Below are 135,228 nucleotides of genomic sequence, written 5' to 3' on the forward strand. Positions count from 1 at the left end.
ATTTTAGTTTGTATACCTGCTTATTAATGGAACGATTCAGTGGAAAATCTAATTTAAAACATTTTTCCCTTTAATCAGCCAAAATATGTTTGGCATCCAGGTATTTACTTCTTCACTCCTGCAAAACTAAAGTAATGGAAGTCTCTCCTAAAATAGTTTGTCTCATTTTCTTCATCAAACCACATCCAGTCCTTGGTTTGATCTATAAGCTTGACCTAAATGCTGGAAGGTTATAGAGGTGGCCATCTTGAACAAACAGAAGCACTTTTTGCTTTAGTTTGGTATGATCCCGCCCCCTAGGCCCCACCTCCCAAAGTTTAAAGGTGGAATTGATTTGAAATTTGAAATCACTTGAACCATTTACATAATGATGAGATCACAGTGTCATTTGAAGCATTTATATGAAGATTGAAGTATTTATGGGAAAGAATTTGGTGAGATAAGATTCCATTAATTGTGTGAAACTAGAGAAGAAAACATTTGACACCAAAAATGTCATTTTACGGTAAAAGACTATTTTTTTTTTCAAGTAACTTTACAATAACGTTCTCTTAACTGACATTGTTTAACATGAAGAAAGTATTAAGTATTAATACGCATAATGTACCTCATACTGTATATACCACAGCCCTGTCGAATTCTGGATTCTGGTCAGAGGGTGTTTAGAAAAATGTGTAATAATTGTTGTTGTTTATTTAATATTTATGGAAGGAGTCTCCAGTGTCAGCTCTTTGTAGCATTCAGAGGTAAAGCTGTAACTAAGTTTTCCAAAATCTTCGGGATAGAGCAGTTCATGCTTGGTGGTTTCTCGGTAAAAAGAGAGGCTGCTATAACATAAGAGAGAACAGGAACAAACTTGTTTCGTGGACGTTTTACAACATTAAATGTAACTATAAATGGATAAACGTCTTTAATTAATTAAAAAAAAAGTCATCCTTGGCCAATTGCTGTGGTATTAGAGGAATAAAACACTTCAGGACATGCTTTTACTGGAAAGAAATCAACTTTGGTGTGGTAAAGTTTAACTGTTTCTTAGCTTGTCATGTGACACATATATATATATATATATATATATATATATATATATATATATATATATATATATATATATATATATAAACTTTACCACACCATAGTTGATTTCTTTCCAGTAAAAGCATGTCCTGAAGTCTTTTTGCAGAACTTGACCTAGGTAGCAACCGTAACCAAGCATGGGTGGGGTTCAGTTCAGTCCTGGTTTTGGTGATGGACTCGGCCATTTTGAATCCTTTTTATGTCTTTTATCTCTTGGTGAAGCTCCAGCTGTACATCATGGAGTGTCTGACCCCTGTAATCCCATCCGCAGCTCATGTTCCTGTCCATATTTTGGGATAATTGACATCAAATCACCAAAATGAGTCCAGTGAGCCAGGTTAGGTGTCTCGCTGTAAATGTTAACTGTCTAACGGTAAGCAAGAGCCCGTGAGGACGAACAAAGCAAGAACATTTCATTTTTCAGCTAGCCCTCTGAGGGACATAGCGGCCGCGCAGAGACCTGTAGAGGGGCAAGAGGTCAAAATGAAAAACAGGCACATGGATGGGAATTGAAAAACAATCCTGTGCAGGTTGCACTGCCTTTTGTTTTCTTCTTTCTTTTGTCTTTCTTTTTTTGCCTGTCTATCTTGTACTTACTACAAAAGGAATGAGAAATATTTAATATCTAGAATAATTAAAGATAAAAAAATTAATGTACATAATAAAATGTCCAATTTAAAATTTAGAAAAAAAACTGATAACGTAACAGGAAATAACTTGTTTCATGGATGTTCCATGTCATTTAATATAACTATAAACAGATTAAATTTATAATGTGGCATTCGTTAATAAAACTTTGTAATTGTTGGTAAATTGCAATATTGCTATAAGAGGAATAAAGCATTTCAGTATGTGCAGCTGTAGGAAAATAATCAACTTCTGGGTTGTAAAGGTAACTCCGCCTAATCACACCACCCCATTATTGATTATTTTCCAATAAGAGCATGACATGGATTGTTTTACTGCTAACAAATAGAATGTAACATCATACATACAGTCAAGAGTCAGCATAAATGATGATAAATCAATCAATCAATCAATCAATCAATCAATCTCAGGCCTAAGGCATGTATTTTAAAAACAATTAATTAAAATAATAATAATTATATAGAATAAATAAAATAAATAGAAAATAATATAATACAAATATACTTAAAATGCCACTCTGGCCATTCATCTATATTAAGAATAATCATTTTAGCACTATTTATTACCTCTGTGCCATGTATTGTAATAGGAGAATAAAAATGTGTGACTAGTGTGACAATTGTGACTATTCTAAAAAGTCGAACTGTTACTGATGCAGCCCTGTTCGGATCGAGCAGTTACACCATTCCGACAATCCCAGTGGCCTTTCATGAAAATGTCAAGGGTGACAGTAAGAGAAGCTGAACAGCGCTTCACTGCAGCCTGTCTGTGAAATTCAGTGGATAAATTTCAGCTCACCAAAGTGCGTGGTTATAAGCTCTAATACAGAAGTGCCCTTCAACCCCCCCGGGTATTTTAAAGCAGAGGGTATATTTCAGCTTCTCTCGCTTTCAGTTAGGAGAGAGAACAAATGTGCTTCTGCCCTGGTGCGTCCAGTTTCCAGGTCAGGTGTGCTCACTGAACGTGAGATGAATTTGAGATGAATCAACATGGTTGGGAATTTTACTCTCTGCTGCTCGGTCAGTAGCAGTGTGAAGAGAGATAACACTCAAGAGAACTAGCTCTACAAGTCACAGTCTCTTTTCTAGAAGTTGTATAAATATAAATCCATTATTTTTGGCAATTAGAGCATTTAAGGCAATGTGGCACTACACTACACATAAAATTGATCATTATTTTTCATATTCTGGATAAATCGCTTCTCTAACATGTCTCTTACACTGCAATAATGAAAACTTTTAAGTTTTAACTTTTAAAGTCATTTTTGCTATCATTATCCAATCAGCCAATCATCTGACAGCAGAACAATGCATAAAATCATACATTCATGAAGTACAGGTCAAGAGATTCAGTTAACGTTCACATCAAACATCAGAATGGGGGGATAAAGTCTCAGTGATCACAGTGACTTTGACCGTGGCATGGTTGTTGGGATCAGACTTCTGATTTCAGTATTTCAGAAACTCTTGGAATTGTCACACAGAATGGTGTGAAAAACAAAAAACAGCTAGTGAGCAGCAGATCTGCAGGCAGAAACGCCTTGTTGATGAGAGAGATCAGAGGAGAATGGCCAGACTGGTTCGAGCTGATAGGAAGGCTATAGTAACTCTTTACAACCGTGATGAGCAGAAAAGCATTTCACAACATATCGAATCTTGAATCTTTGAATCTCTACAACAGCAGAAAACTACATCAGGTTCCACTCCTGTCAATATGCAATATCCTTTTTTTAAAATCCAAAATATACAGTAACTGCCAGGATAGAGCACCAGTAGCGCATCATCTCCCATATCACACTTTATATCTTTTTTTAATTGGGAGTCATTTTGAATTTGCATGCCAAAAATTTCCAGCAATTAAATGCCAATAGATGGTGAAATGGAAATCATTTAAAAAGCCTGTCTCTACCTGCTTCAACACTGGCTAATGCAAGTTTCATCAGTTGCTTCTCTGTCCACTCGGTCACCCAACACTGCCTCATGTGCCTCATTTCTGAGGCTGTCATTCGAATGACAGTGGAGAGGCGAAACACCTGAGAAAATTGGATCCATTTCAGTGGAGAATAAGATGTGGGGGGCGGAAAGAGGGCTGAAGGAGGGCAGAGGGGCTGCTTATGGAGTATAAATTCACCAGAACCAGCTGTGAGATGTTCTCCTTCCCCACCCTCCTGCGCAATACCCTGACCAAGCACCAAGTCCCTACCATCATGGTTGAAGTATGTTGGTTATTTTGAGCTCTGAGGGCATGGGCACAGTGTCATCGTCAATAAGTGAATGCAGTAAAATGAGAGAATGAAAGCCTGGAGCAAGGCTGGGTCACGTGACTTCTGCTTTATTAATAATAATGCATTGCATTCTTATAGTGCTTTTCTAACACACTAGGAAAAAGACTAGCAGGAAGAAGATAGAGAAAATCGTTGGGAGAAAAGGTATGTTTTAAATATTAGTATGACTTCATCTATTCATAAAACAGATATTTATGTGAAATGACTTAAAACTGAGACAATACAATGCAACCATACACTAAGGATAGAACAAAGGTTAAATCTAAAACCCTAAAGTTTTCTTTGGTTTTTGCAAGGGAAAACCTTCAAAGGGTTCTTCATTAAACCCCTTTTATAAAGGCTTCCAAAGGAAAACCCTTAACTATCCAAAGAATCGTTGATTAACCCAATTTTGGAAGCACAGAAATATTTTTTTCTCCACCAAACATCACTGTAAAGCAGGGTAACAAATCTGAATGTGTGTGTGTGTTTCTCAATACATAATGATTCCTTAGGAAAATAGGAGTATTTTCTCTGGAGGGCGATGGCAAGTGATCAAGACACGAGTAGTACCTTGTAATGTTAGAATGTCAGAAATAAATAAAACAAAAAAATGGCTGTTTTAATTTCAGTTATTATGCCTCTGGCACTGCTACACATCTTCCTCACAGGGATAACTATAGATCATGAGACACACTAAGTTTTGATTGTAGTGTGTGTACCCAAACACCACCAAGGGTGTCAATACTTTAAGCATTAGTAAACATAGTGAGTACAAACTTTAGCAAATGATGTTAAAATCCAACAACACATGGAGTTGTGTGTTCTTGTGGCTGAATCTCAAATGGTGTTCTACACTATATACATAGGGAACTAGGTATCACTGATCTCCATTTTTCCCAATGACCAATCACCATTTTTCCCAATGCCCAATCACTGATCACCATCGTTCCCAATGATTCTTATTGTTTGTGCACCTGCACACTTCTTTGTTCTTTGTTTTAAAGTCTCTTCTTGGTGATATTTACAGTAAGAAAATCCAGATATTCGGGATATAACTCTTTTCTTCATGTCTATTCCCAGACTCTCGTTACCACTGCTGGTTTTCTGTGTTCTTGATAAAAATTCTATGTTTTTTGTGAATACTTGAACAGCTACTTTGTGGTGCCATGACCCAAGATGACTTCATTCTGTAAGAATAATTGGATAAAAGTATATTCTATTATATTTAAGCATCTGCTGAAAATCTTCCTTTCTCACATAACATCTTTTCCTATGCAAATTATCATGATGCGTCAACAAATATGCAGGTAAGTCTATGACATCATTTGGTGACTTTTCTAGTGACTTTTTAAGCATGCGTTATCTACATTCCCCGGAAAAGAATTGTCAACACTGTACAGACTATTATCATATTTGACCATACAGTGGTCTGCTCTCTTTCCAGCTCCACCCATATGGCCATGTTCGAAATTCATCAAGTCAAGTGGCTTTTATTGTCATTTCAACCATATACAGCTTGTACAGCACACAGTGAAATGAAACAACGTTCCTCCATTACCATGGTGCTGTATAACACAATGCAAAACTACCTGAGACTACACAGACCTACACAGGACTACATAAAGCGCATATGTGCAAAAGCACATGCTACCTGGGCAAGACGAATAACCACATTTTCGAGTGTTATGACTCACTTGGTGGTGGAAATGGTGTCAAAATGGAGGTTAATGAGCTTTGCTGTATTTTTCATCCATTGGAAAATGGAGATAAGATCTAGCTGAATAGTTAAGGGTTAAGGATTTAGCTTTATTGTTCATTAGTGGTTCACACTGAGTCCTGGATTTGAACAAAAAAACCTTATAACGATCTCTGAACAATAACTACTGATCAGTTTAATTCACTGTTTAGTGGTTAACTTACTCAACACCGGTGTTAATATCCGAGTATCGTTGGCATTTTCAATCCCATGTTTTTTTTTTAGCACAAAAGAGCATGCCAGGTTATTCCCTCACAACTCTGTGATGTAACCACATTGCCCTTTTTTTGGCGCTCATCTTTTCCCTCCAGCTCTTGTTACCCTGAGTCATCAGTCAAAGGTTTCTGAAAATAAAAACGGCTCTAACGAGAAGCTTGAAGCTTGGGGAGTCCCAGAATAGCTGATCAGATTCTGGCTCAATGAGCTGCATTTGTCGTAGAGCACCTTCTGTCTCCAATACACCGAGCACCATGAAGCGCATGGAGTGTATATACCAGTGGCCTCAATCATCTGCTTCCTCATTTCTCTTTTTCCCCAACTCCTTTATTAGGCCTTTTTGGTTTTTGCCTTTGGGTGCACCGTGTTATCTCATGCATGCTTCCTTTGCTTGTCTTTGCTCCACTGAGAACAGACACTGAAATAGCTCTAGGACTGGTGTACAGTTTCATTAAGAGAGCAGCGTGGAAGTGATGGACTTGCTCATCCTTCAGTACTGCAGACACACTGAGACATTGAGGGATTTGTTTTTCAAAACCTCTGTTTGCATAATGTCGAATTATAATTTCAATAGTCATGTTCATATTAAAGCTTTTCACCATCACTAACACTGTTTTCACATTAAACACTGATTCATCATTTCCTAAACATGGGGTAGGGGCTTTAAACACCTTTATATAACAGTGTTCTTGAATTCTAGATTCTGATTGGTCAGAAGATGTTAATTCATTTTCTATAACAGCAGCTCTGACAGTAATGCAGCTGGTTTATATGATGTGCTCATTCTAATATATTAATGTTTCTATCTCTCTATTTTACAGAGTAGAAAATGTACATTTTCAGGCAAACTGCAAGTAATGTCAAGGTTTCGGATTTTGCGGATGGCAAATTGGATGGTAAGAGAGAAACACAAACATGGAGGATGGAGTGCTGATTGAAAAATGTTCTTCGTCACCAGAGTTACACCAAACTTTATTTCTGAGAGTAATAAATCTAGAAAGCTAGTTAGGCTAGTTAGTTAGCCTTGTTGCATGCAAAAATGGGAAGTCTCTCAAGCAAGTAATAATTCGTCATCCATTACCAAAAAAAAAACAAAACACTTCATGAACATATTATCCGGCGAGGCACGTTATAATAAATGTATTGGAAGAAAAGGAAAATAAAAAATGGCGTCCATGCACTAATGACTTCAGAACTACACACTGTTCCTAGATGTCCAGGATTTACTTTAATTATTTAAACTTATATATTTCATTATCACACAGGATTTAAATGTACTCAGATGCAATTTCTATTCGGTTAATCCCATTATCTGGAAATGAACATGTCTTTCAGAATAGATGAGGAAACCGTTTATACTGCGCAGACCATATGGTAATTAGCGTAAGTTAATTTTCGTGCATGTTCTTAGCAGTAGATTAGTCTCTCTAACGAACTGTTCGCTCCCAAAAATGCTGTATTTAGGACTTCTCTTAGTAAATAGGCACTAAAATATGAATAAAACCATGTGGCTAACTGTGACTGAGAAATAATAAGAATCAGTTAGCATGTTTGGATTAGTATAAATATTTCCTCAAAGGAAACTGTTCACATTTTGAGGGACATTTTCTGTTACACTACAGCGCTGTTGATTTCTGGACTCTGATTGGTCAGAAGGTGATGACACTGTTTTATTTCTTACTTAAATGATTGCATATCCCAGGAAGCACATTATTAATAGGAATGCAGGTCTAGTAAGTGAAGTACGTGCTAATTAATTAGTGTTAAACAAACTCATCTAGAGGTCATATGAGCTCATTTGATGGCATTATTATGGGATGTTTGTTTGTAATTGGTACTCCGGCTCATGATCAGAGAAAGTCAGCGGATTAAATAAGTGTCGAATGAACTCCTGTAGAGCTGAAATGAGCCTCGTGCAGGAGTATTCCACTAAGTATACTCTCATTTCTCATGCAAGGCCGGAGAGGAAAAGGAAGTCAGCAGGAATAAATTAATGTTAAATGAACTCCTGTGGAGTTAACACGAACGCTCACAGGCAGTGTGAATGTGCTGGATCTAGATTTCATTCTTATGTGAAAGCTAGCCAGCTTTTGAATCAGTTCTTGGAAATCATGAAAAGATGGCACAGCTGCACGTAGCACGCTAGTGCAAAGGTTGTTTATTGATTCTCAAAAAAGAACAAAGTGCAAACAGGGTTTTCTTAATTGACAGGGACAACAGAAAACAGGCAGATATCACTTACAAATAAAAAAAAAACAGGACTGTAGATGGGCACCTGCTCTCTGCATCATAGCCCTCGCAAACCAGTATTTACTTCCAGGTTATTCTGTTAGCTCCTCCTTAACAGGACCGTTCCATTCTCTTACCAATCAAATGTCAATTTACAAAACACAGAATGAATTGAATGAGTTAAAAAGAAGCTGCATCTAAACACATATGAACAGACAGCAATATACAGATGCTTCACACACTCAAGGACACAGACGCTGGCATAAATACTGGCTAGCTGACAGTGGCTAACTTGTTGTTAACTAGCCCACCAGGTAGATGCTATATCCATAGTTAAGGAGTGTGTGTGTGTGTGTGTGTGTGTGGAGAGAGTCCTCAGTCACACTTCAAGGGAGAGAAAATGACTGTTTATAGCTGCTATGATGTAAGTGGACTTTCCACAATATTAAATGTAATAATAATAATAATAATAATAATAATAATAAGTTTAATTTATATAGAGCCTTTCTCAAACCTAAAGTCACTTTTTGAGTCACAATTTTGAGTCACTTTTTGTAACACAAAACAACTTTTTAATAATGAAACAAACAAACAAATCAGCAACCAACAGAAAGCAGACTCGAAAACAAACATCAAATATTCAAATGCAAGAAAAAGATGTCAAAACAGAATAATAGAAAGAAACCACGCAGGTGAGACGTGGCACAGCGTACTCGCAACTGGGAAAGCGAATTCGAGAAATCAGAGAATAGGAGAAACTGGAAATGTAACTTTAAATGGATAAATCTATGGTGTGTTGTTCTTGTATTAAAAAAAATGCTGTGATGTAAGAGCAATAAAACACATCAGGAGGTGCTGCTATAGGAAAATAATCAACTTCATGCTCCATCACACCACCCCATCATTACACACTGAACCGAATTAAAGAATTCAATCATGGGTCATATTTCATCACTGGATTATTATAAGATATCTTGCTGATTGTTTATAGCAGGAATGTAAGAACACAAAATGGAGGCTTATTTGAACTCAATGCTAAAACTGCAACTGAGGACGGCAGTAGGAATGAATCCACTGACCATGATGCATTATGGGAGTAAAACAATCCTTGAAGATGTAAAATTATATTTATATGTACAGTAAAATGCAAACAGTAATATGCAGTAGTGATGTGTGTTCAGGCATTCGATGAATAACTCTGTCATAAAAGTCGATGCAGTTGTGATTTCTCATCATTTTTTTTTTCTTATGAGCTACAACTGAGACATTAAAGTCACACAATACGATGCAATCCATTACAATAAACACCACGACTCCAAGAGCACTGATACTGGATGTGTTAGAGATTTGTCACATTAGCTGTCAGTATGATGCCAGTTTCCTCTTTCTTTCTTTCATTTATTTATTTATTTATTTTTATTATTATTTTTTTTCTTACCAAATATGATTACCCAGTGTAAAAGGATCCTGCTGCAGCATAAATTATTCATTTATTACAAATGCATCCACTGAAACCTCACTATCAGGGCAATAAAGAGGCAATAAAAGCTCATCTGATGTATTATGCATTCACACAAGCTGAATTAACAACATCTCTCCATGTGTTAATTGTAACCGATGAAACTATTTAATTATGCAGCTGTTATTGCACTGGAAAACAGAGCTGCTCAGATCGGAGGCTCTTTGGAGGAGTTTTACAAGTTTGAAAAGTTTCAGAAGTTTTAAGGATTACTTCAAAGTTTCAGTTTCATATTTCAGTGTGGTGAGCAAACCTTTTGTTAAGTGCTGGTACTTGTTTCTGTTCGTTCACGTTCTTAAGACATACTCTCATTCTTGACCTTCTTTGAGGTTTATTGAATATGAATTATTGTATTTTTTCCCTAATTTGTCACCCCAAATTGGTCACCTATAAATTCCCACCAACAGCCAGCTCTACCAGCCCTAGTGTGAATGCTAACACGTGCTTCCTCTAAAGCCCTGTTCATACCTAACATGCATCCCTGGTGATCCAGTTGTAAGTGGATAGCGCTAAGTACAAGTGTGAACAGGGTCCAATGTGTATCACTTTGTGATTCAATCACTCAAACCACATTGGGAGGTGGTCTGGGATGCATATGACCACATAACATTTGTACAGTGAACGCAAAAGCATACTAGACAGCATTGAGGATCACCTAATAGACTGTGTCATTGCCTTAGCTGGAAAATACATAATCATTGCGAGACTATTTGAAAAACGAAAGAGTTCGGAGTTTGGAAGAGTTCTCCACTGCTAGGCTAATGGATAAAGGTGACTCTATAACAGCAGATATGAAAGCAGATACTTTTTGTAGCTTCTTCCATCATATCATCTCCCATTCATTTGGTTTCTTTAACAGACCACGTGATCGAAATATTTGAAAATGCTCATACAGGAAAATGAGATCGGATTTGCGGGACATTTCTGCCTGAAAACAAATGCAGTGGAAGACTGACGTGATAAATGTGTGTGACATCCTTCCTCCAGCAGAAATAATGTATGAAATCTGATCATAAGTGGTCCAGTGCCAGGTGTAAACAGGGCCTAAGACACATGAAGCCAATCGAACACATCTTTTCTCACAGGCCAGTGAAGGAAAATGTGCTATCTGCCCTATTCCTCATGCATGAGCTCACAGACAAGCATGATTGGGTAGTGTTGCTGTGATTGACAGGGGAGAGAGTATTCCCCTCCCACCCAGAGAGGACAGCCAGTTTTGGTGCAACCATTGGGATACCCTGTGAACCTTTCTGGTTCAAGCTAAAAAACAAAAATGTGCAGCTCTTATGCATATCTGTATTTTGTATTTCCACAGCATTCATTGTCAGTTAATTAAGAAAGTATTAGTTTAGTATTAATATATGCTCTAATATAATATATTCATGGATCTTGTAGTAAAGTGTTGACACATTAGTTGACGTTGTTGGGAATTAGTTGACTTGTTCGTAAATGTCATTATGACAAAAAAAGCAGACTCTACCGCTTCTGTCTAAAGCAGAGTATACTGCTTCTGTCTAAACCAGACTCTACTGCTTCTGTCTAAAGCAGAGGATACTGCTTCTGTCTAAACCAGACTATACCGCTTCTGTCTAAAGCAGAGTATACTGCTTCTGTCTAAACCAGACTCTACTGCTTCTGTCTAAAGCAGAGTATACCGCTTCTGTCTAAAGCAGAGTATACCGCTTCTGTCTAAAGCAGAGGATACCGCTTCTGTCTAAAGCAGAGGATACCGCTTCTGTCTAAACCAGACTATACCGCTTCTGTCTAAACCAGACTCTACTGCTTCTGTCTAAACCAGACTCTACCGCTTCTGTCTAAACCAGACTCTACCGCTTCTGTCTAAAGCAGACTCTACCGCTTCTGTCTAAAGCAGACTATACCGCTTCTGTCTAAAGCAGAGTATACTGCTTCTGTCTAAAGCAGAGGATACCGCTTCTGTCTAAAGCAGACTATACCGCTTCTGTCTAAAGCAGAGGATACCGCTTCTGTCTAAACCAGACTCTACTGCTTCTGTCTAAACCAGACTCTACTGCTTCTGTCTAAACCAGACTCTACCGCTTCTGTCTAAAGCAGACTATACCGCTTCTGTCTAAAGCAGACTATACCGCTTCTGTCTAAAGCAGACTATACCGCTTCTGTCTAAAGCAGACTATACCGCTTCTGTCTAAAGCAGAGTATACTGCTTCTGTCTAAAGCAGATTATAGGCATCTGTCTAAAGCAGACTCTACCATTTCTGGAAGGTTGTTGGTTAAAATCCCATGGCTTTTGTTCAGCCCTTAAATAAGCCCCTGTAGTGCCGCTTAATTATATAGCTGGTGTTCTGCCGTAACTATAAGTCACTTTGGATAAAAATATCTGGCAGATGGATAAATGTAATTCAGAAAACTGCTAGCTACATAAGCCATCTTTAAGCCGTCTTCTGATTGGATCATTTTTCCAGCATCAAAAAAAGGTTAATTTTCCCTCAACCTCAATTTTCCAGAAAGTACACTTAGTCTAGGACCAAAGTAGTATTAAGTGAACTCCATTAGGGTTTGGTGAACCTGTGGAGAGTTTATATGAACCCACATGAAGGACTGGGAGATTAACAGATTCTTTCAATAAGAAGAAAATGACAGCATGGATTAGGGTTAAAAAAAAGTCCATGAAAGACTGAAAGTATGAAAAAGAGCCATAAAGTTAATTCTGGAGACGTGCTATATTCAGAACATGCAGGTGAAAATGACAGTCCTACTTACTGTGAAGTGTGAATGAAGATGGAAGTACTGAGAAGGAAAGAAAAATGTATAACTGCCCTGGGGTTTTTTTTTTTTTTTTGCTCTACAACTTACCAGAGCATCAGATCTACATTTTATTTCTTTCGAATGAACACGTGTGAACGTCCGTAACTGCGGAGGCACCATTTGAACTGAATGGCAGTTATATTTAGAGTTTATGTAATGGCATCCTGAGGGAAAATCAATTATCGTTCCACAGCTGCCTCTGTGGAGGAGTTTAGGAAACAGGCACCAAATGTTATATATATATATATATATATACACTTTTTTTTCCAGAACCTTTTCATTGTAACCTCAATTCAATCCAAATAGAAAACAATTTCGCACCACTTTAATTCCTTTCTATCCTTTCTATTTTTTCTTACGTAATGAAACATCCAGTTTGAGGAGCTAGGTAAAGAATAAAACTCTCTGTATCATTCTATTATAGGAAAATAATCAACAACGGTCTTGTGTGATGAAACACAAAGTTGATTATTTTCCTATAGCAGCACATCCCGAAGTGCTTTATTTCTCTTATACAACAGCAATTTGCTAATGATTACAATTATTACAATTAAAGAACAATCTGGCATACTTTTTATCCATTCATGGTTACATTTAATGTTGTGGAACATCCATGGAAAAATAAGTTAGTTCCTGCTCTCAGTTGTGCTATAAACAGACATTCCCTCACCAGCCTCTCTTTTTCTCCTTGATGTTAATAAGACACACACAAAAAAAAAAAAAAAAACACACTCCTTGGTCCTGAAGATGACGGAAAAGTTACAGCTTTACCGCTGACTGTTACAAAGCGCTGACACTGTCTATAAATGTTAAATAAACGTCTCCTCACAGAAAAACATCTCCATATCAATGATTATAGATTTTTAATCAGTTTGTGTGGAGCATCTGCCGTACCCAATAGTATTTCTGATCATGTATTGCAACGTGAAAAACAAAAGCTGATGGTATCTGTAGAGAAAAGTGAAGAGGAGTCAGATATCAGATAGTGAACTAGGGTTTAAGGGGATTAGTGGCGCTGGACAAATGCACGAATAAATTGAAAATCACTGACTGGAAAATTGCCTTTGATCCTATTGTCTTATTGCCCTGTGCGTGTGTGTGTATGTGTGTGTGTGTGTGTGTGTGTGAGAGAGAGAGAGAGAGAGAGGGAGTGAGAGAACACACACCAGAGTGTTATCAGAATAGCCTGGTAATGTAGGAGGAAGAGGAATTCCTCAGCCGGAATAAGTCCAGGTGAGGTTTATAATCCTGAACACATTTCCAGGGATAAGAGGAGAAGCATCATCTCCACCAAGCTTATTCCATCACTGGTTTAAATTAAAAAAATAATAAAAAAACTAAAAACCTTTTTTTTTTTAACTTTAGCATTTAACTAGCTTTTATTATTCCCTTACTTTTACTCACATGTTTCTTTTACTTTGCTTGTATATTATTTTAATGTTTGTACTTTTATTCTATTCTATTCTTATATTTTATAATTATTTTTATATTTTATGATCTATTTTATTATTTTCTGCTTTCTGTTTTTTTTTTAATTATTGTAGTCAGTTGTCAGCCACAAGCAGCATACAAAATACTCTAGCAAGGCAAAATGCTGGTGTGTGACCAGCGCAGAGTATTCACCAATTCTCTCATTTCTTTCTGAAAAAAAAAGGTTTTTTGCAAACTTGCAGAGTTGTTCAAAGTTCAGCAAGATCAAGTGCAGTTTTTCTTTCCAGTCATGTGTTCTGTACCATTAATGTGCACTGGGTATTTGCCAAGTATAGAAATGAAATTAATTTGTCCTTAACCTGAGAACACCATCCCCGCAGTAAAGCATGGGAGTGGTAGCATCATGTTCAGAGTCACCCTTGGTCTCTACACTGTAAGGCAAAAGTTTATGGACAGCTGTCCATCACACCATTATGTGCTTTTTGAATATTCCATTCCAGATTGCTGTTATAATAAGCTCCACTCTTCTGGGAAGGCTCTTTTTCCACTAGATTTTGGAGCGTGGCTGTGGGGATTTGTGTTCATTCAGCTACAAGAGCATTAGTGAGATCAGGCGCTGATGTTGGTGAGGAGGTCTGGGGTTCAGTCGGTGTTCCAGTTCATCCCAAAGGTGTTCAGTGGGGTTGAGGTCAGGGCTCTGTGCAGAACACTCGAGCTCTTCCACTCCAACCTTCACACACCATGTCTTCATGGAGCATTGCGACAACAGTTTGAGGAAGAGCCACATATGAGTGAGATGGTCAGGGTGTGAATACTTATGCCACACATTGTATTCCTGCATATCAGCTCCAATGATATTGGCATACAAATGTCTGTCATGTCTCTGAGGGTTTCTCAGAAGAAAAAAACAATGTTAACCTTGAACCATTTTTTGTGTGCACATCAATTCCAGCGTATCGTCTTCTACGCTCTCAGTTCCTCCTCCTCCTCCTCCACTATTTCTCAAGAGGAATTCTTTGCTGTTTCACCAGATTCTCACCAGAGAATTGTGGGGGAAAATGTGCAGTATTTTTTTCACTCAACATCCAGCATCCAACAAAAAAAGATTGTTATTCCTGCATTTCAGAACACTTTAAGGAAGACATAAGCTTGTCCTGATGCTACTTCCTGTTTTAAACTTTTGCTTCATTTTGATAGTAATTAAATGCTACTGGTTACAAACACCAAATTAAAAATAAATTAAAAAACAGAAGAAGAAATACACTGTAGGATGTCCAGGTTTTGGGTACACATCCACAGTCAGAATATTTCAGCTCTCATGGATGATTAATGTAACATTTAACATCATCACTCATCAGCACTGAGCCGCTAAGCATATGTTTGTACATCTACATTGAGCAGTTTGTCTTCGGATCCGTTTTATTTTCCTCCTGGAAGCCAGAAAGCAGTAAAATGAATGGATTTGGACCAAACGCTAATTAGATTGGTGTTGTGGTGTGACCCTGGAGGTGATTAGTGCACTGATGAGAGAGGGAAGTTCAACACAGCTTCCTGATTAGGATGGATGGCGTTACGTCTATCGGTGTCTTGCCAGTTCTTAGACATCGATAGTAAGGAGTAGAATACAGTAAGTAAAGATCATTTCGTTGGACTGTTACTGTATGTATAATGACAAGATAGATAAATCCGTGAAGCTTATGAATGTAGTCATGGTGTAATGCAGGGTTTTATATCCTCTAAGCTGATGTACAGATACACTGTGGAGTAGAACATGTAAGGAATAAAACATGCTGTGGCATGCTGTTATAGAAAAATAATCAAGAATAGGGTGGTGTGATGAAGAGGAGTTATTGTTACCACCGCAAAATCTTTTATTTCTTTTTATAACATGTAGGCCTGCACACAGTTCACAAGAAACTTCTTTCTTTTCCAAGAATAAGCTGCCCCTTTACCACAAAGGGCAAAAAACCCCATCTGCCCCTTGTGGTAAAGGTATTACATGCTCATTGTTAGCCTATTACTTAATTTGATTTATTAATGTATTTAATTATTTATGTATTTAATTATTTATTTAATTATTATTTAATTATTTAATTGTTATTAAGTGTATATTAATTAATTAATAATGTTAAATGTTCCTGGAAATTATTTATTATTATAATTTTTTGCAGTAGTAGTAGTAGAGTTTTTATGTGTTTGGTTATGCTATGTAACCTCAGAACACCATTTTATTTCTAATTCACCCTCCAGGGCTTCAACATCATTTAACTACAAATAAGTATCTTCAGTGCAATCCACAGTAGCACACTGGTGAAGTGTGTGCCTGGGAGAAGGGTTTATTTCATTTCTCACATTTGGCATGTGTAGCACTGTCACTTTGGCTGTGCAAAAAAAAAATGATTATTCCAGTGATGATCCCTGCATTAGCATACCCCCCCCCCCCCCCCCCCCGTGTGCTGGAAATAGCTTCACACTGTTTCTCCAGCTGCAGTGACATGCAAGTGTGAGGAGTGTGAGGAGTCTGAAGAGTGTGAGGAGTCTGAAGAGTGTGAGGAGTCTGAAGAGTGTGAGGAGAGTGTGTGAGGAGAGTGTGTGAGAAAGTGTGAAGGGTGTATGTGTGGGGAGTGTGAAGTGCGAGAGGAGTGCGAGAGGAGTGTGTGTGAGAGGAGCGTGAGGAGTGTGTGAGGAGTGCATGAGGAGTGCGAGAGGAGTGCGAGAGGAGTGCGTGAGGAGCATGAGGAGTGCGTGAGGAGCATGAGGATTGCGAGAGGAGTGCGTGAGGAGTGTGTGAGGAGTGCATGAGGAGTGCGAGAGGAGTGCGAGAGGAGCATGAGGAGTGCGAGAGGAGTGCGAGAGGAGCATGAGGAGTGCGAGAGGAGTGCGAGAGGAGTGCGAGAGGAGCATGAGGAGTGCGAGAGGAGTGCGTGAGGAGTGTGAAGTGTGAGAGGAGTGTGTGAGGAGTGTGTGAGGAGTGTGAAGTGTGTGAGGAGAGAGTGGGGAGTGTGAGAGGAGTGTGAGGAGTGCGAGAGGAGTGTGTGAGGAGTGTGTGAGGAGTGTGAAGTGTGAGAGGAGTGTGAGAGGAGTGTGAGAGGAGTGTGTGAGGAGTGTGTGAGGAGTGTGAAGTGTGTGAGGAGAGAGTGGGGAGTGTGAGAGGAGTGTGAGGAGTGCGAGAGGAGTGTGTGAGGAGTGTGAAGTGTGAGGAGTGTGAAGTGTGAGAGGAGTGTGAGAGGAGTGTGTGAGGCGTGTGTGAGGAGTGTGAAGTGTGAGAGAAGTGTGTGAGGCGTGTGTGAGGAGTGTGAAGTGTGAGAGAAGTGTGTGAGGAGTGTGTGAGGAGTGTGAGAGGAGTGTGAGAGGAGTGTGTGAGGAGTGTGAGGAGTGCGAGAGGAGTGTGAGAGGAGTGTGTGAGGAGTGTGTGAGGAGTGTGAAGTGTGAGAGGAGTGTGAGAGGAGTGTGTGAGGAGTGTGTGAGGAGTGTGAAGTGTGTGAGGAGAGAGTGGGGAGTGTGAGAGGAGTGTGAGGAGTGCGAGAGGAGTGTGTGAGGAGTGTGTGAGGAGTGTGAGAGGAGTGTGAGGAGTGCGAGAGGAGTGTGTGAGGAGTGTGTGAGGATTGTGAAGTGTGAGAGGAGTGTGAGAGGAGTGTGTGAGGAGTGTGTGAGGAGTGTGAAGTGTGAGTGGAGTGTGTGAGGAGTGTGTGAGGAGTGTGTGAGGAGTGTGAGAGGAGCGTGTGAGGAGTGTGAGAGGAGCGTGTGAGGAGTGTGAGAGGAGCGTGTGAGGAGTGTGAGGCGAGAGTGGGGAGTGTAAGAGGAGTGTGAGAGGAGTGCGAGAGGAGTGTGTGAGGAGTGCGAGAGGAGTGCGAGAGGAGTGTGTGAGGAGTGTGTGAGGAGTGTGTGAGGAGTGTGAGAGGAGTGTGAGGAGTGCGAGAGGAGTGTGTGAGGAGTGTGTGAGGAGTGTGAAGTGTGAGAGGAGTGTAAGAGGAGTGTGTGAGGAGTGTGTGAGGAGTGTGAAGTGTGAGTGGAGTGTGTGAGGAGTGTGTGAGGAGTGTGTGAGGAGTGTGAGAGGAGCGTGTGAGGAGTGTGAGGCGAGAGTGGGGAGTGTAAGAGGAGTGTAAGAGGAGTGTGAGAGGAGTGCGAGAGGAGTGTGTGAGGAGTGCGAGAGGAGTGCGAGAGGAGTGTGTGAGGAGTGTGTGAGGAGTGTGAAGTGTGAGAGGAGTGTGTGAGGAGTGTGAGAGGAGTGTGTGAGGAGTGTGAAGTGTGAGAGGAGTGTGTGAGGAGTGTGTGAGGAGTGTGAAGTGTGAGAGGAGTGTGTGAGGAGTGTGTGAGGAGTGTGTGAGGAGTGTGAAGTGTGAGAGGAGTGTGTGAGGAGTGTGTGAGGAGTGTGAGAGGAGTGTGTGAGGAGTGTGTGAGGAGTGTGAAGTGTGAGAGGAGTGTGTGAGGAGTGTGTGAGGAGTGTGTGAGGAGTGTGTGAGGAGTGCGAGAGGAGTGCGAGAGGAGTGTGAGAGGAGCGTGTGAGGAGCGTGTGAGGAGCGTGTGAGGAGTGTGAGGCGAGAGTGGGGAGTGTAAGAGGAGTGTGAGAGGAGTGTGTGAGGAGTGTGTGAGGAGTGCGAGAGGAGTGCGAGAGGAGTGTGTGAGGAGTGTGTGAGGAGTGTGAGAGGAGTGTGTGAGGAGTGTGTGAGGAGTGTGTGAGGAGTGTGAAGTGTGAGAGGAGTGTGTGAGGAGTGTGTGAGGAGTGTGAAGTGTGAGAGGAGTGTGTGAGGAGTGTGTGAGGAGTGTGTGAGGAGTGTGAAGTGTGAGAGGAGTGTGTGAGGAGTGTGTGAGGAGTGTGAGAGGAGTGTGTGAGGAGTGTGTGAGGAGTGTGAAGTGTGAGAGGAGTGTGTGAGGAGTGTGTGAGGAGTGTGTGAGGAGTGTGTGAGGAGTGCGAGAGGAGTGCGAGAGGAGTGCGAGAGGAGCGTGAGAGGAGTGTGAGAGGAGCGTGTGAGGAGTGTGTGAGGAGTGTGTGAGGAGTGTGTGAGGAGTGCGAGAGGAGTGCGAGAGGAGTGTGAGAGGAGCGTGTGAGGAGTGTGAGAGGAGCGTGTGAGGAGTGTGAGGCGAGAGTGGGGAGTGTAAGAGGAGTGCGAGAGGAGTGTGTGAGGAGTGTGAGAGGAGTGTGAGAGGAGTGTGTGAGGAGTGTGGATGATGTTTTAGCGAGGCTCAGTCACTGGGTTTTAGTTTCAGTCACATGCTGTAATTGAGTTTTTACCAGATCTGTACATAGAAGCACACGCCATGGATTTCTGTCACTGATATTATGTTATATTACGGACTGGGTGTAGTTCAGGAAATAACAAGGCCATGTGTTTATGTCCTGTCTGAATGATAATGTTCATATTCACACCAATATTACGGATCATTTTGTGTTTTATAGCTTTTTAGATTCCATTTTCTCCTCCTGCTCATTGTAGTGGGATGGAGAGTGTGTGATTATTATTGCATGAATTTCCCTTTATATCACGTTTAACCAAGGGCATGTTGAATATCACAGATTTATGCTGGTTGGGTGCAGATATAATTGAGCAATTCATCTTTGCACTGATAATGTTCTGAACATGGTGACTCTTCAGTAAATTTCCACGTATGCCTGTTTTGGCTTGGTGATAAGTGTGTTTATGTTTTTAATGACAAGCTGCTGATGCTGGAGCAGATGGTTTAGAAAACCAGTGAAGGTTTTTAATAACTGGCCTATGTTTCTACTGGTTTAAAAGTAGAACTGTTATGTAATCAGATGCCGGAGTTTATTATTGAATTCTACCTTGAAGGGTTTTGTAAGCTGTACTCCTGGCTTTGAGAACATATGTTCACATCCAAAGTTCAATTCTTCATCATATGTACACCATGGCACCTGGTGGTATTAGATGGGTGTAGAGATGTAGGACTCAAATCCAGTCTTGAGATGTTTTCTGTTTTGATCTGGACTTGTCTCGGTCCTGGGCATTGGTCTCATTAAATATGGTCTTAGTGTCAAATGAGAGTTTGTGAAAATAATATTTGTGTTGTCAAAATTTGACAAGAAGTAATTCCTTCTTTTAAAAAACCTGGGTGGATGCATGGATTGATGGATTGATGAATGGATTGATGGATTTATTGATTGACTAATTAATTGATGGATGGATTGTTGAATGGATGGCTTGATAGATGGATGGACTGATGGATGATGGAGGATGGATGGATGGATGGATGGATTGATTGATTGATTGATTGATTGATTGATTGATTGATTGATGGAATGAATAATTAATTGATGGATGGATTGTTGAATGGATGGCTTGATGGATGGATGGACTGATGGAGGATGGATGGATTGATTGATTGATTGATTGATGGAATAATTAATTGATGGATGGATTGATGGATTGAAAGATAGATTGATGGATTGATGGATTGAAGGATGGATTGATGGATTTATTGATTGACTAATTAATTGATGGATGGATTGTTGAATGGATGGCTTGATGGATGGATGGACTGATGGATGATGGATGGATGGATTGATTGATTGATTGATGGAATAATTAATTGATGGATGGATTGATGGATTGAAAGATAGATTGATGGATTGAAGGATGGATTGATGGATTTATTGATTGACTAATTAATTGATGGATGGATTGTTGAATGGATGGCTTGATGGATGGATGGACTGATGGGTGATGGAGGATGGATGGATGGATGGATGGATTGACTGATTGATGGAATAATTAATTGATGGATGGTTTGATGGATTGAAAGATAGATTGATGGATTGACGGATGGATTGATGGCTGGATTGATCAATCAATGGATTGTTGGATGGATGGACAGACTGATGGATTGATGGAGGGATTGATCGGTTGATGGATTGATAGATTGATTTGTGACTACCTATTAGTCTAATCTTTGGTGCAATGCACAAATGATGATAATTCATTGAAATGAAGGTTTGGCCTTGAAAAAGGACTCGATCTTGACTCATGTTCTCTCATGTTCATTTAGACTCAGTCTTGACTTGGTCTCAACTCCCTTAAGACTCTGTCTTGACTCTCAGCTAGTCTTGGTCTAGAATTGACAATGGCAGTCTTTATCTACAGCCCTATAACGGCAGCTAATATCTAACATCTATCAAAAGCTCAACAATGAAACTACTCAGTTCAGCAATGCATTAAATCACAATATCTTATCCATAGTGGAATAAGCATTATGTGCAAACTATTACACACACGCACACACTTAAAGACAGATAGACAACTGCATTCTAACTGTGATTTATTATTTTTTTTAATAATTTCAAGTGATTCATGAAGGCAGGACGCAAGTGCCTAAACTCAGTGTGGTATTTATTAAGACTAATCAGAAATCAATTATCAGAGTTCACAATATGGGTCAAAACATCAAACCAGAATTATCCATAGTCAACACACGAACAGCAGGCGAGGCTCAGAACCAGAAAACAGAAGCAGGAGAGAAGGATCAGCACTTAACGGGATGACAGCACTTAGCAAAGATAAACTTTGTGAGGAGAAAAAGAAAAAAAAAGGTGTAAATAAGCAAAGGACAGGTTCACACATTAGAGCAACAGAGAATTGAAAAGACAGAGGTGGAGACACGATTGCAACCAAAATAAAGACACATGGCCATAATGAACAAAAACATATAATACGAACTCAAGACAAAAAGCTAATACAGCCATAAACAGCCATCATTTTGTTTCTTTACACAATAAGTACTTACATTTCTAACTTGCAAAGCATGCACTAAAACATATATTTAGCCATTAGGGTGTGATGCTAATGCACTACATCACCAAACACTACCAGACACCTCGTATTTTTTATATCTTACTATGGAAATTTAATATATAGTGTATACATAGAATATCCAATATGTAAGTACCAGACATGATTAGCAAGTAATGTGTACTTATATATTAATTACGGAGTCATACAGATCATATTCTGAACTAAATATACAGATCATATTCTGAACTAAAGTGCTAATATTTGTATTAACCGTAATAGTAACATTAATAGTATAATGTCACACTGCTGTATGTTTTGAATAAATGTCCAAGAATAAATATGACAGCCGGCTGGAGAAGCAGACATCTCATCCCCTGGGGTTGATTAGCCACTTCTGAATTTCACAGACTTCCACTTAATGGAAGTCCAAATTATTCTCGTTCCATGATGATGGGAGATCTCTTCTGGCATCAATCCATTCTCACACAGACGCTGATTAGTCCATAAAGGACGCTCAGGCTCGGAGTGCCTCGACAGGGCAGACACATTTATTCAGAAAGGCCAGTTGAAATTATTCACAGGGCGCATGGCGTAATTGACAGAGTCCATAGTAGGCCATTATCATCCATCTCACACTGGCTCACACACACTCACACGTTCTGCATGGAAAGACGTCTTATTCTGAATGTTCAAGAGACCAATCACAGACACCAGTCAGTCACTGAGTTATATCCGACCGTTTATCATCAAAAATAATCAAAACTGGATATTTAATTCTTTTTACATGTGCAATAAATGGCTAAAAATGTGCATTTGGTCGTCTCTGGGTTTCGTTTTTGGGTTTAAGACAGCGACACCTTGTTAGAGAACTGCATGAAAGTCACACCATTTGAGCTTTGGGAGGTTCATTATCTTTTATTTCACAAGTATTTTCTTCTACATCTTAAGAATAGAAATAGAGTGGTATTAATAAAGAGAATAGTAAATTATATGAGCATTCATTTTTCAAACCTGACACTGTATTTCAACCCTTGAGTGCAAGGATGTTTAAAAAATATTTATCAGGATTAATTTGAACCATTTGGACTGAGTAGAAGAAGACTGTACCATATGGCAGTATAAATCTTCATTTCTCTGAGGGAAATCAGCCACAAACTATCATACACTGCGTAACTGAGTTAATTGGGAAAAACTAATCAGCCTCCCTATAAGACTTTTATTCTAATGGTCATATTTGTACTCGTTTCTGATAGAAGACTCGTCTAATTTCCTAGCACGTTTTAGATCGAGACAAAGCCGGGAAAATGGTGATCACTTCCACAACCTCATTTAAAACGTTAATAAAAGATCAAACACAAACAGACCTGATGTTGCCAGAATGCAGTGCTCTGGCACTGGGAGAGTGTTTGAGTTCCTGCCCGGTTCTGCTTATCGTCTCCCTCCAGAGTGGTGGCATGGAGCTGGGAACAGGGTCAACACAAATGACTACACACACACACACACACACACACACATTACAGATGGAGCAGATGCACTCAGTCCCATCTGTACCAAACACACTGCCTGCAGCAAACCGTGCCAGTCTCTATTACTCACCGCTGCAGTGACATGCACTGTGATGTCAAGTCAGGTTTATTTATAAAAACCCAAAATCACAAGCATGTCTCAGTGGGCTTTATAACCCATAACACACACACACACACACACATACACACACACATACACACCTTTGTACTGTGATTGTGATGTCTCTCTCACTGCTGTGTCTGCATGTGTGATTGTGTGCGTGTGTGAGTGAGTGTGTGTGATTGTGTGAGTGTGTGAGTGTGTGTGTGTGTGTGTGTGTTCTTACGATGGATCACTTCCTTGCTGTACTCCAGCAGCACCTTCACCTGCTCAGTGTGTGAGAAAGCTGTGAATGAGGTTGAGAGCTCGGGTGTCAAAACAGCGCTAAAACCTGGAAATCACTTTATTACATTTAAAAAAAAACACTAACAAAATGCTGATGATGTGATACACAAAGATGTTTCAGTGACACATTTAATATAACGATTTCTTAGATTTGTCCATATGTTCATCTATCACTGAGTTTACGTATTACAAAAATTCATCAACTGATTTATGCTGAAACAGATTAAACATGTCATTCAGTTAGGCCACGTTGATTAGATGGAGTGTGCAAATTATGTAAATTATCAGCATGTGGAATACATTGAAGTATGATGGATGGATGGATGGATGGATAGATGGATGGATGAACAGAGGGATGGATGGGTGGATGGATGGATGGATGATGGGTGAATGGATGGATGAATAGATAAATAGATGGATGGATAGTTAGTTAGTTAGATGTGGTGGATTGATGGACTTATGGTTGGTTGGTTGGATGGATGGAGGGATGGAGTGATAGATGTATATATAGATGGATGGATGGATGGATGGATATATAGATGGACGGATGTCTGGCTGGCTGGATATATAGATGGACGGATGTCTGGCTGGATGGATGGATGAATAGTTAGTTAGTTAGATGCGGTGGATTGATGGACTTATGGTTGGATGGAAGGATGGAGTGATAGATGTATATATAGATGGACAGATGTCTGGCTGGATGGATGAATAGATAAATAGATGGATGGATAGTTAGTTAGTCAGTGATGGTATGTTTTGGTTAATGCAGTTGTTGATTTTTTTTTAATTAAATAATATTTATATTAATTATTAATTATTATTATTATTATTATTATTATTATTATTATTATTATTATTAATGCGATTGCTAGTTAGTTTAGGAATGTTCTTTAATAATAGTGTGTGTGTGTGTGTGTGTGTGTGTGTGTGTGTGTGTTTGTAACTAAGTCGCTGCTCTCTCTTCAGCGTAGAGCGAATGGTGAACTGACCTGTCAATCACACGCGCTCGTTCTCTGGAGTGGGCGGGTTCACACACTGCTCCCACTCCACCGAGCCATGTCTCACAGTGCAATGCCGACACACACACGCGCGTGCACACACACACATATACACACACACACACACGCGCGCGCGCACGCACACTCCAGCTGCCATGAGCAGCGCCGCACTTCTCTCAGAGCAGCACTTTAAACACATACGCGTACACACACACACACACACACACACACAGAAGCGGATTTCTCTCCTGCTCTCCTGCGCGTCTGAGTCTCAGGATGTGTGAGACACCGCTGATGAAAGCTGCGCGCGTCGTGCGTAAAGAGCGCGAGCGCTGTCCGCGGTGCTGAAGACCGGCACGAGCGCAAAGGGCTTTTCCCGGAGTGCGTGCGAGAGTGTGTGTGTGTGTGAGTGTGTGTGTGTACTGAAACCTCGCCATGACTCGGAAGAGGTTGCGGTGTGTGGCTGTGCGGGGATTCCTGGCGTGGGAAGTGGCGCTTTTAGTGAGGTAAGAGCGAGATTTCATCACACTGACAATTTCCTCCATTTTCCATTTATTTATTTATTTATTTATTTATTTATTTATTTATAGAGAACTTTGTTTTGCACGTGAAGCAGTGTGGTTAGTGAATGAGTTCATTTATTTCACTTCAGAGAGCCATGTGGTGTTTTCTCGCTTGGACATGGATTTGTATTTGTTTGTTTGTTTGTTTGTTTGTTTGTTTGTTTGTTTGTTTGTTTTATGGATGGACACAGCACTGTTGACTGTGTTGAAGGCAGATCAGTGTGTAGTAAACTCCTTCCAGCGCAGTGTGACATTTCCTCTCCAGTTCATGTAGCAGATCTGAGCAGGAGAAGTTTTTCCACTCGCTCTGAGTGTGTGTGTGTGTGTGTGAGTGTGTAACAGGTGACTGTGTGAAATTACTTCATCCAGAGCTGTTTATCAGTTTGTTTACACTGTATCTACTCTCTTTTTTATATTATACCCTAAACCCGATATGTCTTATACACAGATTTCACCCGGTATATACAGCGTGTCTCCATATACAATGTTAGACTTGAAAGAAGGAGAATAGAAACAGCAGCTTCTACAGAAGTGAGTAAAAACCATCTTTAAACTGATTTAGATTCAGACTGAGAGGGAAAGAGACAAGGAGAAAGAGGGAGGGAGGGAGGGAGGGAGAGAGGGAGGGAGGGAGAGATGGGGATGTTGTAGTACTCTATAACAGAGAAGAGAAGAAGAAGTAACAAGGAAGAGAGAGGGACAGAGAGAAGGGGAGAGGGGAAGAGGGGAAGAAAGAAAAGGAGGGAGGGAGGGAGGGAGGGAGAGAGAGATGTGGGAAGAGGGAGAGAGAGAGGGAAATAGAGAAACAGAGAGAGAGCAAGAAAGAAAGAGAGAGGGACAGATGGAAGGAGAGAGAGAAAGGAAGTGTGAGAGAGAGGGACAGAGTGGAGAGAGAGAGAGAGAGAGAGAGAGAGAAATTTTCACACTGTATCTTATATAAAATATTCCTATCAGCTGCTGTAACTACTCTGAAAAATAAAGGTCCCAGAAAAGATTCTTTAGACCTGTAGAAGAAACATCTATCTATCTATCTATCTATCTATCTATCTATCTATCTGTGTGTCTGTGTGTCTTTTTGTCTCTGTACACAGATAAAAATGGTTCCTCGAGGCTTTGATGATGATGTAAGGTTTTTTTAATTTCCTAAATGGGTTATTATTACAGTTCTAGATTTACTCATTTTAATGATTGACAGACAGACAGACAGACAGACACAGATAGATAGATAGATAGATAGATAGATAGACAGATTATCAGGCAAACAGACAGGCAGTATAGTGGACAGACAGACAAGTAGACAAACATAAAAAGACAAACAGATGGATAGATAGACAGACAGTCAGACAAGCAGGCAGGCGGTCAGGTAGCAAGGTGACAGACAGACAAACAGACAAGCAGGGACAGACAGGTAGATAGACAGACAGACAAGTAGACAAACATCAAAAGACAAACAGACGGACAGATAGACAGGCAGACAGACAGACAAACAGACAGTAAGACAAGCAGGCAGGTGGTCAGGTAAGACAGGGAGACAGATATACAAACAGACAAGCAGGGACAGATAGGTAGATAGACAAACAGACAAGTAGACAGACAAATAAACAGACAGACAGACAGATAGATAGATAGATAGATAGATAGATAGATCTGTCTGCATGAGACACACATGTGCATATTCAAACACAGATGATCTGTCCTTCGTTCATTCATTCATTCATTCATTCATTCATTCATTCCTGACATTAATGTAGTGGAGATTCTGACACACGGCTGGTTTAAACATGCTGCTGTTTACTCTGAGTCGACTGTTTGCGATGTTGCGGTGGAATCAGAGGAGTTAGTTACTGATTGATGATGGAGATGACGGACTCGGACTTGACCTCAGAGTGTGTGACATCACGTTTCAGTGAACTTCAGCATCAGTGTTAGAACTCACTTCACTATCACAGCTAACGTTTGTGTGTGTGTGTGTGTGTGTGTGTGTGTGTGTTTAATCCTCACTCACTGAATGCATGTAGTTCGACTCCTTCACCTGAACGGAGGGATTTTATGGGCGTAAAATGAAACTTTAATTAAAGAGAGAGATGATGATGATGATGTGTGCTGGTCACTGAAGCAGAGTGTGATGATGTGATGAATCATTAATGTGCTGCATTATTGATAAGTTTAGCTGAATGGCTGCAGGGAGAGTGATTACAATCACATAGCACTGAACACAACGCAGAACAGCAGATATTTCATCTCCTCTAATAACCTCTGCGTGCGTGTGTGTGTGTGTGTGTGTATTAAAGGTCTCTGCACAGATCAGTCTGCCATCAGGTGTTTATTCTAAAAGCGACATGTTCCTCTCCTCCTACAGTAAACAGTGTAAGAGCCAATCAGCCAAGACACGTCTGAAGTCCAATTCTTTAGCTTTGCGTTGAAACCTCAAAGCTAATGTAGCTAAAAAGGAAGGGAAGCTTATAGCCACCAGTTTAGCATCGTGTAAACTGTACGTTCTTGAACAGACTTGCTGTTATCTGTGAACATGGACAAAAAATGGACACTGTAAAGATAAAAACAGTCTCAGGTGAATCAGTTGTAGCCAAATCACTTTCTTCCTCAGCACCTGACTCAGGTAAGGGGCGTGGCCTAAAGTTTAAAAATGGAGTTGTATATTAGAAGTGGTCCAAAAGATAATTCATGTATACAGGGTTCCATGTACCATTATAAGATAAGATAAGATAAGATAAGATAAGATAAGATAAGAATGGAACCTAAGACTTAGGGCTGGGTGATATAAAAAAAAAATATTATAATCACAATTCTCAAAGGCATTTCTATAATACATGACATGGATGTATGTATCTATTTATTATTAATAAACATATTACAGTAAATGTATTTTTATGATTTAAAACAATAAATACAAATATTTAAAATTGAAAAAGAGGGGGAAAAAACATTTGTATACAATTTTATTACACACAATTTTGTACAATTTTATAAATTTTATTTATCTTGATAATGTATTAACAAGAACAAAATATTCTTTGCATTAATATAAGCCTGTGATTTGCAGCTTCAGGCGGCACGGTGGCTTAGTGGTGAGGACGTTTGTCTCGCACCTCCAGGGTTGAGGGTTTGAAACATTGTCCATAGTGTGTGTGTGTGTGTGTGTGTGTGTGCCCTGTGATGTGTTGGCACACCATCCAGGGTGGCTCCTGCCTTGTGCCCCAAGTTCGCCGGGATAGGCTCCAGGCTTCCCCGTGACCCTGTGTAGGATAAGCGGTACGGAGAATGGATGGATGGATGGATGGATGGATGGATTTGCAGCTGCACTACTGTCAGAGCTGCTGTTCTAGAAAATGAATCAACACCTACTGACCAATCAGAATCCAGAATTCAATAGTGTTAAACAGTTTTGCACTGTCTGGACATCACAGACTCACAGTACTGAGAATTTGCTGCTCAGCGACAAGTGTGTGTGTGTGTGTGTGTGTGTGTAAGAGAGAGGGTGTGTTGAGCTGGTTGGTGATTTAGGGCATGAAAGGTAGATTTGTCTCTGAGTGCATGTCTTATAGATGTCTGTGTAACTGCAGTCCAGTTGTGCTCTCTCTCTCTCACACCCACACACACTCACACACACACACACACACACACGCACACACAATCTGCCCAGAAGCAAGAAAGCTGTCAGAGTGTCTAAAACGAGACATGCACTGAGACAGGACGTCTTTACAGCTCTGCGTTTCGCCTCGGTGCTTTCCGTGAGTCTGTGTGCTGTTTCGTCTGGAGTGAAATCATTAAACTTCCTTCTCATAAAAGAGTGAAGGAAAGATCTGACCTGTTGCTTCAGCCAGGATCGCAACTTAATCACAAGAGATGGAGGTGATGAGATGGAGTGAAGGTGTGACTGGAAACTACAACTGCTGATATTTGTTTAGCTACTTACTGTAGCTAGATCAGGCTTTTAGACAACCTTAGCCAAGGAAACAGAAATAGAAAAAAGAATTTTGTCTGTAAGGTGCTTTCACATGTGCTTAGTGTGTAGACAGTTTGAGCAGAACGCTGGTGTGTTCTCCACCTCGCTGAGGTTCTTCAGGCACATGAGAACGTGATGATCACACTCAGATCACAATCACATCTGAGTGATTTGGTCTCTCTCCACTTCTGAGTCAACTCTATTGAGAAAGTGATTCGACTCTGAATCAACTCACCTGCTGGAAGTGAATCAAACATGCTGTCTGTTTATGAATTGCGTTTTTTTTTTTTTTTTTTTGGTGAGCCGCTAAACTGAGCCAAAGCACAGACTTTTAGTGGAAATGGCATGAGATTTGGATGAACAAAACAAGAAAATAAACACTGGATGTGATATATAAAACAGTTTAAACATATTATTTATATAATTATTTAATCATTTATTTAGCACCCGCTCTGTGTTCTCTGTGCTCGGGTGATTGTTATGATGTCCTTGCACACTTGCCAAACATTTCTTTAACTTTTTTTGAACTTTTTTTTTTTTGACAAAGGAATATACCATTTTCAAGGACGCTTTCAGCTCTACACACTCCTCATCTTTCCTTTGCTTTTTCGTTCATTTAATGACATGCACTGAGAAAACAAACCAAACCAAACAGCAAACGAACCAAAAGTATCAAATTTCAAGATTAAGACTCAACAATCAGACTAATCGTTGTAAAAGAGCTCAAGACTCATGGGTCAAATCATATGAGCCAAATTGTAAAATGTTATGTTATAGCGCCACCATCAGGCTGATTGTGCTACCTTCAGATCAAGTTTCTATTGGTTTTATTGAAGAGGAAGAAGAAGAAGAAGAAGAAGAAGAAGTCTAATGAAAACAAGAGATGTTTAGCTCAGGTTCATCCGGCTGAAGATTCTCCACAAGGGGGCGCTCTTACTTGAGTAATTTTTTTTTTATTTAAAATTTTTTTTAAATATATGTATATACATTGCGTTTACGTAGACTTTGAGCCGATAAACATCTGATTAAACTGTCTGTAGTTCAGCGACTCTAAACATGGACCAGCTGAGCTTCTGTAGCAGTTCCTCTGTCTTTCCTGTGTCATAAAACGTAAACTTACAGCTTTACTTCTGATTGTTACAAAGCGCTGACACTGGAGACTCCTTCCATAAATGTTACATTAAAGCCTCCTTACAAAAAAACTTCACCAATCAACATTTTTTCTTTGGTAAAATAACAAATTTTTCCTCCATATGATTAGGTTTAGATTATGTGGAGTATCTGCCATACCTACCAAGTGAAAGGGTTGTTACTATAGAAACGATAATGTACTTAATTAAAACAAAACTGTCTGACCAATCAGAATCCAGAATTCAACTAAGCTATAAGGGTTTATATTTAGGGTTTTAGGTGACGGTGAGACTCTTTTCAAAACAGGTACATTTGTTCTTTGGTGGAAAAATAACATCTATATAATTTATAATTTGTGTGAAATCATTCAAAAAATGTGTTCAGAGATGTGTTATATCCATTACGATAAACTTTAACGTATATAGTATTTTTATTAACTCAATTTTCCTCTATTTTGTTTTTGTCCACACTAAAATACAAGTGCAAATACATCTTTTTGAAAAAAAAAGTAATATTGATATTGTGATAAATTGTCATAATGTACTTTTCTTAAATATCATAATATTATATTCAGTCAATCGTAAAATAATTACAGACTGAATGGCAGCTGCTGATTTGATAAAGAATTGTAACAAAAAAATTCTCCTTACAGTCTCAAAAATCTTTTACATTTTTATAAAATAATATTTTATTCTTAAATATGAAAAGAAATATTTTTGCAGACATTAAATAAAGTATCGAACTTTTTTTGATGTAACACTACTGCATTGCTGAGAAATTGTTAACAAACCTATATATCCTGATTCATATCCTAGAATCCTAGAAATGTCTTTGAGAACTGTGATATGATATTTTCATTACATCACTCACGCCTACACCAATTTAAAAAGCTGTAGTGTGATGCGGAGAAACTGGATATACGGTATATTTGACAACGCTGATGTCTGTTATCCTGTGATTGGCCCCAAATGGTCATGTGATCCCAGCTTATACAACATATCCAAAATGGAGGATGAGTTAATTCAGCTGTCTTTGTTGGGCGAGAGAAAGCACTTTATACAGCAGTTAGTTCTGGTCCACTAATCTGATTGGACGAGCAGCATTCCAAGACAAGATTTTCCTATAACTGCACCGGGATGCATCACTGTGTGTATCATTGTGTGTATCATTGTGTGTATCATTGTGTGTATCACTCCATTCGTCTGTGTTCGCCACTTAAAATTCTACTTCCTATTTTGAAACTGTCACTACAGTAGAGTTAGCGATATCATCAGCAGGCATGGCAAACAATACTTTTCATGAATATAACTTTTGACTTAAAATATGAAAGCTCGTCAGATGATGATGAAAAGGAAGAAGGGAAGCCAAATTCACCAGAAACACACCTTTAACAGGAAAGTACAAATTATTATGAGCTAGCCAGCTAGCCGACGTGCTATAAAGTGAGTGTGGCTTCTTTAGGATCTGTTTCCACTAGCGGAGCAAAAATAAACAGAACATTTGGCCGTATTGTGTCTGATATTAATTACTCGATATTAATTTCTCACAATTATGCAGTTATACTGAATATCGGCACGGCTGTGATTAGTTACTGCACTCGGCCTGCGTGCTCGTGCCTACGCTGAATCACAGCGAACTTCCTGGTTCGGGTAAAGTGTACAATCTGCACATGCTCAGCATAGGCGTCCTTCTAAGTTTTACTGTAGAGAGAAATCATTTAAAAACTACATTAATATGCCGAAGTGGATGAAAAAGAACGACCATTTTAAATTTCATGGAGTGTGTCCGCTGATACTTTGACAATTGTGACATCAGGAACTCCGTGCAACATCTATTTAGGGATCTAAAGCTACATCTGGATGTCTGTAAAGCTGCTGTGTGACTACTTACTGTTTAAATGCTGTACAAATAAAATCTAACTGAATATTTAAACATATTTAAACATAAACATTTAAACATTTAAATCTGTGATCCAACATTCACTGAAATGTTTTAGCTGTAAAATTAAGAGTTACTAAAATCTGAGCTGCAAATGACAGGCTTTGTAACTACACTACATGAAAGCACATGCACATATACCACAAACAGCCAGCTCAAACAGCTCCCAGGACGGACACACACATACACACACACACACACACACACACACACACACAAACCACACTCTGACACTCAGGGGGTTGATGATGCTCTGCAGGAGTGGAGGTTGAGGTGGATGACAGCCGTCACTCAGGCTGTGTGAACGTGTCAGAGTGTGTTGGCTCTTGTGACTCCACACACACACACACACACACACACACACACGCTGTAAACCATGGCATTAGGGGAATCTGCACTAAGCTGGATTTGAATGTGTTTTTCATGAATCTCAGAGCTGCCAGAGCTTCTGTTCTTCACTTTCACTCAGAATTTCACTTTCAGTTGCATTATTTCATGCATTAGTTAACATTTACAAAATATAAACATCAGCATTAATATATATTATACCACTGTGCTGTTAAATTCTGGATTCTGATTGGTCAGAAGGAGTTGATTCATTTTCTTTCAGTTAGCAGCAGTAACGTTATACAGGGACTTGTACGGCAGAAGCTCTGCATAAACACTGATAAAAACACATCAGTGTGTAATTGCTGCTATAGTGAGGTGACTCATGGAAGGAGTCTCCAGTGTCAGCACTTTGTAAAAGTCAGAGGTCAAGCTGTAGCTTCATGTTTTCCGACATGAAGTGTGCAGGACTGAGGAGTCTCAAGAACCAAGGTTAAGAACATTAAATGTAACTAGAAATGGATAAAATGTATGATGTCCAAAATGGGATTTTGTAAATTCTGGATCGCTTGATTTATGAGAAACCTACAATCTCTGTTTTTGTTTGTATGTTTGTTTTGTTTTATTCATTTATTTTACAAATTAATATTACAAATACCGTTCAAGCTATGGAGACAATTTTAGATGCTTTTTTTTTTTAGTCACGTTCAAACATGGCACATTTAAAAGACATGCTATTTTGGTCTTTTTCTCTTCAGCAATAAAAATAGACAAATTTCTCCTTCCATCTCCTGAGCTACTTCCTCAACAACATCGAGTGAGTCAGATTCAGAGGAAGAAGAGAAGTCAAGAAAACAAGCATGAAAATATGATGAAACATTTACTGAATATGGACTCATACAAGCGTGACGATAAACAACAAGAGGAAACAGAAATGTCAAAGTGTGGGTTTGTAGAAAATTCCACTTTAATGTTCATTTAACTAAAAACTATTATCTAAAAAGAACTAAAAATCATAATCATTGGCAAATTTCAGTGATGCGACATGTTGTTATAGGAAAATAATCAACTTTGGGATGGTAACAGTAACTCCGCTTCATCACACCACCCTGTCGTTGATTATTTTCCTAAAACTAAAACTAGTGAAAGGCACGCGGAGTGATTGTGATGATAAAGCCAGTGATTCAGCTGCTTGTGTGATGACACAGTGAGTGTGTGACCTACACTGTCAGAGTGTTAATCTGTCACACACTGTTTGGGTTATATGACTTGGCAGTAGGGGTCCGACACACACACACACACACACACACACACACACACACACACACGCTCAGTCTTTCTGTCTTGTTCATGCTTTCACTGCACTTTGATTCACCGCATGGAGCTGTAATGCAGGAAATAAATTCATTTAAGATGGCGGATGTCAAAATAAACACAGTCTGCTGATTCTGTTTCTTCTTTATTTTCTCTCTCTCTCACACACACACACACACACACACACACACACAGTGTATAATTACAATGCCTGTCTGTCTCCATGTGAGAAATGTGTGAAATTTAGTGCAGCACTGTTTTAAACATGACGCATTCTGAGTGATGAGTGTTGGAGCCACGACCCGCTCGCTTCTGTTCTCATTTCTCTGCACTTCTCCTCCGCTTTAGTTCACAATAAATCACTCTGTGTTGTGCTGTTACAGGAAAATAATCAACAGCAGGGTGGTGTGATGAAGCGGAATAACTTCACCTCATGAACTGTTTTTATTCCGCTTGCACCACAGCAGCTTGTCCACAATTACAATTTTTTTAATTAAAGGATGACACTTCATACTTTTCATTAAAAAGAAGTGACTCTTACTCTTTTCCTCTATGCCCTTTGCTCCTCTAGCACTCAGTTAAAATCTTGTGTCTTAGCACTACTCGTATTGTTCTCCGCTTGATATATCGTTTCACTTGTATTTCCTCATGTGTAAGTCGCTTTGGATAAAAGCATCTGCTAAATGAATAAATGTAAATGTACTTTTTATCTGTTTAAAGTTACATTTAATGTTATAACATAATGCTCTTTCTCTTTCTGTCTGACTCTCCTCTTTCTTTCTGTCTGTTTCTTTCTGCCTCTCTTTATGCTGCCTATCTCTCTCTCTCTCTCTCTCTCTCTCTCTCTGTCTCTCTGTATGCCACCTCTCTCTCTCTCTCTCTCTCTCTCTCTATCTATCTCTTTCTCTCTCTCTCTCTGTCTCTCTGTATCTATCTATCTCTTTATCTCTCTCTCTCTCTCTCTGTCTCTCTTTCTCTGTCACTACTCTCATTTCCTGTCTCTCCCTCTGTCTGTCTCTCTTTCTCTCTTTAACATTATTAGCATTTTCAGCTGAAGTGTTACTTTAAGCCATACTGTAAATTACTATAAATACCTTTCACGTCAAGTGGTAATTTATTTTCTGATTCGTTTTCACCCCAGGAGAGTCTTGTTTCTCATAGATCCTTCTTCTCTGTCAATTCCTAAATGGATAGGTGTGGCATTTATACAGAGTCTTCTTTACATTCATAATTAAGCTTTTTAAAAAATGATTAAAAAAGAGAGAAAAGAAAAACAAACAAACAAACAAAAAAATCTTTGTCTTCTTCCAGTATAACAACCTGCTGAAGTATTAAGTTAAAAAAAGCCTCTACTGAGAAAATCTATTCTCTTAAATGACTCTTTTCAATATTTTTTTTATCACAAACATCAACAGCACCAATTACTGGATCAATTATTATTATTATTATTATTATTATTATTATTATTATTATTATTATTATTATTATTATTATTATTATTATTTAGCCACTTCAAATGAAGTTTCACCTAAAACTCGTACTAAGCTTGTCAGGTTTATCTCAAGTTCAGGATCAAACCCTGGACTCTGAAGGTGTGAGCTGCCATTTTATTTTATTCCATACACCTGGTCATGACTGTGGTCAGGATGTGCAGATTTATAGGTTTCATCTACGTTCTACATCAAATGTAACTATAAGTGGATAAAAAGTACAACATATGTATTAGTAAAAAATTTAGAATCATCGGTAAATTGCTGTGGTATCAGAAGAATAAAACACTCTGGGACGTGCTGTGACGTGTGTATAACAGTAGCTAAGATTTATCACACCACTCTGTAGTTGATTAGTTTCCTGTAACTGCATAACAGGAAGTGTTGTATTCCTTACGTATTACACAAGCTCATGAAATGGTTGTAGCATTAGTAGTTTGTGATAGCAGTGTTTAATTTTGACACAAAATAAATGAGGTTTTCAGAATGAAATAATTGGCAAGTCCTAAACTACATCATGATTTTCATTAATTTGTAATTAACTCTGTAATTAACCCTTCAGGATCCCCGCTGTTTACTGTGCCGAATGTTTGATGAGATTTTACAAACCGCAGTTTGAATTGTGGCCTGTGAAGAAAGTGAGTCTGAGAGGCTAATGTGTTTCTCTTTATACACACACACACACACACACACACAAGTCAAGGGCACTCTGACTTTCTCTTTACTTTATTCCTGACTTTTCTTTTACTAAATAAATTCACTACTTGCGTCTGAGAGGCACATCTTGTGTCTGCAGACTGTCTGTGTAGTAATAGAATTTAGCTAAACTTTAACAAAGCACATTTAAAAAAAAAAAAAAAAAAAAAAAAAGCAATAGGACAGCAATCTCCCTAACACACTGCAATATAATACAGTACAAAAAATAAATTCAGAGGTTCTTCTTATCAACATGGGACTTCATGTCCTCCTCTCAGTCCATTCTGCAGTTCTGTGATTATATAATCATCTCAAAACCCAAGGCTGTTTCTCGCTCTCTCCTTTTTTTAATAATCACAACCAAGCTCAGAGAAATCAAATTACCATTAATTAGCATTGCAACAATAGTAATGTAATATAAAAATGGCACATTATTAAAGCAGACACATCATTCTTTTTCCTGTAATTAGTTTTCCTGTAATTACAAGATGCAAATATTGGAAAATAAAAAGCGCTGCAAACACTAATCTTTATTTATCATTAAAAATGTTGCCAGTCTTGAGAGCCTCCTTTCGAGATGATAAAATGTGCAACTCAATAACCTGAGTGTAAGCAGCTATCTGATAAATAAAGGACAGAAAGGTATATAAATGAAAGCTCTGTTCTAAAGAGCTGTTTTGATGCACTATAATGCAGTGTGATCCCATGTGATACGGCGTGATGCTTCATTCCTCAGCATCGTCAGAGGCGTCAACACTGCTAACAAGAACATCCTAGTGAGCAGAGAGAAGAAAACTGAATCTTATTATAAAACCAATTAATAACACCACATCTACTATACTGTATATATAATATCACCATGTACCTTTGAATGTATTTACAGCTGAAAGCATGTACAATGCCATTCAAATGCTTTTTTGAACATTTTAGTATTTAATGATTTAATTGTAAATACTCCAAAAATCTAACCAAGCGACTGGAGAGATGTTTATTCTTAAATGTTTTGTGAATTGAGAAATGTTAGAGATGACTTTATTTTATTGGAACACTGTAGCTCTAATCTAAATAAAAGTAAATACACCAAATCTTTATCACTCTAATTAGGCACTTTAGACACACTCCATATTTATGTTTACTAGCATTGTCTGTATATAATTTATAATATATATAATACTATAATTATAATTATAAATATAATAATATTTATAATACTAGCATTGTCTGAGTCCTTTATATTATATAGGCTTAACAGCTTTAACCTCCAAGTGCTTCTGCTTTTAATAAAACATTCATTTAGAGTCGCATTAGGAACGAGCGAGCAGCTAATAAGTTCCACAAAGATTTCCTTAAAAGCTTTCCTTATTTAATTGCTATTCTGAAACACTGTGTTTGCTCTGTGGCTACAATAGTGATTAAACTCTAATAAAACATAAGAAAGTCACAGGGGGCAAAAACTTTTGGCAATGTGTGTCAGGATGAAGTGTTGTGATTGCTGTCAGACAGTGGCACTTCTTGCTTGAGTCGATATTACAAAAAGTCAATATCAAGAAAAATTGATATAGGTTCAAGGCCCAATCGGTGCAGAACTGAGCCATGGCTCTGGTGAATTCTCATACACTACATCATCTCCCCTACCAATCCTGGGAGTCTGAGATCTATCTCCAAATTGCTCATCTTTAGTAGCTGCCTGGTCAGGGTTGTGCTAATTTTAAATTAGGTTACAACGTTTATATATATATTTTGGAAAAAAGAACCAACAAGATTTGTTAGGAAAATATAGTGGGCAGGTACCAGCAGATAATCTAGCCGCAAGCAGCGATGTGCAGGGTCCAAGCACTCTTCACAAATATCACCTCCAGTGGCCAGTTCTTGCCAAGTTACACAGAACAATCAGGGCATCATAGTTTAACATACTTATCAAGTTTTGTTATGAGAGCTTAATGCAAGTTGTGTAATATTCCTGCTGAAAACCGATTGGCTGATGGTGGCCATGGTTTGAAAGTAACCCAGTCATCATCAAAAATCTTCTTACAGATTCACACAAAGATGCAGTATACCAAATTTCAGACTTACGGTTCTTGAGAAAGAGCTAGCTGAACTTTGCTCTGCCTTCTATGTATGACCACTTCCCAAGTGTTTTCTGACATCCTCTGAATCTCGTCCTTCATATGCCTTCCAAGCTTCATGCAAATCCATGCAACCAATCATGAGTTAAATCTGTTCAAGTAAATTACATTTTGCCTTGATAGAATTGATTGGCATGTGGTGGACATATAAATCTCCTTACTACCAAATTTCACATCTCAGAGACTTATGGTTTGGTCTCGTTTTAAGGGAGAAAAATAAGAATAAGAAAACCTTTGGTGCTTGGACCCCTAGTAAAAAAAAAAAACAGTCCTGCACACGCTACTGTAGTTGAGATGAACTATGAACTAGAGTGATGTAGCTGAGGTTTGAGGAACTATCAGAGCCAGAATTTAGGGGGCCATACTGGTAGAGTTCATTTCAAAATCAAAAAGAAAGACCCCAAACCACCCCAAAAGGCATTTTGTTGCAGAAGGAGTTTAACTTGTCTGCTTTTGTCCCACTGTCCACTCAAGTGTCACAGAGCCAGCAGTGTTGATTAGTGGTATACGTGTGTGTGTGTGTGTGTGTGTGTGTGTGAGTGACGGTAAACTTTATGGTTATTAAATTACGGGCAGATCTGATGATGTGCTGGAGTGTATCCATGTGTGGGAAACCCATCTGGCCTGCTCGCATTGATCTGTCCAAAGCTATCTATGCCTGTACAGTGTCCACAATCAGTCCATTGAGGGAGATATACACAATCCATTAGTGTAATGGAGGAAATTGGGTGGATGTGCATTTGATTTGTGAGTGCCATAGCAGCAGCATGTACAGTAATTCAACTGACACGCTTGATGCCAGTATTGTAGATAAAGGGTTTCTCTGTAATGTGATATGTGTGTTGTGCTTGACTTCAGTCCACTCTATAAGGGAACCATGATACTGATCTTCTACATAGTGTGCTAGATCAAATCAGCTTAGAGTGCCCTCAAGTGAAACCTAAAGTGGGAGGCAGATCCACATCACTTTCAAACCGTAACATTTCCAAACCACAGCATTTCTAAACCAAACTGTCTCGAACACCACCATTTCCAAACCAGACTGTCTCCAAACCAGACTGTCTCCAAACAACACCATCTCTAAACCAGACTGTCTCCAAACACCACCATCTCCAAATCAGACTGTCCCCAAACACCACCATCTCCAAATCAGACTGTCCCCAAACACCACCATCTCCAAACCAGACTGTCTCCAAACAACACCATCTCTAAATCGGACTGTCTCCAAGCAACACCATCTCCAAATCAGACTGTCTCCAAACAACACCATCTCCAAATCGGACTGTCTCCAAGCAACACCATTTTCAAATCAGACTGTCTCCAAACACCACCATCTCCAAATCAGACTGTCTCCAAACACCACCATCTCCAAATCAGACTGTCCCCAAACACCACCATCTCCAAATCAGACTGTCTCCAAACACCACCATCTCCAAATCAGACTGTCCCCAAACACCACCATCTCTAAATCAGACTGTCTCCAAACAACATAGTCTCCAAATCAGACTCTCTCCAAACAACACCATCTCCAAATCAGACTGTCTCCAAACACCACCATCTCCAAATCAGACTGTCTCCAAACAACACCATCACTAAATCAGACTGTCTCCAAACACCACCGTCTCCAAATCAGACTGTCTCCAAACAACACCATCTCCAAATCAGACTGTATCCAAACAACATAGTCTCCAAATCAGACTGTCTCCAAACACCACCATTTTCAAATCAGACTGTCTCCAAACAACACCATCACTAAATCAGACTGTCTCCAAACAACATAGTCTCCAAATCAGACTGTCTCCAAACAACACCATCACTAAATCAGACTGTCTCCAAACAACACCATCTCCAAATCAGACTGTATCCAAACAACATAGTCTCCAAATCAGACTGTCTCCAAACACCACCGTCACCAAATCAGACTGTATCCAAACAACACAGTCTCCAAATCAGACTGTCTCCAAACACCACCATCTCCAAATCAGACTGTCTCCAAACACCACGATCACTAAATCAGACTGTCTCCAAACAACATAGTCTCCAAATCAGACTGTCTCCAAACACCACCGTCACCAAATCAGACTGTATCCAAACAACATAGTCTCCAAATCAGACTGTCTCCAAACAACACCATCTCCAAACCACACAGTTTCCAAACCACACAATCTTCAAACCATACCATGTCCAAGCAACACCATCTTGGACTGGGCAGTGGTAGCTCAGTGGTTATGGCATTGGGTTACTGAGCTGCTGATCAGAAACTCGTGAAACAGTTTCAGCACCACCAAACTGAAATTGTTGGGCCTTTGAGCAAGACCTTCCAACTTATTATGAGACTTCTGATGGTGACTAGTTGCAGTAGTCACAGTAATGGGGTGAGTACCACCCCTACACACGCTTCAGTATTATGGGTTATTTTAGGTAGATGACAAGTAAGCAAAATTAAGATCATTTCAGTTTCAAGTTGTAACATGAGAAAGTTCCAAGCGGGTGAATACTTACCACTGTACAGTATATAGCACTTAAAGTAGCTCAAATATGGTTATAATGAATAAAAAGATGGCAGCACTCATAAAGCCCATGGTTATAAGACATGTCTAGATTTGGTATATTAGGATGTTCTTTATAAACACGCTCCACACACTAAACTCACACTGGAGTACAGAGTGTGTGTTTGATCAGCTTGACTTCTTATTCATTCTCTTTGTGTTTGGTTTGAAAAGGAAACAATCCGGAACCGTGTCGCTGATTGAATTGCTAATCTCTGTGTTAGCATGCAGACACTGATTCAAAGCTGAGTTTTGTTGTTTTCAGGAGACACTCCGTGTCCACTGGGGAGACGATGTGATTTCTGTCTGTCTGTATGTGTGTGTGTCATCTCTGAGACTGAGGGTGTGTTGGTCCAGCAATACACACTCTGAAATAGCAAAGAAATGGAGTTTCACAGCTAAGTCTGCTGTGGGGATTTGGTTGTGAGTGTGTGTGTGTGTGTTTGTCATGGGATTGAGTGTGTGTTTTACTGATTCCATCAAAGAGGCCAGCAAAATATACTTCCAGAACAGGGTGCAGTCAGGATTTTATTGTGTGTGTGTGTGTGTGTGTGTATCTGCTTTGCTGGTCATGAGCTTTGAATGTGTGTTTTGACTGATTCTATCAAATTGGCCTGTTAAATACACACAGATAAAACAAAATCGAGTCCACAGCAGAGTGTGTAGTGGGGATTTGAGTGTGTGTGTGTGTGTGTGTGTGTGTGTGTGTGTCAAAAGAGCCAAGGTAATTTTAAATCTCAAAAAGGCAGGTCTGAGATATTGAGTTCTTCTATATCAACAGGACTTCTGCTCCTGTTAGTGCTATTAACCTTGTCTATTTAACTTACTAGTTTTTTAATAAGTAATGAAATAAACCAGTTGTTGGTGGTCAACTTTTGGATGCTGTTCTACTGTATTTAGCTAAACTGGACAAATCTGGACAAATGATATGGATGCGAGGCCACACACACACACACACTACACAATACACTGCAGTTTTTAATCTAGAAAGTGCCATCCTGGTCTTTCTTAGCTGCCAGGCTGCATTAACCACAATGCACTGGGAGGGAGATTAGACGAGCACTGAGGTCAGGGATCGGTGATTCTGCTCTAGGGCTTGTACCCATTGTGTTAAAAGGACTTGTGTTGATTTAGACACATGCAGACACTCGTATATGTGAGTGCGTCAGAGATTCAGTCAAGCACAGAGAATGATTGTAGCTTGGGAGCAGATCAATACAGCACACACAGGGGTCAGAAAATGCAATCCATTTTTATGAGTTGTAACATGAATAGTAGGATAGATGTGTGACAGGAAATCCCGTTGGGAGGATGAGCTTTCATCTTGCACTTTCATCCATAACCATCACCACTCACACTCCCATACAGGTAAGAGCACGTTTAAACACACTAAGAACTTCTTTTTTAATTACTAGACATGCCGAAGATAAACACTACACATGGTGAAGCAGTGTTTAGGTTCTACGCTGCTCATAGATTGAACCAAATTTTAGAGAACCTCAGAAATGTCCAAATGTTAGACATTTGATCCCAATCCCAATTCGATCAAGACTTCAGTGAGGTTTTAAAGCTGCTTCTTCAAGGACAGCAACAAACAAAAAAGAGCCGAGGTAGTAGTAAATGCCAAAGAAGTCAGAATCCAGCACTGCTGAATTCTTGAATCAGACTGGTAAGGAGGTGTTGATTAATTTTCTATAACAGCAGCTCTGGCAGTAGTGCAGCTGCAAATCACAGCTTTATATTAATGCACTTGTTCTTATACATTATCATTTCTACACTAACAGCTCATTCATAGGGACTTGTATGGCAAATCCTCCACCGAAACAGACTAAAAAATGTGTATAATCTTTTATATTTTCTTATTTAACATTTATGGAAGGAGTCTCCAGTGTCAGAGCTTTGTAACAGTCAGAGGTAAAGCTGTAACTTTAAGCTTTTCTGATATCTTCAGTGCTTCTTAATGGCATTCATATGAGCAAATATCTCTGAAGTCTTATTAGTAGGACTGTGGCCAATTTGTTGATCTGTTTCACCTGTGCACAGAAGTCCACACACACACACACACACACTCTCTGAGTTCTCAGTCCCTTTCAATCAGCTTCAACTTGACCATCAACAGTCACCGCCTCACCCACTGCTCTGACACATCATTGGCTACTGGTTGCCATGGTGACTGGCCTGATTTGGAGTGTGTGTGTGCGTGTGTGTGTGTGTGTGTGTGTGTCTGGCATTGAGGTGCTTGTTGTCTAAAGCGACCTGTGTGAGGAGTAGGAGAGAAAGTCACTATGAAGGCTAGCAGTGTAAGAAATGAAAGGCAATTGGAGAGAGACAAAAGATGAAAAATTAAAGAAACAGTTTGGTAAAAAAAAAAAGAAAAATTAAAAATGTGGTTAACTAGCATCTATGCTAAAGGCATGAGGACTTTTACAACATTCTAATGTTTTCCCCATGTTAAAATATTTTTTATAAAGTAAAAAGAATCTGTGTTTAAAATGTCTTTTACCTTTACTTTACATACAGATTTGTAAACGCAATATCAGTGAGACACAAAGCGGCTCCTCAATCATGGAACCACCCCTTAGGCTCCACTTCCTGATGTACGAAGGGAGAATTGGATGATCATATAGGTCTACTTTGGACTTTCAGTCTTTCACTGCTATTTAAAAATAAAGTTATGGAGCTTTACAATATACTTTGAATCAAGTATATGATAATTTGGGCACATACACTACATGGCCAAAAGTATGTGGACACCTGAACATTATACCCATATGTGCTTGGTGAACATCCCATTCCAAAGTTGGTCCCTGCTTTGCTGCTGTAACAGCCTACACGCTTTTGGGAAGGCTTTCCACTACATTTTGGAGTGTGGATGTGGGAATATCTGCCTGTTCAGCCACAAGAGCATTAGTGAGGTTGGGCATTGATGTTAGGCAAGAAGGCCTGGCATACAGTCAGCGTTCATCCCAAAGGTGAAGTCAGGGCTCTGTGGAGGCCACTTGAGTTCTTCCACACCTTTATTGAGTGTGCTTTGTACACAGGAGCATTGTCATGCTGGAACATGTTTGGGATAGGCCTCTTCATTCCAGTGAAGGAAAATCTTAAAGATACAGCATACAAAGACATTCTAGACAATTGTGTGCTTTTAACTTTGGGTCAACAGTTTGGGGAAGGCCTACATATGGGTGTGATGGTCAGCTGTCCACATACTTTTGGCCATATAATGTATTTTACAGGAATATCTGTAACTGTAGGCATGTATGACCCTTTGGCAAAGTTTTAGGTTCATGCTTATCTCTGACTCTCTAACTTTATGTCCCTAAATATGTTATATTTCTTATTCCTTGTGTTTCAGAGAGACCGACTGAAACACAAGGAATAACAAATGGCTCAACCGACTATAGGCCTTTTTCCTTAAGTATCTGAATCCCATCTCTTCTTCTGTCATCTCTACATGAGCTAGGCCTCTCCAATTGGAATGGACTGGTGTATACTTTCTGAATTTATTCTTCTGTTGGTGAAAAGGATGATCTAATCAACATTGAGCATCTGAAGATCAAACCTGTCTCCTGACTCATCTTTGCTGAATTTCTAACCACTTGGTGCCGTGACCCGGATGGCAGACTGAATAAGGAGCAAATATTGGGCAGTGAACATGTCTTGGCTGATTGATGACATCTGGGGACGCAGAAATTGATTAATATTTGTAAAACAGTATTGAATTAAAGCCAAAGTCAGTTTTGCTGGATTTGCAGGATGTGTTTTTGATTTAGCCTGGAGCTGTAGCGACATGCCCCATATAAAGCGCCTTTTGAAAGAATGGAGGAGATTTAAAAGCAGCTGTCACACAACAGAGCATTATAAATAAGACTGGCAGTGCTGGCCTCACACACACACACACACACACACACACACACACACAGAGTCGTGCAGTGTGTACGACAGAGAGGCAATCAGAGAGGCATAAACAGTCATTACAGCTCGGGATCGACTCCGTCATTCACTCTCGCTCTGAAAGAGCTGGCACAAAGCCCAGCCATCATTCGCTCGTCTATCTCCTGTCTGTCACTGGAGCCTCTCTTTGCTGCAGGCTTGTTATCACGAGCTAAAATACACCCCTGAGAAAATTACAGTCATTTAGGCAGACGGAATGATAAGAACACACAGGATATTTCTCAGTAACAGTGACAGCACACCCACACACACATACACAGACCTGCTTGACCTTTTATTGCCTGCGTTCAGGATTAAATAGTAGGAGATTCAAGAAAGCTGGGAGATTTGTGAGAAGTCAGTGTATGTCTTGCTTCACAGTGTAAAGTGGCAGTCTGATCAAAAGTGACAAAGCCAGTTTACGTAAAATTTGAAGGAGGAGAGCAAACAAAACTTTTAGCGTCAAACAAAATTCTTCTAGGTGGGCTTTAGCCGCATGAATGTGCAAACATTAGACCAGGCAGCATCAACTAGCAGACCTAGCCAAGTATTTCAGAGGACTAAACTGAAAAAAACTGGATAGTAGATAGTAGATCTAGTAGATCTGTTCTATGTATCAAAGAAGAAAAACAAAGCAGAGTTCAATGACTCTACATTTCTAAATATGAACCAGTGCAGCTTCTCTGTTGTGGTTTATTCAATCACATGTATGTGTTTATCTAAATTATTTATCTGAAGTCAGCTCATCAGCCCAGAGAAAGAGTTTTCACATATTTTCTGAGATTATTTACCTTCTATGGTCTGATTAGTGAAGTGATTACATGGCTTTTACAAAAAAAGAAAAATTGACAGTGAAAAAGTTTAAAGATGAACATGAATGGATGGAGAATTATGTAGTTAAGCTCAAAGTTTCACGAGTCCAAAAAATGTCACTACAAACAAAACAGTTCAAATTGATGATTCTTATTTATAGCCATAAATGAATCATTAATGGTGAAGCATTAAAAAGTAACTGTTGTCACCATTTAATCATTTTGTAAAAAATGGATCTTCACACATTTTACGTAAAAATGCCTACAATTAAAAAAAAACGCTTAAAAAAATAGTAGTACTATATTTTGGTAATATGGAGTGTTGAGCTGAATGGTTCAGGCTGTCGCTTGCTCAGTTTGATATGATGCAGTTTAATGTTGGAAAGCCAATGAAAAATGGGAAGTTTAGCCAAATGAATGAAATTGTGACCCTGGAGCTGTGAGGCAGCAACACTACCCACTACACCACTGTGCTGCCAAGTCAAAATTTTGATCAACATTCATACAGTCGACTGTTGATGTGGAGATCATTTGCATATGATCTAGGGTTAGGGTTAGGGTTAGGGTTAGTATCTCTACAAACTCCTATTCGGAATCTAGGAATTATGGGAGTGTTATATACAGATGAATTTCTTGGATGCCACTCTGAGGGGACAGTGTGTCATTCTGCAAATGGACTTTTATAGATACTTCGTCTTTCTGTGAGTGAATAGAAGTGCTGTGCCTTGAGGGATGCCTCTCCTGCACTTCTCTGAGTAAACCTGAATGTGAATTATGATGTCAGATGATATTAGTGCAGCTCTTCCCATTTGTAGCCTCAGTGACTGTCGCAGCCCATTTTTCTAAAATCCCCCATCTCTCTCTCTCTCTCTCTCTCTCTCTCTCTCAGTCTGGTGGCCACAAAGGACCCTGAAAGTCCTCGGGGGAGAGCCGTACCCATGTCTCCCTCAGACTTTCTGGACAAGCTCATGGGAAGGACCTCGGGCTACGACGCCAGAATTAGACCAAACTTCAAAGGTACGGCTTAAAAGCTGCATGAACAAGCGTTTAATATTTTTCCTCACTGTTTCAGTCTATCGGTCTTTTAATCAATGATAAGCTGAAATGATCTGTGATCATTTATTCTGTATGGGCCAGTTAACAGAGAATAGTTTTCACAGACATGCTCATAATTTCCTGCTCATATACCCCAAACTGCCAGGTTATCAGATCCACCTACCATATATGTTACTTTTAAGAGTGCAGTAACAGACTGCATGAAGTATTGGCACCCTATCTATCAGTTGAAAGTGATGTCACTGCAGCTGAAGTCTGGACCAAAAAAAAAAAAGATGAAAAATCTGGTTTTAGCCTAAACTGGGTCTTTCTGTTTGTAACAAATTGTCAACACCCTTTAAGAAACTGTAAATATTTCACTAAAAACGATGTGTAAATGTTTTCATATCCTATTTTATTTTACATAGGCTATATTAGTGCAAAGATCATGCCAGTTTAACCAATGCAGCAGTGAAAAATATTGAATTTTTCGCTAGACGAAGGGTTTTCCCAAGCCGTCGCACACATTATTGGCTTCTAGTGAAAGAGAAATTCCAAGTTATTCAATGTGTCTTCAAACCATCATATAATTAATCACCCCCACATCTCCTAAACACAAGACTTGGTATCTTAGTGTGACAACAAACCAACATCACTCTCAGACTGGCCTCTGAGTTAAAGCTTCCCAAATGAGACATCTGCTAGCCCAGATCAGGCAAGTTCTGTCAAATATCTGGTTTAGGCAGATAAGGCAGATACATCAATGGCAAGTGTAATTTGGGCTTCAGTGGAAAGCCTGTAGTTTTCAGAACTATATATAGTAGCAAAAGGTCAAAATATCACTATGTGAAGGGTTTTCCTAGACTCCCACACATATGTCCCTGGTTTAATTGGCTTAAGGTCACAAAGTATTTCCAAGTTCAACTTGTCCTTAACACCAGGCCTGGTGTATTAGACTGCCAAAAAACCATCAATACATATAGTAGAAAATGTAACAATTTCATGATCTGAAGGGTTTTCTGAGGCTGCCATACATACAATCTCTAGTTTAATTGGCTTCTCTCTCATTCAAGTTATTCGGTTTGCATTAGTTACCAAGTTGCCTTTAATCCATGGCATGCTTAATCACCTCCACATCTCTGAAACACCAGGTCTGGTATATTAGTTTAGACAGATAAGGATCAGTTTTTTCAACTGTACTTTTCAGTTGAAAAGGTAAAAGAGTTACAGTGTGAAGGGTTTTCTGAGGCTGATAGACATATTGTACCTCTCAGATTTTATTGGCTTCAGGAGAAAGACTGCTTTTCAAGTTACTCAGTTTGCCTGAAATAACTATTTTCATTCAATTCAAATCACCTCCACATCTCCTAAACGCCAAGCTTTGCATATTAGAGTGCCATCAAACATTCATGGCAGTTTGGCCTCTGAGTTAAAGCTTCCTAAATGAGACATCTGGCAGCCAGATCAGGTCATTTCTGGCCAAATATGGGTTAGTAACTTGAGGGTCAGTTCTGGCAATGGCAAGTGTATTCTGAGCCAAAGCTGTCCCAATTATAAGAAGTCTCAATTAAACTTTCCCCATATTTGGAATCTTTGCCTAAGTTGGCTGGTTTTGGGCCAGATGTGGCCCAGGGGTACATTCTGAAATAATGTTCTGGTCAGATTCAGCTGAGATCATCACCATCACGTCACAGTGGAGTGTGGGCCAGTACTGATCCACCCATCACTCAATAGTTACTCGAGAGGGTGTCTTCATACACAGCAGCTTAAACATCTGTTTCTGGAGCCAGTCAAGCACCTGTGTCCCCAGAGCAACTGCATGAGTCAGATGGTGCTGAAGAATCAATGTGTATACTATATCTGACGTATATTTTGGAGTTTTGGATAGACTGATCCAGAGGAATACCATAGAAATGAAGTGAAGAAGGCTGTGTAAGACAGGCTAGTGCAAGACAGGCTTGGCAAGGAGCCAAGTCAGCTGCATTCATTACCATTATCTAATAATGGTAATCTAATCTAATCTGCATCCATGAAGTATTACATGTTTATTCCTATCTCTAATTAGAAGAATATTGCAGAGTATCTCCTCTCCCCGCAAATTGATTGTGATATCTGTTGGTTAAAAAATGACTTGTAGTATCTTGCTTTAAGCAGAAACGGTTTCATAACCATACATGACAGCGAATGACAAAACTAGTTATCATTTACTCTCTTGTTGTGTGTTCATGTGTAATAACGTAACAGCTGCCAGGAAAGTGGATTCAAACAGCAATTATCTGTCATGTTTCTAATTACACAAACTGGCCTAAGACACAAATTGACTGATTTCTAATTAAACTTTTTTCTAGGTCCACCTGTGAATGTGTCCTGTAACATATTCATCAACAGTTTTGGGTCCATCGCTGAGACGACTATGGTGCGTATTCTGCCTTTTTTCAGAGAATGTCATGCATTTTCTTTAAAGCATACATGAGAATTAAACATTGGATTGAAATAAATGAAGTGGATGAGAATGGCTGGTGATATAATGCAGTCGCTTGCAAATGCAAGAGGTAAAGCTGTAACTTTAAGCTTTCTGACATCTTCAGGACAGAGGAGTTTACACTTTACAGTTTCTCATAACAAGAAGGAGGAAAAAAAAGAGAGGCTGGTGAGGCAACGACTGTTTATAGCTGCTATAACATGAGAACAGGAACTTGTTTTGTGGACGTTTCACAGCATTAAAAGCAACTATAAATGGATAAAGTGTATTATGTCATTGGTTAATAAATAACGAATGCAATTTTTTTGCAAATTGCTGTGCTATAAGAGGAATAAAACACTTCCTAAGTAGTAACTCAGTATCTCTGCTTCATCACACCATCCCATCCCTGATTACTTTCCTATAACAGTATGCTCCATGTGTTTTATTCCTTACAAACATAATTAACTGAATTGTAAATAATTAAGTCTATTGTTTAATGTTGGGGATTTGCTGAACATTTGAAGTCTTGGAACCTCAAAAATTACAGCAATACAGGAGATAATTACAGCCCCAAGAAGCCTGTCCTAATCCCGAAGACACTCACGAGGATGGCTAAGCTAATGGGCCCAGCTCGTGTTGTGTGTGTTTTATCCTTACAGCCACAGCACACTGCTTCACACTTTGCTCCTGGGGACTCATTGTGTTGCCTCGAGCTCCTTCTCCTCTGACCTGACGAATTAATTAAGTCACGTTAAGCTATTAGCAGAAAAGCCAGATCATAATCAAGTGTGAACTAAAAGGCCGAGCAGCGCAGGATGCTGAAGAGATGCTAATCACATAAACGCTGATTTGTCCAGGCTGAGCAACAGCAGTTGTTAGAAACGGTTGTTTTTACCCTCATTTACTATCATTTCCCTCTCCCTTTTCCTCACCCACGCACCTGCCGCGTATAAAGCTATCTATATTAATGAGACTTTTTTTTTCATTTTACTTTAGTATAATACTGTATGTCAAAATGTCTTTTAATGATGGAGAAAATATGACTATTGTGTTCATAGCTAATACATCACAAAGGTTGAAGAAAACACGCATTTAACCATTACACGTGTCTTAACCCATCTCCGGCAACAATCGCTCATTTTTTACAAGGTTTCCTTGCTAATATTTTGCTTTTAAATGCATAATAAGGTTAGGTTTCTGACATAGAATTAGCTAATACACTACATGTGGTTAACTAGCCTCCATGCTAACAGCATGAGAATATTAAGGACATTCTACTAATTTACTTAAAATATATTATTATTTTTTTTATTTAATAATTTACTTTCAATAATCTCTGGTGCAGGTTTGTACTATCAAATTGAGCTCATCAGTCAATATCATAATATCAGTGAAACTAAAGAAAACAGAATGAGAGAACTTACTTTTCTTCTTCACATGATCTTCAGGAAATTTAGATGATGCTACTTCCTGTGGAATATTCCAAATACTTCATAGGAGTGAACATGTTCAGGTCAGAGGTTTTCATGAATGAACGAAAATATAAATATTTTATAATCTATAATGGATGACTCATGAAAAAGGATATTTTAAGCATGAGATGTTCAATGAATTTACACATTAATGCAAAATAATATAATATGATGTTTCACAGTATTTAAATGATTACATTCAAGGTAAAGTGGAGTTGGTTAGTCATTGGGAAAATGCTGTTTTCTAAGTGTTGTAGGTTTTTATTACTGTTTTAAATGGTTTGTTTGAAAGACTGTGAGTTCTAGGCCACTTGATGTAACTCTCAGTCCTCGCCTTCTGAGCATTATCCTTGGATTATATACTCAGATGTAAATTGCTTTGGATTAAAGCGTCTTCTGGATGAATGAATGTAAAGTAAATGTGTGTACAGCCAAGCATGCATTCCCTTATGGAGGAGGAATGGGGGGAAAAAAGCAGATGTGCTCAGATGACATCTGTATGAGTCTTAGTTTTTGTTTTTTTTCTAGGCCACCTCTTGCCTTTTCAAAGTAAAATAAGGAATGTTGGCAGTATATAAATATATAAAGTTAAATATAATTTCATAAAAAAAAAATTTTTAAAGCCACTCCTAAGAGAGAGAGAAAACAATAATAAAAAAAAAATAAAAATGAAAATAAATGTTTCTGTCTTCTTAAAAGAACTTAACGTCTAATATTTCTAACTCAAGAGTAGCATGTCTGTGGCACTCTCTCTCTCTCTCTCTTTCACACACACACACACACACAAGTCTAAGTAAGTTGTATTCTGTGTAAGGAAACTCGCTCTAAAGTAATTAAATCTGAAAAGACTGCGCTCTCTGCTCCAAAAGAACACCTCGAGATTAACAGGTATGCATATAAATTATATATTCAGGATAAACAGATCATTCTCAAAGGAGAAATTTAACAGTAGTTATATACATTCACCTTCATAATTATTGGCACCCTTTAAAAAAGGATCCAAAAACAAGAAGGATTTGGGGGGGTGTGGGAACAAATACTTTTATTCCAGTGTAATAGTAATGGTATTTCCTCTCAAAATTATGAACACCCAAAAGAATACTGCAAATAAATGCAAATGTATCATAGTGTTTTATATTACTTGCTCTCAGTCTCTTCTGAACTGTAAGGTTTTGCCATTGAGTAACAAAGAGCTTACGAAACCAGAGACAGATGGTTGACAGTAAAAAAAGAAACTCAGTGCTGTTGTTCCCTGTAGGGTACACGTCGTCTGATATTAATAGAGTAGGGGTACCGATAATTTGGAATGTACTATACAGAAATGTTTAAAAAGATGTTTTAAGATACAAATGATATAGTTTTCTACTTTGTTCTTTGTCTCCTGCATGCATATTAATCATTTTATAGATTTCTTTATGCACGCTTTTATGAAGGGTGCCAATAATTTTGGAGAATATGTCAGTAAAATATACGATAAACAAGTGTTTATTTATTTCTTTTTTTGCAATAATCCCAATTTTTTCACTTTTTTTGCAGTTATGTTTCCTTCTGATAAACAACATGGCATTAAATACCACTGAATAAAAAGAAATAAATAAATATTAACATGCAAACTAACCTTTATCAATGTTACATACAGTATAATGCAAAATACATTGAAGAAACTTTGCTCCATTCCTGACATGTCATACACAGTAAACTGAATTTTCTAAAAATTGAATAATTTAAAATCTACTCCGCAGGCTACATGAGTCGTTTGAGCAACATATAGCGCTGTCGCTAACGGTTTTCATCAGGCCGGCTGTGTAGTGTGCAGAAGTAAAGAGAACAGTGGGCTCTAAGCTCCCTGACTGCCCCATATGCCACATTTAGGTTACTGAAGAGCTTTTCTTTTTGAAGACCCAGGCCATGTCCATCTGTGATCAGCTGTGGTCAGCTTCCTTCCGACTCGCTCTTGGTGATGTAATCACAGTAAAGTGGAGCTGTGCATCATCACATCACCGCATCACTGACCTGTGTCGAGTTCCCCACAGGCCAGGACTGACCATCATGCTCCCACATGTACGGGCTACAGAATTTCACTTCTTAAACACTGAGTCCATTTGGAGGCTTTGGTGACAAATATTTTAACACATTATGCAAGAAAAGGATAAAAGCAAAGACATCAACAGCCCCAAATTCATCTACTTCAGTTTATTCGGTTTAAAATAACATTTTATTTATTTATTTACCTATTTATATATTCATCCATCTTCAGTAAGTGCTTAATGTTGGTCAGGGTCATGGTGGATCCGGGAGTCCATCCCAGGAGCCTTGGATGAGATGCCAGTACATCACCATCCATCATACACACACACACACACACACACACATTCACACACTCAGTCATACCTAGTGGCTATTAGACTAGTCAGTCCATCTTACTGGATATTTTGGGAGGTGGGAGGAAACTGACAGGAAGAAAATATGAAACTCCACAAACACAGTAACCCGAGCTTAGGATCGACCCTGGAGCTGTGAGGTAGCAATGTTACCTGCTACACCTATATACTGCCCTTAGTTAGTTAGTTAGTTAGTTAGTTAGTTAAGGTCTAATGCCATTTTCTTTCCCTGCTGCATGATTGTGGTAAAAGGCTATCCTCAGGTGATCATCCTTTTTTAACTCAAATGAAATCAAGAAAAGTTTCTTTATGTAATTGCAGAATTAAGATTTATGTAATTGCAGAAGCTTTTATCCAAAGCGACCTGCAGCTGAGCTGAGCAGAAGAAGGTTATGTCTCTAGTCAACAGGAGCAGATTGGCCGTGCCGGGATTTGAACTCACAACATCCTGTCATATTACCAAGAAAGCGTAAATTCCTTAAGACTTTCCTGTGTTCAAGCTTACAGCTTAGTCTTAACAACTTTATCCTATGAATTATATGAAAATAATACATGCTGAGGTGGTTACCTCTCAGAAGCATGGTCTGAAGTGTGTCATTCCACTTATATGACAGTGATTTGCCAATGATTACAATGTTTAAAGTATTAATCAGCAACACATCATGCTTTTTAATGGTTTATAATTAGATTTAATGTAGTGTAACATCTGTGAGACAGGTTAGTTCCTCTCCTCATTTACGTTACAGCAATGATGAACATTTCCTTCACCAGCCTCTCTTTTTAATCCATCTCCCAAAAAATGCAGCTTGTCATTTTACAGAGAAACTTTAAAACCTAAACTCTTCTGTCCTTTCCTTTCCTTTCCTTTCCTGAGCTGGGAAACTCTGCAAATCGTAATCTGTCCAAATCCCTGTGTATGAGCTGTTACTATAGAAACAAGTGCATTAATTTTAACATATCCTTCATGTTACAGCTGGAGCTACTGTCCAATTTGTGCTGTTGTACAAAAATAATACACACCTTTTGACCAATCAGATTTGAGAATTGAAAAGCGCTGTGGTGAAATCTCGGTTCAGAAGTTCAGAGGTTTAAGGTCGTTGCGTCTTCTGGGCGTCTTCTATATTTCATCTTTAAGATCCATTTGTGGTCTAAAGAGAGCATTTCTATTTGTGACATGAACCCTGTTGAAGAATGTGTTTCAATATGAATGCATATACGTATAGATTGACTTTATTGATTGTTTATTGATTGTCCAACACTAGTAATCATGAGAAAGGCTAGCACTGAAGAAATGATGCTAAACTGGTGTCTGTCTTGTTGCTTGTGGTGATCTCATCTGCTGTCTCATTGGATTTCTTTGCCAAAATTATGAAAGCACTTTAAATTGTGAAAGATTTATTGGCTCTTGTCAAGCCTGACATTTCAACATGCTATTTAATTGTGCCGAAACATCTGGAGAGCGTGTAGATCGATGTTTAAATCAGATTAGCACTGACTACTCATCAGCCTCGTGGAATGTTCTGGAAATCTCCCAGCGCCTCTGCCCGTCCTCTACAGTGCTGAAAATTCAATAGAAGATATTAAATCTGAGAAGCTCGGCTTAGATCTCAGAGTGCTACAGAGTGTTAATGAGGACCGGGTCATGGTTACTCTGGGTAAAGTTTCTGACTAAAGGTTAAAAGTTCAGCTGAATAGATTCGCTAAGAGCCAGTTTGATTTAATTGGCTGAGTGGGCTGATGGTGCTGTGCTCTTTGATGGAATGATGTGAATACTGATCTTGCTAATGATTTTAACAATACAGCTGAGACGTTTCCTGAACAACAACAGAGAAGTGAGTAGCATTTCATCAAGTTTGGGGTTTTTGAATGCGGGATTGAGAACTGGCATAATGATGGTCGAATTAAAAATGTTCAGGAACTCTAGCAAAAAACTGGAACTTAAGAATCTGATACAAATTAGTATTTGTGTATGCAAAAAGCCAAATATAATACAACATACTGTACAGTTACAAAAGTTAATCTTTGTCTTATTACATTCAGCAAAATAAGGCACAGACATCCGAGTGTTAAGAAGTCTGATGATGAGACTAGATGTCCATGAAAAGTCAAGAGTGTTTAGCTTTCTCCAGGCCCACTCCATTATACAATCACATCATACCTGGTTATGCTCAAGATAATCATCTAAATAATACAAATCATCATGCTTGGATTAGCATTAGCATTTGTAGATCATTAGAGCAACAGGGTGACAGTCAGTAGAAATGAACTATCATTTGATAAATAGATTTTTATCTGAGGAGCATGTGTCCATGTGTGTCAAACAGTGCAGGAAGCAGATTTAAACTTTACACAGTAAAACACTTTACTCTGAGGGTGAAGCTTGGTTTATAGTCGATGTGGGACTTTGCATGCGAGCATCACTCTTCACACACGCACACACCCACACACTTTATGTACATCTAGAGGATTAAAAGCTACATCTACATCATGGCACATCAGAGAAAGTCAAAAAAATGTTTGACGATTTCAAGCACAGCGTTGTTAAATACACTAACAAGCTCTGTTTCTCTTTAAACATTCCACCGTCGTTGTGATGGTTGTCATGAGCCGCGTCTCAAATCGAAAACTCTGGCATTACATTCAAAAGTTTTTACTAATCTTGAAGATCCAGAAGACTGGTACACAAAACAGAGCTGTGTTGTGTACCTTTTATGAGGTTACCATAAAAGTTAAAGCCATTAGTGTTAGAATTCAATAGCAGGCTACGATAGTACACAAGTATACAATTTGCGACACAATGCTAGCTTGCATACACAGTGTGACATGGGGCTATACTGTCCCCGGCATTTCTGTTGGTATTGCACTACACAGGCACACAGTGATGCATCAACCAACCACAGGGTTACGTGCGGCGGCCATTTTGTGAATGTGTAGTTAAAAGCAAGTGTAATCCAGGTTTTAGGGATGTGAAATCAGTTGCTGATGAGCTGAAATATTTCTCTCTGTCTCCCAGTCAGTAAAATTCAGTAAAAAGGCTAGATGAGGGTAAGTCTGTAATTTGGTTTATTTGCTTTTTGCTTCATGCAGTTCAGAAATGGTTTTAAATGGAAGAAAGGAGATTGTATCTCTATTTTTTGCATACATTTAATATTAGCTATCTGCTTGATGTTAGGAATGAAATGTTGAGTATGAAATACAGTATATATGAAACATCAAATACAGTAATGAGATACAGGATATCAGTGAATACATCAGTGAAACAAGACAAACCATACAGCAAAATCAACACAAACCAGGTTTAGCCATGATGCTCTTCATCTCCAGACACAATTATTAAATAAACAAAGTAGATGAAATCTGGAAGAGTAATAACAGCCTATAATCTGGCAATAAGCACATTCTTGTTGTCTTGCCTGTATACATCTGAGTGTTCTTGAATTTTCAATTCTGACTTGTGAGAAAGTGTTGATTAATTTTCTATAACAGCAGCTCTGACAGTAGTGCAGCTGCAAATCACGTTTATATTAATGCACTCGTTCTAACAGGTTATAGTTTCTATAGTAACAGCTCACTCATGGAGACTCGTGTGGAGAATGCTTCATGTAAACAGATTATAAACCTCTGTACCTTTATGCTTTATGAGTTTATGCTTTGTGGTTCACTGTACCAAAATGCTGTGTATTTGTGTGTGTGTTTGTTTTCCTCTTTTCCTCCAAGAGAGAGAAAGGCTTCAAGAGAGGCTGGTGAGGGAATGCCTGTTTATAGCTGCTATAACATAAGTGTGAACAGGAACTAACTTGTTTTGTGGACTTTCCACAGCATCAAACATAACCATAAGTGGCTAAAAAGTGTGAGGTGTCATTCTTTAATAAATGAGAAATTGTAATTATTGCCAAATAAGCAGAATAACTGTGTTTTTTATGCACTGTTTTATTCCTTTCTTACTTACGAAACAGTCTTCTATACCAGGACAGACTTGATCATGTTGTCATTCAGTTTTCTATTTGCTGTGCTGGATGTCAGACTTGTACATACTGAAGCGACCTTAAATCACCCAGTATTAGTATCAAGAACAACAACATGACATTGACCTTCACTGACCTGAAGTGACTGACATGTATTGCATAAACTGTCGACCACAAAAAAAACCCTTGTTTATCATTGAACCAAACAGATTGTAATTGGGGTTTGGAAATGTTTGTTCTGAAAAGAGAAATGTACTGATGCATGTGTACAGCTCCAGAATGTTCATTATGATGCAGTTGAGTCAGCGTGTTAATGGTATGATGTGGTAGTTACTACGATACAGCAATAATTAATATTATTTAAGAGTTTAATGTGGTACTGTTTGGATTAAATACTCACCATCAGGACTTTAAAAAGAAAAAAAAACAGTGGAAGAGTAAGGAGTAAAATTCTAGAGATTGAACAAATACTGAGTTACAAGAACGTACAACTAGACAAAGCAAACTGTATGATTTCAGTTTCATCTGGGAATTTGTAAAATTCAGTAATGGTTTAGCAGCCAGTGAAGACTCATTCTCTTAATTCATCCATTCTCAACTCTTGGTTTTGTCTGCCATTAACCTGTGTTTTCCCTCTCAGGATTACAGAGTGAACATCTTCCTGCGACAGCAGTGGAACGATCCACGTCTGGCCTACAGCGAGTACCCAGATGACTCTCTTGACCTTGACCCCTCCATGTTAGACTCCATCTGGAAGCCGGATCTGTTCTTTGCCAATGAAAAAGGTGCACACTTTCACGAAGTCACCACCGACAACAAGCTGTTGAGGATATTCAAGAACGGCAATGTCCTTTATTCTATAAGGTGAGTCCTGTTGTGAATGTATCTCCTAATTTGTTCCTTATGACCACAAAATAATCAAGGAAAATATGAATTATTGCTATGATCTCCCTAAGTGGTGCAAAAGAAGAGAGTTGGTCATCTTGTATCGCAATATCGTATCCTGGCGATGCTACAGCCATCCATAGCCATGAGTCCAAGCAAGCAAATTATCCAGGCTTTCAGGGTGGGAAGGATAGTAAACTCTTTCTCTGAGCACTTCTCTCTGAGTGTGTTCAGCTCCCCTGTGATGTAGCATTATCAGTAGATGGAAAAATTGCAGTTGGCTGATTTCTGGAATCTGGAAGACTTCTGGTAGTGCCACTGATGTCAGTGAATGCATGTAAAAGACTTTGTACAGGCAACTTGTAATGTGATTTCACCATAAAAATGACATACCATGGCCACTGAAATCAGTTCTTAGTAGTGGATGTAGACTTTAGGGCTTTAAGACACGATTCCAGTCTCGAGGTTTTCTGTTTTGACTTGGACTTGTCCCAGACTTATTCATATTTTTGTACTTGGACCTGTCTTGTTAAATATGATTTTTGTCTTGACCAAGAGTTTGCAAAAATTTGTAAATATTTGTGTTGTCTTTTTGCAAGCGCAGTGTTACAAGAAGTAGTTTTCTTTCTTCTAGAAAACAGCCTAACCATTGTTGATTACACACAATGATGCTAACTAGCTGAAGTTCAGTTCGCAAAAAGGACTTGATGGTTTTCGACTCAAACCTCTTAAGACTTGGTCTTGACCTGAACTCGGCTAGTTCTGGTCTTGGACTTGAGAATGGTTTCTTGACTACAGCCCTAGTTGACCTTCAGAGCCTACTGTAGGTGTGGATATAGATTTATTTCCTTGTTAAACAAACAAAAACTCCTTGAGACAATGAGGAAAAAATCTTGACTCTAAAGAGAACCCATCCTCTTCTGGGTGACACTGAATAGTAGGATCGTAAATCATTACAGTGTACAGGTGAAGATCAGTAAAAACAAACAGTACCGAGTGTGTTTCCAGGATGTTCAGTATGAGCAGATTGTGATTAAGAGTCCTGGGATTAGCGCAGGACAGTCTTAATGATTACAGCAGCAGTTCTTAAGTATAAAACTACAGGATCCAGGTGAGATTATCCACTGAAACAGTGTTGAGATTTGGGTATAAACTGTTTTTGGGAAGTGGAAATCTTTACTGCATCCATGTGGAAGCATCCACAGCAGAAGAAGGTGAGTGACCATTGCAGAACCACTCCAAGCAGAAGTCGCATCAGGATGAATCAGAGGGTCAGTCAGACCAGGGGGGTAGTGTGGTAGGGGGCAGGGTGTGAGGCAACACATGTGAGAGAGGATGAGGAGTGTAGGGTAGATATGAGATGACTTGCATTCACTCCTCAGCCTGATCCCTAGAGAAGCGAGAGAGTTGGAGTATAATTAAAACATGGGCAATCTGCAGCTGTCAGCCTTTCGTCCTTCCTCTCTTGCACATTACTGGCTTTGATAAAATAATTAAATAAATAAATAATCTAGTAGCAAGCAGCAATCTGCAGGGCCCAAGCACCCTTCACAAATACTGCTCGCAGTGATCAGTCGTTGCCAAGTTACATAGAACAATACCATTGCAAATTTTGTGATGGTAGCTCAGTGCTAACTCTCTGACATGCCTGCTGAAGGCTCATTAGAAATACACTTACTGTTTAGGTTTTGTTTGGCAGAAGCCAGGGAATTACGGGGGAAATAGGGATTTTTCATGGTATGACTTACATGTCACGTGAAAGTGTAACAAGATGCACTGTAATGCCACCATCCTGCTGATCGGGCCCAGCCTGAATAGCGGCAAGGAGTACTGACATAGACATCTGACCAAGTTTCACATCTTTACGACCTATAGGTTATTCTGCATGATCAGTTTTTGTGAAGAAATAACAGCAAGAAGAAGAAGAAGTGCTTGGCCCCCTTAAAAGCGCTAAGCTTTGAAGCCTTGCTTTAAAGCACACGAAGCCTTAATACCCAGCGTGACGAATTCACAGGATATTCCTTGGATTTCATTTATTTTTGTTTACAATGTGGACTATACTGTATCCTCCAGTCTACTGTAAGATCTTCTATAAATATGAAAGCTGTGAGACAAATCAATCTAATCCTTTTTTCTTGTTTCTAGATTGACCCTGACACTTTCGTGTCCAATGGATCTGAAGAATTTCCCCATGGATGTACAGACATGCATCATGCAGCTGGAGAGCTGTGAGTAACCTGGGCTTTTTGTCCTTTTCCTCTTTTGCAGGGTTTTTGCATAATCCCTTACACTCATCATCTAACACAAACTGTATGGCTTTTTTTTTCCTTTGTCATGGTAGCCCTGGTTGTAGTGAGGTTGCCTTGAGGATGCTTTGATGTCATTAGGGTCGATGTGGGACCATGGCTGAACCTCTTGGCCTGCACTTAACCTCCCAGTAGGGGAGCTCATCTCATCTTTGTGGTTCTAGCATTCTTTTAGCTGTATTGTATTGTTGAAAAAGACTATTGCAGTACAACTGATGCTGTAGTTATAATATCTTACTGTAAGTAAGGAATAAAACATTGGGGCTGTGCTGTTTTAGGAAAGTACCAACAATTACTATTATATGTTCTTTTTATCCATTTGTTGCTATTTTTAATGTTGTGGAACATCTGCAAAACAAGTTTTTGTTCTCGCTTATGCTTTACCCCTGTCGATTATAAAGTGCTGACACACACTGGAGACTCTTTCCATAAATGCTAAATAACATCTTCTCACAGAAAACCTCACCATATCAACGATTAGATACATTTTTCAATCCGTTTATGTGCCGTGTCCATTATCCCTGTTTTAGTGGTTACTGTCGAAACATCACATACTAGTGCAGTAATGTAAACCTGTGATTTGCAGCTGCACATAAATAATAATTTAGTAATAATAAACAAATAGGGACAAATTTGGGACGAAACAGGAAGCAAAAACAATCTGTGGCACTATAATAAACACCATTACTTACTAGCTTTGCAATTCAGTCCATATATATATAGAGAGATAGATAGATAGATAGATAGATAGATAGATAGATATAAAGATCCTTAAAAAAAGATTTTTTTGTGGTTTGCTGAGGAACGTTGTTAAAAATGAGCACAACTTGGGTGTTAGGTGAGCATGTTCTGCCAGTCTCTCTTGTATAAGAGCCTAAAGTTTAGTGAACTCTGTGGTTGAAGTATGCAGTAAGTCACGCTGAGTGCTCATTTCCTCACAGGAGGCTGCGGCGCCGCGTGGCAATAATTCATTCAATCTCTACCAGGACGATCGCTATGTTCAGTGACAAGGGCTTTTAACGGAAGAACCCTGTCACTGAGGATCTGTCTGCATCCCTGCATATTTTAAAGCAGCCTAATACATGACATGACGGCTCATCCTGGCTGAATTAAAAGGGTCCACACTATGGAGTCTGGTTTCATTACATAATACAACTGACTGGCTGTAGTTGGAACAACAGATGGCTGCATGGAGGTAGAAATAGAAATTATTATAAAAAGTAAATATTAGCGTACTGTAAAAGTGGAGCTAGAAGCATGCAGTGGAAAAATCAGTATCTGGATGACTGGGACAAGCAGTTTTGATTCGGTTTCATTTGTTTAGCTTTGTTTAAACTTAACATGCTTCACGGTGATCGATGCTATAACTATAGCACAAATCAGCCGAGGCACAATCTGGCAGATTTTTTTCTTAATCAAGACACATAGAAATAACAACAAAACTGAGCAAAATAAATATCTTGTAAGGTAACTCGTCTACAGAAATAAAGACACCAGACAGACTGCATTTAACAAAGAAAAATGTATAATTGTTGATATGGTGAAGTTTTCTGTAAGGAAGCATTTATTTAACATTCATGGAAGGAGTCTCCAGTGTCAGCATTTTTCCAACACGCCTCAAGACAGAGACATTTACTTACTTTTTAGCAAAATCAAGAGAGACAAAAGCAAGGCTGGGGAGGGAATTGTCTCTTGGATGTTCCACAACTTTAAAGGTAACTATAAATGGATAAAAACTATGACATATCATTCTTTAATAAATAAACATTCTAATTGTTGACAAATTGCTGTGGAATAAGAGGAATAAAACACTTCAGGATGTGCTCTTATAGGAAATTAATCAACTTCAGGGTGATAACAGTAACATATACTGTATGGCACTGATTATTTTCCTATAACAGCACACCCCCAAATGTTTTATTCCTTACATAGTCAGCTGTAAAGGAAACAGGAGCGCAGTGGAGTGATGCTTAAACTGGTCTAATGAAACAAAAATACTGAAAAGACGTATATGTTACTTTTATTTCTGGCCTTGACAGTTATTTATTATTGTTTAAATTACATATCAAACACCTGGATGCTAAAATATTCATGTTTCACCCTCCTGAGGAGTGAGATAAAATAATAATAATAATAAGCACACTTTGGCGAAGCAGTTGAGAGTAAAGCACTTATGCAAAGTAATTCTCCGTCTCCACTCAGGCACCTCAATCCCCCCATCAGATGAGAGGCTAAATGGGTGGTGGAGCTAAATAAAGAACATCAAGATTCTTTCTAATTACATCAGCTATGATTTATTTAAACATTTTTACACCCCATCTCCGTTCCACTGCAGTTAGCCTTGGGGATATTTGCGATGGCACGATTTAGTGCTTTGAGACACGATTCGTCTTCATTTCTGGGCCTTGAGCTGCTTTATTATGCAAGAAGTCTTCTGGTGTCTCAATCAAGAAGCACAAGTGCAGCATAATGTAGATGTAGCATAAAAGCAAGGAGAAAGATAAGATGATATACAAATGAGAAGATAAATATTCTAATAATAGTCTGATATATTGCCAGTATATTGTGGCTGCATGATAGTCCTAGTCCTGATTATGAGATTGAATTGATCAATCTTATATACAGTGGGGTCCACTTTGAAAATCCGGGAATGTTTTTTTTTTTTTTTTTTGAACAGAATTTAAAACAAACAAAGAAAGGAAATGCTAAGTATCTTTAACATGGGTTATTTTGTGTGGATTCATGACATCTAATCTCAGTTAAGTCCAGTTCAGTTCCAGGTTGTAACACTGCAAAATGTGGAAAAAGTCCAAGAGGGGTGAATACTTATGCAAGACACAACCACCTTCCCTCTTGTCTCTGCAGTCGGCTACACGATGAACGATCTGATCTTTGAGTGGCAGGAGAACGGACCCGTGCAGGTGGCTGAAGGACTCACGCTTCCTCAGTTCATCCTGAAGGACGAGTCTGATCTCAGATACTGCACCAAGCATTACAATACAGGTTTGAATCCGATCATTGCACCACTCTCTATAATTTTGGTTCAAGCACAACAGCACAGATATGAGTCTCTTCTCAAATGCACAAAACACTGTTGCTTAGATTTCAAATGCTGATCCAAACACTGTAGTGATATAGAACAGATACAGATTGATTTAGAGTCTTTGGGAAAGCAGTAGCTCAATAGTTAAGGCTTTGGCTTGATTTGTACATCAGATAGGAAGGTAGTGAGTTCATATCCCAGCACTGTCACTGTTTGGTCCATGCCTAAGACCATGAACTGCCAATGTGCCTCAACTGTAAGTCACTTTGAATAAAAGCAGCAGGCAAATGAGCAAACTTAAGAGTAAATGTACTGACTCCAAGCATTACTTTTCCTGCACCTTCTTCTTAACTTCTTTAAAATAAAACTGTCAAAATCAGCTTGTTTACATGTTAATAGAGAAAACAGAAATCTGTTTTAGTGATTAAGCCCAGAAGTTACAGGATAATTGTGTGGTGCGCTGGGGAAACCTGTCAGACGTTAAGAGTTGATGAATTTGGAAAAACAGCCAAAAAGATGAATATCAGGTTTGGACAAAAAAAAAATTTTTTTTTTCTGCCAAAAATATTAATCTCTCAATTAAAAGAAAGTAAATCTATTTCACGGAAATGGTGAGGCGGTGTTTTTATATAGGCTACTTTCTAATGTTGCTTCAGCATCTTTCTGAAATGATCGCAAGACAAGATTGTAAAAACAGTCATTGTGTCTAAAGATGTCTCAAACCTGACTAGCTAAGTGTGATTACCTCACGATTTGATCAGGTTGTTGGGAGCTACATGCAGATATAAGCCTCACTGTAATCAGAAAGTGAGTATCAAAATGTCTGTGATCCTTATGCGTCATCGCTTCATCATCAAAACAGAGAAGAGCGCTCACAGAGAAAGAGTTTTGTACAGAGGAAGTTTGAAAATGTTTAAATGACCTAATAAAAGACATTAATAACAAGAAATTTAGTCAACAGAACAGAAGTGAGTGACTCAATCAGCGATTATTTCTGCACCGATGTTAGCGTGAACAGAGATCAGTGGAGTGAACAGGCGACGCTGGGGCTCGTGTTTAAACACCGTGAGTTAAATTTAGCTCAAGTGATGAGACACAGACTGATGTGGATGATGCTGATAATCAAAGTGAGAATTTATAATTCTTTAAAATTCGGCAGTAATGTTGTTTTTCCGTAAGTAAATCAGGTTATAAATGTAGAGGTGGGCACGGCGTCTTTCAGTCAAACATGAATTTAATCTTTTGTGATCTTTTTCATGTTAATGCTTTAAAACGCCAGAACTTTACTTTCTCAAAAGAGAAGGATTTCAGTTCAGAGAGCGGTTTGCAGAATTGTAGAAAATGTAAAAGGTTTTCCAAGGCTGCCATGCCATAAATTTAAGGCTTGTTTACCAAGGCAAAGTGAGAAATCTGTTTCAAAAACATTGTCCCCCAGTAAATTATGGCTTTCTGCTCCTTTGTGCACCATCAGCCTTGTCACTTCACATCATCAGAGCAGGTTAAATGATTTCAAAGAAAAATGAAAAGTGATTTAGAGCCATGGTCAGTTTTTAATAAGCTCCAGTGACAGGTTCTTAGTCACAGGCCGTATTAAAAATATAGAATTTGATTTTTAATAGATTTTGCAATAGTCCAAGCTTATGAAAAGTTTTGAAGCATGTGTTAGGTTCATGAAGGGATTAGCATGTTTCTAACGCAGGCTGTTTTATAATTGTATGGTTTTAAAACACAAAGAAAAGGACAAGGCTTGCTGGGCAAAATGTCAAAATCAACTTTCAAACCATAATATGCACTCACTGTCCATTTTATTAGGAATACCTGCTACTATCCATTCAGCCAATCAAGGTCAAGAGCTTGATGATCACAACACCAAACATCAGAATGAATAAAAAATGCTATCTCGGTGACTTGGACCATGGCATGGTTGCTGGTACCAAGTGGGCTGGGTTGAGTGTCTCAGAAACTGCTAATCTCACACACAGACTGGGATTTTCGCAAACAACAGTCTCTTGAGTTTCAAAGAATGGTGCAAATAACAAAAAACATCCAGTGAGCTGCAGTTCTGTGGATGGAAACACCTTGTTGATGAGAGAGAATGTCCAGACTGGCTCGAGCTGAAAGGAAGGTTTTGGTAACTTAAATAATCACTCTTTATAACCATAGTGATCAGAAAAGCACCTCAGAACACACAACACACAACACAACACATAACACAAACAATGAGATGGATGAGCTACAACAGCAGAACACCACACTGGGTCACGGGCCTCTTTTTTCCAATCTTCAACTGTCTAGATTTCAGTCAGAAGTGAACGTAGTTCCCTGGTGCATTGCATTTCCTGTTTTCTATTGTGCTTTCTACTCGTGCTACATCATCCAATCACAAACCTTAAGCCAAAAATAATCAATTCTGACACGCATTCAGCATTTCATTAGTAAAAAGCCGTCTCCTGTTGATTGATTTTTACTGAACAGAAAAATCAGCGTTTTGCTTTTCAGTGTAACGTGTTGTCCTCGTGTTACAAATGTGATTGCTTTTCTATCTGGCCTGAAATCTTCTCCAGAGGTTATTATTCGTTATAAAGATTGTGCACCGAAGCACATAGTATTATAATAAATAAAGACATTTGCGTAATACTGATTATAAGTTATCACGAAAATACTTATAGCACATTATTACAGCTTTACGAGACATTATTATCTTTTATAAAATGCTTACAAGGAATCATTACCAACTTGCAAGGAATTATTCCTGATTTATTATGTCACGTACAAAGAGTTATATTATACAGTGTACACTCTCCTTATAGGATACATTTCTCATGTGGTACAGTATACAATAATATAAAAATATAGAAGATTATTGAGCTAGTTTCTACCCCCTGTGCGCACTGTATACACAAGGAGACAAGACTAGACAGATTTTTCTTGGCACATTTTCTTGGCCATGCCAGTTTGATGCACGTGATTTAGCACAGTTAAAATGATTTATGAATACGGGCTGCACAGAAAGTGTTACTGAGTGTGCAAACTTTCACACGAGAACTGTAAATCTTACTAAAAAGATTTCACACCTGAATAATAATTACACTAATCACATAAAGTAAAATTAGTTTATACATAATGAATGGAGCTTTTAATTTTGTGTTTTGAATTTAATGTGGAAGTTTAAAATGGATATGTGTGTGTCCTAGGTTTGACCTTTGGCTGGTTCCCAGAAGGAAAACTACACAAAACCTGCAGCTTTATTTTACAAACAAACAAACAAACAAACAAACAAACAAATAAACAAATAAATAAAGTCCTTTACTGGGGTTGAGGTTAGGGTTAGATTCAGGTGTAGCATAGAATTAATTAGGCAAATGAGTATAGCATTAATTAGACAAAAGACAAGTGTGTGTGTGTGTGTGAGTGACACTGGAACAGTGTGGCCCATTCCCTGCAGTGTGGAGAGAATGATTCACACATTGCTGACAGATTGGAGGTCTCACGGTGGCTGTACAAGGTCTCTGTGGAACCCTAAAGAGAAGTCGCTGTCACTCAGAACGCTCCCCAGCCTCCTCAGAAACATGTCCCTCTTAAATTGAATTAGTATCGTCTCCTGAAAGCCGTATTGATATCGATCCTGCACAGAGAGACGTAAGAGGAAAAAGCCTAGCTAATTTATTACCATGGTCATGAATGGAATTAATATGGAGCAGCAACAACATGTTTCTCATTACACGGGTCCGAAATAAATTATTAGTGTCCAGCACTAAAGGACATGCATGCAGTATGCAATATCTGTATACTGTATGTAACACACACACACACTGATAAATCATAAGCATGCACCACATTGGAACACACAGACGGGCCCATTATCTTGAGATCAGTAAGATCCTCTAACCTTCTACAAGCAGCTTTGGATAAAAGAATCTGCTAAGTGGATATGCCGACTGTGCACTTTCCATGTCTGAACATTAAACAGGAAACACAGCTAGAGCTATACCACACACCCTTTCATCCACATCCAATCTGCTCACAGTCAACACAAAAATATGTCTTATCCGTAATGTGTGTTTCTATGCAGTGACCACTCACACACTCACACACACACACACACACACACACAAAGAGTTTTCCCTCAAACAGTTCAGGTCTCAAACAGACCTGAAACAGATCATAAACCCATGAGGAAATATGCTGTTGTGATTTGTGGGGAATAGAGAACATACAGATGTGTGTGTGTGTGTGTGTGTGTGTGTGTGTGTGTGTGTGTGTGTGTGTGTGTGCGCATGTGAGCACGCGATCTTCCTTACTACATTTATCCTGCAGTGGTGGCTCATCCACAGGAGCAACGGGTGTAGAACCACCATCTATATCAGCTGTTCAATGAATCTTCATAAAGTCGTCATTCACAACTCCATGCATTTTAAATCCCATTAAAATATTAATCACCTCTTTTCTGTGACCAAAGTTTTTTATTTTTAAATTTCATAGATATAAGCTGAGGTTCTGTTGATTTGGCCGCCTTTCCAGATGGGGCACAATCGTGGCACAGCACGCTCACTGCCCCATTTAGCTCCACTGAGCACCTAGTGGTCAAAAATGGGAACTGCAACAAGCACTAATAGGGGCCTATTGGGACAGAAATCATGTTGCACCATGTTTAGGGGAGGAGTGAAAGACATGACAGTTAATGTCTTCCAGATTTTTCCAATAAATTGGGCTTGTTTAAAACTACTCAGGAGCTGCCAAGATGTTCTTTTAGAGCAAATAATCAGACTGAAATGGTTCCGCAAACAAAGGCAAAGTGAAAGCGCAGACAGCGTGTCTGTGATGCACAGAGCCATTTCTATTGTAAGATAATGTTGTGAAAATAGGGAGAGGGAAAGGGGGATTATGAAGTGGTTAATGTCCGTGCATCAGAAATGCGCACGCACCACGGTGACTTTGCTTCCTCACTCAAAGACTGAGAGAACGAAAGAAGAAAAATCCCTCTCCAGTTTTCAGTGACTGAATGTTTAAGGCTAGTTTCAGGTCTTTTGTGTGGTTTTTTTTGTGTCCTGGACGACTGTATGTTGTCGACTCTCAACTGCCTATTACGAATGAGCGTCTTGACTTCATTTTGTGAGGCTGTCATTGTTAATCTCATGCTGCCTCAGTGTGTGTGTGTGTGCGTGTGTGTGTGTGTGTGTGTGGAAAACTAATCATCAAGATTAATAACACATTGACTAATGAGTAACAGCTAATGAACTGTAAGACTGATGCCTTTAATGGACCTAATTATTGACCGTGATGTCTTTCTCTCCATCTCCATTTCTCTCCCTCGCTCTGTTTCATTGCGTCTCTTTCTACTCCTCTCACTTGTATTGTATATGGTCTGTGTTATTGCCTGACCCTGACACTGATGCTGACCAAGCAAGCTGTGTTATAGGATGTGTGTATGAAGCGTTAGGACATTACAGTGTCTTTATGTGTTAATTCTGTGCTGCTTTATCTAGGACAGCTGGCTGAAAATGTGTCAGTCTAATCAGTGCTGCCAGAAAAGATGATTTCTTTCACAGAGGAAGTCATTTAGACTCATCCAGCACCATAAGAGCCTTCCTCCGTGCTTGTGTGGTGCACAAGTGATTCTTTATTTATACACTCCTCATTTACACTCTGCTGCGTTTCAGAAGCTGGTACAAAGTCATTTGAAGCTACAACCTGCAACGCTTAATCATTTTCTCTTTTTGTTGTACTTCTCTAACTTGTTAGGAAAGTTCAGTTTTTAAACATTACTATACCACAGTGCTGTTAAATTCTGGATTCTGGCTGGTTGATTAATTTTCTATAACAGCAGCTCTGATAATAGTGCAACTGCAAATCACAGGTTCATATCAATGCAATTGTTCTAATACGTTATCGTTTCTATAGTAACAGCTCATTCACATAAACTACGAGTAATAATAAACAGATTTTTTTTTAAAGAAATGTGTTATTTAACAAAGCAAAATGTACGTCTAAAATCTTTAATATGATGGAGTTTTTTTATTGTAACTTATCATGGAATTATGGTAACATTTAATGAACTATGAATACATTCATATCATGTTATAATGCATTCATAAGGCATCATACACATTGTTATAATTATTTATGAAAATACAAAAATAATACAATGCATGCATCTCTAATACATTTGCATAGTGCAGTATGACTGTATGAGGCCTGTCTTTTTTAATCAAGTCTTTAAAAAAATGATTATACTACAAATTTTACAACATATTACAAAACTTTACAACAAACTACAGAACTTTAAAACATTATAGTCACTATTTAAAACATTATAGTCACTATTTAAAATGTTATAGTCACTATAAAAAAAATTACAATTTACAACATGCTGCAAAATTCTACATCTTTATAACACACTACAAAACTTTAATATTCAAAATAATATAATTGCTTCATAATGAATTATATCAGAGTGATTATCATGAAATGCTACTGCTGAACTTTTACAATTTTACAACATACAACAAAGCTTTACAAATTTTCAATAAATGTATAAAACTTTATAACATACTTTAAAACTTTAGATTGTTACATACTACAAAACACTAAAGAACTTTACAACATACTGCAAAATATTACACCTTTTCAACAGAGTGCAAAACTTTATAACGTAACAACAGTCTAGAAGACTTTACAACAACTTTTGTAAATTTAGTGCTTTAAATTTATATATAACCACATTGTAAGTTTGGATATTATTATAATAAACATTAGAAATCCAGTTGATTTAATAAACATTTCTGTTTAAAATGAGACACTTTACAAATACAACTTCTAAGCTAATATAATGTCTGTTAAAAAAATACACTTAGTAGATTACACTCATTTTACTAATGATGATTGTAAGAGTTATTAAAAAAAAACATGAACATAAACATGACTATAAATGAAATAAATGGATATAACAGTGTGTATGATGCGTCAGGAATGTGCCATGTTATGAATGGTCATTATACACATGGCCTTCATAGATTGTGTTCCTAGAATTATTTATAGCACAGCATAAGAGCTTTATGAGGCATTATTCGAGTGTATTATAATGATTTATGAATATGGGCTTCATAGGAATTGTTAAAGGATATCCTCCCTGTTTTCCAGTTGGATCGGTTTAGCATTCAGAGTGTTGCTGCGCTAAAACAATTTGCTCTCTGTTTCAGTCTCTGTCTCTGGTGTGTTCTAGCACACACCCATGCATTTGTGTTTCAGAATGACTGACACTGTGCCTCAGCTTGATTGAAATCACTTAACCTCCAGGCCACTCCACAGGACCCATCTCGAGTGGGAGTCAATAACCCGATGCCTGACGTGGGACATTTTCCACGTCAGTGATGCGCATAGGAATTCTGTCAGTCAAATGGAGCAACGCAGCGACTGACCTGAAGAAGACACACACACGCTGTCAAGCAGGAAACCACAGGGAAATCCCTACACAGCCTAGCAGTATGGAGCGATCAGAAAGAAATGCTTCGTTTATTTAACGAATAGATGCATTGGATTGGATAAATGACTTTCTGTTCAATATTAAGGTTTTGTAGAACACGTAATGTTGAAAACACACAAAAAACTCAATATAAATATAGAAATCTATACAGTGGGGTCCAAAAGTCTGAGACCACGTTAAAAATCTGGGATTTTTTTTTTTTTTTCATTTAAAATTAGAAATAAACAGAAGGTTTTAGAATTTTGAAATATTTAAAAACAAAGAAAGTAAATGTTCAATATCTTGAATATTTAATATTCAAGATTCTGCATTATTTCTATTGATATTGCCCACGTTAACTGCTTTGTATAAAAAGGTCGGATTTTCCTCATGTCTAATCTCTTCTACTGAAGTATGTGATCAGACGACACTCTGATGGATCTAAAAGGGATCATACGTTTTTGTACAAGCTTGTGGAGTCCATGCGTGCTCAAGTGCTCACTGTCATTAAAGCAAAAAGGGGAAGAACCAAATATTCAGAAATTCATGTAAATATTTCTCAGATTCTACTTTTCACTCAAGCTGTTGTCAGTAATATCATTTGTAATTAAAATTATTGTATTAAATTAGAAAAGAATGGAAAATAGAAGCATATTCACTAGTGCTGTCAGACTTTTGGACCCCATTCTATATAATTTGGAAATCGTCCTTCATGCAGCTGGCACTTAGTTATACATTTGCAGTTATGGAATACTGTAATGTGGAATAATAAAACTGTTAAGAATTATTATTATCTTAGTTTTAAGTCCTTAGTTTTAAGAAACTATATTATCAGTATGGCATAATAAAATAAAAATAGTTCTTGGACTGTGAAATACTAAAGTATGTGATATTTATAGTACAGTAATTATTATTTTGCAGTATTATTACAGTATTTACAGTAAATATTTACATATTTACAGTAAATATTACAGTAAATGACTGTAATGTCTGTTGGCAAACATACAAGATACCCAGGAATAATGAATATTTATTTTCCTATTCCTGCACTGCGTCCCAATAGTCCTTGGAAGAGTGAAATATCTGTGTGACATCAGTGACCACTTCCAGTTCAAGGGTCAAAGTTTTCCCGAGGAGCACGCTCGACCTTGGCAGCAAGAACCCTGTAATTGAAACATTTTATCTTGTAGATTTACACCCTCAATTATCTATACAGGGTTATCTATAGATTTATAACTAGTTAGCAGAGTAAAGTGCTGAAGCTGTCAGGTCTGTATGGAGCAGCTCGAGCCATAAAACCCAGTTTGAAAAGGAAATGAAATGAAAGTCACAAAATCTTCTGTGTTTTGTTTCTCTTTACTTAGTTAATTGAGGAATAAAACACAATGTGGGCATGTTGTTATAGGAAAATAATCATCGGCAGGGTGGTGTAATGAAGTGTTACTGTGACCACCCTGAATAGTTTTTATCCATTTATCATTATGTTGCCTTGACAGAGCCAACATACGCTTATTATTATTATTATTATTATTATTATTATTATTATTATTATTATTCTAATGTTCTGTATATATAAAAAAAAAATCTTGGAGCATTGTCACAGGTTGAACCAGTTGCTTCAGAGTTTGAAATCCCATACAGGAATAGGGCACTGGTGCTTTTGGGAAAGATGGGAATGACGGTTGCTGCATGGGATATCTCAACCTGGGATACCACAGCAACAGCCTCGCACCCAGCTGCGATACCATAGCAACAGCCTAGCAACCACCTGAAATACCATAGCAACCACCTAATGAAGAACCACTCGATGGTTTTTAAGCGTTTTAACCTTTAAACATGTTTTAACCTTTTAACATTTAAAAATAGCATTTTCACATTTCAATGTTTTGAACATTTTAACCTTTTAACAGTTAACATTATAGCCTTGTAGCTGCTCTGTCCAGCTAACAGCTAAAAGTTCATTTTGTATTTGCTTTCGTTCTCATTTTTGGCTCTCTTTCATTTCAGTTACTAAATTCTCAATTACTGTCTATTTCATTGTGTTCAAAAATTGTTCTTTTCTCTAAAGACATTTATCCTGGTGTGAATTTGCATCTAAGGGGAACAGAATCTAAGGCAGGTTGAAACTTGACTGATGTTCAGGGTTCTGGAGCTGATGATCAGAAATCCACACTATGTGTGTTAAATTTTGTACTACTTTCCAACATCATGATTGTTCCCTACAGTGAGAGGTTTCCGCTCCTCCTTAGAGATAGTGTAGAGCAGAAATGGCTAGCACAGCTCATTAGGATTAATGAAGCCTGCATAAGCTAATAGTGTCTGGTCTTTTTATGGATCTTTTTTCACGCTCATCAATTTTAAACAAGCACTGAGACAACACTGTTACAAAGATGGCAGGGAGTCCCAGCCAATCAAATCCGTTTCACAGCCTGGAATGTGCTCAAGTTTGAGCTACGAAGAGACAGAACCAGATTTACAAACTCTGGGACAATGTACTTGAACCTTGCATCATAGAATTAGCATAACCATATCATAAATGTCCATAAATGATAGAACGTCATATTAGCATTGCTGAAAAACTCATCACATGCTACTTGTTTGCTAATTGTTCTCCAGTTAGCATAACATTAGATAAATGTGATGACTTTATGAACTTTATGTTATGACTTTATGTTATGATTTTTTATATCATGCTTTTGAGCATGATATAAAATATGTCATGTTTATAACATGACATATTTTATATCATGCAAAAAAAATACTCATTTCCAATTAGATGCCACGTGTCCATTATTGTCTAATGTAGATTCATTCGTTCTAAAAAAAAAAAAATTGCAGCTAATAAACTGTGACCATGCTGGAATGTAACCATGACAACAGGCATAAATAACAGTTTAAGCTATGATTTATTCATTCCTTAGCAAATACAACATAGAAGCTGTGATCTGGAACTTGGCAGGATTTCTGAGAATTTTGGGGGTTGACCTTTCTCCTTTTTCATAATTAACAAGCTATAACATGTCATTATTAAATGTCATCTTCCGTAATTACTCCCAACCTGTCTTCCTGAGGAAAAGGTTTCCATGTAGACGTTCTCGCTTCTGAGCGAAAGCCTTTTTCATTAAACTGAGCCACATCAAGGCCAGAGCAATGCTGTGAAGTGTGCTCAGCTACACACTGCTACACACTGCTACACACTGCTACACACTGCTGGCTTTGTGTTCTCCACCGCTGAACCTTTTTACTCCTAATACACATTTCTTTGAGGCTCGTCTGACCTGAAATACAAAAAAACTCAAAGTCTCACGATGAAATCACACTCTTTTTACAATTCTCTAATCTCTGGGTAAAAGTGAACACGCACACATACACACACACACACACACACACACACACACACAGAGTAATGTTTCACAAAAACACCAGAACAGCACTTTAGCATTGCTATCTGTCACGTTATGTTACCTCACGTTTTTTATGTTCCTTAGTTTCTCCTTTGTTTTATTACAAGTTACACCACAGCTTGGAATCTACACACAAACAGATTAAAAACGTGTACTCGTTGATATGGTGAAGGTTTCTGTAAGGAGATGTTTATGGAAGGAGTCTTTATGGAAGGAGTCTCCAGTGTCAGTGCTTTGTAACAGTCAGAGATAAAGCTGTAACTTTATGTTTTCTGATGTCTTCAGGACAGAGGAGTTTACGCTTTGGGGTTCATTGGTAACATAACAAGCTGCTTTTTTTAATATATATATATATATTATTAACTTATAATAATAAATAATAAAAAACAGAGAGAAAAAAGAGAGGCTGGTGAGGATACGACTGTTTATAGCTGCTATAATGTAAGTGAGAACAGGAACTAACTTGTTTCCACAACACTGAATGTAACTATAAATCACACTACTCTGTTGTTGATTATTTTTTATAATAGAATAATAAAAAGTGTTTTATTCTTTATTTAATGATGTTCTCTAACTTGAGATAGTGACGTGTTAAATGTTATACAGTATTGTCTTTCAGTCAATAAGTTATCCAGAGAAAAGTACATTTACATTAACCTAATTTATGCAGCTAAGGGCCTTGCTCCATGGCCCAGGAGTGACAGTGACAGGTGGTGCTGGGATTTAAACTCATGATCTGAGTAGTAATCCAGTGCCTTAACCACTAAGCTACCACTTCCCTGTATGAAGAAAGATAAGAAATTTCTTTTGACGGCTGTTTTTGATAACCGAGGAAATGAAAACTCAGAATCCTCACTTCATCTCCTGCAGGAAAGTTCACATGCATCGAGGTGCGTTTTCACCTGGAGAGGCAGATGGGTTATTATCTGATCCAGATGTACATCCCCAGTCTGCTCATCGTCATCCTCTCCTGGGTGTCCTTCTGGATCAACATGGACGCTGCTCCTGCTCGCGTAGCTCTGGGCATCACCACAGTGCTCACTATGACCACACAGAGCTCTGGCTCCAGAACCTCTCTGCCTAAGGTCAGACTTCACCAGTAACTCTCTAATAACTCTCTAATAACACTCTACTAACAGTTTAATAATGCTCTAATAGCTCTCTAATAACACTCTAATAACTTTCTAATAACAGTTTAATAATGCTCTAATAGCACTCTAATAACTCTCTAATAACTCTCTAGTAACACTCTAATAACTCTCTATTACCACTCTAATAACTCTCTAATACCACTCTAATAACTCTCTAATACCACTCTAATACCACTTTAATAACTCTCTAATACCACTCTAATACCACTTTAATAACTCTCTAATACCACTCTAATACCACTCTAATAACTCTCTATTACCACTCTAATACCACTCTAATACCACTCTAATAACTCTCTAGTAACACTCTAATAACGCTCTAATAACACTCTAATACCACTCTAATAACTCTCTAATACCACTCTAATACCACTTTAATAACTCTCTAATACCACTCTAATAACACTCTAATAACTCTCTATTACCACTCTAATACCACTCTAATAACACTCTAATAACGCTCTAATAACACTCTAATACCACTCTAATAACTCTCTAATACCACTCTAATAACTCTCTAGTAACACTCTAAGAACTCTCTAATAACACTCTAATAACTCTCTAGTAACACTCTAATAACGCTCTAATAACACTCTAATACCACTCTAATAACTCTCCAATACCACTCTAATAACTCTATAGTAACACTCTAAGAACTCTCTAATAACTCTCTAGTGACTCTCTAATAGCTCTCTAGTGACTCTCTAATAATGCTCTAATAACTTTCTAATAACACTGTAATAACTCCTCTAGTAACTCTCTAATAACTCTCTAGTGACTCTTTAGTGACTAATAACACTCTAATAACTCTCTAGTAACTCTCTAATAATGCTCTAATGACTCTCTAATAATGCTGTAATAACTCCTCTAGTAACTCTGTAATAACTCTCTAGTAATTATCTAATAACACTCTAATAACTCCTCTAGTAACTCTCTAATAACACTCTAATAACTCTCTAGTAACTCTCTAATAGCTCTCTAATAATGCTTTAATAACTCTCTAGTGACGCTCTACTAACTCTAATAACTCACTGGTAATTCTTTAATAATCTCTAGTAACTCTAATAGCTCTCTAATAACTAGTCTCTAATAAGAGTTTTTCCCTGCACTAGTGTAGGATCAGTGGTTTAGACCTGCAGCTCTGAGGCATGGTCCTGAGAAGAAGGTGATATGAAAACACTAAAATACAACAAAACTATTCAACTCATGACAAGGTTAGGAAAAGGTTAGGAAAAGGTTAGGAAAAGGCAGTTTCGTATCAAGAACTGTAAATATCAAACTGTGTCTCTAGGGGGAATTTATTTTTGCTTACATGGTTTGGCTCCACTTGCAAGCATCACTGCAAATCAAAGTTCTTCTGTCTGTCTGTCTGTCTGTCTCTCTATCAGTCTCTCTGTGAACTTTCTGTCTGTTGGTCTATCTGTCCGTCATTCCGTCTATCAGCCTACCTGTCGTTCTGCCTGTCTGTCTCTCTGTTAGATTGTCTGTTAGATTGTCTATTGGACTGTGTGCCAGTCAGTCAGTCTGTCTGTCTGTGAGTGAAAATGTCTATCTATCTATCTATCTATCTATCTATCTGTCTATCTGTCTGTCTGTCTAATCACCATCTCATATTTACTTCTCTCTAAACTCTTACTATTCCCCTATTTATAGTAAGATATCTTATTCAGTAACTACAGTGAGACTAACAGGAAAAGTGAGGAGTTTAAGGGGTGAAAGATTATGGGGGCGGAGTTGAGATTGGGGGCGGGGTTAGAATTCATAACTCTTTGTATGATTCTATTCACATTCAGCCAAAGGAAATCTGTTCATATCACCCACATTCAGTCAAAACTGTTCTTAGGCATCATTTAAGGAAAACAGTAATGAACCTCTTTAGAAAAAATACTAAATATTATTATAAGATATAATTATAGTTATGAATATCATCAATTATTCTGCGTGTTTGTGAAGAAATCTCATGACTGCTTCGCTGGCTGTTATATACCATCATTCCACATTCCAACACACCCGATAAGCTCACATTTACACCTCAGTGCATTATAGTTACCTAGGGTGTGTGTGCGTGTGTGTGTGTGTGTGTGTGTGTGTGTGTGTGTGTGTGTGTGTTTGATGCAGGTTTCCTACGTGAAGGCCATAGATATCTGGATGGCCGTGTGTTTACTCTTCGTGTTCTCGGCTCTGCTGGAGTACGCAGCGGTGAACTTTGTCTCGAGGCAGCACAAGGAGCTGCTGCGGTTCCATCGGCGGAGAAAGAAGTCGAGAAAGGTGAGAGAGCAGGGGATGGAGAGAACACTGACCAGTCTGACAAAACTTTTGAAAAGAATGTAGAGAAAGTCTGCTTTTCAAGAAAAAACACATAGATGTGAAAATTATGAGTAACGTGCCAATTTTGAGGGGGTACAACGACGGACGGTCGGACGGACAGATGGATGGATGGATGGATGGGTGGATTATGAATGAAAAAGGCATGAACTATTTGAACATTTAATTCACTGATTAACAAATATATTGTATCTTTCTTCTTCTTCTTCTTCTTATTATTATTATTATTATTATTATTGTTGTTATGAAAAAGAAGAAGAAGAAGAAAAATACTTAGTTAATTAATTAATCTCACTTTATGTAAAAATATCTATAGAAAAACAACAACAACAACAACAATAATAATAATAATCATCATCATCAATGAAAAATATGTGGTTGTGTGTGTGTGTGTGTGTGTGGGTGTGTGTGGGTGAGTGTGTGGTTGGGGGTTTGTTTTATCTCATAATGTGAATTATAGTTGAATAGTGCTATGTAGAATTATATTATATTATATTTTTATGAATTGTTCTTTTAATATGGAGTGAAGGTCAAAAGGGTCAGAAGCTGTAAAATTGAGTGTGTGTGTGTGTGTGTGTTTGTGTGTGTGTGTGTGGGTATATATATATATACATATATATATATATATATATATATATATAAAATAGATGTTTATATTATATCTGTTATATTGTTTTCTGGACAATGAATGAATCACGTGCTCCACAACACTGCCCCCTGAAGGCCATGACCTGTAATGACAGCTGATGAAATCTGAGTTATGGAGCTTATTTCAGTACTACAGCATTCTGAAGGACACAGGGCTCAAATCCTCTTACCTCCTTCCTGTCACCTGCATTGCATTTATCTATACATGTTAAAATATGTGCTCTTTATGATGAAAGATGAATCATTTTACAGTAAGATACTAGAAGAAATGCACAGTGTTCTACATGGAATGAAAGTCATGCTGTACTACAGGTATTACATCATCATCATTTGCATATCATTTGTTTATCAACCACCTACTGCCTTAAATGCACTTTGCTTACTCTGGAAACTTTGTGTACTATTATAACTTAAGTACATTGCAGTTACTTCCTGGATTCTTCATAGACAATTAGTTTCAGACTAAATTCAGACACCACTCCTACAGATGGTGTCTATGTGTTGAGGAGATAAGCGATGGAGCTGTGACTCAGTGTTTTAGCTCTGTAACATCCTGTTGCTCATTTGAATACATACCACAAAAACCACAAAAATAAGTCTGCCTGAGACTGTGAACAGCTCCACAAAGCCGACTAGACATGCACAATGCTATACTGGTAGCTATAAGCGTCTATTGATTTGCGGTTTCATTAGCTTCATAGCTGCATTACAGCAAAGACACCAAACATGGGCTGGCTGAGCAACTTTTTCAACATCAACATTTGAGCTAAAGAGGGAAATTGTGCATAATTGTCTTTTTAGTAGAACCTTTTCAGTTAAGGAAAGAACAATCAAAATATTCATTTTTCATCAAAAAAATGAACTTACACAACTGTTGTTTAGTGAGCATTTTGAGTCAGCATGCATGCTATGCAGTTTCACCATCACTCTGTGGTCAGAGAGTTAATCACGCTTCCTGTTCACACACACTCTGGTTTTATTTTCATCTTTCTTCCTTATTTTCTTCCTTATTTGATGCAGGCGAAGTCTATCTCCTGCATGCTGTCATGCAATCATCCTGTATTGTTTTGCTTGCTGTTTTTTGTCTTTTGTCTTTTTTTTTTTTTGTCTCTCCCTCTTCACTCCTGCGCCATGAAAGTTGTACAGTCACACATCCGATGAGGAAATCCCAGATTCTTTCCATCGTATGAACAGTTTAACGAGTTCCGAGTGCATGTATGCATCCCCAGGTAACACCTCGGATCTCATGGACGGGGTAAACACCGTGGATGTGCTGTGACTCCCACCCCGACCCGATCCATCGTTTACCAGCGTGTCCATGTTTCCCTGCTTCCCACATCACTTATCCACGTTCTCGGAAAACTACGCTGGTCCACGGTAGCTCATCGAGTTGCCATTTTAAGGCTGTTTCCGTGGATTTTAGCTATGACTGGGAAATATTTAAAATCCATTAGGCTAAAAAAACAAATACACATCTTTACTAGGGCTGGGTGATATGATAATATATAAAACACTATGTGTTGTGCTGTCATAGGAAAATAATCAGTGACAGTGTTGTAATGAAGTGGAGTTGATCATCTTCCAAGAACAAGTATGTTATTTTTGTTCTAGGAAAATAATCAACTTCACTTTTTTTATATTATTATATCACCCAGTCCTAGTAAAGATGTGTGTTTGTTTTTTCAGACCTACTGGATTTAAAACATTTCCCAGTCATAGCTAAAATCCTCTGAAACAGACTTTTTTCTTAAAAAGGCAACTTGATGAGCTAACATGGACCATTTGCCAATGATTACAACTATTATTTACTAAAGTATGACAGGTCATGCTTTTTATCCATTTATAGTTATGTGTAATGTTATGCTCAAAACACACACACACACACAGCTTGTTAGAGAGAAACTGGAAACTCCTCTTTCTTGAACATGTCGGAAACCTTAAAGTTACAGCTTCACCTCTGACTGTTACAAAGCACTGACACTGGAGACTCCAGTAAATGGTAAATAAATGTCTCCTCACAGAAATATAAAGGATTACACACGTTTTAGTCCCTGTGTAAATTAAACCTCAATGCACTAGTGAAACATGTGCAACGCCAAACACATTTCTCTTAAACAGTAATTCTGTAAAAGTCTTTGAACATCAGAATAACGAAGATGCCTTGGGAGCTTACGATACGCAAACCAGCGACGCTACAGCACGTCTGTCCCACGGTGCTAACCAGTGGCATTTCTAATGTTAGTACATTTTCATAAACATAACCGCCAAATCTCTTCACTGATCCAAGAAACTCGAACTAATCAACATATTTACACGAGTTATATAAAACACTGGTCTGTTGTGTAGTCTGTTTAGGAGTTAATTTAAGAGATGAAATTTGCATTTCCAAATGAAGTTTGAATAATCTCTGAACCAGCACAGCGAGTAACGTTACCACCCCACAGCTCCAGGGTCTCGGGTTTGATCCTGAGCTCGGGTTACTCTCTGTATGCTCTCTCTGTGTCCACATGAGTTTCCTTCCACTGTTAAAAAACATGTAGCTGGATTGGATACACTAGGTATGAATGAGTGTGTCCTTTTTTGGGTGTATTCCCACCGCACACCTAGCGTTCCAGGGAAAGGCTGACCAGGATAATGCGCTTCTCGAAGATGAATGAATCATCACTGAAGCACCAGTTAGCATTAGTCCCAGGTTTATCACTATTAATTTAATCTGTATGACTGTAGCTTTAACATACTTCATTTTTTTCTACTTTTGAAACTAATACGCGTGAAGGCTGTGGTTTGGAGGTTTTATTGTTTCAGATAAAATTGCCTTGATGCTTTGCTGACTCAGGGCTTCATGCAGATGAAAGACAGAAGTGCAGCTTTACTCTGATACACTTCACTGCTGCACTCAGACTTCACATCATGCCATGTCCAGGATAGACGGTTTATTGGTATCTTGCTAACGGATCATTCTGGTTCACGCAACCGGAGCGATCAGCACAAACAAGCCTGGAGTTAGCCTCACCTACCCTCTCCATTTTATCTATCCCTCCATTTTTGTCTATCCCTCCTTCTTCCCTTCATTTGCCCGGACCTGACAGTGCTGACAATTTCCTTTTGTTCTTCTTTCTTAGAAAGATATTTCTGAGAACATCTTGTACACAAAATGTCTCAGTATTTATCAAGAAAGAAAAGCTGTGAGGAAAGACCTTTTCTTGTGCCAAAGAAACAAAGTAATGCAACAGTGTGTAATGCTGCTTAGTTAAAAATGTAGCTGTGGTTGGAAACGTCGGGTTCCTCTGTGGGTTTGATTTTATAGCTGTTGTACATGATAAAGGTACATAGGATGTAGAGGGTTAAACACAGCCGAAGGGTTTTTGGTGCAGCCACGTCAACAATTCTTATTAAAATAAGGTTCTGATTTAGTGCAGCGGTTGAAAGTACACGTCTATATATATATATATATATATATATATATATATATATATATATATATATATATATATATATATGACTGGTATTTTGATGGAGTCTAATCTGACCCCCTTTGAAAAAAGTTTGAACACCACTGTCTTATGGAAATAAAGTAGATACTCTTAACTTAACACAGGATATGTATGGTAACATGAAAGGTGTGTAGGTGTGAAAAATTGAATTTGAACGTCTTTAGTCTCGTTGTATGTAAACCGTAAGTCTGATTTCTCAGGATATTGTCCACCCTTGCTCGATGGAGCGCATGTTTACTCCATGTGTGTAGGACTGTGTTTATGGAGGGAGGAAGAAAACCTCTCTGTTTCATTGCCAGTACTAATCTGTTATGGAAAAAAAATGGAGTGGTTTGATTCTATGTTCTTGCCAAATCAATTCCATACATGCTTTTTTTTTGCACCACAGAGTCTCCTGAATAAACATCTCTGTTGCAGGAACATTTTCCACAAGATTCATCCAAAAAGCATCAGTCTAGAAGACAAATGACTTTTGACAGATTCCCAGTTTCCAATCAGCTCCTACTACACATAAATGGGAGAAAAGCTCTATAGGGGAAAACTTAGTGAGTCAGATGTAAGGTGGGGAAACCTGAGATCAGATTATCACCAAAGGTCAAAGGTCACACCAGGCATAAAGATAACTTAAAAGCCTATTTCATTAAGGGCTGAGTTCAAAGTGAGGTCACTAATGTATTTCCAGAAAGGTCAGATGTTATAGTGCTATGTCATGCTGTTGTAAAGTGATTACAGTACATATTTATCAGTGTGTGTGTGTGTGTGTGTGTGTGTGTGTGTGTGTTATAAAGCATTAATGACTGATTAATGATGCTTCTGGCTGCCTGCCAGATTTAAGTCTAGGGATTGAAGGTATTATAAATGCTGATGGCTGCTTTAGGTTTAGAGCAGGAGGAACATATGTACTGTATTAATCCAGTCTCATGAGAACGGAAAATATCTTGAACATATTGGAATTTACCAAATATTTCTCATTATGAGATTACAATCAAAGACATATCAGATGATGTGTCACCCTATTTTTAGACATGTTTAATCATTTGAAGCTTAACAGCATTAGAGAAACAGAAATACACTTAGCACAGCTGGACCTGTGGGTTAAGTTAGCTGTGAAACGTCATGTGATCACTACGATCACTACGATCACAGTACAGAACAGTCGCTTTACCAAAACTCCACCATGTCCTCACTATCCTGTCCTCATAGAGGCCATGTGTGAGACTTTACACCAGCTTTAGTCTAAAGTGCGCTCTGTGTGTTACAGGAGTAACATTCCTCTATTACAATTTGAGCCAATTTTCCATCGCTGTAAATTACTGGTAATACCTTCAAATATTTTTTCTCCCTTTCATTCTCCCTGTTTCATCCTCTCTTTCTCTCTCTCTCTCTCTCTCCTTCTCCCTGTTTCTTTATGTCTCTATCTCTTTGTTTTTCTTTCTTTTTGCCCCACCTTTCTCTCTTTACTTTTTTTTCCCTGTCTCTTCTCCCCATTTGTCTCTCTCAGTGTTGTCTCTCTCTCTCTCTCTCTCTCTCTCTCTCTCTCTCTCTCTGTATCTTTCTCTCTTTGTATGTATTTCTCCATTTCTCTCTCTCTGTCCCTTTCCCTGTTTCTTTATGTCTCTATCTCTTTGTTTTTCTTTCTTTTTGCCCCACCTTTCTCTCTTTACTTTTTTTCCCTGTCTCTTCTCCCCATTTGTCTCTCTCTGTGTTGTCTCTCTGCATCTCTCTCTCTCTCTCTCTCTCTCTCTCTCTCTCCGTCTTGTTGTATCTTTCTCTTTTTGTATGTGTTTCTCCATTTCTCCATTTCTCTCTCTCTCTCTGTCTCTCCTGTCCCCATTTTCTTTATGTCTCTATCTCTTTGTCTTTCTTTCTTTTTTCCCACCATTCTCTCTTTACTTTTTTTTTCTCCCCATTTGTCTCTCTCGGTGTTGTCTCTCTGCATCTCTCTCTCTCCCTCTCTCTCTCCCTCTGTCTTTTTGTATCTTTCTCTCTTTGTATGTGTTTCTCCATTTCTCCATTTCTCTCTCTCTCTCTCTCTGGGTGAGGGCTGTGTGCAGTGAGCAGTGAGATTCTGCGAGTGAGAGCAGCACATCTGTTCAAACTTTTTTTCTTCCTTTCTGCGTGACTTGGTGAGTGATTTGTGCTGGTTGGATTTTCTTTATCCCAACCGAGATTCTCATGGAGAGACACCATCGTTATCCTTCCACCATGGCCTCAGGTGTGTACCTGAAGAAGGGGTCATGGTGAAGGACGTTCTTTTGGCGGTTGGAGAGAAAGTTGGCTGTGAAAACATTACATCCGCTTCCCGCATGAATAAAGCAGTAGTGGTGTGTTAAATGAACAACGTCTTGTTAATCGTGTGTTAGAAAGCGGAATGTTATTAATGATATGATGGTACACTGTTTCCCGCTGTTCACCCTCTCTGTAAAAGTCACAAGCTCAAATAGTCCACCTGTTTTGCCTAATGAGGTTCTGCAGTGCGAGCTCGCACTCTTTGGAAAATTTGCTAGTGCGTTTAAAAAGATCCCGCTAGGCTGTAAACACTCTACCCTGAAATATGTAACGTCCTTTAGGAGACAGGTTTTTATGTTTTTAGGGAGAATGTTCTTGATTTATGCGAGTACGGGCGTTATGAGGTGCTTTGAGTGCAGTGATATCGGGCACAAACGGCTGGCCTGCCCTCGCCGGGGGCGAGAGGAAGGATCAGATAGTGGCAGCGTGGAGGCTGGTGGGGCGGATGGCGAAGCGGCGGATCGGGAGGAGCTCACTGGACGCTCCGAGGCGAGTCATGCCGAGGAAAGTCAGGCGCTTCCCGCTTGATTCGAGTCGGAGCCCACTGCCCCCGCGGTGGAACGGACTGGCCGAAAGTGCGATACCTTTTACTAGTGGGGTGATAATGCAGAGTCGTGAGACCAGGTCTGAGGAAAAAGTTAATAATGCTTTGTGGGGTGATATGTTAAATAACACAGATCTCGTAGAAATGATTTGTCAGACGAGGGTGAAACTGGAAACAGTATAAATGAGAGTGAAATATCACAGGAATCTGTTGCTGGTATCCCTGATAGTGTGTCACAGGGGTCTTCTCAGGTAGACCAGTCCCTGTACAGACTAGAGGAAGTGAATAACTTTTTAGATGAGACATTTGGAAAACAGGTGATTTTAAAAACATTCTTTCCTGATGAAGACAAGTTTATAAAGTCAGTGGTACGACTCCAGAAGAGCGTGGGGTTAGAGCTTTTGAGCAAACAGAAGCGCTTTAGACTGATGTTGCAGCACTGTGAAAAATGAGAAAGATGGCAAGGAAAAAGCATCAGCTTTGCAAACCAGTCATGCATCACATGGTCACTTTCCTTCTCTTTTATTTGCTCTCCTTTCTGTTCTTCCTTTTCCACTTTAATATGGAGTAGGCTCTCTTAACATCAGTGGTGGGAGGGGTAGACATAAGCTTGCCTTAATGGCAGAGGTCATACAGCAAAAGAGGCTTAATGTTATTCTTCTTCAAGAAACACACAGTGATGCTAATGATGAGCTTGAATGGGCAATGTGGTGGGAGGGACAGCATGCTCTCAGTCATGGCACAGATCTTAGTGCAGGGGTGGCTATTTTGTTCTCCACATCTGTTGCAGTCAAGATCTTGCACAAGGAGGAGATAGTAAAAGGGCATTTACTATTAATCAAAGTTGAAATTAATGGTGTAATTTTTTGTTTTATAAATGTTTATGCACCGAATATAGGGCTTGAGTGAGTTTTGTTCTTCAACAAATTAAGTGATGCACTAAAGAATATATGTCTCTAAGCAGTTTAGTAGCAGGATCACTGATTGTTTAATTTGTCCAGTCAGTTTTTCTGACCATCAGTTAGTTTCTGTCACAATAATCTTGTCACATCTCTCTAGCAAACCATCCTTCTGGCATTTCAACACAAAGTTACTGCAGGATGCTGTTTTCTGTGAACAATTTGAACTTTTCTGGGAACACTGGAAAACAAAAAAGGTGACTTTGAAAACCTGAGACAGTGGTGGGATGTTGGAAAGATTAAAATTAAGATGTTCTGTCAACAATACACTCCCAGTGTATTAATGACTTTACAACAAAAGAAGGAGGAGCTCGGGAGATATCTGGATGAGAAAGTAAAGGGAGCATTGGTGAGATCTCGCTTCACAGCTCTTGCAGATATGGATGCCCCAAGTGCTTTCTTTTTTAACCTGGAACACTCAACAGCTCAACAGAAACAGATGGTCTGTCTTCGTCTTCCTGATGGCAGAGTGACTACCGATATTACACAAATGTGTAAGCACGCAGTGGACTTTTACTCTGCCCTGTACACTGCAGAGAACTGTGACTCGGACTGCACCGCACAACTTCTGCATGGACTTCCTCAGACAGACGCGGAATCAACAACAGCATTGGACTGTGACATTACACTGGAGGACCTCGCCACTGCAGTGAGCCAGCTCTGCTCAGGCCGGTCACCAGGTGTCGATGGACTATCATCAGACTTTTACAAGCAGTTCTGGAGCTGCATTGGGGGTGATTTTAATGAAGTTCTTCTCGAATGTGGTAGAGAGGGACTTTTACCTGTCTCCTGTCAACGTGCAGTGCTATCCTTACTGCCAAAAAAGGGGGACCTGTCTCTTCTAAAAAACTGGAGACCAGTTGCACTGTTGACGACAGATTACAAAATCATTTCAAAATGCCTAGCTAATAGGCTGAAGCAGTATCTTCATTAAGTAGTGCATGAAGATCAAACATACTGCATCCCAGGCAGATCAATCCTGGATAACCTGTTTCTTATTCGTGATGTGCTTGATATCTGTAAAATGTCTGATAAAACTGTTGGCCTGATCTCTCTCGATCAGGAAAAAGCTTTTGACAGAGTCGATCATAAATACTTGTTTGAAGTGATGAAAGCTTTTGGTATTAGAGAGACATTTGTAAACTGGATACAACTCTTATATACTGGGGCTTCATGCATGGTAAAAGTGGGGGGTGGGCTGAGCAGGCCAATCCCAGTTGCAAGAGGAATCAGGCAAGGCTGCACATTGTCTGGTCAGCTATACAGCTTAGCAATAGAACCAGTGTTGTCCTATCTCAGGGGGAAACTATCCGGGTTTCACGTTTTAGGGGGGCTTCAGGGCCCAAAGGTTGCAATCTCTGCATATGCAGATGATGTTACTGTTTTCGTCACCCCTGGTCAGGATATCAACACTCTATCCAAGGCACTTGAGGTATATAAGCTAGCTTCATCTGCTAAGGTAAACTGGGGCAAAAGTGAGGCTCTATGGGTTGGTCAGGAACCACCAGGTGGTACTCCAGGGCTACCTGGAAACCTCAAGTGGGGCAGAAATGGGCTAAAAGTGCTAGGTGTCTTCTTAGGAACAGACGACTTTCAGAAGCAGAACTGGGAGGGTGTAGTGGAGAGAGTGTGCACCAAACTGTCTAAATGGAAATGGTTGCTACCCCAGCTGTCCTACAGGGGGAGAGTTTTAGTTGCCAATAACCTGGTTGCCTCCACTTTGTGGCACAGAATGAGTGTACTTCAACCACCTGCAGGACAGGTGCAGGAAGTACAGCGGCAGTTGGTGAGTTTCTTCTGGTCAGGTCAGCACTGGGTCAGAGTGGCTGTACTGTATCTACCAGTACAAGAAGGACGGCAGGGCCTGGTGGATATCAGGTCCAGGATAATGACTTTCAGACTTCAAGCTGCCAAGAGATTCTTATACCAGAGGACTTTGACCTGGCAAGACACAGCTACTGTGCTTCTGAGGAGAGCAGGAGGAATGGGCTTTGACAAACATCTTTTTCTTATCAAGCCACAAGAAGTCGACCTGGTGGATCTTACACCATTTTACAGATCCTTGCTGGTAGCATGGAGGGTGTTTTCTCTCTCGAGGACGCCTGACGCAGCGGCTGGAGTATGGCTCCTGGAGGAGCCTTTGTTCAACAACCCCCTCTTGCAGTCAAGGCTGTTGTCTTCAGCCAGTCTGTGTTCACGTCTAAGGACCACTGGATGCATGAAGTTGGGTCATCTTGTGAGTATCGACCCAGCAGCTCTTGCAGAAAGAACTGGAATCAGATCACGCCCAACACTGGACCAACTAACAGCAGAGATACGAAGATCACTGCCTGCAGGCTATCAAGAGTTCCTGAACGGAGCACCTGCTATCACACAGTGGAAAGGGGGAGGTCATTATGATTTCTCTACGCTTCTGGTCAGTGCTGTGGTGGAGGAATGGAGAGAGAACGAGAGGCTGCTCTTATCCTTCGCCACTCCAGAACTGGGCACCTTTGAGTTGACTGGGAAGAAAGGTCTCTACACGCTCTGTGTGAAGGTGTGTCATGCACGGTCCTTGGCATGAGTCTCAGCAAGCAAGTGGACTGAGTTATTTGGCAACGATTCCTCCCCTAAAGGCTGCTGGCGGTCCCTGTACAAGCATCCAATTGACAAACGGACAGGTGACCTCCAGTGGAGGATAGTACATGGGGCAATAGCCACGAACAGACATCGGGTGCACCTCGATCCTAGTGTTGGGGAGGGCTGCCCTTTCTGTTTGGAGACCGAGTCTCTTTTTCATCTCTTTGTATAGTGCAAGCGGCTTAAAAACCTGTTGTCACTGCTAAAACAGTGGTTTTCAGTTTTTCTTCAGGTTTTTATTTTTGGGCCAAAATATTCGGCAACAAAAAAACATACTATAGTTCTGCAAAACTGTCTGTCTGGAACAGCAAAACTAGCCATTTGGAAATCAAGGAAGAACAAAATGTTAGGCAAGGCTGCGGTGGATGTGGCGGCGGTGTTTAAAGGCCTAGTGGCTGCGAGGCTGAAAATGGAACATGCATACTATGCTTTAGTAGGGAAACTACCAGTGTTTATCTGCACATGGGGGATAAATGAACTATTATGTACAGTCGATGAAGAAAATTTTAACTTACTGCTGAATTTTTGATTATTTTGATTTATGGTTTATAAATCTGTTTTTTGTTTATTCTCTTTTTGCTTTTTAAGTATTGTATAATTGGACTTGGTTTTCTTTCAAACAGTCTTTTGTTTCAGGCGGATAATATGAAATGTTTTTTGCTTTATGGTAATAATTGAACTAACCAATTAAAGGCTTTTAAAAATTCTCTTTCCCTTTCCCTGTTTCTTTATGTCTCTATCTCTTTGTCTTTCTTTCTTTTTGCCCCACCTTTCTCTCTTAACTTTTTTTTTCCTGTCTCTTCTCCCCATTTGTCTCTCTCGGTGTTGTCTCTCTGCATCTCTCTCTCTCTGTCTCTCTCTCTCTCCTTCTGTCTTTTTTCTCTTCCTCTCTTTGTATGTGTTTCTCCATTTCTCCATTTCTCTCTCTCTGTGTATCTTTCTCTCTTTGTATGTATTTCTCCATTTCTCTCGCTCTCTCTCTCTCTCTCTGTGTGTCAGGAGGAGGAAGTGCGTGAAAGCCGTCACAGTTATGCCCCGAACGCAGGGAAAGACATCCCGATGGCCAAATCCACCAATAACACGGGCTCTAACTCGCTCCAGGCCCAGACGAGCGCTAACATCACTAGTAAGAGTCCAGAAGAGATGAGGAAGATCTTCATCGACCGCGCCAAGAAGATCGACACCATCTCACGTGCTGGATTTCCTCTGGCCTTCCTCTTCTTCAACATTTTCTACTGGGTTCTGTACAAAATCCTACGGCACGACGTCCACAAACCCTAAACACGGAGCCTGACCGGGTGGGCGGAGCTTCAGCCTGACGGACAGCTACATACGTGATTATATATTATATATACATACATGATATGTACTCAACTGTCGTCATTGGGACCAGGAAGTGTTACAGTGACATGGACCACATGGTCACAACACGCACACACTATGCAACTGAGAGACATCATGGAGCAACACAACACACACACACACACACATACACACACTTGCACACACTCACACACACTCAATCCCCAAGCCTCCCTGGATCTCACTCTTTGCTCTCGTCATCTCTCTCGTGTCCTACAGCCTGTTACTGCCAGCGTAGTGTTTTAATACAACACGATTCAAAAATAGAAACGTACACAAGTTACATAAAAGATAAAGGAAATAGATCAATGTTCTTTTTCTATGATTATAAAATAATTTTATACTCCAAAGACTAGAATCATCCCCTTAAATGAAGGCTTAAAGGATTTTTTTATTAATTTATCCAAGTCTGATTGATGAGTGTGGGAATGTATAGTTTATATTTTAAAAGGCGCATGCTTTTAGTTTCAGGTTGCAAATGTAGCTGGTGGTTTTAAAAAGAAATACATATAGAGAAAGTAGTAAAAATTCAGCGTAGTACACAAAGTTTCCAGAGAAACTGGACATTTGGGTAATTTTCTCATTTAAACAGATCATCCAGTTTGAATATCTAATGAAGAATAACTAACCTAATGTCCAACACATCCTGTTTCTCTCTACACGTTGTGTACTACACTGAACTTTTACTACATCCACTATCATTACTGCACTTACATGCTATATACTGTACTGTACAGAAGCCTTAGGCACCAGTAACCACATGCTATAAAGCAAAAAAACATAAAAGATCTACTGTAAAGAGCAGAAAACAGTAATAACGTAAACAAGGTCAATATTTGATGTTATACATACATACAACCGTTTGCTTTAAATGCATTAGTGGTCTCGGGCACATTTTGTGTATGTTTAGAAGGAAAGCAGCTGGTAAGTTTTTGTTTTGTTTTGTTTCTTTTTTTTTTTTTTCTTTTTTTTTTGAGCATCTTGGAGAATCTGATGCAGTTCTTCTGAAGACTCTGATTCTTTTTTTTTCTTTTTTTTTCCCCCCCAGATAATCAGATAATCCCTGATGACCTTCAGAAAAGAGAAAGAGAGCTATTGCGCAATATATTACTTTCCTATAACATTTAAGTTTTGTTGTAATGCTTGGAAATTTAAAATGTTTTGTCACTGCAGAAAGCAAACATCTAAGGAAAAAAATTGCTTAAAAAAATTTGGACGCCTAAGATTTGCACAGCACTGTACAGTATATGTGTGTGTGTGTGTGTGTGTGTGTGCGCGTGTGTGCGCGCTAAATTCATTTCCCTTTCAGTTGCATGCACTTGACATAATGTGAACGCTTAATGTGAAATTGTATATAATAATAATAATAATAATAATAATAATAACCATGAATATTAAACAAAAAAAATGAAACGTTGCGATGACTGTATGTTATCAGGTAAAGTCCATTTTTTGTTTTGTTGTTTGTTTGTTTTGTTTTGTTTTGTTATTTAATATCTGTAAGTTCCAGGGAAGTCGAAGTTGTCTCCCACTATTCAAAACATTTTTTGTAATTAATCTCCATTAAACTCTGCGTATTAATGAACTACATCATATCACACTAAAGCAGCTCTGAATTGAATTAAACTAAATCATTTGCTTTAAACGTATCTCTCATACAGTATATTTTGTTCATTTGTTTTTGTTCATTTTATTTATTTATGCAAATGAGGCTTCATCTAATTGAAGTGCATATATTTGCATACTCGTTAAAACCAAAAATCCTCTAATAGTCCTTTGGATGAAGTTGGGATTAACATTTTTTAATGTTTATTTCACTGTGAAGACGCTCTCAAGAGAAAGATTTTGTTCTTATAAAAAATGTTTTGGGTCATTTTTCATTACAAAAACTAATGTAAATCAAACAATGTAATAGGTTCCTCAATAGGAACAGGAATAAGATTTCATGAATGCAGAAACCGCATTTATTTGTTCTGAATGGAGAAAAATGATTTTGAGAGAATTTCTTTAATACAGTGCAGTTTAATGTTTCCTCTCTGGTTAATCGGGATGCAAACCTCAGGCTCCCACATGATATGATGCCATTTTGATTCTTAAGGCAATGCTTTGATATTTGATGATGCTACTGAATCTGAATCTGAATCATACGATACAATTTGATTTTGATTCGATTCGATTCAATTCAGCATCCTCTGATTAATGTGTGACCAAATTTGTTCAGAATCTGGAGTAGGCCTAAAGTTAATTTGCGAATGATGATGACAAAGGACTATTTCAAAAGTATCAGTGATGTAGGCACGTCACTTTTTTAATAAGAATCAATTTATAATCAATTATAATTGGTAATAATTGATTTATAATTGTTGCCAAGATTCATTTCAGTCATAGCCTTTTACATCAACGAATCACAAATTGTCCGATCATTACATCCCTGCTAGTTTGCATTGTTTATAAAGTTTATAAAGGAAATTGACATGTATATCATAATGACATGTCAATTATATATGTCAGGAAACAAGCTTTTCTTCCTAGGATGTACTGTATGAAATGAAATAATTGGGAAGTGGGCGGAGCTTCAAGCCAACTGGTCGAAAATGAGTGGACACAAAACAGTGAAATAAATACTTTTCTGTTATAGATGTAATTTAGAATAAATCTGAAAAATGATTGACAGGAACAAAATTGTTGTATCTATCTGTAGTGTTGTTAAAAAAAACAAATTAATTTTATAAACAATGTCTGTCACCACCACAGAGCGGGACGATCTTTGGATCCGTACTAGTTTCTCAGTAATACTCGCTCACAGTAATCAGGACCAGTCATCCATATCACTTCAATTTTCCCTTTAACAAAAGCAGCACTGTTCAGTAACACACTGCCAGTCTCCAATACTAATCACCGTGCCTGATAGCCAGTACTGCCCATGTGTTTGAAATTAATAGCAGAACCAGATTTTAGGATAATATGATATTTATTTGGTTCATATGATGTATAGGAGGTGTGTTTCCTTTCTCCTACAACACTGCCAGTACTCATTGCAGTTTCAATTGTATTTCTATAGCGCTTTTAACAACAGACAGAAAAGCCAGCTGTAGATTTAGATCCAGTGTGGTGACGAAAAACTACCTGAGATGACGTGAGGAAGAAACCATAACTCAAAAGGGAGTGCAGATTGTGAATAAGAGCGCTGAGATGAGCACAAGGCAGAGTTTATGATTTAGGATTGTAAGTCAAACATCGGATGCATGAGACGCGTGGTTGAAGTATGAATGTGTGTACATTTCTTTTAAAAGAAAATGTAATGAATGTGAGCTGCATGTCTGGCATATCTAGAATAGGTAAAGAATCATTTAAAAACAGTGGTAGTCCAGAAATTAAATCAAAAGTCCACCCTGAAACACATTAAATACTTCTACAGTGAAATATTTATGATGTGTTTAGCAGTTCTGATGCTAATACGTTGATTGGTGCTGTGTTATTCCTGTACAAAGTTAGCAGATGTGGGTTGCTCTGATGTCACAGGAGGACATTGTTATTGCTAGCACACTTACAATGGAGTTTAACAGGAGAAAACAAATCAACAGTCTCAAACATAAGGAAGAACGATCAGGTTTCACAGTTAGCTCCTAAAGAAAATGTGTATGAGACTTTGGTGCAAATGCTGGACTCACTGTCCCAGAATGCAATGCAGATTCAGCTCGGCTAGTTAGCGATCTATGAGATCGATATTAGCAATATTAGCATGAACGTTGGTGCTTTGGAAGCTGATCTGTTCGAGCAGAGCGTACACATGGGGAAGTGAGAGAGCTGGACAGACTAAAGGATTAAAGCACCGCTGCATCGCTTTCTTTAGCAGAGATAAAGTGAAGCCAGCACCACTATCAGCGGGTAATCGAGCGGGCATTGTGGGTAATGTAGGAAACAGTTAATGAAGTGAAGGCTGAACATCACATATGGAGTATGAATCTCGATATGAATGTGGTTCAGGGTGGATTTTCTTCCTTTAATGGTGTGAACCAGTGACCTGAAGGTTGTGAGTTCAATCTCAGCACTGCCTCAAAACCACTTTTTGGCTGTTAGGCGAGATTTTATTCTGCCTACCTTATATATCACTTGGATATGAAGATATTACAAATATCAAGTGTATCTTTCTGTTGATTCTGTTGATCAGTGTGGTTCTGTTGCAGAGGTTACTAGTAACAGAACTTTGAATAAAGTTGGGAAAATAGGGGAAATAATTACTAAAGCAGTGAAGAAAAGGTAAACAATAATGGTGAAATAAATTATTTAATAATCAACAGAAAATATATTACTATATACTCTTATGTACAAATTGATCTGTCTGATGTAATTTATGGAAATCCCCATAAAATTATACATATATCTCCAGTATTTATTTTCATTTGCACATAACACTTTGATATGCCTCATAAATATAATGAATATAATGAACTTTTTATTTAACATAAAAATTTAGAGAGTAAAACATTTAACAGTGACAGATTTACATCACACTGCTACAGAGACGAGATGTTTGTGTACATTTCTAATGCAAATGTTTAATAATTTATTTTGTACGCTTGTTATGCATGAACCAGTTATGATATTGATGTATATTACATTTTTTCCAATGTGAACTGGACCTGTCCTACTGTTCCTGCTGAGAGAGAGAGAGAGAGAGAGAGAGAGAGAGAGAGAGAGAGAAGCTCAGATGTTATCTTCTGTAAATAATTTTCTCATATCTAATAAAGTTCTGTACAAAACAAGTGGAAATAAACAAATGAATGAATGAAAGGTGGGATGTTTTCCATCACATGGGTGCGTGTTATTACCTAGCATCACATACAGTCATGAAAAATGAATCTTAAAGGTTCTTTAAGTAATTCAGGGTTCTTAGCTTTGTAAACAGGTTCTGGTTGAAACCGCTGTTCCTAATGACCAATCACTGATCACCACTGTTCCTAATGACCAATCACTGATCACCATTGTTTCCAAAGACCAATCACTGATCACCACTGTTCCTAATGACCAATCACTGATCACCATTGTTTCCAAAGACCAATCACTGATCACCATTGTTTCCAAAGACCAATCACTGATCACCACTGTTCCTAATGACCAATCACTGATCACCACTGTTCCTAATGACCAATCACTGATCACCACTGTTCCTAATGACCAATCACTGATCACCACTGTTCCTAATGACCAATCACTGATCACCACTGGTCTAATGACCAATCACTGATCACCACTGTTCCTAATGACCAATCACTGATCACCACTGGTCTAATGACCAATCACTGATCACCACTGGTCTAATGACCAATCACTGATCAACATTGCTTATAATAACCATTCACTGATCACACTTGTTCCTACTGACCAATCACTGTTCACCATCGTTTCCAACAAACAGTCAATACTTATCAGTATTTAGTTGCAAAAGTTAAGAATTGTGTGTTTCAAAACTGTCGTCAAATAACTGTGACTAGCAGATCACCGAGATCTTTTTACCACAGTTTTTCCAGCTGGACCACACGGCTTCTGCTAGCTCACTGAACATTAACTGATCTAACAGTAAAACAAGTGAATTATATAACCATAACACCTGGAAGAAGTTGTGAACATGACGTCATCTCTAAATATCAAAAGACAGAGTTGAGCTGAGAATGACACTAAGTACTGGATGACCCAGGAGTGTGTACGTCATCAGTGTACAGCTTTATAGGGAAAGTTTTAGTGAAGACTGATTTTGAACCAGTGAGAATCAGTCCAGTTGTATCACTGCTGAGATTAAGAGTTATTCCTAATCTACACCATCAGAAACTAAAAGCTAAACCAATAAACCACTTCTGATTTTCCACTTTACTCAACTGCAGTATGATCTGAAACTGATTGTGTTTGTGTGTGTGTGTGTGTGTGTGTGAGAGAGAGAGAGAGAGAGAGAGAGTATGTATGTGTGGTATGGATAGGATTTCCAGCGCTCCGCTAATGAGTGGAAAGAATCGAATCTTTAAGTGAATCGAACTATGCGTGTTTTGATTCATTTGATTCATCACTCAGAGAAATGTGCAGCATTATTGTTGTAATGTGTAAGTAAGCAAGAATATTAATGTTTACACTGGTTTATATAAAGCAATTTAACATTTTATTACCAAAACAGTGATCTTCTATTATTATTATTATTATTGTTATTGTTATTATTATTTTGTTGTTGTTGTTATTTATAATCAAATCACAATATTTTTTTAATTACTATTAATACATTCATACATGGAACGGCAAGGCTAATACTTGTTTTTTTGTTTGTTTGTTTGTTTTTTTGCTACACACTGAAGACGTTTGGGTTTGAGATCAAAAGATGAATATGAGATGATAGATCAGAATTACAGCTTTCATTTTGTGATATTTATTCTAGATCTGTTAAACAACTTAGAACATGGCACCTTTTGTTTGAACCCATCTATTTTTCAAGTGATCAAAAATGTTGGAACATGTGACTGACAGGTGTTTCTTGCTGCCCAGGTGTGTACTGTTAGATTAATTTCATCTGTGAAGGCTTTATTTGTTATTAAAAAGGATAAACCAACATGAAGACCAGAGAGCTGTCTATGGGAGAAAAGCAAGCCATTTTGAAGCTGAGACAAGCATTGGGCTTAGCCAATACAACAAACTGGATTGTTCTCGAAAAAAAAAGAAAAGAAAAGAAAAAGGCATTTCTGCATTACATAATATCACTCAAAAGCTGCCAGCAATATAGTAGTGTTATTTAAAAAAAAAAAAAAAAAAAAAAAAAAAAACTGTTTGATGATACAGGCCTAATGTTTGCCAAAATTAATGCATTTTTATTCATTATATAAAATAACATTTTAAATATATAAATATTTAACACTGAAAAGAAGAAAACAATAAAAAATAATAATAAAAAAAAACAATTACTACAAAATTTTAACATCAGCAGTTTTCAGAGACTCAGAAATAATAATAATAATAATAATAATAATAATAATAATAATAATAATAATAGTTCAGCTCTAGGCTAGTATATCTTTTTCTTTTCCAGGCATATCCTTGCCACTTCCACCCATCACATATTCATCTTAGGATTGTTTGTTTAGTTTTGTTTAGTTATTCATGTGTACATCTTGCGCCTGCGCACAAACTTAACATTTCAGGTTAAACAGACTTACCCTTGCCTCTACTCGTGTTTGCGACTCGATTCTGCCGACGATTCACTTTAAGTGAATCTGTTCAGAAAGAGAACCGATTCCTTGGAGGGAATCGACTCGCGACTCGGGTTCCGGCTGCTACTTAAAGCGCGGCGCGGTGTCGCTGAGTCCGCGGCGGTAAATGGCGCTGCGCGGGAGAGTGGCGCTGGTGACGGGAGGAGTGCAGGGGATCGGGAGAGCTGCAGCCGAGAGCCTGCTGGAGAACCACGCCAAGGTTCTAACAGCTTCATTCACTCACACACACACACACACACACACACTCTATAGCAGATCTCTTTTATTTTTCCTTTCTGTGCGCGTGTGTTCAGGTTGCACTGGTAGACCTGAACCAGTCGGTTGGAGAGGAGTGTAAGAAGGAGTTAGATGAGCAGTATGGACAAGACAACTGTATTTTCATTCAGTGTGACGTGACGGACGGAGGAAAGCTACAAGGTAACTTCAGCATGAACTCTGTGCACTTTGTTTTTCACTTGGAACTCCTGTGCACCTTTTCTTTCTTTCCTCTGGCATGCTGTCTCTCCTGTGCACCTTTTCTTTCTTTCCTCTGGCATGCTGTCTCTCCTGTGCACCTTTTCTTTCTTTCCTCTGGCATGCTGTCTTCTTTATTTTAGATTTCCTTTCTCTTGCTGGCAGCTGTCTCTCTCTCTCTCTCTCTGTCTCTCTCTCTCTCTCTCTCTCACTCTGTGTGTGTGTGTGTGTGTGTGTCTCACTATCACCTGTGCTGTGCTCACTGTAACAAGGTGCAATTGTTCTGAGCTGAAACGGCTTGAGCACCTCAGGCCAAAACCCTGGAATGTTCTCCATTGCATAAGAAAGATGTGAGATGTCAAGACATCGTGAGCTTTCTTACTTTCTGTACATTTTGCTACACTGGGTTTTTCCTTTTTGTGTATTTTGTGTATTTTTCGCAGACGTGATCGTTGAGCATTGACAGTCTGTAGTACTGTCGTGAGGATTATGGACACCTCTTGGATTTGTTTATGCAATGATAATGAAAGAATTAACTTTATGAAATAAAAAACAATAACAATACATTATTACTGTTGTTATTTACACTGCACTTGTCATTTGAGGAAAATCTCAAAGTTCTACAAAGTAAGAAATGGCATGTAAGACAAACTATAAGCCTAAAACTAAAACATATTTGAAAGGCGTAAAAATATACTGAAATACAAAAAATCATACGGAGATACTAAACCTGGTGCAGTAAAATTACCCGAATTGTTAATGATTATGTCATAAAATATTTAAAGACATACTATGGATGTGTGTGTTTTTAGTAATTTTACTTTTCATTTTTTAGTATCGTAGTGTAGTGTATTTCAGTTTAACTTTATGCCTTCAGAATATTTTCGATAAGTGCTATATAAATAAAATATATTATTGTTATTATTAATGTTTATCTATCTATCTATCTATCTGTCTGAAGTATCATTCTGTCTATTGTGAAGTGCATATTACATTAAAATAAAAAAATAACAATGCTAATTAATAGGTCATAAAATATTAAAGGATGTCCCACTGCAAAAACCGCAAGGATAAAATAAGCCATTTATATATAATGTACGACATAAATATATATGTGTGTGTGTGTGTGAAAATATAAATGTTTATATAAAGAAATGTTTTCAGATGCCAGGAACTTCAGAATACTGCCATGATATCTAAGTGCACTTAAATAATGCTTCCTATCACTTGTTGATTGATTTGTTTTTTATGTTTTTTGCCTTAGAGGCGTTCAAAAGCACAGTGGAGCGCTTCGGAAGACTAGACATCGTCATCAACAATGCTGGAATCAACAACGAGAAGAACTGGGAGAAGACCATCGAGGTGAACCTGGTGAGGACACACCCTTTGGCCTGATTTGGATCTGGACTGATCCACAGTTTACACAGCGCAGCACAGATCACTACACACACACACACACACACACACACACACACACACCGCTTCAGGGCACAAAAGCCTGCACCTGCCATCTAGGATTGTAGATGAATTACAGTCACATAGCAAACATAGCACACCTGTGTAACCACTCTCAGATTTCACAGCACGATAGAGCAGCTAATCAGTTCAATGTGTTATTAGAATTATTTACTTATTTCACAGCACTGCTGAATTCTCCAATCTGATTGGTCAGGAGGTGTTGATTAATTTTCTATAACTTAAGCTATACACACTTTATGGCCATCATCACACTCATGTGCTTGTTGAACCTCCCATTCCAGATTTATTCCCCCTTTCCTGTTATAATAAGCTCCACTCTTCTGGGAAGCTTTCCGCTAGATGTTGGAGCGTGGCTGTGGGGATTTGTGTTCATTCACCCACAAGAGCATTAGTGAGGTCAGGCGCTGATGTTGGTGAGGAGGTCTGGGGTTCAGTCGGTGTTCCAGTTCATCCCCAAAGGTGTTCAGTGGGGTTGAGGTCAGGGCTCTGTGCAGGACACTCGAGTTCTTCCACTCCAACCTTCACACACCATGTCTTCATGGAGCTCGCTTTGTGCACAGGGGCATTGTCATGCTGGAACACGTTTGAGACTTTTAGTTCCAGTGAAGGGAAATTGTAATGCTACAGCACACAAATACATTCTATACAACTGTGTGCTTCCAACTTTGTGGCAACAGTTTGGGGGAGGAGCCCATATGGGTGTGATGGTCAGGGGTGCACATACTTTTGGCCATATAGTGTAAGAATAATTTTTTTTTTATAGTAACAACTTACACAGAGACTTGTACAACGGAGGCTCCACATGAACAGATTTTTAAAAAAATGTATAATTGTTGGTATGGCTGTTGATATATAAGTTTTCTGTAAGGAGGTGTTTATTTAACATTTATGGATAAGGAGTCTCCAGTCTCAGAGGTAAAGCTGTAACTTTGTTTTCCGACTTCTTCAGAACAGAGAACTTTACGCGTCGCGGTTTCTCAGGAACATGACCATGACCAAGCTCCATTTTTTTGTCTATTTGTCAACTTCGATAGAGAGAAAAAAAAAGAGAGGCTGGTGAGGGAACAACTGTTTATAGCTGCTATAACGTAAGTGAGAACAGGAACTACCTTGTTTCACGGACGTTCCACAACATTAAATGTAACTATAAATGGATAAAAAGTACACGTCAGTCTTTAATAAATAAAAAAATAGGAATCATTGACAGTTGAGGTATAAGAGGAATAAATACTTTGTGCTGTTTATAGCAAAATAATCAACTTCAATCAATCCGTTGTTGATTATTTTCCTATATCAGCACAACACAGAGTGTTTTATTCCTTATTTATTTCCTACCTTTCCCTATAGAACAGCACGCGAGCTTGAAAGTGCTTGTTGATAAAGATGCAGAGGAGGTTTTAAATGAAAATCCATCTCTATTAGTGAAAACTGAACACTTTTTTTACTATATAAATGCACTGAGAAGGTATTTGTGCTTTCATCTGAGCAGAATCTTTGTAAGTGACATGTTTTTGAGCCACGCTGGACTTTGATAACACGAACGCTGTTTGACTTGGCGTGTGGCTGGACGTTATCTTCGAACAGTGTGATGAAATCTTTAGCTAAATACGGCATGATGAGTGTTAATTATTTCTTAATGACAAGCCAAAGTGTGCTAGAAGTTGATTTTCAACTGTACGGTGTATTTCGTGTTTAATATTAATGTTTGTGGAATGAAATGACCGATGTGATGTGTGTGTTTATATTCTTTTCCAGACGTCTGTTATTAAAGGCACGTATTTAGCTCTGGAGCACATGAGTAAGGAGTACGGCAAGGAGGGAGGGGTCATCATTAACGTCTCCTCCATGGCAGGTAATGTCCCCTCACTGTTACCAGCGCATTTTGTGTGTTTTATTCCTCTTATACAACAGCAGTTTGACAATTGCATTTTTTTTTATTATTAAAGAACGACACATCATACTTTTCAGAGTTAAACTTAATGTTGTGGAACGTTTCAATGTAACAACTTAGTTCCTGTTCTCACTTACGTTATAGCAGCTATAAAGAGTCATTCCCTCACCAGCCTCTCTTTTTTTTCTCTCTTTATCCTGGTGGAAAACATACACTAAAAAAAAACGTTGATTGAATTTATTTCATTCCGTTAATTCAGTTGCTTTAACACAATTTCTTTTCGTACAGCCAACATGATTCAATCACGTATTTTATGGAATATAATTGAATACTGTGCACTACTCACCTGAGCTCAGGATCGAACCCTGATATAATATCCTCGCGAGATTTTATAACATAAATGCATCACATTAAGGTTATGTGAATTGATCACACTTACGCTACATAATTTACTAAAAACTAGTAGATTAGATACTTGTTTAAATTAAATTTAGTATAAGCAATGAAATCACATTTTGATGAGAAACTAAATATTTTTATATTTGTAAACTACGACTTCTCTTAAATCTGAAAAACCACACCTTCCCTTTTTTTTCAGTGTACTATCTGTTACAAAGCGCTAACACTAGAGACTCCTTCCATAAATGTTACCTTACAGAAAGCCTCCTTTGTTCAATAATAACACGTTTTTTATATATAAATGATAATGTATTCGAATGAGTGCATTAATTTAAACCTGTGATTTGAATTACAGCCAGCACTACTGTCAGAAAATTAATCAACACCTTCTGACCAATCAGATTTGAGATTTGAACAGCGCTGTCATAGTGCTTGATGTGCCATTTCTACAAATAAATCTCATTAAACAAGACAGTAATTCACAAGACAATAAATAAAGCCTCATTCAGAAATCTAGAGTCTATGAATATGCAAATTGACACGTTCCAAAAGTATAGACACCCCACCCCCCTTGTCTGGTAAACAGGGGTTATCTGCATTTGCATATCAGAGTTAACAGAGTTATCTGCATTTGCATATCAGAACTAATATAATCACAGCTGCCTAATACGATTTCCATCTCCTTCATGTTTGTATAAGAATCAAGCTGAGCATTTTCACAGAAAGATTAAAGGAAATCTGCATCCTGAAACATATTAAATGTTGAAATATCTGCTCTGTGCTTAGTGCACATTAATTCTGGTGCTAATTTTTGGTTGGTGCTGTGTTTTTGTTATTCGCACGAGAACTTAGCGGCTGGGTTACACTATTACAATAGGAAAAAAAAAGTGTAACGTTCTCAGTCATAAGGAATAGCACTCAGGTTTCAGTGTTAGCTCCTAAAACCAAAAGAGCAAGAGCTTCTTTTCTCACTCGCCATTTTCCAGCGACGTTCATCACCACATTAATGAGAAATCCAGCGTAGAGACAGCGAAGGCGTTGGACTCAACATCTGCTGGACTCAAAGTCCCAGAATGCAATAGAGCTATACGACATGACACTTTAAAGCTGATATGTATGAGGATGAGGAAGTGACAGAGCTGGACAGAATAAAAAAAAAAGGTCTAAAGCGCCGCTGCATCGCTCTCATTAGGTAGAGATGAAGGCAGGGTTAAATCTCACTGCACCACTTTCAGCACAGAATTGTGGGTAATGTGGGAAACTGTTAATCAAATTGACAATGGAATCAACTCGGAATTTCATTAGAAAATAAATCTTGGGTGTCACTGAAGATCATGTGTTGATTATAAAGATGAATGTGTACGTCATTCAGGGTGGATTTTCCCTTCAATTCCTCTGAAAAGGTATAAGGATATAAATAGTTTGATTTGTAGCCCTAAGTGCTAGTAATGAAATGCCAAAGTACGCTGAAATTGTCAGCTTTAAGAGGAAATGTATATCATAATTTTACTCAGAATTACTTCCCTGTATGTGAAGGTTTTTCCCCGTACTCTTTACACATAGACTTTGTACCACACACTTCCCTGCTAGTGTAAAAGTATCATCTGTACTTAAACTCAGCAGACAAACACAGGAAATATTCCCTCAGGCTTGTCAAGCATCAGCTCTGAACGCAGTGACAGACGATCAGGGCAAATATTTCCCACTAACGGAAAACAAAGATGTTGACTTTGCACTTTGCTTATTGCGTATTGGCTGCGCAGCCCCCTTGTCCATTAGCATGACTCATACACATTGAGCGTGTTTGCTCATCACGGTGACGCCTACGCAAATAAAACACGCTTTCAGGCTTATTAAGGACAGACCTGGTACACTGTGTACAGATACTTTGTTATCGAGTGCAAAAGCTGACCTGGAGACAACAGACACTGCTTCTTGGTTTTTTTTTCTTATGTGTAGTGTACATAAAGAGCTGTAATGCAGAATCACAGACGGAGTAACAGCCAATGTTTTGTGAAGATGACGTGAATCCTTTTAAAGTGATGGCTCGTAAACCGAATTTTAAATCCAGCTCACTAGAAAACCACAGTTCAAATTTTCTCAAATACTGAAGATACTAAACGATGTACTCTCACAAGGGAAGGCAGAGTTTAGTACCATATTTGTCTTGGAGATCGTGCGAAGATTATATTTTATTTTCACTCTTGATCTCCAGACAACAGTTCAAAAAGCTAATGAACAGTCTGGAGAAGGTCAGAGTGTAACACAGTGTTCATTTCTATACAACGTCCCTGCAAGGTTTCGGTAACAAGATTAGAACTTAAAATAATTTGAGTATTATTTTACTAAAATATACTTTTATTTGAAAAGAACAGTCTGTCCATTCTCGAACGTCAGAATGAAATCAAGCTAGATCATGACCTGAGTGTTATCTTTTATTCATTCCTAACCCACATAGAACCTTAGAAATATTACAGAAACGTTTGTGTTAATATTTCCACAATGTTGCAGAAATGTTGTTGGAGTGTTACGATACGGTATGCAGTAATGTTCTCTACCGAATTCACTCCTAATGCTGAGAAAAGGACTTTTAGCAGCTTTTATTCTGAGAAATTAAAAAAGAAGTAATTAAATTATTTCCCTTTGGCTGAAACCCTTCTCAATACTTTTTATTTGTTTTGTTTTTTTAAAAAAAATCCACCTCTGTACTCGATGTGCAGCACTGATACTGTGTCTGTCTCGCCTGCCTTTATTTTCCTTTCCACCTACTGACCCAGCCAAGTCCAACATTCCTTTAGACCTCCAGTAAAAAAAAATATCAAGTGTCTTTCTGTTTCAGCAGGGCTCGTGCCAATAATCTGTCTCCAGAGGTGACTAAAATGTGATCTGAACGTTCCTCTGAACTGGGAGAGTCTCTGCTCTGACAGATCGGTGCTGTTGAGACGGAGAGAAGCTGATCTAGCACATATGTAGCAGGATGTTCGCTAATGGCTATTACAGATGTACAATCTGTATCATGTATTATGTGTACTGAGCTGATGGCTGTGCTAACTTTTCAATGTATACATGCTAATTTTAGCAAGTGACAGGTGTAGATGCTAAGCACCGATGCTGGACGCAGTCTATCTGTTAGCAGGAGCTCTTTTTACTAGCCGTATTCATTAGCTTGAACGGACGCTAGGTAATCTTTCCAGAATCAGGAATACGAAGGGAAACTGTGGCTAAACTGAGGAAAATACAGCACAGTGCAGAGTAAACACTGTAATATGACTCTAATGCTAGCATTACACATAGTGACCTCACATTAAAACACAACAAAACCACTTGACTCCATTAACGTTGTACGATGAGAGAACACCACGGATCCAAAATGTTAGCGAAAGACTTTGCCTTTTCGTCGAGGGCACAAAAAAAGTACTTCCTTATTTTCCACAGTGTGTATTCATGCACATCATTAACTCGTCATGCTTTTGAGTTAAATTACGCTAATTGTCATTTTTTAGCCTAGTTAATTAGCAAGCACATTAGAGCTTTCCTTAGCCGGGTGGCTTATGAATTTATGATTTGTCCATCTCTTGCATATAAATCTTTATAATTAACATGTGATCTTCCATAACATCCAAGATGTACTTTGTTATGAAATTCTGAGTTTTAACTTCTTTCACCTATATGTTAGTCTATTTTCACTTTAGTTAGCAGTTTCCTACATTACCCACAATGCCGTTTGACTACCTGCTGATAGTGCTGCAGTGAGATTTAGCCCTCACTTCATCTCTACCTAAAGAGAGCGATGCAGCGGCGCTTTAGTCCTTTAGTCTGTCCAGATCTGTCACTTCCTCATCTGTACACTCTGCTCAAACAGATCAGATTTCAAAGCTTCAGTCTTTATGCTCCTCGTCTCGTAGATTGCTAAGTAGCCGAGCTGAGTCTCTGCTGTAACCTGGCGTTGTATAGCTGCATTGCATTATGGGACATTGAGTCCTGCGTCTGCACCAACGTCTCCCCTGCTTCTACGCTGGATTTCACAGTAATGTGATACTGAACGTCGCTGCAAAATCATGCATGAGAAGAGAAATTATTTTGTTTTTAATAGCGAACAGTGAAATTTGACTGAGATTGTTGAATTTTTTTTCTCCTATTGATCGCCATTGTAACTGAGCTAGCAATAACGTCAGCATGTTACTGTGACATCAGCACGGCGCATAAATGCTAATTTCTCACTGGAATAATGAGAATACTGCAAAAGCCAACACATAGACACTGGAATCACCAGAAACACATCACAAATATTTCTGCAGAAACGTGTTCCAGGGTGGAGGTTTCCTTTACTCCACAAATGAACTCTAAGGTATTTGTAAAAAAAAAATAAATAAATCTCAAATATGTCTCTAGTTGAAAAAATATGTGAACATTTTTATTTAAAGAACAATTTATAAGACACAAATCAAGAGACATTTGTTTGTAATAGCATGTTGTAGATGGATATTACACATTCTTGCTTAATAGCTCCAAGACAAATGTCTCTCCTTAATAAATGTGTGTGTGTGTGTGTGTGTGTGTGTGTATAGTTGTAGTAGTAGAAGTAGTAGTAGTAGTAGTAGGAGTAGAAGTGTTAAAACCTGCTGAGTGATGAATATGCAGTCTTATGAACTGCTCCTAATCCTCTTGCTCGCTGAGTTTTAGCTGGAAAAGCTCCATGTAGGTCTGAGGATCCTGGAATGCAGGCACAGCTTGAAGTTTAGCTTACTGCAGACAGTGTGTGTGTGTGTGTGTGTGTGTGTGTGTGTGTGTGTGTGTGTGTGTGGTCGAAGCCCCTGGCTGTTTCCTCAGCATTTTTAGTTTCTTTGAGTGCTGACAGCTGCAGGTCTCACACACTATAGATAAACAACAGTGTTGAAGAAGCTGTCGCTGAAGGTGAAGTGCAGTTCACTCATCTTCCTTTCCACCTCCGCTAATTAATTCTAGAAAGGATGAACAAACAGGAGATGATATCATGTCAGGGCATGTTGTTCTCCGTCATAATTATTCCATTCCCCTGTTTTCTTTATCTAACACTAGACTGACTTTGTGCAATTAACCAAATTGTTGGTGTTAATTATATAATCACAATCTGCCTCTGAATCGGAATCGTTTACGTATACAGGTCTGGTCAAGCTTTTATTCACATCAAGTAATTCACGGCATCGAATTACAAATGTACAGAGAAATTGTTATCTTGATTTTTATTTTTACAAAGTAAATGTTCATTATTGCCAGCTTTACATCACACCAAGGTGACTTTCATCATCGTTAGTAAACTAAATGATGTTAAGTGAGTCATAAAAGACTTTGTGTCATGCTGTTATAGGAAAATAATCAACAACAGCATGGTGTAATGAAGCAGAGTTACAGTTAACACTCTGACGTGGATTATTTTCCTATAACTGCACATCCTGAGTATTTATTTATTAAAGAGCATCACTTAGCACTTTTTGTCCATTTATAGTTATGTTCAATGTTATGGAATTTTATTTCCTGTTCTCAGTTACATTATAGTAGCTATAAACAGTCAACATTTTTTCTTTTGCTTAATGTTATTAACACAAAAATAATTAAAAAAAAACTGCTTGTCATGTTACATATAAACCATGAAGTGTAAACTCCTGTGTAAAAAGGTAAAGATGTCACTTAAAATTACTGCTTTACCTCTGACACTGGAGACTCCTTCCATAAATGCTAAGTAAATGTCTCCTTACAGGAAACGTCACCATATCAAAGAACGTACATGTTTTTTAATCTGTTTTCGTGGATTGTCTGCTGTACACTTCCCAGTGAACGAGTTGTTGCTATAGAAACGATAATGTATTAGAACGAGCGCTATATAAACATATGATTTGCAGGTGCACTACTGTCAGAGCTGCTGTTATAGAAAATTAATCAACACCTTCTCTTCGATCAGTTCTGTGCTATAACCTCATTTAATACTCATTTTATGACTAAACGGATATTTAAAGCATTGTCAGATTTCAAACCACAAATTTCAAATTACTATAAAAATTCAAATATTTAAATTTAAGTAAGATAGACCAATGCATCTACACTCTGGGGCAAAATTAAAAAAAACAAGCAACAATGTGCATGATGTTTAGTATTTTAAGTTCAGCAAAGAATGAAACGTTAACATCGTCATTTTTTCAGTGATTTATTTAAAAGCAACTGACCCTGTCAAAATGTGACAGCAATTTTGCTCATCTACCTTAGCTAGCTAGCTAGTTCAGCACAGAGATTCTGCAGCCCACAGATAGTCCACCCACAGGCCACAAAGCCTTCTGTGCACTTTTCTGGCCACAAGCTTCAGAATCATGAAAGTTGCAGTCTCATTGAACAAACTATTGACTGAGCTGACAACATTTCTAACCAAAAAATCCTACCAAGTAGAGAGAAAAAAACAGAATTTTACCCTAAAGTCCCTAGTGTTTATAATAATGGATGAGATTTACACCAAACAACAGTAACAAATAACCAGCATCTCTAGCAAGTCCAAAGTGCAAGTGTGAACGTAACCAGCACTAGAAACAAGTGTGTGTCTTTGACGTCCCACATCCTCTTTCCCTATAGTGTATTAGTTTTTCTGCTGGGGGAAGTTTATTTGCATTTGATATGACATACAGTTACCATAACAGATTTGTCTACCTAAGTTAGCTAGCTAGCTAGTTCAGCAGCCAGGTTCTGTAGCTAAAACTTACCGGTTACAGCGTACGACACTCTGTCAGAGGCCACAGTGTGTCTCGTGTCTTTAGTGTACTATTCTGGACACAAGCTTCAGAATCGTGAAGGTTGTGATCTGACTCGCTTTCCACACTTCCATGCACCGGGTTAAGTACAGGGTGTTCCAAAAGTCTCCATACGCAGCAATAATTAACAGCAAAAACTTACTTTATTCACAAAACATCCTCTACATGAGAAATTGCCTTTTCTTTGTAAACACACACGGAGTCGTCTCTCCCAACTTTGGCTCCCAGTTTGGCGACAGTGTGTCTGTGTGTGTGATGAGCTCGCCATGTTTCCTGTTAAAGTCCATCACAACCTTGTGACAGCTTCCTGATCCAGCCAAGAGAATGATTTCAATACGTTCTTCTTTTGTCTTTTGCATTCTTAAAGGCTATCTGAAAATATATATATAAATATATATGGAAGAGATTTTGCTAAAAAGTGTTAATTTCTCCTATGTGTGGAGACTTTAGAGACACCCTGTAGTTTGTTCTTGGCCACACTTATTGACGAAAGATACCAAATGTTCTAGTGAAGGCTAGACATCTGGTTTGCAATATTACCAGTTATCACACTGTAATGATTTGCATACTGGATGTGATTGGTCTAAAGGCATTTTGTGATATCACTAACTGAGCCCTAAATAGTTTTCTACAGAGATCATAAGAAACCTTCTTTTTTAAACAGAAAAAAATGTGACTTGAGCACTGATCTCGACCCAAGTGGAAAATTTCGACGTGGTCAGTATAATCTGAATAATGAATGAACCCTTTAGCCATATTGTTTTTGACTTCAGGTGAACTTTAATCTCAATTCTGTATTTCACTGGTAGCCACTGGAAGGAAGCCAGTATAAGAGATGTTGATTTGCCTTCTTTTGGCACACGTAAGCCCTTACAGCTGCTTTTTGTAACAGCGATGGATGTTACAAGGTCGAATGACAGATTCCCATGTAAAGGGTGTTATAAGAGTCAGCATGGAAAGAGAGAAAAGCAAATCAGACGGCTTTCATTAGGCACGTTTTAGTTTGGCAGCAGCTCTGAGCTGGAAGAAGCACTCTTCCTTAACCGAGCTTACACACTTCAGTTACATAGCTGTGCATATTCGATGATATACAAGGAAAATAATGTGTGAGGAATTTGTTCTGGCGATAGATGAGTACGTCTTCAGCTGGAACAGATATCTGTATGTGATTAAGTAACATCTGTAACCAGAATAAAACGTGTGCAGAGCAGAAAATAGGCGCCCATGTGAGCACTTTGCTCTGTGCTAAAGTGTGTGTCACGTTTCCACACAAAAGCAGAAGTGTGTGATTGTGGGACACCAAAGTTCCCGTTTGCGTGTTTACTTCAGACACACACACACACACACACACACACACACATACACACACAGCTTGTAAACATAGCTAAGCACTAAAACCATGCATTCCGTCAATGTTAAGATTAGCCTCTGGTCTTTTTACATGTTTCTCCCCTGGGCAGAGGAACGAGAGTCAGTTAAACAAAACATGACATTCCCTCTAAACACGCTTCAGGCACGTTCAAACACGAGCAAATGGCCTTCAGATGCCTGAGAGCGATACTGCTCATGGGCCAGAGTGTGTGCTGCGATGAAAGTCAGCGATAGACAAAACGAGTGGATCAGTTTCCGTTTTCACAAACACTCCAGTCTACACTTACACACACACTGCTCTGTATTATGGCTGCATGCCTAATAAGGGATTCAGTAAAGTCAGACTACTGTACAGTTCAAAATAAATGAATATGTGATTATTATGTTAATAAGTGTGAAGTCTTTGCTGATCATCATCTAAAATGTTTTATCTAGAAATTTAATTTAAAATACCTAAAATAGGTTACAATATTAGCACAAAGTCCAGGGTCTTTGATTCGATCCTCACGTGTCACATGTTCTCCCAGGGTCCGTGTGGGGGTTTTCTCCGGGTTCTCCGGGTTCTCCGGTTTCCGTCCGACTCCTAAAAACATGCAGGCAGGTGGACTGCCCCTAAGGGTTTTATTTTTTATTTGATTCACTTACCCTTTATTTAACCAGGGTAGTCACATTAAAACCAAAATCTCGAGGCTTTCAGACACATTCAGGCACACCGCATAACAAATAACACTTATTATTAACACTAAAAACACTTTACTTTTGCTTTGTGTATTTTTTTTGTAATGGATGTATTCTGCTATACTGAATACTATTTACAGTCTGCATAAGTATTCACCCCCTTTAACCTTCTCACATTTTGTTTGTAATCTGCACAAAATATTCCATAATGCTGACGTGGAAAAATGGATGAATTATTTACAAATAAAAACGTAAAAAAAAAACAAAAAAAAAAGTGATTGTATAAGTATTCACCTGATGAATTAGTCCATTAGTAATTGTGTGCAAATAAAGTGTCATGTGATGTCAGTATGAATACTGAATACTGTTCCTGGAAAACCTAAACAAGCAACTTCATGAAGATCATAACAAATAACACTTATTATTAACACTAATAACACTGCGAAACACTTCAAAACAGTTGCATTCATGCTGAAACTATTCCCTTATAAATAGCTTAAAATCTGATCATCGCCTTCGGTTACCGCACGCAACCTTGGGGTAACCATGGACAATCAACTGTCCTTCTCCTCTCACATTGCTAATCTAACACGCTCATGTCGATTTCTCCTTTATAACATCAGAAGAATTCGTCTATTTCTTTCCTCACAGGCCACACAGGTGCTTGTTCAGTCCCTTGTCATTTCAAGACTGGACTACTGCAACTCCCTCCTGGCAGGTCTGCCTCTGAGCGCCATTCGTCCTCTGCAACTCATCCAGAATGCAGCTGCACGATTGGTTTTCAACCTTCCTAAATTTTCCCACACCACCCCATTGCTGCGCTCCCTCCACTGGCTTCCTGTAGCTGCCCGCATCAGATTTAAAACACTGATGCTCGCCTACAAAGCCAAAAACGGACCAGCACCCACTTATCTCAAAGCACTTATCACACCTCGAGCGCCACCACGCTCCCTCCGATCCTCTAGCACTGCTCGACTGGTCCCTCCATCTCTCAGGGTACAAGGAAGACCTGCATCGAGACTCTTCTCTGTTCTGGCACCAAGGTGGTGGAATGAACTTCCCCTAGATGTCCGAACAGCTGAGTCACTGGCAGTCTTCAAACGACGGCTAAAGACTTACCTCTTCATAAAATACTTAAATTAGCACTTTCACAAAAAAGAAAAAAAAAAAAAAAACCCTCCCCAACAGAGTTTTGGACTGATGGTATTCCTAGTTTGTGACCTACCGAGCCAATATCAGAATGTATTTTTGATAGACTTCAAAGCACTATTGTAAGTCGCTCTGGATAAGGGCGTCTGCCAAATGCCATAAATGTAAATGTAAATGAGATTAATGGCACTAGTTTCAGCTCATTCTATGATGATGGGGTGCTATAACTTTAAAATGAACATCAAAATGAATCACCATCATCGAAATTACGTTGAAAAAGATGGCTTTAACACATTTCTTTTCCCTAGCATGTCAGGTAAAACAAATATATTCCTGAAATAAAAACGCAATTTTAATTTTAGTTTTATCACTTGTTCAAAAAAAAGATCATTGTCTAATGCAAATGCAAATTGAATGAACTGATGAATTAGTCACCATAATTGTGTGCAAATAAAGTGTCATGTGATGTCAGTATGAATACTGAATAGTGTTCCTGGAAAACCTAAACAAGCAACTTCATGAAGATCATAACATGTCTGGGCCAAAGTCTTGGCAAAGTATCTATTAGGGTTTGTTTATTAAAAAAAATCCAACAGAGCAACATTAAATTCATTACTTTAATAAATTGAAAGAATATGCCACAACCGTGACTCCACCTAGAGGAGGCAAAGCAACGAAAGTCAGTGACTGGGTAAAGAGGGGATTAGTTGTTTGCAACATCAATCTCGTAGCTCCAGTGCAAAACTAAATAGCAAACTTTGGACGCAAACTTGTCTTGGGTAAAGGAAAAGATTTACCTTCTAGTAAAAAATAACCATGGTTTATTTTGCCCTGAGTTGAGGTTTAGTTGTTTAACGCTGACGTGGCGTGTTGAAAGGTCCTTGCAGTGTGACGATTGCTTCTTTCTGCACTTACGCAACAGCCGTGCAGCACGTCTCTGTGGCATTACCTCATTCTTTATCGCAGCCTAATGGAGAGCTTGTAGTCGTATGAACTCGCAGGGGAAACACGTGAAACAGAGGCTCCCATTGTGCCCGCATGGATTAGTCTTGTCAACACCGTGTTTGCATTCATTCAAACAGAACACACAGGAAGCTGTTTAATTGTAAATGCTGTCTTTGCATGTCCCGGTCGGTAATTGAAGGGTTGGTCCCGGTCGTAAAGTTGTTTATCATGTCAGAGCCTCAAGGTTGGGGGTGATGGATTAAGAACGCTACTGCGTCATGATAACGGAGACAAAAAGAAACAGAGCAGGCAGACAGATGAAATTTATTAGAGTATAGAAAAAAAAAAAAGAAAGAGCTGCTGCTCGGGTTTGTGTGGATCTATAAAAAGTGGTACTGACCCTGAAGATTTATTTAGCTCAGGAAATGATCCTTAGCCAATTTATGTTTCTGGAGCGTGGCTTTTGTTTAAGCACACTCGGCAGCTGGCAGGATTTTTAATGCTCTGATTTAAAAGGGAAGGATGAAAAAATTCGTCAGGCTTGGCAGCTCCAGTTTTTTTCCATGACGAAGACACTGGGAATCACTCACAGAGCTTGTCAAGGTGTCCCTTCTTCTGCGTTGATCCTAGAAGTTGAAAAGCTTCGCTGTAGACTGTTGAATATCCTGGAGTACATCACAACACCTGATGTGTGAAAGAGTGCAGAGTTACTGTGCAACCTTTTATTCCCTAAATCAAGAGTGCACAATCAATTAGTGCGAGAACATTCATCATTTCACATCACATAAGGGCCAAGTGATACGTATAAAGTGAAAGGATTTGACCTGCATGGTGTAAAATAAGCCACAGCGCTGCAGAATTCTCGATTCTGATTGGTCAGGTGGTGTTGTCGTTTCTATAGTAACGACTTAGACAGGAACTCGTATGCCAGTCGCTTCGCATAATCTTATCGCATAGTGTTGTTAAGTGTCAAATAAAAACATATAGTTGTTGATATGATGAAATTAAGGAGACTTTTATTTAACATTTATGGAAGGAGTCTCCAGTGTCAGTCGGTACATTTTCAGATATATTTAGGTTATGGGATTTACGCTTTGCGGTAACATGACAAGCTAGGGGTTTTTTTCATTATTATTAACTTCAAGAGAGAGAAAAAGAGAGACTGGTGACAGAATAATAACAGCAACTAACATGTTTCCCGAATGTCCCACAACATTAAATGTAACTATAAATGGATAAAAAGTATGACGTCTTGTATTTTAAGAAATAAAAATCATAATCTTTCGCAAGTTATTTATTGGAAATCAGCTTCATGGTGGGAAAAGTAACTGTTGATATCGTGGATTATTTTCCTATAAGAGCATGACTCTGAGTGTTTTATTCCTTATATAATGCGAAGTATTCTACTGCTGCACATAAAATCCAGGCGTGGTTGTAGTTTATCCTGTACTGTGTTTACAGTTGTTTACTTATGTTTATGGCTGGAAGGAATAAATTACCACGTTTCCGTTGTTTTTGTACAGCATTCCTTCATTCCCCTTATCAGCCTGTGTACACGGCCACCAAACACGGCGTGATCGGCTTCTCCAGATCGCTAGCGGTGAGTAAATCAGCACACTTTCACCTGCTCAACACTCTGTTTTTCATACAATGCGTGGAATAAAATCGACATGTAAATCAACTAGAAGATGTAAGCTATAGTGTTTTATTTCAATCCTCTTTTTAAGTTAAGATACCTTTATTGATCCCTGTATGGATTCAAGAGCACTGCTGTGCCATGCTGCCACTCGCCGCGGCGCCCGACTGATAACACACCCTTGCTGATTTGACCCTCTTTATTTCCTATTAAAGGGAATCACCGTTCCATTACTATACAAGGTCGAGGGAAATTAGATAAATGAGGCCTTGCAGGAATGAGGGAATGAGTCAGTATAGATGTCGACTTTTTCAGAAATCATAGAGATCTGATGCAACTTCTTTTCCGGTTCTCAAAAGAAAATGGCGGACAACGCTAATTAGATGTAAACCTTGAAAAAAATTGATATTTTAAACATTTGGTTTGCCTTATTTAGCAAAAAGTTTTATGATTACTTTAATAGGCAAATATGACGCTTATGTTTGTGTTGCAAATTTTTTTAATCTATTTTATGTTTTCATTTTTTTAATTTTTAAGGCAACATCAAAAAGACTGATACGAATCTATTCACTGTTCAAAGTTCGCTCACTTCTCGAGGACGAGTGTGTTCCTTGTTGAAATTCCACTTTTGTTGTCCCCGCCCCCTCTTGTTCTGCAAGTGGCCACTTGTTTGACGTAGATGTTAGTCACTTCTGTGCTGTGAGAGGAAATCCACCATTCGAAAGAATATTGAAACAGGACATAGGTGCAACTGGCTGTGTCACAATAGTTTTCCCCAGCCACCGAATGTAATCGCTCAGCCAATCTGTTGCTTTCCAAGGCTAAACTGATAGCCACAAGCATCTTCCACATTAATCTTAGCTCCTGTACAAAATTTCAGACACTAGACCTTTCCATCTTTGCAAAACTGGTCCCTTAAAAAAGCATTTTTCAATTCAAATGCTGTGATTTTTAATCAACAAAGCTGGAGATTAACATTCTGAAAACTTTGCCTGTACATCATTTGTTCAGTTTTGCACTGGAACTACAAAGCTAGGAAAGGATGATTATAGCTACCAGTTTAGCATCATACAAACTGCGTACCCATTTCATCGCATGCTTTCCTTCGTGACATGAGTGACTTGTCATCTGCTAGTGTGAACATAAGGCGAGACAACAACCATGCGTAGGTGAAAATGAGTCCTTCCAGTTGTGAAACATGACCCTTGCAGATGTGATTGCACGACTGATTACACACGAGAAGAGTTCTGACCGCAAAAAAAAAAAAAATTCTGAATGTTGACTCATTCTTTGTGCTATGTGTGCACTCAGACTGAACTTTTTTGTTGTGGGCAGGATGCGTCAGAGCATTGCAATTACGGCGTGAGGATCAACGTCCTGTGTCCGGCCTTCGTGGACACACAGCTCCTCCTCAGCGTCGAGCGCGAAGAGACCATGGGCAAGTTCATCAAGTACAAAGATGATTTAAAGCAGAAGATGGACAAGTTCGGGGTTCTTAAGTGAGTATTTAAACACTGTTTAAAAGCCGAGCTCTGCTCTGATGATACATTACTGTCTTTCACACTGTACTGTGATATTCACTTTTAGCTCGTTTCTGTAAAAGAAACTTGTTTTTAACAATAGGTAGTGACTCATTGTGATACAGTAATATGCACTCATCATGAAACCAAACACTTTATTAATTGCAACAGAGCTGCATTCACAAGAGCCCCCCACCGCCCACCCTCAAAAAAAAAAAAAAAAAAAAAACCCCTTGCTGTAATTTCCATCCATCATCGGCTAGCTTTCTGTGGAGATCCTTCAGGGTTCAATGTCCCCTGTACAATGTGTTTTACAAACAACAAGAAAATACTCCCAGAATTCTCATTTGCTTGTGGTGAGGCTCTGGTCAACTGTAGCAAAATACACACACAAAGAGAGAGAGAGAGAGAGAGAGAGAGCACAAGAGTGTAAAAGAAAATGATAGCAAGTACTAATCATGAGAATACAACAAAGCAGAATACACAATACATGTAAGTGGGGAAAAAGAAAAAAAATGGTGTATAAAACACAACATATTGCACTAAAATAAGGTGTAAAGGGACCAAGTGGTGATGGAAAAGTATATAAAGTGTCTCAGTGATGATGGAAATGGCGACGAAGTGGCCTACAGGGTTTAAAGCTGTTCTTTATTCAGGCGCTCTGATAGTGTTTGTCAGATGGCAGTCTGGAGAACTGATCGTGTTCTGGGTCGCTCAGGTCTGGGGTGATTTATTTTTTTTTTTTGAGCTTTCCTTAGACACCGTGCCCAGTAGATGTCCTGTCACCTTATCAGAGAAGATCTCACCACTCTCTGGAGAGCCTTGTGGTTGTGGGCGGAGCCACTGCCAGTACCACACACCCAGTCATACATCAAGACGCTGTTTAAAATTACAGGATGTCTGAACTTCTTCAGCTTCTGTATGAGTCTCTGTCTGGCAGCCCTCGTTCCCTTTTTAAATGTTCAAAACGTCAAATTCATAGTGTACAGATTTTTATATAACTCACTATACACTACACAGGCTTATAGCTTGACTTATAACTCAACTTATACATGAGGCTAAATCCAGTAGAGCTATAGAAAGTTGTCTGTAGTAGTCATGGGATTTTTTTTTTTTTAACTACAGAATCTCATATCACAGCACTGTTCTGATTGGTCAGAAAGTGTTGATTAATTTTCTGTAACAGCAGCTCTGACAGTAGTGCAGCTGCAAATCACAGGTTTATATTAATACCCTCATTCTATTACAAATTCGTTGCTATAGTAACAGCTCATTCACAGGGACTTGTACAGTGAACTCTGCATACTCTAAAGCTAATAATAAAAAACATATTTTCACAAAGAAAAAACATAATTGCATTATTGATATGGTGTTACTGATAAGTTTTCTGCAACAAGATGTTTATGTAGCATTTAAAGAAGGAGTCTCCAGTGTCAGCGCTTTGTAACAGTCAGAGGTAAAGCTGTACGTTTTCAGGACAGAGGAGTTTACGCATTGTGATGCGTTCGGTTGTTCAGTAATAACAGGAACGAACTTGTTTCATGGACGTTCCACAGCATTAAATGTAACTACAAAAGGATTAAAAAGTAAAACTTGTTCTATAGTAAAAAAAAAAAAAATGTAATCGTCAGCCATTTGCTGTGTTTCTTCCTATCACCATCTCAGGGAGTTTTTCCTTGCCACCGTTGCCCTGCTTGCTCATCAGAGACGTCACACACACACTTCACTTTACTTTTGTTTGTGTAAAGCTGCTTTGAGACAATGACCTTTGTAAAAAAGCGCTATACAAATAAAAATGAATTGAATTCAATTGAATAAATCACATCAGGACATGCTGTTATAGGAAAACAATCAAGATTGGCGTGGTAACAGCACCTCCGCTTCATCACATCACCCCACAGTCGATTGTTTTCCCCTAACAGCACACCTGAAGTGTCTTCTTTCTTATTTAACCACTGAGACTACGAACAGTGCTCTCAGAGACTCATGCAGATCTCTGCTATATCTCGTTCCCAAGCTGCTGGCATGAAAAAATGCACTGAAACTTTCATGCACTTTTTCATGAAAACTACTATGTAGCTGTACTGTAGCTCTCCACCATATCTGTATTTCTCCACCATATCTGTAACTCTCCACCATATCTCATTCCCAAGCTGCTGGCAGGACTGGAATGCATTCAAATCAAATACTTTTTCAGGAAAACTACTATGTATCTGTAATGTCGATCTCCACCATATCTGTAATTCTGCATCATATCTGTAATTCTTCACATATCTCATTCCCAAGCTGCTGGCAGGAATAAAATGCACTGAAGTCCGAGACTGTTTATGCCAACTATTTCATGCAAAGCATTTAAAAACAGATGCCATGGGCATCACAGATCTATCCTTCACTCTGTTCTCATCACAACGCAAAGTGCTTACTGTGTGTAAAACATTTTGTAAGGGTTTAATTTCTTGAGAACATCAGCCATCAAGAACTTTCCTTCAAAGTTCCTTAGTTACTGTACTTTCTGTTAAGTATCTGTACTTTAATTGAGTTCTTCTTTCACCTCACCTCAAACATTTTTCAAAACATCATCCCATTTCTCTAAATTCATACATTTGTAAGGTGATTTTTATCATCAGACAGCTAAATCTAAACTTTAACAGATGTGAAAAGACAAAAAAGACTTAATTCCCATCTGCTATTACATACACTTAGTATTTATCACAGCATGTGACAGCTAGCAATTAATGTTTAGCTTCATCATGATTCATTTATTTTTATATGTAGTGCAGGTGGTTTTATTTAGTGAGTTAGTTTTTGCATATGATTATTTATTTTCATGTTATATTTTCACATGTAGGTCATTCCATCTTATTTTTTCACCTGATTAATTTATTTCCACCTTGGTTTTTCACATGTAGGGCATATGATTTTCTTTTTCACATGTTATTTTCTCACAATTCATTTATTTCATGTTATACAGTCCTGTCTGAAAGTATCGGAGCTGCAAGGCTAATTCTTTTGTTTTTGCTATACACTGAAAACATTTGGGTTTAAGCTCAAAAGATGAATATGAGATGGATAAAAAGGATAAACTAACATGAAGACCAGAGAGCTGTCTATGGGAGAAAAGCAAGTCATTTTGTAGCTGAGAAAAGAGAAAAATCTAACAGAGCCATTCCACAAGCATTGGGCATAGCCAATACAGCAACTTGGAATGATCTGACAAAGAAAGAAACCACTGGTGTACCAATAACCAGACATGGAACAGATCAGCCAAGGAAAACAACAGCTGTTGATGACAGAAACATTGTGAGAGCTCGGAAGAAAAACCCAAAAACAACAGTAAGTGACATCACCAACATCCTCCACAGGGCAGGGGTGAAGGTATCACAATCCACCATCTGAAGAAGACTTTGAGAGCAGAAATATAGAGGCCATACCACAAGGTGCAAACCACTCATCAGCAGTAAGAATCAGAAGGCCAGATTGGAATCCACAAAGAAATACAGAGACGAGCCACAAAAGTTTTGGAACCAAGATGAACGTCTACCAAAGTGATGGAAAGGCCAAAGTGTGGAGACAGAATGGATCTGCTCATGAGCTAAAACATACGAGCTCATGGGTAAAGCATGGTGGAGGTAGTGTCATGGCTTGGGCTTGCATGGCTGCTTCTGGAATGGGTTCATTAATCTTTATTGATGATGGAACTCATGATGGTAGCAGCAGAATGAATTCAGAAGTCTACAGAAACATTCTGTCTGCCAGGTTACAGAGAAACGCATCCAATCTAATTGGGAGGAACTTCATCATGCAGCAAGATGATGACCCAAAACACACTACCAACACAACAAAGGACTTCATCAGGGGAAAAACTGGAAGGGTTTAGACTGGCCAAGTCAATCGCCAGAGCTTAACCCAACTGAGCAGCATTTCACCTCCTGAAGAGGAGACTGAAGGAAGAAACCCCCCAAAACAAACAACAGCTGAAGGAAGCTGTGCTACAGGCCTGCAAAAGCATCACAAAAGAAGAATGCAACAATTTGGTGATGTCAGCGGGTCGCCATCTTGATGCAGTTATTGCAAGCAAGGGATATGCAACCAAATATTATTGTTTACTTTCATTTACTTTTAAGACCATCTGTTCCTATACTTTTGCTCACCTGAAAATTGAGTGGTCTGCTACCAAAGGTACCATGTTGTAAGTTATTTAACAGATCTAGATGTAAATATCACAAAATGAAAGACGATCTATCGGTTCATATTCATCTTTTGATCTCAAACCCAAATGTCTTCAGTGTACAGCAAAAACAAAAGAATTGGCCTTGCTGTTCTGATACTTTCAGAGGGGACTGTATTTTCATTACTGTATTTTCATTCATTTTCACGTAAATATTTCACATCTAGGTCATGTGATATTCTCACGGTTCATTTTATTTAATTTACTTTTGATTCATTTATTTTCCCATGAAGATCATCATGAATTTTTTTTTTATTTTCACATGCAATGCTTGTTTTTATTGTTCCACTTCATGCATTTATTTTCCCATGTAATTTTCTCATGCATGTATTTAAAATTTTTTTTACTTTACTTTTATGTAAATATTATGCATGTTCATGTTTACATGTAGTGCATGTTTTTTTTATACATTATTTTTTCCCCATATGATTGATTTATTTCCTAATTTGTGCCAGATTTATGGCATGTGGTTTTATTTTTCACATGCAGTTACATTATATGTGGAAAAAACATGTAAAGGGCAGAACATTTGATCATGTTATGTCCATGTTTTTCCACATATCATCACATATTCTTCACAATCACGTGTTGGAGGTGATTTTTCCATAAAGACTGGAGCATTCTGATCACTCCACTTAGATAAGATTGCTTATCTCATGTGTGTCTGTGTGTCTGTGTGTCTGTGTGTGTGTGTGTGTGTGTGTGTTTCTAGGCCATCTCTGATCGCGGAGGGAATGATGCGCCTTATCACAGACGAGAGCCTCAACGGAGCCGTGATGAAGATCACCTGCTCTAAAGGGATTCACTTCCACGTGTACGAGCCTCTGTCAGCCTGAAGCAGCACTAAATCAGCCGCTCTCAGCTCCGAGCTCTCAGTCAGCAGCTTGTCCAAACTGGTCTCCAAAACAATCAGTGATCAGCCCAGATGTGCCCGGGATTCCTGAAGACGTGAGCTGTTACAAACACAAAGGATGAGTTAAGACACATGTTAACAGGAAAGTCCCTGCTGTTTCACTTCATCAGGCAGAATCATTTACACTGTCTGAGAAAATCACAGCTTTCTTATTGTGTGAAAAATTCTGTTTATTAACACAAAGGAACAAGTGAAGCAGGACAATTTTATAAGATCACCATCTTAGATTTACAGCAAAATGTATCAGGTGTGTTTTTCTTCCTCGCTGGTGTGTGATTGACGTGTATCGAGTGTGATTGAAGGCATTTTTATAATGAATCCTTAGTAAATCAGTTGCTTTTTATATTTATTATCTGCTTTTCCTGCTATAATCGCTTCAAACAACAGAAATCCTTCTTTATTGTCATTTTATAATTTTATCAAATCATGATGTTGCTATTTACAGTGTAGAGACAAAAGTGTGCTAATAATATGCATAGTATTTTGATTTTTAAAATAAATTGAATTATAAAACAAATGAACAAATAAATAAATAAACATTGTCGTGTTGCCATTGCTTATTAATTTACCTGCTGTCAAGTTGCACCTAGATATACGCCAGATAAGAATGCCACGTCGTACTTTTTATCTGATTATAGTCTCATGTAATGTGGAACGTCTTTAAAAATAGTTAGTTCCTGTTCTCACTTCCGTTATAGCAGCTATAAATAGTCATTCCCTCACTGGCCTCACTGTTCTCTCTCGAAGTTAATAAGACAAAAAAAGCAGCTTGTCATGTTACTTTGAGAAAAACCTCAAAGTGTAAACTCCTCTGTCCTGAAAATGTCAGAAAACTTAAAGTCACAGCTTTACCTCCGATTGTTACAAAGCACTGACACTGGAGACTCCTTCCGTAACTGTTAAACAAACATCTCCTTATAGAAACCTTCACCAATTCATCAACAGTTACACACATTAATTTAATTACATTAATGTGAAGTCCTGTGAATGAGCTGTTGCTATAGAAACGATAATAGTTAGAACGACACATTAATATAATTTGCAGCTGCACTACTGTCAGAGCTGCTGTTCTAGAAAATTAATCAACACAGTATTCATCAGCGCTGTGCTATAAATGATGTTTAAGAAATTGTTAACTTCTGTTGGCACAAAAGTTCTTACACGTTAACCCTCATCAAGAAGTCCAGATTTGTAAATATGTAAACGTCTCCTTTCTCTGCTAAACGCTTGTTGTTTTGCCCACATTTGCATATCGGAAGCTGATTGGCTGTTATATTTTATGATACAAAAGTACTTTGCTGTGTTCCACTGAGATACTCAGCTTCCTGCTCCTTAACAGAATGTGGAACAACCACTGACTCGCTTTTCAAGGTTTGCGGTGACTTTAAAGGCTTTAAACATTACAATAAGCTGCACAAGTATGCTGTATAGCCTGATAAGATAAAGACAGAAGACTACTTTACAGTGGAATGAATTCCTCTTTGTGTAATTGTACAGGCCCCGCACACAGCAGGAATATGTGAAAGGTAAACATGTGTATGATGAAAGGAATCCGTTCCTTCTCTTCTTTCATTCGGAGATGGAAATGATCCAAAAAAACTGGCATGGATTTGGCGTATTACAGTCATTTATTGTAAACCGTGGCTAATCATGCTTTCATAAATGATATGAGATTAAACTCGCACAAACACACACGTGGCCTCCATAAATTTTTCACCCTGCACCTGTGTTTACGTGTTCAGCCGCCTAAACGCACACATGCAGATGATTCAGTGCACTTAAACACCTTTTAATTATACTTAATGTGCCGGAGCTGCAAACAAAAGGCTGTAAACATGCTGATTGACTGGGCTCAGGCAGTGCGGCTGGTTTTACTCGTAAACATTCTTCCTGGGTGGTAAATGATCAATTTTAGGCCACATCTGCCTTTATATGCAGCTCTACAATATAAAAGTAGGAACAGCGCGCAAAAAAGACTTTTTAGGGTTTTGCCACAAGTCAAGCTAACGGTTTCAATCCTAGTAAAGTTCGCATGTAACACTAACATTGTAGGAATGTTAACACAAACATTTCCATAATAGTGCTTTTTTTTTGTTTAAAGGAAAACTCCACCCTCAAACATGTTAAATATGTTTATACTGAAATATTTATGATGTTTAGTGATTACGGCTTTAATTTGTTTGCCTGGTGTTGTATTTTCGTTTTTCCCATGAGAAGCCCTGCTACGCTGACATCACTGTGGGACATTGTTGTTGCTGGAGCATTTACGATGGTGTTTAAAAGGAGAAAAAAAATCAACACTTACACATAATGGTCAGTTTCGCTATTAGCTCCTAAAAAAAAAAAAAAAAGAGCAAGAGATTCTTTAATCACTCACCATTTTCCAGCGACGTTCAACATCACATTAATGAGAAGATCAGCATAGGAGTAATGCAGATGTTGGACCAAAAGTCCCAGAATGCAATGCTGGTCTACCACACAGTTGTCCTGCATTTGACTAACTCATAATTACCGACGTCTGAGTAGAAAAAAAAGAAGAAAATGCCTCCTCAACTCTTCAACCCTGAGTTCAGTAAGTGACGTGAAATCAACATGGCCGCTCAGAGCATCAGCAGTAAACAAAGTACACTTCTTGCCTTTAAATGATTTATACTGTATATACAAGTATTAGCTTTAGATCAATCAGCGTATTCACTTGCTGTAACACTGACTCTATTGTGTGCTCTTCTGAGGAGGGAAATGTACATCACTCATCACAGCTTGTTGCTAACAAAAGACAAACATGGAGCATGTCCATGTTTTTTTCTCCACGTTGTAGCTCAAACACATTGATGTCGAAAAGATGGTGAACGCAATGGAGTTCACGTGATCTTTTTTTTTTCAAGGAAAGGATAGAAAGTAGTGTAGATAAAAATGTTCCATGTTATTTTGCTAAAATATACTTATGCTTTCTTATTCAATATTTCGACCATTTTTGGTCGAAATATTGAATAAAACTTCAATTTCAGTGTCTACATTTCCCAGTTGTTTTCATGCCATTGACATAAACAGCACACGATTTTATGAAAATGTAAAATTCCATTCGTCACACCAATACACTCTTACAACACACCATCATAAACAGCCTGAGCACTTTTACTGGTCATGTGATGTGATTTCCCAGTTCGCTCCCAGTTTATCTCAGGTATGCAGCCGAACAGGAAGCTAGTAGAAGAAAGGAAACATGCAGAACATTCTGCATTGCAGAGGTTCATGGTTTCAAACAATGTGTGTATGTTTGATACAAGATTACATAAAGACAAGGCTGTGGAATTCGCTTCAGTCACGATGTGAAAGCGTGTAATGAGAGGGTTAGCATGACACGCTGGGTGTGAGCTGTGTGACCGAAACCTTTCAGACAAGCACGGCTACATTTGTGTACATTAGCGTTCATCTACAGAAAGCACACGCGTGCGTTACATGAAGAGAAAACTTTCACACTTTGACTTGGCTCCGAGGCTGTAGTGGGTGTGGACGAGTGAGAACAGATGATAAGAATGTGTAGGTTATTTTCTATAACTGCTGGCTGTGATACGCCTCTGCTGAAAGATAAGCGACTGCTTTCACCTCATCTGCTATCTGCAGTACAGCTGGGGATTCGCTCAGCCAAGCGCACAGTAAAGCGCTTTAACCTCACATGTGAAAGAGTTGCTTAACAAACACCAAAAACACTGCAGTGCCCAGAAAGTTGTACGTTCAAATCTCAGCACTGAGTCGAACTCTCAACTGCTCAGCTTTGTGCTTCGACTGGATTCTAATATTACTGTAAGATGTTTTGGATAAAAATCATAAGCAAATTACTACTTTTTTTTAAGCACAGTATTTAACTTTCTCCCAGACTGCCCAGAAGAAAAGATGGAGAAAAAAAGACAAAATGCTGCATAGATTTGTTTGTCTAACAGTAATTAACAATAATAACAATAACAATAATCATCATAATAATAATGCTACAGTGATTAATTTGTGCTGTTGCTCTAACATTCTGCATTATTTGAATTTTAATTCATTTTGTTAAAATTGTTTGGATACCGATACCAAAACCTTGAATATCAGGAATTCTGACATCTAACACTGCTTTCGTTTTTTTAAGCTTTAAAATGTTTTTTTTTTTTTTTTTTTAACTGAAGCACTTCATATTTAAACTCTTTCACAAAATAAATCACTTACATTGTAAATATAATAAATATAATAAAATCAATCCTAACAAAAGAAAATGCAGTCAAGTCTCATTATATTTATATATACATACACATTTACACACACATTTCAGAACTGGAGATGTATATAATATAAACATATTATACACATTTCCAGTTCTGAAAATACATTTCTTTTTCAAATCCAATTCCAATCTTTGGATCTGACATCCGATATGTTCTCTCTGATATCTGATCCACCATTTTTTGCTGGTATCGGGCCGATGCTGATTCTGGGTATCTGATCTCTAGTCTTAAACCTGCTGAATATCTGTTATAGACAGGCGTTTTGTTATGAAGCCTGAAATGAGTGGCTAGTCTTATCTAATGCTAGTAAAGATGTTACTTATGAGTGTTTTAAATGACCATTTTGAACCAATAGCAACAGAATTCCTGACCAGCTGACTAATATTTTGTTCTTAGAAGGGTGAGTTAGCTAGGAGGAAATTATTAGTCACTCGCAGTAATTCACATAACGTACATATAGAGTCATCAGTCTGACCAGAGGGTAGTGTGCAGTTAGCGTAAGACAACACCGAGATGAGAAAGACTGTCACATTATTCTGTAATGAGCTCAAAGCAGAAACCAACAGCACAGAAACCAACAGGACAGAAACCAACAGGACAGAAACCAACAGGACAGAAACCAACAGGACAGGGAAAATCCGTCGAGAGCTGCTGTTTGAGTGCCAGGAACATGTTAATGAAGGTCACATGACGCTATCAATCACCCACGCTCAGAATAAAACTTGACTGACTAACATTAAGGCTGTGAAAAACGATACTGCAATATTCCTTAGCATTAAGAAGACACAATTAAGTCAACATGTCAACAACAAGTCAACTTCCTGAATGTACTGATTTAATGGCGTATCATTTTTAATGGCGAATACACCATCTGATAGAAAGAATTTGTCTTTTCATGCTGTGAAGTCTGATGTTTTGTTTTACCGTCATCCTCAAGTGGCAGGGAGGATCATTGCTGTTTTGCTGCTTATTAAAGTACTTTTGTGTTGAATTTGGCATCAATCATATGTACTGTCAGTGTAGTCAGTGTTTAGTTTCACATTGTATTGTATTGGACAGTACAAAGACTCTGTAAGGATATTTATTTCCTGCGTGATTCGACTCTTCAGCTACTCTGTAGTTTAGCTTTGTGGTCGTTGTTGCTCCTTTAATATTAGTTTAGCTCTAGGCTTACTAAGCACAGGGAGCAATCCATGCTCTAGCCTTATATTTTCCCCAGATTAGATTCTTGTTTCTGGATATTTGCCATAGCTGATCAAATCGCAACATATTCGTGAGCAGTCATTCAGCTCTCCGAGCTGGTGTCTCAACATGCTAGGGAGTTGTTACGTATTGTTACGTATTTCTTTGCAACCTCACCCTTCTAATCCGCAGCTGTGGAGCTCTTCGTAACTGGAATGCTCTGGAACTGACAGTCAGCTGTGCACAAAGCTGACTTCATACCAGCCTACGCTTCTCTTCTCTCCCTTCACTTCTTGGCAATCGGAGAAAGTGATTAACCCAGAGCACATGTCCGCACCCGCTGCAATCTCTAAACCTTTTGCGTTTTCCAGACTTCTGGTGGAGGCAGAGGGACAGGTTTGCTTATCACGTCTTCGCTTATCACATCTTCCTGCCCATGCCATGCTTCCTGATTAGATTTCTGTGTTTGAATTCCATGCTGTCATTGTTTGGAAACTTTCCTAACCCCATATATCTTTTTCCCCCAGGTCCCCTTGGCAACTTCTCAGAGGAGGCTGATTCTCTGTCTCTGCATTTACAGAGACAGGACCACTCTGATCCTGCTTGGAGACAATCTTCAAACCATGCACCATGTCCGACCTTCAACCTGGACTGCTCGCAGTCACCACCAACCCACGAAGCAGGAAACCAAATCCTTTGATGTTGTCTCCCAAAAAGAACTCCACTTCATCCGACCTAAAAGTAACTCTTCGCATATCAGCCCATTTCTTTGTGTCATTTTCTCTCTCACTGGTCCTCAACACTTCCTCTGTTTCTTCTGTCACATTCAGAAGAAACTTTAAACCAGCTAGCCTTCTCCTAGCTTCTGTCTGATGTTCTTCGTTCTGAAAGAACAGCGCTTTGCAGTTCCTTCTATGTAAATAGGTTATAGTATACAAAATAATGACCATGTCAGATGAGTTATTAATGGTAAGATCTCTATTCTATTGTTCTTTAATATGCAATCTGTTCACTGTGACAACTTTAAAAAATACGCAAGAAAAAAAAAAGAAAGAAAATGCATATATCCACTTCTAATTTACACACCTGTTGTCTTTCGACTTATAAATATGAACAAAATTCAAAAGCATAAACAAAAATATGTTTAAAAAAATAAACGTGTAATAAAAAGTATTCAGACACCACAAATGACCAACACAAGTACTTTGTTTTTGGGAATTACGGCTTCCAGTCATCTACGGTAAGAAGTAATAAGCTTTTTGCAGCACTGTGTTTCAATTTTGCCTCATTCCTCTTGGGAAATCATTTCAGTTCCCCAAAGTTACGAGGGTCCCTCTGACTGAATCGCGATTTCAATATCCTCCATGGTATTCAAGTCAGGCGATTGGTGACGCCATGCAAGGTCTTCTCAAGTTATTCTGGCTGTAAGTTTAGGGTCATTGTCTTGTTGAAATGTCCACCTTATACCCAGATTCAGTTTCTTGGCAGGTGAGATTCATGTGACCTTCAATGACATGTAATGCCCCAGTGTTGTTTGCAGAGAATCAACCCCATATCATGATGCTCCCACCACCGTGCTTCACTGTGGGTATGTGCAATCGTTCTTTCATGAGAAATGCTTTTAGATGCATATTTTATAATGCTTTTATATTTTTGTTTAGCAGACGAGTTCTGCGTGAGGTGTGGAAATGAAGATTGCGCTGCAGTTCATTGCTTATTGTTCTCTGTGTAACTGTTGTTCCCGCAGGTCGTCCTGCAACACTTTTGGAGTGACTGTTGGCTTCTCTCGTCTTCCTTACCATTAACCAGTTGCAGTGACAGGAATGCTTAAAGTTTTTGCTATGGCTCTGTAGCTTTTTCCATTCCAGTGTTATTTAATAATGTTGTTTCCGAGGAAACTTTAGGAAGCTCTTTGAAGCTCGTCACCACGATTGCTACTTGTTGTGTAAAATCTTCCCACCCATTGGCAACGTCTTTTTATAAAGGCACCAGGTGCAATCTACAGGAGAACATTCATTTGTGTAAATAAATGATAATTTATGTGTGTAAATTGGACATATGCACTGGATGTATAGAAAATTAAAAAAAATGTCTGAATAATTATTTCCTTTCACTGCATATGTGGAATGCAGATGTATGATAAAAACTACAGCAGGCACAGATTTGGCTCAAAGACCAAGCTATGTGCTTCATGGAGCACAGCCGTATTCATCTCCACTGAACGAACACGTAAAAAATGCATCCAGTGTGAGCCAAAAGTAACAGCACATGAGCGTCAACAGCTGTATAATGAGTTCCCAGAAAATTTCACATGACCCAAGAGTGTGTACAGTGTTTGCATCCTTAGAAACCACTGAGGATGTTGAAAAGCAATGCAGACTAGATTAGAGATAAGCATGAGGTGTAGAGTTCATATATTCTTTATGAACTATGTTGGGAAAAGCAAACACAATGTCCTGCTTTCAGTGTAAACACAGGCGGAGGACGCTTCAGCTGTGTTTTATATGTTACGTAAGAGCCTGTTGGTCCCAGCCAGTCATCACACTACCTTTACAGTCCCTCGAACATTTCTGAAGCATAAATATATACAGAAGCTGACTGCCTTGGGATAGTTCCACTATCTAAATTCATTTTCTGGCTGCTTTAGATGCACAATTCTAGCATTTTTGATACAGATCTGATCTTGTCTGTTTACATACTTGAGAAGCGACCCTTATCCAATTTCCGTGTTTACATCACTACCTGGCCAACATTTGCTAGGCTGAAAACAGCAACTTTTTACAAGCAGCATTAGTGTGGTTGTAGACAGGAAACGATTCTGTTGTTTCCACTGCGATCACTGTGCACTTTTTATTTTGCCTTTAATTTTACACTGGCATTGGCTTCTGGACTGACTGTATCTGTATCCTCATCTCTACTATAGCTCATGAAATGTCCGCGTAGGCTTTTTAATAGTTGTTTTCCCCTCACAGATTCATCTGGACTTCAATGTTTAGCCTCCATGAGTCATGTGTATCTTCTGAGTGCCAAATTTTGGCATACCAATGATGGCAGCTTCACACAGAAGTCAGCGAAAAAATAAAAAATGTAAATCCAGCCTCTCTGAATGAAAGCCAGTATAAACCCAGAATGCTAACTATGTCACTCCTATGTGTGTGTGCATGTGTGTGTGTGCGTGTGTGTGTGTGTGGGTGGGGGGGGAGGGTTGGGGTGGTGTTTCTTTCCAATCCACGTTTGTCCCTGAGCACTCGCCTGCACTCTCCTTCCCACTGATAAGGTGTTATTCTAACACTTCCCAAAGGTTTGTGAAAACTATTTTGACTGGCAGGCAATGAGCTTTCGGCCAGGCGCCAGCAAAAACAACTCCGCTTTGATTGGCAAAGAAAATAACGGCAAGGAGAGATGTATGATTTCAATCAAGAGAGTACAGAGGAAATTCATTTCGGAATGAAACGAAGAAAATAACTGAATTTGTAGGGTCAGAGAAAGCCAATTATTCTAGCCAGCGAGCCAAGATAAACACATAGGAACTGTAGAGTTCTAATGTAAAATGATTCATGAGTTTCATATATAATCATTTTCCAGTCTCAGGTTTCAGCTGGAAGAAGTGGAATAAGGAGAGTAGCGCTCTTCTTTAAGTATGCGGTTAATAAATTCTGTTCCTGCACACACGTGCTGTACATCCGTAATAAGACAAACAACTTTTGGCCATTGAACACCGGCTGTGTGATCCCTAGGCTACATCTAGGGATTTAACTGAATATTCATGGGTTTTTTGTTGGGTTTTTTTTTTCCTCCCACAGAAAGCTTGTCAGGAAGGTTCACAGGGCATCTAGTTGAGACTAGATGTCTGCAACTGGGCTGCGATCCCATGAGATACAACAAAAAAGCAAACGGGAGAGATATGAATCTCAGATAAGAAGCTCGTAGGACAAGCAAACATTTTTTTTTCATCCTGAGTAACTGCCTGGTCAGGGTCACAGTGGTTTAAGTAATGCTGACAGTTTATTTACATTTTGGGAAATAGAACCAACTAAAGTTTGTTAGAAAGTATTTTAAAAAATAAAAAATATATATATTAAAAAAAAAGTCTTGCACATGTGTAGTTGAGACAAATTATGAACTGGAGTGATGTAGCTGAGGTTGAGGAACTGTCAGAGCCACTGACACTGCTGACGTTTCTACATCTGGGTTTTTTCCAGTCTAGTAATATCTAACAGTAGTAGGATTCATGTTTAATTTATCAAAAAAAAAAAAATCTGTCTGGTTTAAGCCACTCCTACTTCAGATTCAAAATCTGAATACAGAGCTGAATATTTGGAAATACAACACAACACAACTGTACTTTACGGGGAAAACGTGACTATGTCATTTTTAAAAGAAAACCAGCTTTGATTTCTGCATTTAAAAACTAAACCAAAGTTAAAGATCGCCGTTGAGGTTTGTCTGAGAGCCTGAGAGCCTATACAATGGGCGTAAATAAAACATAAAAACCTAAATACCATGAGTTGATGCTTACAATCAATTGTTGAATGATCTGTCAATCCAGAAGTTTTTTTTTTTTTTTTTTTTTTTTTTTTTAAATCTAGACCATAGCTGTTAATAATTTTTTTTAATTGGTCCGTTGCTACGTTAATCTGTAAACTCATCTTTGGAGCTACTACTCGTGCATTACTTTATCACACGGGCATTACTGAAGAATCTTTAGCGAAGGTAGCATTACAATATTATCTGTAAACTTTATCTCTATCTATAGTTGTGTGTGCTGGACAAAACTCAAACGTTCTCTACAAGGACTTACACGCTGAACTTGAGAATATTTCGACATGTTTTAAAAGTCGAAGCAAGCTCGATTTCAGGTTTGTTTTTATTTAAAAGTATAACGGCCTGTTTAGTTTTGTGTTTTTTCTTTTATTTTTTTAGCAGAAAGAAATGAATTCGACAATTCAAATATTGGATCTTTTTTTCTAGACTATGACAGTCTAGCATATCTAACATTTTTACAGCTTTAGCTTATGCAGCTCTAATAATTAGCAGAATAATTTCAGTTTAAATTTGTTTTTGCTTTCTGCTATCCTGAAACAACTACAAGCTCAGAATTACTGCTTGTCATTCATTTTTTTTTTAAATCACAAAAAGGCTACATTGCAGCATGCGAAACCTTTCAGTGCTAGCCGTTGCTTTCTTGCTTTGCAGATCTTGGTAAAAGCTATTGTGCACTTCATTTTCTTCCTGCGGTTTGGTTTATTAGGCTCTCTCTCCTCCACAAGTTCCTCATTAACTTGAATGATGAGCTCAATTAGCCCAGTGTGAGTCAGAAACGGCTGACACCAACCAATCAAGATGGAAAACGGTTCAGTGGCGTGCACGAGGTATGGCTAATTAGGGCTGAGACTGAACCTAATGCAGACTGGGGTCTGGCAAAGCTACACAAACAGATGCTAAGAGGTCTGGATGGAATGCTGTAAATGTTGGTTCTCCTCTAGTCTCAAGCAGCAGGATGTAAAAGCCCCTGAGCAGGAAAAGAGGCTGATTCACACAGAGGCGAACCTCTACACCGCTCTCCCCACCCTGCCGGCATGCTTTTCTGAAAGGCCGTGATGAATGGAGGTGCAGATTAGCGTAACGTTGAGGAGCACCAGAGCCGCGCGCTCCACAGCTAATCAGGAGCAGCTAATGACACGTTCACTCCAGCTACAGGATCGCTTTTCATTTTGGCCTCCATTCTTTAATCCATGATTATGATTGCAGTCATTATGACTGGCCTAATATGCGTCTTAATATCCATTTCCCCCACCTGTGGCAGTGTGTATCTGTGAGCAGGGTAATTATTCCTCACACAAAAACCTCAGTGCAGCTCCACTCAGGCTCTGTAGGGTCAGAGTCCAGCACTGTCTGGAGTTTCCCTGCTCAAAGTCACCTGATTTAATTCTCCAGGTGATTTCCAGGGTTAATTCCAAGTCTTCATGCAGTGAAAGGACTGATTTCAATCTTTCAGTTAAAAAACTAAATAAAAAAAGAAGTTTACACAATGTTACAAAGCTACCGCAAGCGTAAATCATGTTGAGTTGTTCAGGATCAGAGAGGCTGGTGATGGAATGACTGTTTATAGCTGCTATAGCGCAAGTGAGAACATGAACCAACTTCTTTTTCAGCATTCCGCAACATTAAGTCTAGCAATAAACGGACAAAAAATACGAAACTGTTCATTAATTAAATAAAAAAAATTGTAATTGTTGGCAAATCGCTGTGGTATAAGAGGAATAAAACACTTCATGTACTGTATACATGCTGTTATTGGAAAATAATCAACTTTTGAGGTGGGAACACGTGTCTCCGCTTCATCACGCCATCCTGTCACTGACCCTGTCACTGATCATTTTCCTATAACAGCACAGCACCAAGTGTGTTATTCCTCACATATTTTTTCACATTTCGCTTTCTCATGAGCCACTTTTACAAACCGCCCAACAGCTTCACTGAATCTAGAAGCATCTAGGAGAAAAATAAATAAAGAAAAAAATACTGAAGGTAACTTATTTATTGCTCGCTTACGCTGCTGTTTGTATTTTATATAATGATTTTATTCTGATGATGCACACCTCGGTCTCTTGGACAGTACACAAGCAGAGCAACCACATCAAAAAGACATACACACAATGCCTCAGGGAAAGTAGACACACAATTTGGGAGACTGGGACGTTTGTGTGTGTGTGCGCGTGTGTGCGCGTTTTATATCCTGGACTAACTGGTTTGCTTCTTACGCAGTTCCTTACGCAAACTGAAACCTGTTAAATCAGCAAGCCATCTCCCGTATTAACGGCCGGGTTGATGAGACACACAACGCTTACTCCTTCCGATTACATGAAATCCCTTTCAACCTGACAGCAAATATTTTACCTGAGGTCAGGACGTGTTGCGCAATCCATCAGGTGTTACTTCACAGACATGTAAATGCTCTGCGCTTACGCACGTTGCAGTTTGTTGGAAGGGTATTATCACATCGCTCTAGGTTTTTTTCAATTTCCATAAAAGAATCAATAGCCGCATCCATCCAGGTTGGTATGCTGAAGAAATACTATTTAAGCGGCTCATCAACGCTTCAGTGAGCTTGTGTTCTGGTACAGTGCTCACATTTCAAGCTGTGTGTGTCAATCATTACCGATTATGAACACTCAGTACATGATTGCTTCATCTTTTCCCTGTAATGCACGTTGAGATTTTGGACTCAAATTAAAAATTCTATATAACTAAAAACATTAGTTTAAAGGACATTATACACACACACACACATATATATATATATATATAGATAGATAGATAGATAGTATACATACACACACACACACACAAAAACAAAAATATGAATTCTAGGCTCAAGCAAATGGAGGAGCTGAAGAATTTTCCAAGAGCCGTTAACCAGCCCTGAAGTGTGCATGATGACGGAGTGCCTTAACTGCGCATTAGCACTCGAGTAAATAAGGAATAACACACTTGGGGTTGTGCTGTTGTGAGAAAATAATCAACACCACGGAGGTGTGATAAAGTGGAATTACTGTTAATATCCTGATGTTGATTATTTTCCTACAACAGCACGTACCAAAGTGTTTTATTCCTCTTATACCTCAGCAATTTGCTAATTATTATAATATTTCATTCATTAAAAGAACGACGCAACATCATTTTTATCCATTTATAGTTACATTTAATGTTGGGGAATGACCCTGAAACAAGTCACCCTTTCTTTTTGTCTCTCACGAGGTTAAAAGCCGAAAAAAAAAATGGAAACGTAAAGATTTTCGTATTGAGGAAATCTGTTACAAAGCACTGACACTGGAGACTCCTTCCATGAAGGTTAAACAAACATCTCCTTAGAGAAAACTTCAGCATAATCAGTGATTACACGTTTTCACGGATTAAATAACAGCATATTTTTAATCTGCTCATTTTTAGCCTTAGATTATGTGGAGCGTACACTGTACACGTCCCTGTGTTTGAGCTGCTACTATAGAAACGATAACGTATTACAACGAGCGCCTTAACAGACCTGCCAAACCTGAAGAGGAATAATGAATCGTCTCAGGAACAGTGGAGGGAGCGAAAGCACAGTACACATTAAAAACATAATCACAGTACATTTCTGAAATAGTCATTTGTCTAATGTCCATCGTAGAAACCGGGAAGTGCTTCCAAGTGGAACACGTTCTCACTGTTGTTTCACCTTTTTTTTTTTTCAGTCAAATTTTAGTAACATAATAGTAACATTACACGTGTGCAATGTTGTCTAAGTCGTACATATTTTGATAGATTTTATTTCCTCCAAACTCAAAACTTTCTCCATTTATGAGGCTCCATCAGCTTTTTAAGTGGGAAAATTGAGTCAAAAGACAAGAACACCAACCAAAACGTTACTAATGTAAGATGGGGAAAGAGACAGCGCTTCCGAAGTATCTGTTAATATCAGAGAGTTCGAAACATCTACACAACTGTCAATCGTTCCACTGCAAAGTGAGTATTTTTCTGTGATAATCCCTGCTAGAGTATTTCATCAGATCATTTTAAGCACATTCACAGCCTCAATTACACACTATATATCCAAAAGTATGTGCACCCCCGACCATCATACTCGTATGTGATGTGCTCCTCCCCAATTGTGTTGGAAGCACACAGTTGTATAGAATGTCTTTGTATGCTGTAGCATTACAATTTCCCTTCACTTGAACTAAGAGACCCAAACGTGTTCCAGCATGACAATGCCCCTGTGCACAAAGCGAGCTCCATGAAGACATGGTGTGTTAATGTTGGAGTGGAAGAACTCGAGTGTCCTGCACAGAGCCCTGACCTCAACCCCACTGAACACCTTTGGGATGAACTGGAACACCGACTGAACCCCAGACCTCCTCACCAACATCAGCGCCTGACCTCACTAATGCTCTTGTAGCTGAATGAACACAAATCCCCACAGCCACGCTCCAAAATGTAGTGGAAAGCTTCCCAGAAGAGTGGAGCTTATTATAACAGCAAAGAGAGAATAAATCTGGAATAAAATGTTCAACAAGCACATATGGCTGTGATGGTCACGTGTCCTCATACTTTTTTTGAGATATCCTGGTAAAGAAACGATGCTATTCTTGGTTAGACACTGACACAACTAAAATTTTTGCCTTTCAATCACACATTTTCATTAACTCAGGGTGGTGCTGGATCCTGTGATCACAGAGTGCGAGGTGGGACGATAGTAACCTGAGCTCTGGATCCGCTGAAGCTGTGAGATGACAATGCTACTCATTGTTTTTTTTTAGTACAACATAATAATATTTGAAATTTGTAATTATTAGACACGCTCACAGACGTTCACAGACGAGCCAACAACAGGTTTATAGTCCACCGGTAGGTAGAGTTCTACAGAGAGAAAGCTTCAGACACAAAGGATAAGTGAAGGATAAGCTTTGAGCTGTGTGTATGTGAAATAAAACTCCTCTGAAAACACCACTGGCTCAGCAGTGCCTAAATTATGTTTTTTTTTTATACTGTCCCTAAACTCTGGAATAATGTTCCAGAGAATATTAGGAACCCAGGTACTCTAAATCGTTATAAATCTGCAGTAAATATCTGTTTATTTATATTGATTCATAGTGTCATTAAAAACATATCGTCTCTAACTGTGATGACCCTTCCTGAAAATGAGCAAAAAAATTAATAGTTAAATGTAAAATAGTTCAAATTTTATTTATTTATTTTTTGTTATTTTTGGTTCAAACCAGGAACATTATATAGTTTTACACACACACACACACACACACACACACCCACACACCCCTATCTATCTCTCTCTCTCTCCCATATATAAATATATATATATAAATAAAAATTT

At 38.6% G+C, this 135,228-nt stretch overlaps 2 protein-coding genes across 3 annotated transcripts; both read left to right on the top strand.

Annotated features, from left to right (window-relative positions):
• The first annotated feature begins 24,702 nt into the window (after positions 1-24,702).
• Positions 24,703-94,322, top strand: glra3 (glycine receptor, alpha 3). Its single transcript, XM_026944828.3, has 9 exons — positions 24,703-25,083; positions 46,310-46,437; positions 48,804-48,871; positions 57,378-57,601; positions 59,768-59,850; positions 62,794-62,931; positions 74,708-74,922; positions 77,107-77,256; positions 88,866-94,322. The coding sequence occupies exons 1-9, from the start codon at positions 25,013-25,015 to the stop codon at positions 89,145-89,147; spliced, it is 1,359 nt and encodes a 452-aa protein (XP_026800629.2). The 5' UTR covers positions 24,703-25,012; the 3' UTR covers positions 89,148-94,322.
• A 2,194-nt stretch (positions 94,323-96,516) lies between these two features.
• On the top strand, positions 96,517-120,459 carry hpgd (15-hydroxyprostaglandin dehydrogenase). Of its 2 annotated transcripts, XM_034302975.2 has the most exons (7): positions 96,517-96,674; positions 96,769-96,892; positions 98,193-98,299; positions 100,163-100,259; positions 113,137-113,213; positions 114,585-114,748; positions 119,710-120,459. In XM_034302975.2, exons 1-7 carry the CDS (start codon positions 96,582-96,584, stop codon positions 119,831-119,833), a joined length of 786 nt encoding a protein of 261 aa, XP_034158866.1. In that variant the 5' UTR covers positions 96,517-96,581; the 3' UTR covers positions 119,834-120,459. The 2 variants fall into 2 exon arrangements, with proteins under 2 accessions (XP_034158866.1, XP_053088958.1); XM_053232983.1 differs by lacking the exons at positions 113,137-113,213; positions 114,585-114,748; positions 119,710-120,459 and adding exons at positions 109,369-109,438; positions 110,171-111,029.
• The last annotated feature ends 14,769 nt before the right edge of the window (positions 120,460-135,228 follow it).

This window comes from Pangasianodon hypophthalmus, chromosome 3 (genome assembly GCF_027358585.1).
Source record: "Pangasianodon hypophthalmus isolate fPanHyp1 chromosome 3, fPanHyp1.pri, whole genome shotgun sequence".
Classification (NCBI taxonomy): Eukaryota; Metazoa; Chordata; class Actinopteri; order Siluriformes; family Pangasiidae; genus Pangasianodon; species Pangasianodon hypophthalmus.

Coding starts and splice junctions, on each gene's coding strand:
- glra3 (XM_026944828.3), top strand. CDS start 25,013: ATGACTCGGAAGAGGTTGCGGTGTGTGGCTGTGCGGGGATTCCTGGCG. Junction 25,084..46,309: donor GAAGTGGCGCTTTTAGTGAG/GTAAGAGCGAGA, acceptor TCTCTCTCTCAG/TCTGGTGGCCACAAAGGACC. Junction 77,257..88,865: donor GGAGAAAGAAGTCGAGAAAG/GTGAGAGAGCAG, acceptor TCTGTGTGTCAG/GAGGAGGAAGTGCGTGAAAG.
- hpgd (XM_034302975.2), top strand. CDS start 96,582: ATGGCGCTGCGCGGGAGAGTGGCGCTGGTGACGGGAGGAGTGCAGGGG. Junction 96,675..96,768: donor TGCTGGAGAACCACGCCAAG/GTTCTAACAGCT, acceptor GCGTGTGTTCAG/GTTGCACTGGTAGACCTGAA. Junction 113,214..114,584: donor GCTTCTCCAGATCGCTAGCG/GTGAGTAAATCA, acceptor TGTTGTGGGCAG/GATGCGTCAGAGCATTGCAA.